Source organism: Arachis hypogaea, chromosome 9 (genome assembly GCF_003086295.3).
Source record: "Arachis hypogaea cultivar Tifrunner chromosome 9, arahy.Tifrunner.gnm2.J5K5, whole genome shotgun sequence".
NCBI lineage: Eukaryota > Viridiplantae > Streptophyta > Magnoliopsida > Fabales > Fabaceae > Arachis > Arachis hypogaea.
Window position 1 is genome coordinate 51,094,054 of NC_092044.1, and position 144,179 is coordinate 51,238,232.

At 38.4% G+C, this 144,179-nt stretch overlaps 4 non-coding genes across 4 annotated transcripts; all 4 read right to left on the reverse strand.

Annotated features, from left to right (window-relative positions):
* Positions 1 to 24,454: 24,454 nt before the first annotated feature.
* Positions 24,455 to 24,562, reverse strand: LOC112713195 (small nucleolar RNA R71). The gene has a single exon (XR_003158169.1). It is a non-coding gene; the product is annotated as a small nucleolar RNA R71 (small nucleolar RNA).
* Positions 24,563 to 50,905: 26,343 nt separating this feature from the next.
* On the reverse strand, positions 50,906 to 51,012 carry LOC112713383 (small nucleolar RNA R71). Its single transcript, XR_003158355.1, has one exon. It is a non-coding gene; the product is annotated as a small nucleolar RNA R71 (small nucleolar RNA).
* Positions 51,013 to 60,331: 9,319 nt separating this feature from the next.
* Positions 60,332 to 60,438, reverse strand: LOC112714144 (small nucleolar RNA R71). The gene has a single exon (XR_003159099.1). It is a non-coding gene; the product is annotated as a small nucleolar RNA R71 (small nucleolar RNA).
* Positions 60,439 to 62,960: 2,522 nt separating this feature from the next.
* Positions 62,961 to 63,068, reverse strand: LOC112714067 (small nucleolar RNA R71). Its single transcript, XR_003159022.1, has one exon. It is a non-coding gene; the product is annotated as a small nucleolar RNA R71 (small nucleolar RNA).
* Between the last annotated feature and the right edge of the window lie 81,111 nt (positions 63,069 to 144,179).

A 144,179-nucleotide genomic window follows, 5' to 3' on the forward strand; every position in this document is an offset into this window, starting at 1 on the left:
TGTTAACATCTATCATAGCTTCTGCTGTGGCTAGGAAAGGTCTTCCAAGGATGATGCATTCATCCTCCTTCTTCCTAGTGTCTAAGATTATGAAATCAGTAGGAATATAAAGGCCTTTAACCTTTACCAACACATCCTCTACTAATCCATAAGCTTGTCTTACTGACTTGTCTGCCAATTGTAATGAAAATAAGGCAGGCTGTACCTCAATGCTTCCCAGCTTCTCCATTACAGAGAGTGGTATAAGATTTATGCCTATCCCTAGGTCACACAGAGCTTTTCAAAGGTCATGGTGCCTATGGTACAGGGTATTAAGAATTTCCCAGGATCTTGTTTCTTTTGAGGTAAAGTTTGCTGAACCCTTGTATCAAGTTCACTAATGAGCAAGGGAGGTTCACCTTCCCAAGTCTCATTACCAAATAGCTTGGCATTCAGCTTCATGATGGCTCCTAGATATTGAGCAACTTGCTCTCCAGTTACATCTTCATCCTCTTCAGAGGAAGAATAATCTTCAGAGCTCATGAATGGCAGAAGGAGATTGAATGGAATCTCTATGGTCTCTATATGAGCCTCAAATTCCTTTGGATCCTCAATAGGGAACTCCTTCCTGCTTGAGAGACATCCCATGAGATCTTCCACATTGGGATTAGCGTCCTCTCCCTCCTCCTTGCATTCGGCCATATTGATTATATCAATGGCCATGCACTCTCTTTTTGGATTCTCTTCTGTATTACTTGGGAGAGTGCTAGGAGGGATTTCAGTGATTTTCTTACTCAGCTGGCCCACTTGTGCCTCCAGATTTCTGATGGAGGTCCTTGTTTCATTCATGAAACTTAAAGTGACCTTAGACAGATCAGAGACTAAGTTTGCTAAGTTAGAGGTATTCTGTTCATAATTCTCTGTTTGTTGCTGAGAAGATGATGGATAAGGCTTGATATTGCTGAGCCTATTTCTTCCACCATTATTAAAGCCTTGTTGAGGCTTTTGTTAATCCTTCCATGAGAAATTTGGATGATTTCTCCATGATGAATTATAGGTGTTTCCATTAGGTTAACCCATGTAATTTACCTCTGCCATTGCAGGGTTCTCAGGATCATAAGCTTTTTCAGAAGCTGTCTCTTTAGTACTGTTGGATGCATTTTTGCATCCATTCAAACTTTGAGAGATCATGCTGATTTGCTGAGTTCGCACTTTGTTCTGAGCCAATATGGCATTCAGAGCATCAATTTCAAGAACTCCCTTCCTCTGAGGCGTCCCATTATTCACGGAATTCCTCTCAGAAGTGTACATGAATTGGTTATTTGCAACCATGTCAATAAGTTCTTGAGCTTCTGCAGGCGTTTTCTTTAGGTGAATGGATCCACATGCAGAATAGTCCAATGACATCTTGGAAAACTCAGATAGACCATAACAGAATATATCTAATATGGTCCACTCTGAAAACATGTCAGAAGGATACTTTTTGGTCATCTGCTTGTATCTTTCCCAAGCTTCATAGAGGGATTCACCATCTTTTTGCTTGAAGGTCTGAACATCCACTCTAAGTTTGTTTAGCTTTTGAGGAGGAAAGAATTTATCCAAGAAGGCTGTGACCAGCTTATCCCAGGAGTCCAGGCTATCTTTAGGTTGTGAGTCCAACCATGTTCTAGCTCTGTCTCTTACAGCAAAAGGGAAAAGCATGAGCCTGTAGACTTCAAGATCTACTCCATTCATCTTAACAGTATCACAAATCTACAAGAACTCAGTTAAAAACTGGTAAGGATCTTTAGAAGGAAGTCCATGAAACTTGCAGTTCTGTTGCCTTAAAGCAACTAATTGAGGTTTCAGCTCAAAATTGTTTGCTCCAATGGCAGGAATTGAGATGCTTCTTCCATCAAACTTGGGCGTGGGTTTAGTAAAATCACCAAGTATTCTCCTTACATTATTGTTGTTGGGTTCGGCTGCCATCTCCTTCTCTTGTTCGAAAATTTCAGAAAGGTTGCCTCTGGATTGTTGTAATTTAGCTTCTCTTAGTTTCCTCTTCAGAGTCCTTTTAGGTTCAGGATTAGCTTCAACAAGAGTATTTTTTTCCTTGTTTCTGCTCATATGAACGAGAAGAGAACAAGAAAAGAAGAGGAATCCTCTATGTCACAGTAAAGAGGATCCTTATTATTAGTAGAAGAAGAAAAGAATAAAGAAAGTAGAGTCCAAACACAAGGGTAAGGATAGAGGCAGTGATTGGAGATGAAGAGAGGTGAAGAGAAGTGTTAGTAAATGAATAAATAAATAGAAGATGAGAGAGAGAATTCGAAAATTAATTTTGAAAAGGAGTTAATAATTTTCAAAAATTAAAGATGAGATAGAATTAGAATTAAAATTTAAAACAATTAGTTAATTTAAAAAGAATTTTGAAAAAGGGATGAGATATTTTCGAAAATTTGAGAGGAAAAAGTAGTTAAGTGGTTTTGAAAAAGATAAGAAACAAAAATAAATGTTAATTAGTTAGTTGAAAAAGATATTAAAATCAAATTTGAAAATATAAGAAGATAAGAAGTTAAATAAGATATTTTGAAATGAAATTTTTGAAAAAGATAAAATTTTGAAAAAAAGATATGATATAAAAGATAGGATAAAAAGATATGATTAAAAAGATATGGTTAGAAAAGATTTAATTTTTAAAATTAAAATTAATTACTTAACTAACAAGAAATTAAAAGATAAGATTCTAGAATTTAAAGATTGAACCTTTCTTAACAAGAAAGTAACAAACTTCAAATTTTTTAATCAATCACATTAATTGTTAGTGTAATTTCGAAAATTTGAAATAAAATTACGGAAAAGATTTTTGAAAAAATTATTTTAAAGAATTTTCGAAAAATAGTAAAAAAATGAAAAAGATATGATTTTTGAAAAAGATTTTGAAAAGATAAGATTTTTAAATTTGAAAATTTGACTTGACTTGTAAGAAACAATTAATTTTAAAAATTTTTGACTAAGTCAACTCAAATTTTCGAAAATTATGAGAAAATTAAGGAAAATATATTTTTTTATTTTTGAATTTTTAATGAGGAGAGAGAAAAACACAATTATGACCCAAACAAGAAGACTTACCAAGAACAACTTGAAGATCATGAAGAACACCATGAATGCATGAATTTCGAAAAATGCAAGAATTTTTAAATCATGCAATTGACACTAAATTTAAAACATGACACAAGACTCAAACAAGAAACACAAAATATTTTTGGTTTTTATGATTTTATGAATTTTTTTGTATTTTTATTATTTTTTTCGAAAATATTCTTTTAGAAAACGAAAAAAGAAGAAATTTTTGAAGGATTTTTGAAAAATTTTTGAAAGGAAAATAAAAAGAAAATTACCTAATCTGAGCAACAAGATGAACCGTCAGTTGTCCATACTCGAACAATCCCCGGCAACGGCGCCAAAAACTTGGTGTTGTTGCCGGATCAGAAAAACTTGGCGCTGTTGTTGCACGTAATTGTGATTCAAACAATCCCTGGCAACGGCGCCAAAAACTTGGTGGACGAAATTGTGATCTTCAACAATGGCTCCAAAGACTTGGTGCTCTTAAACATGAATCACACTTTGTCACAACTTCGCACAACTAACCAGCAAGTGTATTGGGTCGTCCAAGTAATACCTTACGTGAGTAAGGGTCGATCCCATAGAGATTGTTGGTATGAAGCAAGCTATGGTCATCTTGTAAATCCCAGTCAGGCGAATTTAACTAATTTATGAGATTATTGGTTTTTCGAATAATAATAAAAATAAATAGAAAATAGTTACTCATATAATTCAATGGTGGGAATTTCAGATAGGTGCATGGAGATGCTGTGTTCCTTCTGAATCTCTACTTTCCTACTGCTTTTATCCAATCTTTGTCACTCCTTTCTATGGCAAGCTGTATGTAGGGCATCACCGTTGTCACTGGCTACATCCCATCCTCTCAGTGAAAATGGTCCAAATGCTCTGTCATAGCACGGCTAATCATCTGTCGGTTCTCGATCATGTTAGAATAGAATCCCTTGATTCTTTTGCGTTTGTCATCAAGCCCAGCAATCGCGAGTTTGAAGCTCGTCATAGTCATTCAATTTCGGAATTCTACTCAAAATACCACAGACAAGGTTAGACTTTCCGGATTCCCATGAATGCCGCCACCAATTCTAGCTTATACCACGAAGATTATGATTAAAGAATCCAAGAGATACGCATCCTAGCTCTCGCTTGTAGAATGGAAGTGGTTGTCAGGCACGCATTCATGAGGATGGATGATGATGAGTGTCACAGATCATCACATCCATCAGGTTGAAGTACAAATGGTATCTTAGAACAGGAATAAATCGAATTGAATAGAAAATACTAGTAATTGCATTAAAACTTGAGGTACAGCAGAGCTCCACACCCTTAATCTATGGTGTGTAGAAACTCCACCGTTGAAAATACATAAGTGATGAAGGTCCAGGCATGGCCAAATGGCCAGCCCCCATGAAAGACCAAATGGTCAAAAGAACTAGATATTCCAAGACATCTAATAAACTAGTAAAAAGTTCTATTTATACTAAACTAGCTACTAGGGTTTACAGAAGTAAGTAATTGATACATAAATCCACTTCTGGGGCCCACTGAGTGTGTGCTTGGGCTGAGCTTGATCTATCCACGAGCTGAGGGTTCTCTTGGAGTTGGACGCCAAGTTGTAACGTGTTTTAGGCGTTCAACTCTGGTTCGTGACGTGTTTCTGGCGTTTGACTCCAGAATGCAGCAAGGAACTGGCGTTGAGCGCCATTTTACATCGTCTAATTACGAATAAAGTATGGACTATTATATATTGCTGGAAAGTTCTGGATGTCTACTTTTCAAATCCATTAAGATCGCGCCATTTGGAGTCCTTTAGCTCCAGAAAATCTATTTTGAGTGCAGGGAGGTCAGATTCCAACAGCATCTGCAGTACTTTGTCAGCCTCCTATCAGAGTTTTGCTTAGGTCCCTCAATTTCAGCCAGAAATTACCTGAAATCATAGAAAAACACACAAACTCATAGTAAAGTCCAGAAATGTGAATTTTTAGCATAAAAACTAATGAAAACATCCCTAAAAGTAACTAGATCGTACTAAAAACTACCTAAAAACAATGCCAAAAAGCGTATAAATTATTTCTGGAATCTAAGAGATACTCATTCAATCTGATATAGAATGGAGGTGGTTGTCAGAAACACGTTCATGGATTGAGGAAGGTGATGAGTGTCACGGATCACCACCTTCTGCATAGTTAAGCGCGAATGAACATCTTAGATAGGAACACGCATGTTTGAATGGAAAAACATAAATAATTGCATTAATTCATCGAGACGCTATAGAGCTCCTCACCCCCAACAATGGGGTTTAGAGACTCATGCTGCCAAAAGGTACAAATTTCAGATCTAAAAATGTCATGAGGTACAAAATAAGTCTCTAAAAGTTGTTTAAATACTAAACTAGTAACCTAGGTTTACAGAAAATGAGTAAACTAAGATAATTGGTGCAGAAATCCACTTCTGGGGCCCACTTGGTATGTGCTGGGGCTGAGACTTAAGCTTCTCATGTGCCTGGGCTGTTTCTGGAGTTGAACGCCAGGTTGTAATGTGTTTTTGGCGTTGAACTCCAACTTGTAACCTGTTTCTAGCGCTGGACGCCAGACTGCAACATGGAACTGGAGTTGAACGCCAGTGTACGTCATCTATCTTCACGCAAAGTATGGAGGATTATATATTTCTGGAAAGCCCTGGATGTCTACTTTCGAACCCAATTGAGAGCGCGCCAATTGGACTTCTGTAGCTCCAAAAATTCCATTCCGAATGCAGGGAGGTCAGAATCCAACAACATCAGCAGTCCTTTTTCAGCCTAAATTAGATTTTTGCTCAGCTCCCTCAATTTCAGCCAGAAAATACCTGAAATCACAGAAAAACACACAAACTCATAGTAAAGTCTAGAAATATAATTTCTGCTTAAAAACTAATAAAATTCCATTAAAAACTAATTAAAACATGCTAAAATCTACATGAAATTACCCCCAAAAAACGTATAAAATATCCGCTCATCACAACACCAAACTTAAACTGTTGCTTGTCCCCAAGCAACTAGATAAATAAAATAGGATAAAAAGAAATTAAGAAGCAATAATATCTCAGAGTTTTAAGTGAAGCTCAGATTCTAATTTAGATGAGCGGGGCTAGTAGCTTTTTGTTTCTGAACAGTTTTGGCATCTCACTTTATCCTTTGAAATTCAGAATGATTGGCATCCATAGGAACTTAGAATTCAGATAGTATTATTGATTCTCTTAGTTTAGTATGTTGATTCTTGAACACAGCTACTTTATGAGTCTTGGCCGTGGCCCTAAGCACTTTGTTTTCCAATATTACCACCGGATACATAAATGCCACAGACACATAACTGGGTGAACCTTTTTAGATTGTGACTTAGCTTTGCCATAGTCCCCAATTAGAGGTGTCCAGAGTTCTTAAGCACACTCTTTTGCTTTGAATCACGACTTTAACCACTCAGTCTCAAGTCTTTCACTTGGACCTGCATGCCACAAGCACATGGTTAGGGCCGCTTAGGCCTGGATTTATTTCCTTGGGCCCTCCTACCCATTGATGCTCAAAGCCTTAGATCCTTTTCACCCTTGCCTTTTGATTTAAAGGGCTATTGGCTTTTTCTACCTCTTTTGCTTTTTTTTTGCAAGCTTTGTTTTTTCACTGCTTTTTCTTGCTTCAAGAATCAATTTCATGATTTTTCAGATCATCAATAACATTTCTCTTGTTCATCATTCTTTCAGGAGCCAACAACTTTAACATTCATAAAATTCAATATAAAAATATGCACTGTTCAAGCATTCATTCAGAAGACAAAAAGTATTGCCACCACATATAGATAATTAGAATTTTCCTTATTAAGAACTCGAAAAAAAATTAAATTGCCTCTTTATTCTAAAAATCTACTATTTTATTCATGTTTGATGATGATGATAAAAATAAATTATAACTTTATTGGAAATAAAATCAAAATAGAGATACTAGTTGATACTACTAATATATAACTTCTAAGGTAAATTCCTAATAAGAACAGTTATCACAGAGTTAAGGCAAAGATTAGGACTCAACAACCTTTATTTTGGGAAGTGGGTGTTCCTCTAGTCTGTGGGGTGCTTGAACCTTCAAGTCACATCCTTGCTCTTCCTGTTCCCTTAGGTGCCATGATCTTAATGAGTTTTAGCTCAGTGATCATGGCAAATCACACCAAACTTAGAGGTTTGCTTGTCCTCAAGTAAAAGAAAGGAAAGGAGAGGAATAGAAGGAGAGGTAATTTCGAAATTCAAAAGATATGATGAGTTAAAAAAGATATGAGAAGAAATTAAAGAAAAATTAAGAAATATGTGTAGGATTATAATTTTTTTGAAATTGAAGTTGAAAGATGAGAGTTTGTAACATGTTTATGCAAGAAATCATGAATTGAAACATAAAAAAAAATTAAAAATTTGTGAAGAAAAAACGAATTTACCTCCTCCCACCATCCTGGCATTAAACGCCCAAACACTGCATGTTTTGGGCGTTTAACGCCCATGTGCAGCTTTTCCTGGGCGTTCAACGCCCATTTGTTGGTTCTTTCTGGCGTTGAATGACAGGAACTCCTTTGTCACTGGGCATTTTTCTGAACGCCCAGGATGCTGCAAATCTGGCGTTGAACGCCCAGAAGGTGCTTCTTTCTGGTGTTCAACGCCCAGAAGATGCTCCTTTCTGGCGTTTAACGCCCAGATGGCTATCCTTACTGGTGTTGAACGCCTAGGAGGTGCTTCTTTTGGGCGTTCAACGCCCAAAACAGCTTTTACTGGCTTTTTCGCACCAGTGAGCTTCCTTTTTTGCTATTTTATCCCCTGAATCCTTCTGTAACTCTGTGAACTTAAGCAGTTGCTATTTTACCTTGAAGATACTTGACATATACCTGTAAAAATTAATTAATTAACAAATAAGCTTTGTAAATGGCTGGGTTGCCTCCCAGCAAGCGCTTATTTATTGTCTTTAGCTGGACTATTAATGAGCTTTAGTTAAGTCTCAGTTTTGAGCATTCTTGTTCAAAATTGCTTTCAAGATAATGTTTGACTCTCTGTCCATTATCAATGAACTTTTTGTTAGAATCATTATCCTTGAGCTCTACGTATCCATATGGTGACACACTTGTAATCACATATGGTCCTCTCCACCGGGATTTCAATTTTCCGGGGAATAATCTGAGCCTAGAATTAAATAGCAGAACTTTCTGCCCTGGCTCAAAGACTCTGGATGACAATTTCTTATCATGCCATCTTTTTAATTTCTCTTTGTAAATTTTTGCATTCTCGAAAGTATTGAGTCTAAATTCCTCTAGCTTATTTAACTGGAGCAATCATTTTTCTCCAGCTAACTTGGCATCAAGGTTCAGGAATCTGGTTGCCCAGTAGGCCTTATGTTTCAGTTCCACTGGCAAGTGACATGCCTTTCCGTACACAAGCTGGTATGGAGAGGTCCCTATAGGAGTCTTGAATGCTGTTCTGTATGTCCACAGAGCATCATCCAGGCTTCTTGCCCAATCCCTTCTACGGTTAATTACAGTCCATTCCAGGATTCTTTTGAGTTCTCTATTTGAGACTTTAGCTTGCCTATTTGTCTGTGGATGATATGGAGTGGCCACCCTGTGGCTAACTCCATAACAAACCAAAGCAGAGTAAAGCTTTTTATTGCAGAAATGAGTGCCCCCATCACTGATTAATACTCTAGGGGTACCAAATCTGCTGAAGATATGTTTCTAGAGGAATTTTAGCATTGTCTTAGTGTCATTAGTGGGTGTTACAATAGCTTCCACCCATTTGGATACATAATCCACTGCCACCAGAATATAAGTGTTTGAGTACGATGGTGGGAAAGGCCCCATGAAGTCAATACCCCTTACATCAAACAACTCACAACTCAATCTCCAAGATTCCTTGTTGAGGCATGGCATAACTGTGAGGAAGATTGCCAGATCTTTGGCAGCTGTCACAATTAACTACAAATACTCGGGAATCCTTATAGAGAGTAGGCCAGTAGAAGCCGCATTGGAGGACTCTTGTGGTTGTTCACTCACTTCCAAAATGTCCTCCATACTGTGATCCATGGCAGTGCCAGAGGATCTTCTGTGCTTCTTCTTTAGGCACACATCTACGGATTACTCCGTCTGCACATCTCTTGAAGAGATATGGTTCATTCCAAAGATAGTACTTTGCATCCGTGATCAGCTTCTTTGATTGCTGCATACTGTATTCTTTGGGTATGAATCTCACTGCCTTGTAGTTTGCAATGTCTGCAAACCATGGCACTTCTTAGATGGCAAAGAGTTGCTCATCCGAAAAGTTTTTAGAGATCTTAGTAAGAGGGAGGGACGCCCCTTCTACTGGTTCTATTCGGGACAGGTGATCAGCTACTTGATTCTCTGTCCCTTTTCTACTTCTTATTTCTATATCAAACTCTTGCAGAAGCAACACCCATTTGATGAGTCTGGGTTTTGAATCCTGCTTTGTGAGTAAATATTTAAGAGCAGCATGATCAGTGTACACAATCACTTTTGATCCTACTAAATAGGATCTAAACTTGTCAATTGCGTAAACCACTGCAAGTAACTCTTTTTCTGTGGTTGTGTAATTCTTCTGTGCGTCATTTAAAACATGATTGGCATAGTAAATGACGTGCAGAAGCTTGTCATGCCTTTGTCCCAACACTGCACCTATGGCATGGTCACTGGCATCACACATTAATTCAAATGGTAATGTCTAGTCTGGTGCAGAGATGACTAGTGCTATAACCAGCTTAGCTTTCAGAGTCTCAAATGCCTGCAGACACTCCTGATCAAAGATAAATGGCGTGTCAGCAGCTAGCAGATTACTTAGAGGTTTGGCGATTTTTGAAAAATTCTTTATAAACCTCCTATAGAATCCTGCATGCCCCAAAAATCTTCTGATTGCCTTAACATTGGCTGGTGGTGGTAATTTTTCAATTACCTCTACCTTAGCTTGATCCATTTCTATTTCCTTGTTCAAAATTTTGTGTCTAAGGACAATTCCTTCAGTCACCATAAAGTGACATTTCTCCTAGTTTAAAACCAGGTTAGTCTCTTGGTACCTCTTTAGAACAAGTGCTAGATGGTCCAGACAGGAGCTGAATGAGTCTCCAAATACTGAGAAGTCATCCATGAAGACTTCCAGAAATTTTCCACCATATCAGAGAAAATTGAGAGCATGCACCTTTGAAAGAGGTAGTGCAAATCTTTTGAACTCATCCTCATTGACTCTCAGGGTTACTTCCCCTTTTTGAACATCAATGAGGGTTCGGCCAGTTGCTAGGAAAGGTCTTCCCAGAATGAGAGTTGGACTCTTATGCTCCTCCATTTCCAGCACCACAAAGTCAGTGAGAAAGGCAAATGGCCCAACCTTGACAATCATGTCTTCAATCACGCCTGATGGGTATTTAATGGAGCCATCAGCAACTTAGAGACATATCCGGGTTGGTTTAACTTCATCAGTCAACCCAAGCTTTTTGATAGTAGCTGCAGGTATTAGGTTAATACTTGCCCCAAGATCACATAGATCTTGCTTGGTACAAGTACCTTCTAATGTGCATGGTATCATAAAGCTTCCCGGATCTTTATGCTTCTCAGGTAAGCTTTTCAAAATGACTGCACTGCATTCTTCAGTGAGGTAAACTTTTTTAGTTTCCCTCCAATCCTTCTTATGACTTAAGATCTCTTTCATGAACTTAGCATAAGAGGGTATTTGATCAAGTGCCTCTGCAAACGGAATCTTTATTTCAAGAGTCCTGAGATAGTCTGCAAAGTGGGCAAATTGCTTATCCTGTTCCGCTTGGTGGAGTTTCTGAGGATAAGGCCTTTTGGATTTGTATTCCTCAACCTTAGTTGCTGCAGATTTATTGCCTATAGATGTGGGTTGAGAAGCCTTTTTAGATGGGTTATTATCAGCATTTGTATGTGTCTGATCCCCCACTGGCATTTGAATGCCAGGGGTGGAAGTTGGAGTGGCGTTAGACGCAACTCCTTACTTGTTTCTGGCGTCTAAACGCCAGAACTGTGCTCCCTTTGGGCGTTCAACACCAAATCATTGCTTGTTTCTGGCGTTGAACGCCAGGACTGAGCATGGTTTGGGCGTTCAACGCCAGCTTTCCACCCATTCTCTGGCGTTTGAGCGCCAGAATTATTCCTCTCTGGGCTCTTACTGTCCTCAGAGGAATTTTGGGTAGTTTGCTCATTTCTTGGCTTCCTGCTATCTTGAAGTGAGGTATTTAATATTTTCCCACTTCTTAATTGAACTGCTTAGCACTCTTCTGTTATTTGTTTTGATAATTGCTGTTCTGTTTGTTTCAATTGCACTTCCATATTCATATTAGCCATTCTTGTTTCTTGTAATATCTCTTTGAATTCGGCTAACTGTTTTGTTAGAAAATCCATTTGCTGACTGAATTTTGTAACTTGTTTTGCAGGACTTATTTCAGCAGTTACTGTTTTAGCCTCTTCTTTCATGGAAGGTTCACTGCTTAGGTACAGATGCTGATTTCTGGCAACTGTATCAATGAGCTCTTGAGCTTCTTCTATTATCTTTCTCATGTGTATAGATCCACCAGCTGAGTGGTCTAGAGAAATCTGAGCTCTTTCTGTAAGCCCATAGTAGAAGATGTATAATTGCACCCACTCTGAAAACATTTCAAAGGGGCATTTTCTTAGCATCTCTCTGTATCTCTCCCAGGCATCATAAAAGGATTCATTATCTCCTTGTTTAAAGCCTTGGATGCTTAGTCTTAGCTGTGTCATCCGTTTTGGAGGAAAATAGTGATTCAGGAATTTTTTTGACAACTGTTTCCATGTCCTTATGCTGTCCTTAGGTTGGTTATTTAACCACCTCTTAGCTTGTTCCTTTACAGCAAATGGAAACAGTAATAATTTGTAGACATCCTGATCTACTTCCTTATCATGTACTGATAAACCACTATTTTATGGTTTATATTGTGTTTAATTGTGTGGTTTTGTCATGATCCTTACCCACTTATTCATTAATTTAGCATGCATTTATATTTCCTTCCTGAAATTATTACATGATTGAAAACTGCTTCCTAGAGACTTTTAATTATGCATTTTAATTCTCCTTTATTCCATTCGATGCCGTAATCTGTGTGTTAAGTGTTTCAGGCTTTATAGGGCATGAATGAGTTGGAGATTGGAAAGAAAGCTAGCAAAAATGGAAGGAACACGAAAAATTGAGGAGATAACCAACGAGAAGTGACGCGACCGCATGGCTCACGCATTCGCGCGAAAGAGGAGAAATCACAGTGATGCGGCCGCATGGCTTACGCGACCGCGTGGATTGGAAAAGCACAAGTGACGCGGAAGCGTGGACGACACAAACGCGTGGTAGGAAAAACGCGAATGACGCGTCCGCATGAATGACGCGATCGCGTGACGTGCGCGATCTGCATAATCTGCAGAATTCGCTAGGGGCGATTTTGGACCCTATTTTGACCCAGTTTTTGGCCCAGAATAGCAGACTAGAGCCAGAGAACATGTAGAAACCAGGGACAACAATTCATTCTTCACAGTTTTAGTTTTAGATCTAGTTTTTACTCCTCCTCCAGGTTTTTCTCTCTACACATTCATAGTTCTTAGGACTTTATTTTTCTACCACTTTTTGCATTGGGATACTGAGAAGAGTTATTACCTTATCAAGACTTCGTCATTCTAGTTCGTTTTCTTTACTTGGCTTTACTCTTCTATGTCCTTTGCATTATTTAATTTTACCATTGGAATACTTTTAGGATTATTTAATACAAGGATTACTTTTATTTTTAATTGATTATTTTGATTTTTATTTACAATGTCTTTCTTTAATTCCTTTTCATATGTTATGAATTTTACATTCACAATGAGCGAGTAGTTCCCTAACTTGATGGGGAGTTGATTGAAAGGAACCCTTGAGTTGGAAAGCTTAAAAGAAAGATTGTAATTGGGTTTATTGTTGGATTGCCCTCTAGTCACTAACACCAATCCCTTTTAGTTAAGTGGGTTGCAACTTGTGAATGGACGTAGCATTCCAACTTGTTTGACTTTCCCTTACCTAGTAAGAGATAACTAAACAGGATAACCTTTAATTATCAATTAATCTAGAGAGTAATCCAACAATAATGGGGCTTCCAACTAATCAACTCCCAGTCAAGGCTTTTATTTACATTATTCAAATTCTCCAATTTAATTTCCTATTTACTCAACTCAAACCTTTTTGAAAACATCTGATTAATAAAATAGCACACTTTTATGCAACTCGTTGGGATTCATACTCCCAGTATTTTAATTTTAAATTTCTGTGACACCTTTCTAAATTGATAAGTGAATTTCTGGCGAGTTAAGAACTATACTTGCAACGTATATATTTTAATAATTTTTAATTCGCCAATTTCTGCCCGCATCATGTACCGTGTCAGCAAGTTGTAAAAATTGTGCCAGAAACTTTGTAGGTTCTTTCTGTGGAAGACCGAAATACTGGCAACTTTGCTGCACCATGATGGTGAGCTGAGGATTCAACTCAAAACTACTAACTCCAATGGAGGGTATAGATATACTACTCCCATATGAAGCAGTAGTGGGGTTAGCATATGACCCCAGAGTCCTTCTGGACTGTTCATTTCCACTTATGTCCATGTTGGAGTAAAGGGGGTAATGTGGATTTAAATTTTTATTTTATAAATAAATAAAAAAATAATTTTCGAAATAAAATAAAATAAAATAAAAACCAAAAGAAAAATAAGATAAAATAAGAAAATTGAAATTAAAAAATTAATAAGAATTTGAAAATATTTTATGAAGATTTTCAAAAAATTGAGGAGAGAGAAAATGGTTAGGATATTTTCGAAAAAGATATAATAATATTATTATTATTTTTTTTAAATCTTAAAAGGATAAGATTTGAAAAATTTTGAAATTGAAATCTGAATTTTTATAAAAAAAATTTCGAAAAAGTAGCTTAAAAATAGTTAGAAAAGATATTTTTTTTTTTGAATTTTGAATTTTATGATGAAAGAGAAAAACACACAAAAGACACAAGACTTAAAATTTTTAGATGTAATGCTCCTTGTTTTTGAAAATTTTGGAGGGAAAACACCAAGGAACACCAAACTTAAAACTTTTAAGATCAAAACATAAAGAAGACTCAAGAAGACTTTGAAGATTCACAAGAACAACAAGAACAAAAGAAAGAACACCAAACTTAAAATTTTTAGAAAACTTCAATAAATTTTTCGAAAATTATAAAAAAGATTAACAATAAAACACCAAACTTAAAGTTTGGCACAAGATTCAATCAAAGAAAAATTATTTTTGAAAAAGATTTTAAAAAGAGGATACCCAATTGCCAAGAACATAAGCCAACGCTCTAGCCAACTGAGCTATAAATGTAACGTGTTTTAAAGATGTATTATTTTTATAGATAAAAGTAAAATTTTTTTTGAAAACTAATGTTTTGAAAAAGCACAAGAAAAACAAGAAAAGACACAGAACAAGACAAACCAAAGATCAAACAAGAACAATTGACAAGAACAATTTGAAGATCAAGGAAAAACAAAGAACACTAATTCGAAAATTTAAAAGGAAAATATAAAATATGCAATTGACACCAAACTTAGAACAAGACACTAATTTACGAAAAATTAAAAATTAATAAGGACAAGTAATATTTTCGAAAAAAATTTTTGAAGAGAAATTAAAGGACTCAAATTTAATGACTCTATAGCATCAATACTATAATCCTAATCTAAGCAACAAAATAAACCTTTAGTTGTTCAAACTCAAACAATCCCCAGCAACGGCGCCAAAAACTTGGTGCACAAAATTGTAATCACACTTTTGCAATCCGCACAACTAACCAGCAAGTGCACTGGGTCGTCCAAGTAATACCTTACGTGAGTAAGGGTCGATCCCACGAAGATTGTTAGCTTGAAGCAAGCTATGGTTATTTTATTATTCTTAGTCAGGAGATCAATAATAATTATCAGTTTGAATTACTAAAAAGAAATAAAAGAGCATGAAATAATTACTTAATGTGCAATAATGGAGAATATGTTGGAGTTTTGGAAATGCTTTGTCTTCTGAATCACTGCAACATACTACTTTCTTACTTTCAGAATTTGCAAGGCTCCTTCCATGGCAAGCTATATGTAGGGCATCACCATTGTCAATGGCTACTTCCCATCCTCTCAGTGAAAACGGTCCAAATGCTCTGTCACAGCACGGCTAATCAGCTGTTGGTTCTCGATCATGTCGGAATAGAATCCATTGATTCTTTTGCGTTTGTCATCACGCCCAACACTCGCGAGTTTGAAGCTCGTTACAGTCATCAAATCCCAGAATCCTACTCGGAATACCACAGACAAGGTTTAGACTTTCCGGATTCTCATGAATGCTGCCATCAATTCTAGCTTATACCACAAAGATTCTGGTTAAAGAATCTAAGAGATACTCATTCAATCTGATATAGAACGGAGGTGGTTGTCAGACACACGTTCATGGATTGAGGAAGGTGATGAGTGTCACAGATCACCACCTTCTCCATAGTTAAGCGCGAGTGAACATCTTAGATAGGAACATGTGATGAGCGGATAATTTATATGCTTTTTGGCATTGTTTTTAGGTAGTTTTTAGTAGGATCTATCTACTTTTAGGGATGTTTTCATTAGCTTTTATGCTAAATTCACATTTCTGGACTTTACTATAAGTTTGTGTATTTTTCTATAATTTCAAGTATTTTCTGGCTGAAATTGAGGGACCTAAGCAAAACTCTGATAAGAAGGCTGACAAAGGACTGCTGATGCTGTTGGATTCTGACCTCCTTGCACTCGAAATAGATTCTCTGGAGCTACAGAATTCCAAATATTGCGCTCTCAATGGCGTTGGAAAGTAGACATCCAGAGCTTTCCAACAATATATAATAGTTCATACTTTATTCGAGATTAGATGACGTAAACTGGCGCTCAACGATAGTTCCATGCTGCATTCTGGAGTCAAACGCCAGAAACACGTCACGAACGAGAGTTGAATGCCAAAAAGCACGTTACAACTTGGTGTTCAACTCCAAAAGAAGCCTTTGCACATGTAAAGCTCAAGCTCAGTCCAAGCACACACCAAATGGGCCCCGAAAGTGGATTTCTGCATCAATTACTTACTTCTGTAAACCCTAGTAGCTAGTCTAGTATAAATAAGACTTTTTACTATTGTATTCAGTGTCCTGGATTGTATTTTTGATCCTTTGATCACGTTTGGGGGCTGGCCATTCGGCCATGCCTGGACCTTCATCACTTATGTATTTTTAACGGTGGAGTTTCTACAAACCATAGATTAAGGGTGTGGAGCTCTGCTGTACCTCAAGTTTCAATGCAATTACTACTATTACTACTATTTTCTATTCAATTTCGCTTGTTCTTATTCTAAGATATTCGTTGCACTTCAACATGACGAATGTGATGATCCGTGACACTCATCATCATTCTCACCTATGAACGCGTGACTGACAACCACTTCCGTTCTACCTTAGACCGGGCGCATAGCTCTTGGATTCCTTAATCAGAATCTTCGTGGTATAAGCTAGAATTGATGGCGGCATTCATGGGAATCCGGAAAGTCTAACCTTGTCTGTGGTATTCCGAGTAGGATTCCGGAATTGAATGACTGTGACGAGCTTCAAACTCGCGATTGTTGGGCGTGATGACAAATGCAAAAGAATCAAGGGATTCTATTCTGACATGATCGAGAACCGACAGATGATTAGCTGTGCTGTGACAGAGCATTTGGACCATTTTCACTGAGAGGATGGGATGTAGCCATTGACAATGGTGATGCCCTACATACAGATTGCCATGTAAGGGAGTAAGGAGGATTGAAGGAAGGCAGTAGGAAAGCAGAGATCCAATAGGGACAACCATCTCTAGACACTTATCTGAAATTCCCACCATTGAATTACATGAGTGACTCTATCTTTATTTTCTGCTTATTTATTATTAATATTCAAAAACTCCATAACATTTATTATCTGCCTAACTGAGATTTACAAGATGACAATAGCTTGCTTCATACCAACAATCTCCGTGGGATCGACCCTTACTCACGTAAGGTATTACTTGGACGACCCAGTACACTTGCTGGTTAGTTGTGCGGAGTTGTGACAAAGTGTGATTTATGTATGAGAGCACCAAGTCTTTGGAGCCATTGTTGATGATCACAATTTCGCCCACCAAGTTTTTGGCGCCGTTGCCGGGGATTGTTCGAGTTTGGACAACTGACGGTTCATATTGTTGCTCAGATTAGGTAATTTTCTTTTCAAAAAAGTTTTCAAAAATTCTTTCAAAATTTTTCTTTATTTTCGTTTTTCAAAAATACAATTTTTGAAAAAATAATAAAAATACAAAAAAATTCATAAAATCATAAAAAACCAAAAATATTTTGTGTTTCTTGTTTGAGTCTTGAGTCAATTTTTAAGTTTGGTGTCAATTGCATGCTTTAAAAATTTTTTATTGCATTTTTTGAAAATTCATGCACTCATGGTGTTCTTCATGATCTTCAAGTTGTTCTTGGAAAATCTTCTTGTTTGATCTTGATATTTTCTTGTTCTGTGTTGTATGTTGTTTTTCAAGTGCATTCTTGCATTCATAGTGTCTAAGCATTAAAGAATTCTAAGTTTGGTGTCTTGCATGTTTTCTTTGCATCAAAAATTTTTCAAAAATATGTTCTTGATGTTCATCATGATCTTCAAAGTGTTCTTGGTGTTCATCTTGACATTCATAGTGTTCTTGCATGCATCATATGTTTTGATTCATAATTTTCATGTTGTGAGTCCTGTTTATGTTTTTCTCTCTCATAATTGAAAATTCAAAAATCAAAAAAATATCTTTTCCTTAATTTTCTCATAATTTTTGAAAATTTGAGTTGACTTAGTCAAAAATTTTTAAAATTAGTTGTTTCTTACAAGTCAAGTCAAATTTTCAATTTTAAAAATCCTATCTTTTCAAAGCTTTTTCAAAAATCAAAACATTTTCATTTTTATCTTATGATATTCGAAAATTTAAAAATATTTTTCAAAAATTTTTCTTAATTTTATTTCAAATTTTCAAAAATTATGCTAACAATTAATGTGATTGATTCAAAAATTTGAAGTTTGTTACTCTCTTGTTAAGAAAGGTTCAATCTTTAAATTCTAGAATCATATCTTTTAGTTTCTTGTTAGTTAAGTAATTAATTTTAATTTTAAAAATTAAATCTATCTTATCTTATCTTTTATATCATATCTTTTTCGAAATTTTATCTTTTTCAAAAATTTTTTATTTCAAAATATCTTATTTAACTTCTTATCTTCTTATCTTTTCAAATTTGATTTTGATATCTTTTTCAACTAACAAATTAACTTTTTGTTTGTTTCTTATCTTTTTCAAAACCACCTAATTACTTCTCCCTCTCTAATTTTTCGAAAATATCTCATCCCTTTTTCAAAATTCTTTTTAATTAATTAATTGTTTCAATTTTTTTCTTATCTTTATTTTTCGAAAATCATTAACTCCTTTTTAAAATTTATTTTTGAATTCTCTCTCTCTCATCTTCTTCTATTTATTTATTCATTTACTAACACTTCTCTTCACCTCTCTTCATCTCCAATCACTGCCTCTATCCTTACCATTGTGTTTGGATTCTCCTTTCTTTATTCTTTTCTTCTTCTACTAATAATAAGGATCCTCTTTACTGTGACATAGAGGATTCCTCTTCCTTTTCTTTTTCACTTTTCTTTCATATGAGCAGGAACAAGGAAAAAAACACTCTTGTTGAAGCTGATACTGAACCTGAAAGGACTCCGAAGAGGAAACTAAGAGAAGCTAAATTACAACAATCCAGAGGTAACCTTTCTGAAATTTTTGAACAAGAGAAGGAGATGGCAGCCGAACCCAACAACAATAATGCAAGGAGGATGCTTGGTGATTTTACTAAACCCACGTCCAAGTTTGATGGAAGAAGCATCTCAATTCCTGCTATTGGAGCAAACAATTTTGAGCTGAAACCTCAATTAGTTGCTCTAATGCAACAGAACTGCAAGTTTCATGGACTTCCATCTGAAGATCCATACCAGTTTTTAACTGAGTTCTTGCAGATTTGTGAGACTGTTAAGATGAATGGAGTAGATCCTGAAATCTACAGGCTCATGCTTTTCCCTTTTGCTGTAAGAGACAAAGCTAGAACATGGTTGGACTCACTACCTAAAGATAGCCTGGACTCCTGGGATAAGCTGGTCACGGCCTTCTTGGATAAATTCTTTCCACCTCAAAAGCTGAGCAAGCTTAGATTGGATGTTCAGACCTTCAAGCATAAAGATGGTGATTCCCTCTATGAAGCTTGGGAAAGATACAAGCAGATGACCAAAAAGTGTCCTTCTGACATGTTTTCAGAATGGACCATAATAGATATATTCTATTATGGTCTATCTGAGTTTTCCAAGATGTCATTAGACCATTCTGCAGGTGGATCTATTCACCTAAAGAAAACAACTACAGAAGCTCAGGAACTTATTGACATGGTTGCAAATAACCAATTCATGTACACTTCTGATAGGAATTCCGTGAATAATGGGACGCCTCAGAGGAAAGGAGTTCTTGAGATTGATGCTCTGAATGCCATATTGGCTCAGAACAAAATGTTGACTCAGCAAGTCAACATGATTTCTCAAAGTCTGAATGGATAGCAAAATGCATCCAACAGTACTAAAGAGGCATCTTCTGAAGAAGAAGCTTATGATCCTGAGAACCCTGCAATGGCAGAGGTAAATTACATAGGTGAACCTTATGGAAACACCTATAATTCATCATGGAGAAATCATTCGAATTTCTCATGGAAGGATAAACAAAAGCCTCAACAAGGCTTTAATAATGGTGGAAGAAATAGGCTCAGCAATATCAAGCCTTATCCATCATCTTCTCAGCAACAGACAGAGAATTATGAACAGAATACCTCTAACTTAGCAAACTTAGTCTCTGATCTGTCTAAAGCCACTTTAAGTTTCATGAATGAAACAAGGTCCTCCATCAAAAATCTGGAGGCACAAGTGGGCCAGCTAAGTAAGAAAATCACTGAAACCCATCCTAGTAATCTCCCAAGCAATACTGAAGAGAATCCAAAGGGAGAGTGCAAGGAGGAGGGAGAGGACGCGAATCCCAATGAGGAAGATCTCATGGGACGTCTCTCAAGCAAGAAGGAGTTCCCTATTGAGGATCCAAAGGAATCTGAGGCTCATATAGAGACCATAGACATTCCATTAAATCTCCTTCTGCCATTCATGAGCTCTGAAGATTATTCTTCCTCTGGAGAGGATGAAGATGTAACTAGAGAGCAAGTTGCTCAATATCTAGGAGCCATCATGAAGCTGAATGCCAAGTTATTTGGTAAAAAGACTTGGGAAGGTGAAACTCCCTTGCTCATTAGTGAACTTGATACATAGGTTCAGCAAACTTTACCTCAAAAGAAACAAGATCTTGGGAAATTCTTAATACCCTGTACCATAGGCACCATGACCTTTGAAAAAGCTCTGTGTGACCTAGGGTCAGGCATAAATCTTATTCCACTCTCTGTATTGGAGAAGTTGGGGATCATTGAGGTACAGTGATGAGCGGATAATTTATTCGCTTTTTGGCATTGTTTTTAGTATGTTTTAGTTAGTTTTTATCATATTTTTATTAGTTTTTATTTAAAATTCACTTTTCTGGACTTTACTATGAGTTTGTGTGTTTTTCTATGATTTCAGATATTTTCTGGCTGAAATGGAGGGACCTGAGCAAAAATCTGATCCATAGGTTGAAAAAGGACTGCAGATGCTGTTGGATTCTAACTTCCCTACACTAAAAGTGGATTTTCTGGAGCTACAGAAGCCCAATTGGCGCGCTTTCAATTGCGTTGGAAAGTAGATATCCTGGGCTTTCTAGCAATATATAATAGTCTATACTTTGCTCGAGATTTGATGGCTCAAACCGGTGTTCTAAATCAGCACAAGACTGCCCAGCGTTTAACGCCGGAAATGGCACAGAAGTGGGAGTTAAACGCCCAAATTGGCACAAAGGCTGGCGTTTAACTCCAAGAAAAGTCTCTACACATGGAAGCTTCAATTCTCAGCCCAAGCACATACCAAGTGGGCCCGGAAGTGGATTTTTACGTCATTTACTCATTTTTGTAAACCCTAAGCTACTTGTTCTCTATAAATAGGACCTTTTGCTATTGTATTTTCATCTTGGTAGCTATCTTCGAGTAGTCTTATGCTATCTTAGATCATGGAGCTGGCCTCACGGCCATGCCTAGACCTTGTTCTTATGTATTTTCAACGGTGGAGTTTCTACACACCATAGATTAAGGTGTGGAGCTCTGCTGTACCTTGAGTATTAATGCAATTACTATTGTTCTTCTATTCAATTCAGCTTATTCTTGTTCTAAGATATCACTTGTTCCTCAACTTGATGAATGTGATGATCCATGACACTCATCATCATTCTCACCTATGAACGTGTACCTGACAACCACCTCCGTTCTACCTTAGATTAAGTGGATATCTCTTGGATTCCTTAATCAGAATCTTCGTGGTATAAGCTAGAATTGATGGCGGCATTCTTGAGAATCCGGAAGGTCTAAACCTTGTCTGTGGTATTCTGATAGGATTCAAGGAATGAATGACTGTGACGAGCTTCAAACTCACGATTGTGGGGCGTTAGTGACAGACGCAAAAGAATCACTGGATTCTATTCCGACATGATCGAGAACCGACAGATGAATAGCCGTGCTGTGACAGAGCGTGTTGAACATTTTCACTGAGAGGACGGGACTGTAGCCATTGACAACGGTGATGCCCAACATACAGCTTGCCATGGAAAGGAGTAAGAAGGATTGGATGAAGACAGTAGGAAAGCAGAGAGACGGAAGGGACAAAGCATCTTCATACGCTTATCTGAAATTCTCACCAATGAATTACATAAGTATCTCTATCTTTATTTTATGTTTTATTCATCTTTTAATTATCAATCCTCCATAACCATTTGAATCCGCCTGACTTAGATTTACAAGATGACCATAGCTTGCTTCATACCAACATTCTCCGTGGGATCGAGCCTTACTCGCGTAAGGTTTATTACTTGGACGACACAGTGCACTTGCTGGTTAGTTGTGTGAAGTTGTGATAAAGAGTTGAGATTGCAATTGAGCGTACCATGTTGATGGCGCCATTGATGATCACAATTTCGTGCACCAAGTTTTTGGCGCCGTTGCCGGGGATTGTTCGAGTTTGGACAACTGACGGTTCATCTTGTTGCTTAGATTAGGTAATTTTATTTTATTTTGTTCTTTAGAATTTTTAAGAATGAATTCTAGAGTTTCAGATGATGTTTTCATCATCACCAAAGCTAATTGATTTTCATCAATTTATCTCTTGAATGTAATGTCCTGCTAAAGCTTGGCTAGCCATGTCTAAACTTTTTAGACTGAAGCTTTAGACTAACATTGCATGATTCCTGGAATTCTTATTAAAAATTTTGAATCTCTTTATTTTCTCTTCCATATAATTTTCGAAAAATCCAAAAAAAATTATAAAATCTTAAAATCAAAAATATTTTTATGTTTCTTGTTTGAGTCTAGTATCTAATTTTAAGTTTGGTGTCAATTGCATGTCTTTATTCCTCTAAATTTCGAAAAATACATGTATTATGTTCTTCATTGATCTTCAAGATGTTCTTGATGATTCCCTTGCTCTGATCTTTAAATTCTCTTGTTTTGTGTGTTTTGTTGTTTCTCATATGCATTCTCAATTTATTAGTGTCAGTAGTATACAAACTTCTAAGTTTGGTGTCTTGCATGCATTGTTTATTTGATCTTAGTTGCATTTTGATTATTCCTCATCATTAAAAATTCAAAAAAATTTTAATTTGTGTCTTTTCAAGTCAATAATATAGAGAATTGAAGATTCAGAACATACAGCAGAGGAATTACATAGAAAAAGCTGGGCGTTCATAACGCCCAAGGAGGAAGGAAAACTAGCGTTTAAACACCAGCCAGGGTACCTGGCTGGGTGTTTAACGCCCAAAAGGGTAGCATTTTGGGCGTTAAACGCCAGAATGGATACCATTCTGGGCGTTTAACGCCAGGATGGCACAAGAGGGAAGATTTTGTTTTTAATTCAAATTTTTTTCAAGTTTCCATAATTTTTCAAAATCAAATCTTTTTCAAATCATATCTTTTTAATCATATATTTTCAAAATCAATTTCTTTCCATTTTCAAAAATACTTGCTAACAATTAATGATTTGATTCAACATTTCAAGTATGTTGCCTTTTCTGTTGAGAAAGGTTTAATGTCTGAATCATAACTTTTAAATTTCTTGTTAGCCAAGTCATTAATTTTAAAAATCAAATCTTTTTAAATTGTTTTTCAATCATATCTTTTTAATCACATCTTTTTCAAAATAGTTTTCAATCATATCTTTTTGATTTCTAATTTTAAAATCTCTTTCAAAAATCACTTTATTTCTTTCTCAATCTTAGTTTTCGAAAATCATCAATCAAATTTTCAAAATTTCTTTTAATTGTTTCAAAATCTTGTACTTTATTTTCAAAAATTCTTCCCCTCTTCTCACATCCTTCTATTTAAGGACTAACACTCCTCGACTATCAACAATTCGAACTCTATCTCTCTTGATAAGTTCGAATTCTTCTTCTTCTACCTCCTCCTTCTATTCTTCATTTCCTCTGACATCTCAAGGAATCTCTATACTGTGACATAGGGAATTCCATATTTTCTTGTTCTCTTCTCTTTCGTATGAGCAGGAGCAAAGACAAAAGCATTCTTGTTGAGGCTAACCCTGAACCTGAAAGGACCTTGAAGCGAAAGCTAAGAGAAGCTAAAGCACTACTCTCTGTAGAGGACCTAACAGAAATCTTCAAACAAGAAGAAGACATGGCAGCCGAAAACAACAACAATGCCAACAATGCAAGGAAGGTGCTGGGTGACTTTACTGCACCTACTCCCGACTTCTATGGGAGAAGCATCTCTATCCCTGCCATTGGAGCAAACAACTTTGAGCTTAAGCCTCAATTAGTTTCTTTAATGCAACAGAATTGCAAGTTCCATGGACTTCCATTGGAAGATCCTCATCAGTTTTTAGCTAAATTCTTGCAAATCTGTGACACTATCAAGACCAATGGGTTGACCTTGAGGTCTACAGACTTATGCTATTCCCTTTTGCTGTAAGAGACAGAGCTAGGATATGGTTGGACTCACAACCTAAAGAAAGCCTGAACTCTTGGGAAAAGCTAGTCAATGCCTTCTTGGCAAAGTTCTTTCCACCTCAAAAATTGAGTAAGCTTAGAGTGGAAGTCCAAACCTTCAGACAGAAGGAAGGTGAATCCCTCTATGAAGCTTGGGAAAGATACAAACAATTGATCAGAAAGTGTCCTTCTGACATGCTTTCTGAATGGAGCATCATAGGTATCTTCTATGATGGTCTATCTAAACTGTCCAAGATGTCATTGGACAGCTCTGCTGGAGGATCTCTTCATCTGAAGAAGACGCCTGCAGAAGCTCAAGAACTCATTGAAATGGTTGCAAATAACCAATTCATGTACACTTCTGAAAGGAATCCTGTGAACAATGGGACGAATCAGAAGAAAGGAGTTCTTGAGATTGATACTCTGAATGCCATATTGGCTCAGAACAACATATTGACTCAGCAAGTCAATATGATTTCTCAAAGTCTTTCTGGAATGCAAACTGTACCAAGCAGTACTAAGGACGCTTCATCTGAAGAAGAAGCTTATGATCCTGAGAACCCATCAATGGAAGAGGTGAATTACATGGGAGAACCCTATGGAAACACCTATAATTCTTCATGGAGAAATCATCCAAATCTCTCATGGATGGATCAACAGAGACCTCAACAAGGTTTCAACAACAATAATGGTGGAAGAAACAGGTTTAGCAATGGCAAGCCTTTTCCATCATCTTCTCAGCAACAGACAGAGAATTCTAAGCAGAGCCACTCTGACTTAGCAACCATAGTCTCTGATCTAATCAAAACCACTCAAAGTTTCATGACTGAAACAAGGTCCTCCATTAGAAACTTGGAGGCACAAATGGGTCAGCTGAGTAAGAAAGTTACTAAATTCCCTCCTAGTACTCTTCCAAGCAATACAGAAGAGAATCCAAAGGGAGAGTGTAAGGCCATCAACATGGCCGAATTTGGAAAGGAGGAAGAGGCAGTGATCACCACTGAAGAAGACCTCAATGGACGTCCACTGGCCTCCAATGAGTTCCCTAATGAGGAACCATGGAAATTTGAGGCTCACACTGAGACCATAGAGATTTCATTGGAATTACTTCTGCCCTTCATGAGCTCTGATGAGTATTCTTACTCTGAAGAGGACGAAGATGTCACTGAAGAGCAAGTTGCTAAGTACCTTGGAGCAATCATGAAGCTAAATGACAAGTTATTTGGTAATGAGACATGGTAGGATGAACTCCCTTTGCTCACCAAAGAACTGGATGACTTGACTAGGCAGAGATTATCTCAAAAGAGACAGGACCCTAGGAAGTTCTCAATACCTTGTACCATAGGCACCATGACCTTTGAGAAGGCTCTGTGTGACCTAGGGTCAAGTATAAACCTCATGCCTCTCTCTGTAATGGAGAAGTTAGGGATCCTTGAGGTACAAGCTGTAAGAATCTCACTAGAGATGGCAGACAATTCAAAGAAACAGGCTTATAGACTTGTAGAGGATGTCTTGGTAAAGGTTGATGACCACTACATCCCTGCTGACTTTATAATCCTAGAGACTGGGAAGTGTATAGATGAATCCATCAATCTTGGCAGACCCTTCCTAGCCACAACAAAGGATGTGATTGATTTTGACAGAGGAAAATTGATCATTCAAGTGAATGAAGAATCCTTTGTGTTTAAGGCTCAAGGATATCCCTCTGTAACCATGGAGAGGAAGCATGAAGAGCTTCTCTCAAAACAGAGTCAAATAGAGCCCCCACAGTCAAACTCTAAGTTTAGTGTTAGGAGGCCACAACCAAATTCTAAGTTTGGTGTTGAACCCCCACATTCAAACTCTAAGTTTGGTGTTGGGAGGTTCCAACATTGCTTTGAACATCTGTGAGGCTCCATGTGGGCCCACTGTCAAGCTACTGACATTAAAGAAGCGCTTGTTGGAAGGCAACCCAATGTTATATTTTCCTTTTGTTATTTTATGTTTTCTGTAGGTTGATGATCATGTGAAGTCACAAAATCAATTGAAAAAGGAAAAATAGAATGAAAAACAGAAAGAAAAATAGCACACCCTGGAGGAAAACTTGCTGGTGTTTAAATGCCAGTGAAGACAGCAGAATGGGTGTTTAATGCCCAGTCTGGCACCATTCTGGGCGTTTAACGCCAGAAAGGGGCACTAGACTGGCATTTAACGCCAGGAATGGGCAAAAAGCTGGCATTAAATGCCAGAAAAGGGCAGCAGTCTGGTGTTTAACGCCAGGATTGGCAGAAGGGGCGTTTTTACACGCCACTTGGTGCAGGGATGAGCTATCCTTGACACCTTAGGATCTGTGGACCCCACAGGATCCCCACCTACCCCACCACTCTCTCTCTTCTTCACCCATTCACCAATCACCTCAATACCTCTTCCCCAAAAACCCTCACCTATCAAATCCCACCATTCTCTTCACCACTCACGTCCATCCTTCATAAAACCCCACCTACCCCACCATCCAAATTCAAACCACTTTCCCTTCCAAACCCACCCATAATGGCCGAACCATACCCCCTCTCCACCCCTATATAAACCCATCTTAACCCCCTCATTTTCACACAACCTAAACACTACTTCTCCCCCTTGGCCGAAACACAAAGCCCCCCTCCATCTCCTCTATTTTCTCTTCTTCTACTCTTTTTTTTCCTCTTTTGCTCGAGGACGAGCAAACCTTCTAAGTTTGGTGTGGTAAAAGCGTTACTTTTCGTTTTTCCATAACCTTTATGGCACCTAAGGCCGAAGAAACCTCTAGAAAGAGGAAAGGGAAGGCAAAAGCTTCCACCTCTGAGTCATGGGAGATGGAGAGATTCATCTCAAGGGTGCATCAAGACCACTTCTATGAAGTTGTGGCCATGAAGAAGGTGATCCCCGAGGTCCCTTTCAAACTCAAAAAGAGTGAATATCCGGAGATCCGACATGAGATCCGAAGAAGAGGTTGGGAAGTTCTTACCAACCCTATTCAACAAGTCGGAATCTTAATGGTTCAAGCGTTCTATGCCAATGCATGGATCACCAAGAACCATGATCAAAGTGTGAACCCGAACCCAAAGAATTGGCTTACAATAGTTTGGTGGAAATGCTTAGATTTTAGTCCGGAAAATGTAAGGTTGGCATTCAACTTGCCCATGATGCAAGGAGATGAACACCCCTACACTAGAAGGGTCAACTTTGATCAAATGTTGGACCAAGTCCTCATAGACATTTGTGAAGAGGGTGCTCAATGGAAGAGAGATTCAAGAGGGAAGCCGGTTCAACTGAGAAGGCATGACCTCAAGCCGGTGGCTAAGGGATGGTTGGAGTTTATCCAACACTCAATCATTCCCACTAGCAACCGGTCCGAAGTTACTATAGACCGGGCTATCATGATTCATAGCATCATGATTGGAGAGGAAGTAGAAGTTTATGAGGTTATATCCCAAGAACTTTATAAGGTGGCGGACAAGTCCTCTACCTTGGCAAGGTTAGCCTTCCCTCATCTCATTTGTCACCTCTGTAATTCAGTTGGAATTAACATAGAGGGAGACATCCTCATTGATGAGGACATGCCCATCACTAAGAAGAAGATGGAGGAAACAAGAGATCCCACTCATGGACATGAGGAGATTCCTCATCATGAAATCCCTGAGATGCCTCAAGGGATGTACTTTCCTCTACAAAACTATTGGGAGCAAATCAGCACCTCCCTAGGAGAATTGAGTTCCAACATGGGACAACTAAGGGTGGAGCACTAATAACATTCCATCCTCCTCCATGAAACTAGAGAAGACAAAAGAGTCATGAGAGAGGAGCAACAAAGGCAAGGAAGAGACATTGAGGAGCTCAAGCACTCCATAAGATCTTCAAGAGGAAGAACAAGCCGTCATCACTAAGGTGGACCCGTTCTTTAATCTCCTTGTTCTTTATTTTTTTGTTTTTCGAATTTTTATGCTTATGTTTATCTATGTTTGTGTCTTATTACATGATCATTAGTGTCTTAGTGTCTATGCCTTAAAGTTATGAATGTCCTATGAATCCATCACCTTTCTTAAATGAAAAATGTTCTTAATTGAAAAAGAGAAGAATTGCATGAATTTCAAATTTTATAACAGATTAATTATTTTTATGTGGTGGCAATACTTTTGACTTCCGAATGTATGCTTGAACAGTGCATAGGTTTTATAAATTTGTTGTTCAAGAATGTTAAAATTGTTGGCTCTTGAAAGAATGATGAAAAAGGAGACATGTTACTGAGGATCTGAAAAATCATAAAAATGATTCTTGAAGCAAGAAAAAACAGTGAATTCAAAAAAAAAGAAGAGAGAAGAAAAAGCAAGCAGAAAAAGCCAATAGCCCTTTAAACCAAAAGGCAAGGGTAAAAATAAAAAGGATCCAAGGCTTTGAGCATCAGTGGATAGGAGGGCACACAGGAATAATATCCTGGCCTAAGCAGCTAAACCAAGCTGTCCCTAACCATGTGCTTGTAGCGTGAAGGTGTCAAGTGAAAACTTGAGACTGAGCGGTTAAAGTCATGATCCAAAGCAAAAAGAGTGTGCTTAAGAACCCTAGACACCTCTAATTGGGGACTCTAGCAAAGATGAGTCACAATCTGGAAAGGTTCACCCAGTTATGTGTCTGTGGCATGGATGTATCTGGTGGTAATACTGGAAAACAGAGTGCTTTGGGCCACGGCCAAGACTCATAAAGTAGTTGTGTTCAAGAATCATCATACTTAACTAGGAGAATCAATAACACTATCCGGATTCTGAGTTCCTATAGAAGCCAATCATTCTGAACTTCAAAGGATTAAGTGAGATGCCAAAACTGTTCAGAGGCAAAAAGCTAAAATCCCCGCTCATCTAATTAATATTGATCTTCATAGATGTTTTTGGAATTCATTGTATATTCTCTTCTTTTTATCCTATTTATTTTCGTTTTTTTTATCTATGTTTTGTGTCTCTACTTCATGATCATTAGTATGTAGCAACTATGTCTTAAAGCTATGAATAAATTCCATAAATCCATCACCTCTCTTAAATGAAAAATGTTTTTAATTCAAAAGAACAAGAAGTACATAAATTTCAAAAATTATCTTTGAATTTAGTTTAATTATATTGATGTGGTGACAATACTTTTTGTTTTCTGAATGAATGCTTAAACAGTGCATATTTTTTATCTTGTTGTTTATGAATGTTAAAATTTTTGGCTCTTGAAAAAATGATGAACAAAGAGAAATGTTATTGATGATCTGAAAAATCATGAAATAACGGCGCCAAAAACTTGGTGCACGAAATTGCAATCACACTTTTACAATCCGCACAACTAACCAGCAAGTGCACTGGGTCGTCCAAGTAATACCTTACGTGAGTAAGGGTCGAATTCCACGGAGATTATTGGTTTAAAGCAAGCTATGTTTATTTTATTATTCTTAGTCACGAGATCAATTATAATTATCAGTTTGAATTACTAACAAAAATAAAAGAGCGTGAAATAATTACTTGTTGTGCAATAATGGAGAATATGTTGGAGTTTTGGAGATGCTTTGTCTTCTGAATCCCTGCAATATAATATTCAACTCATGAAAAAGTGCAAAGTTCCTTCCATGGCATGCTCTATGTAAGGTGTCACCGTTGTCAATGGCTACTTCTCATCCTCTCAGTGAAAATGGTCCAAATGCTCTGTCACAGCACGGCTAATCAGCTGTTGGTTCTCGATCATGTCGGAATAGAATCCATTGATTCTTTTGCGTTTGGCATCACGCCCAACACTCACGAGTTTGAAGCTTGTCACAGTCAGTCAATCCCAGAATCCTACTTGGAATACCACAGACAAGGTTTAGACTTTCTGGATTCTCATGAATGCCGCCATCAATTCTAGCTTATACCACGAAGATTCTGATTAAGGAATCTAAGAGATACTCATTCAATCTGATGTAGAACGGAGGTGGTTTTCAGGCACACGTTCGTGGATTGAGGAAGGTGATGAGTGTCACGGATCATCACCTTCTTCATAGTGAAGCACGAATGAACATCTTAGATAGGAACAAGCATGTTTGAATGGGAAACAGAAATAATTACATTAATTCATCGAGACGCTGCAGAGCTCCTCACCCCCAACAATGGGGTTTAGAGACTCATGCTACCAAAAGGTACAAATTTCAGATCTAAAAATGTCATGAGATACAAAATAAGTCTCTAAGGTAGCGTTTATTTTGAAGTACTGAGACAGAGACTGAGAGACTGAGACTCAGTATTGTGTTTGTTGGTTCAGAGACTGGTACTAAAATTTCTGTCTCTGTCTCTAAAATTTCAGTATTTCAGTACCTCTAGAAAGTAGGGACACAGGGGACTGAAATTTTTAGAGATGGAGATTGAAACTTTAATAACATTTTATACCTAAAATACTTTCATTTCAATTAATTAATTTCAATTTTACCCTTTGTGTAAATTAAATTAGAGTTTTATTCTTGTTTCAATTCCTGTCTCCCATTTTGCACCAAACAGAATATTGAGATTTATTTCAATCTCTGTCTCTTAGTCTCTGTCTCTCAATCTCAGTCTTTCTGTCTCTGTCTCTCCACCAAACGCTACCTAAAAGTTGTTTAAATACTAAACTAGTAACCTAGGTTTACAGAAAATAAGTAAACTAAGATAATTGGTGCAGAAATCCACTTCTGGGGCCCAGTTGGTGTGTGCTGGGGCTGAGACTTAAGCTTCTCACGTGCCTTGGCTGTTTCTGGAGTTGAACGCCAGGTTAACCTATTTCTGGCGTTGAACTCCAACTTGCAACCTGTTTCTGGCGCTGAACGCCAGACTACAACATGGAACTGGCGTTGAATGCCAGTTTATGTCATTTATCTTCATGCAAAGTATGAACTATTATATATTGCTGGAAAGCCCTAGATGTCTACTTTCCAACCCAATTAAGAGCGCACCAATTGGACTCTTGTAGCTCCAAAAAATCCATTCTGAGTGCAGGGAGGTCAGAATCCAACAGCATCAGCAGTCCTTTTTCAACCTAAATTAGATTTTTGCTCAGCTCCCTCAATTTCAGCCAAAAAATACCTAAAATTACAAAAAAACACACAGACTCATAGTAAAGTCCAGAAATATGAATTTTGCCTAAAAACTAATAAAATTATACTAAAAACTAACTAAAACATACAAAAATCTACATGAAATTATCCCCAAAAAGCGTATTAAATACCCGCTCATCACAACACCAAACTTAAACTGTTGCTTGTCCCCAAGCAACTAGATAAATAAAAGAGGATAAAAAGAAATCAAGAAATAATAATATCTCAGAGTTTTAAGTGAAGCTCAGATTCTAATTAGATGAGCGGGGCTAGTAGTTTTTGCTTCCAAACAGTTTTGGCATCTCACTTTATCCCTTGAAATTCAGAATGATTGGCATCCATAGGAACTCAGAATTCAGATAGTATTATTGATTCTCCTAGTTTAGCATGTTGACTCCTGAACACAGCTACTTTATGAGTCTTGGCCGTGGCCCTAAGCACTTTGTTTTCCAGTATTACCACCGGATACATAAATGCCACAGACACATAATTGGGTGAACCTTTTTAGATTGTGACTTAGCTTTGCTAGTGTCCCCAATTAGAGGTGTCCAGAGTTCTTAAGCACACTCATTTGCTTTGGAACATGACTTTAACCACTCAGTCTCAAGCTTTTCACTTGGACCTGCATGCCACAAGCACATGGTTAGGGACAACTTGATTTAGCCGCTTAGGCCTGGATTTATTTCCTTGGGCCCTCCTATCCATTGATGCTCAAAGCCTTGAATCCTTTTCACCCTTGCCTTTTGGTTTAAAGGGCTATTGGCTTTTTCTACCTCTCTTTTTTTCCGCAAATTATTGACTTTTCATTTTTTTTTTCTTTCGCAAGCTTGTTTTTCACTGCTTTTTCTTGCTTCAAGAATCAATTTCATGATTTTTCAGATCATCAATAACATTTCTCTTGTTCATCATTCTTTTAGGAGCCAACAATTTTAACATTCATAAAATTCAATATAAAAAATATGCACTGTTCAGGCATTCATTCAGAAGACAAAAAGTATTGCCACCACATATAAATAATTAGAATTTTCCTTATTAAGAACTCGAAAAAATGTTGCCTCTTTATTCTAAAAATCTACTATTTTATTCATGTTTGATGATGATGAGAAAAATAAATTATAGCTTAATTAGAGATAAAATCAAAATAGAGATACTAATTACTACTACTAATATATAATTTCTAAGGTAAATTCATAATAAGAACAGTTATCACAGAGTTAAGGCAAAGATTAAGACTCAACAACCTTTATTTTGAGAAGTGTGTGTTCCTCTAGTCTGTGGGGTGCTTGATCCTTCAAGAGATAATTTCTGACGCTTCAGTTCCTTCAAATCACATCCTTGCTCTTCCTGTTCCCTTAGGTGCCATGATCTTGATGAGTTTGCTTGTCCTCAAGCAAAAGAAAGGAAAGGAGAGAAATAGAGGGAGAGGCAATTTCGAAATTCAAAAGATATGATGAGTTGAAAAAGATATGAGAAGAAATTTAAAAGGATTTGAAACGAATTCAAAAAGATAGATGAGTTTTGAAAAAGATTTGAAAAAAAGTTGGATCGGATTGGAAAAAGATTTGTGTTTATGGATTAAGATACATTTGATATTTTTGAAAAAAAAGTTTTTAGAAATTAGGATTAAAATTTTTGGAATTTAAGGATGAGAATTTGTAACATGTTTACGTAAGAAATCATGAAATGGAACATAAAAATTAAAAAAAATTGAAGTAAAAACGAATTTACCTCCTCCCCACCATCCTGGCGTTAAACGCCCAAACGCTGCATGTTTTGGGCATTTAACGCCCATGTGCAGCTTCTCCTGGGCATTCAACGCCCATCTGTTGCTTCTTTCTGGCGTTGAACGCTAGGAAGTCCTTTGTCATTGAGCGTTTTTCTGAACGCCCAGGACGCTGTAAATCTGGCGTTGAACGCCCAGAAGGTGCTTCTTTCTGGCGTTCAACGCCCAGAAGATGCTCCTTTCTGGCGTTTAACGCCCAGATGGCTATCCTTACTGGCGTTGAACGCCTATTAGGTGCTTCTTTTGGGCGTTCAACGCCCAAAATACCTTTTACTGGCTTTTTCGCACTAGTGAGCTTCCTTTTTTGCTGTTTTATCCTCTGACTCCTTCTGTAACTCTGTGAACTTAAGCAGTTGCTATTTTACCTTGAAGATATTCGACATATACCTGTAAAAATCAATTATATAACAAATAAGCTTTGTAAATGGCTGGGTTGCCTCCCAGGAAGCGCTTCTTTATTGTCTTTAGCTGGACTATTACTGAGCTTTAGTTAAGTCTCAGTTTTGAGCATTCTTGCTCAAAATTGCTTACAAGATAATGTTTGACTCTTTGTCCATTAACAATGAACTTTTTGTTAGAATCATTATCTTGGAGCTCTACGTATCCATATGGTGACACACTTGTAATCACATATGGTCCTCTCCACCGGGACTTCAATTTCTCGGGGAATAATTTGATCCTAGAATTAAATAGCAGAACTTTCTGCCCTGGCTCAAAGACTCTGGGTGATAATTTTTTATCATGCCATCTTTTTGCTTTCTCTCTGTAAATTTTTGCATTCTCGAAAGCATTGAGTCTAAATTCCTCTAGCTCATTTAACTGGAGCAATCTTTTTTCTCCAGCTAACTTTGCATCAAGGTTTAGGAATCTGGTTGCCCAATAGGCCTTATGTTCCAGTTCCACTAGCAAGTGACATGCCTTTCCATACACAAGCTGGTATGGAGAAGTCCTTATAGGGGTCTTGAATGCTGTTCTGTATACCCACAGAGCATCATCCAAGCTTCTTGCCTAATCCCTTCTATGGTTAATCACAGTCCGTTCCAGGATTCTTTTAAGTTCTCTATTAGAGGCTTCAGCTTGCCCATTTGTCTGTGGATGATATGGAGTGGCCACCCTATGGCTGACTCCGTATCGAACCAAAGCAGAGTAAAGCTGTTTATTACAGAAATGAGTGCCCCCATCACTGATTAATACTCTAGGGGTACCAAATCTGCTGAAGATGTATTTCTAGAGGAATTTCAGCACTGTCTTAGTATCATTAGTGGGTGTTGCTATAGCTTCTACCCATTTGGATACATAATCCACTGCCACCAGAATATAAGTGTTTGAGTATGATGGTGAGAATGGCCCCATGAAGTCAATACCCCATACATCAAACAACTCAATCTCCAAGATCCCTTGTTGAGGCATGGCATAACTGTGAGGCAGATTACCAGATCTGTGGCAACTGTCACAGTTAAGTTCAAACACTCGGGAGTCTTTATAGAGAGTAGACCAGTAGAAGCCACATTGGAGGACTCTTGTGGCTGTTTGCTCACTTCCAAAATGTCCTCTATACTGTGATCCATGGCAGTGCCAGAGGATCTTCTGTGCTTCTTCCTTAGGCACACATCTACGGATTACTCCATCTGCACATCTCTTGAAGAGATATGGTTCATCCAAAGATAATACTTTGCATCTGTGATCAATTTCTTTGCTTGCTGCCTACTGTACTCTTTGGGTATGAATCTCACTGCCTTATAGTTTGGAATGTCTGCAAACCATGGCACTTCCAGGATGGCAAAGAGTTGCTCATCTGGAAAGTTTTTAGAGATTTCAGTAAGAGGAAGGGACGCCCCTTCTACTGGTTTTATTCTGGACAGGTGATCAGCTACTTGATTCTCTGTCCCTTTTCTGTCTCTTATTTCTATATCAAACTCTTGCAGAAACAACACCCATCTTATGACTCTGGGTTTTGAATCCTGCTTTGTGAGTAGATATTTAAGAGCAGCACGGTCAGTGTACACAATCACTTTTGGTCCTACTAAATATGATATGAACTTGTTAATGGCGTAAACCACTGCAAGTAGCTCTTTTTCTGTGGTTGTGTAGTTCTTATGTGCGTCATTTAAAACACGACTGGCATCGTAAATGACGTGCAGAAGCTTGTCATGCCTCTGTCCCAACACTGCACTAATGGCATGTTCACTGGCATCACACATCAGTTCAAATGGTAATGTCCAGTTTGGTGCAGAGATGATTGGTGCTGTGACCAATTTAGCTTTCAGAGTCTTGAATGCCTGCAGACACTCCGTATCAAAGATAAATGGCGTGTCAGAAGCTAGCAGATTACTCAGGGGTTTGGCAATTTTTGAAAAATCCTTTATAAACCTTCTATAGAATCCTGCATGCCCCAGAAAGCTTCTGATTGCTTTAACATTGGCAGGTGGTGGTCATTTTTTAATTAGCTCTACCTTAGCTTGATCCACTTCTATTCCCTTGTTCAAAATTTTGTGCCCAAGGACAATTCCTTCAGTCACCATAAAGTGACATTTCTCCCAGTTTAAAACCAGGTTAGTCTATTGGCACCTCTTTAGAACAACTGCTAGATGGTCAAGACAGGAGCTGAACGAGTCTCAAAATACTGAAAAGTCATTCATGAAGACTTCAAGAAATTTTTCTACCATATCAGAAAAAATTGAGAGCATGCACCTTTGAAAGGTTGCAGGTGCATTGCACAGACCAAATGGCATCCTTCTGTATGCAAATACTCCGGATGGACATGTGAATGCTGTTTTCTCTTGATCTTGGGGATCTACTGCAATTTGATTATAACCTGATTATCCATCCAGGAAGCAGTAGTATTCATGACTTGCTAGTCTTTCTAGCATCTGGTCTATGAAGGGTAAAGGAAAATGATCCTTTCTAGTAGCTGTATTGAGCCTTCTATAATCAATACACATACGCCACCCTATAACTATTCTTGTAGGAACCAGTTCATTTTTTTCATTATGAACCACTATCATGCCACCTTTCTTAGGGACGACTTGGATAGGGCTTACCCAGGGGCTATCAGAAATAGGATAAATAATCCCAGCCTTTAGTAATTTAGTGACCTCTTTCTGCACCACCTCCTTCATGGCTGGATTTAGCCGTCTCTGTGGTTGAACCACTGGCTTAGCGTCACCCTCCAATAGGATCTTGTTCATGCATCTGGCTGGGCTAATGCCCTTAAGATCACTGATGGACCTCCCAAGAGCTGTCTTGTGTGTCCTTAGCACTTGAATTAGTGCTTCCTCTTCCTGTGGCTCTAAGGTAGAGCTTATGATTACAGGAAAGGTATCACCTTCTCCCAGAAATGCATATTTTAGGGATGGTGGTAATGGTTTGAGCTCGGGTTTAGGAGGTTTCTCTTCTTCCTGAGGGATTTTAGGTATTTTTTTGGGCAGAAATTGAGGGACCTGAGTTTGGTGTTGTAATGAGCGGATAATTTATACGCTTTTTGGCATTGTTTTCAGGTAGTTTTTAGTATGATCTAGTTACTTTTAGGGATGTTTTCATTAGTTTTTATGCTAAATTCATATTTCTGGACTTTACTATGAGTTTGTGTGTTTTTCTGTGATTTCAGGTATTTTCTGGCTGAAATTGAGGGACCTGAGCAAAACTCTGATAAGAAGGCTGACAAAGGACTGCTGATGCTGTTGGAATCTGACCTCCCTGCACTCGAAATGGATTTTCTAGAGCAACAGAACTCCCAATGGCGCGCTCTCAATGGCATTGGAAAGTAGACATCCAGAGCTTTCCAGAAATATATAATACTCTATACTTTATTCGTAATTATCCGACGTAAACTGGCGCTCAACGCCAGTTCCATGTTGCATTCTAGAGTCAAACACCAGAAACACGTCACGAACCAGAGTTGAACGCCCAAAACTCGTTACAACTTGGCGTTCAACTCCAAGACAAGCCTCAGCTCGTGGATAGAACAAGCTCAGACCAAGCACACACCAAGTGGGCCTTGGAAGTGGATTTATGCATCAAATACTTACTTCTGTAAACCCTAGTATCTAGTTTAGTATAAATAGAACTTTTTACCTTTGTATTAGACGTCTTGGACTATCTAGTTCTTTTGACCATCCGGTCTTTCATGGGGACTGGCCATTCGGCCATGCCTGGACCTTCATCACTTATGTATTTTCAACGGTGGAGCTCTGCTATACCTCAAGTTTCAATGCAATTACTACTATTTTCTATTCAATTCGACTTATTCCTATTCTAAGATATTCGTTGCACTTTAACTTGATGAATGTGATGATCCGTGACACTCATCATCATTCTCACCTATGAACGCGTGACTGACAACCACTTCCGTTCTACCTTACACCGGGCGCATATCTCTTGGATTCCTTAATCAGAATATTCGTGGTATAAGCTAGAATTGATGGCGGCATTCATGGGAATCCGGAAAGTCTAACCTTGTCTGTGGTATTCCGAGTAGGATTCTGGGATTGAATGACTGTGACGAGCTTCAAACTCACGATTGTTGGGCGTGATGACAAACGCAAAAGAATCAAGGGATTATATTCCTACATGATCAAAAACCGACAGATGATTAGCCGTGCTGTGCCAGAGCATTTGGACCATTTTCACTGAGAGGATGGGATGTAGCCATTGACAACGATGATGCCCTACATACAGATTGCCATAGAAAGGAGTGACAAAGATTGAAGGAAGGCAGTAGGAAAGCAGAGATCCAACTGAGACAAGCATCTCTAGACACTTATCTGAAATTCCCACTAATGAACTTACATAAGTATTTCTATCCTTTATTATTTAATTAAGTATCTCTTTATATTTTCCGAAAACCACTATCAATTTGAATCCGCCTGACTAAGATTTACAAGGTGACCATAGCTTGCTTCATACCAACAGTCTCTGTGGGATCGAACCTTACTCACGTAAGGTATTACTTGGACGACCCAGTACACTTGCTGGTTAGTTGTGCGGAGTTGTGACAAAGTGTGATTTATGTTTGAGAGCACCAGGTCTTTGGAGCCATTGTTGATGATCACAATTTCGTGCACCAAGTATTTGGTGCCGTTGCCGGGGAACAATCAATTTCGAACAACAATTTCACAATTGTTTCCAGACCACAATGGTGCCAAGTTTTAATCCGGCAACAACACCAAGTTTTTGGCGCCGTTGCCGGGGATTGTTCGAGTATGGACAACTGACGGTTCATCTTGTTGCTTAGATCAGGTAATTTTCTTTTTGTTTTAATTTCAAAAATTTTTCAAAAAAACCTTTCAAAAATTTTTTTCTCTTTTTTATTTTCCTAAAGAATATTTTTGAAAAAATAAATAATAAAAATACAAAAAAATAATAAAATCATAAAAATCAAAAATATTTCGTGATTCTTGTTTGAGTCTTGAGTCAATTTTTAAGTTTGGTGTCAATTGCATGTTTTTAAAAATTTATGTATTATTTTCCGAAAATTCATGCATTTATAGTGTTCTTCATGATCTTCAAGTTGTTCTTGGTAAGTCTTCTTATTTGATCTTTAAATTTTCTTCTTTTGTGTTGTTTATTGTTTTTCATGTGAATTTTTGCATTCATAGTGTCTAAGCATTAAAGATTTCTAAGTTTGGTGTCTTGCATGTTTTCTTTGCATCAAAAAAATTTTCAAAAATATGTTCTTGATGTTCATCATGATCTTCAAAATGTTCTTGGTGTTCATCTTGACATTCATAGTGTTCATGCATGCATTATGTGTTTTGATTCATAATTTTCATGTTGTGAGTCATTTTTTATATTTTTCTCTCTCATAATTAAAATTTCAAAAATCAAAAAAATATCTTTTCCTTAATTTTCTCATAATTTTCGAAAATTTGAGTTGACTTAGCCAAAAATTTTTAAAATTAGTTATTTCTTACAAGTCAAGTTAAATTTTCAATTTTAAAAATCTTATCTTTTCAAAATCCTTTTCAAAAATCATATCTTTTTCATTTTTTTTACTATTTTTCGAAAATTCTTTAAAATATTTTTTTCAAAAATCTTTTTCTTAATTTTATCTTTCTTTTCGAAAAATATCCTAACAATTAATGTGATTGGTTCAAAAATTTGAAGTTGTTACTTTCTTCTTAAGAAAGGTTCAATCTTTAAATTCCAGAATCTTATCTTTTAATTTCTTGTTAGTTAAGTAATTAATTTTAACTTTAAAAATTAAATCTATCTTATCCTATCTTTTATATCATATCTTTTTCAAAATTTTATCTTTTTCAAAAATTTGATTTTCAAATATCTTTTCTAACTTCCTATCTTCTTATCTTTTCAAATTTGATTTTCAAATCTTTTTCAACTAACTATTTGACTTTTTGTTTGTTTCTTATCTTTTTCAAAACCACCTAACAAATTTTCTCTCCCTAATTTTCGAAAATATCTCCCCCTTTTTCAAAATTATTCCTAATTTAATTAATTATTTTAAATTTTAATTTTAATTTTATTTCTTATCTTAATTTTCGAAAATCACCAACTCCTTTTCAAAATTTATTTTCGAAAATTTCTCTCTCTCATCTTATTCTATTTATTTATTTATTTACTAACACTTCTCTTCACCTCTCTTCATCTCAAATCACTGCCCCTACCTTTACCCTTTATTCAGACTATTCATTCTTCTACACTCTTATTCCATTTCTTCTTCTACTAATAATAAGGAACCTCTTTACTGTGACATTGAGGATTCCTCTTCTTTTTCTGTTCTCTTCTCTTTCATATGAGCATGATCAAGGAAAAAGGCATTCTTGTTGAAGCTGATCCAGAACCTGAAAGGACTCTGAAGAGGAAACTAAGAGAAGTTAAATTACAACAATCCAGAGGTAACCTTTCTGAAATTTTCGAACAAGAGAAGGAGATGGTAGCCGAACCCAGCAACAATAATGCAAGGAGGATGCTTGGTGATTTTACTAAACCCACGTCCAAGTTTGATGGAAGAAGCATCTCAATTCCTGCCATTGGAGCAAACAATTTTGAGCTGAAACCTTAATTAGTTGCTCTAATGCAATAAAACAGCAAGTTTCATGGACTTTCATCTGAAGATCCTTACCAGTTTTTAATTGAGTTCTTGCAAATTTGTGAGACTGTTAAGACGAATGGAGTAGATCCTAAAGTCTACAGGCTCATGCTTTTCCCTTTTGCTGTAAGAGACAGAGCTAGAACATAGTTGGACTCACAACCTAAAGATAGCCTGGACTCCTAGGATAAGCTGGTCACGACCTTCTTGGATAAATTCTTTCCTCCTCAAAAGCTGAGCAAGCTTAGAGTGGATGTTCAGACCTTCAAGCAAAAAGATGGTGAATCCCTCTATGAAGCTTGAGAAAGATACAAGCAGATAACCAAAAAGTGTCCTTCTGACATATTTTCAGAGTGGACCATATTAGATATATTTTATTATGGTTTGTCTGAGTTCTCTAAGATGTCACTGGACCATTCTGCAGGTGGATCCATTCACCTAAAGAAAACACCTGCAGAAGCTCAGGAACTTATTGACATGGTTGCAAATAACCAATTCATGTACACTTCTGAGAGGAATTCCGTGAATAATGGGACGCCTCAGAGGAAGGGAGTTCTTGAAATTGATGCTCTGAATGCCATATTGGCTCATAACAAAGTGTTGACTCAGCAAGTCAACATGATCTCTCAAAGTCTGAATGGATGGCAAAATTCATCCAACAGTACTAAAAAGGCATCTTCTGAAGAAGAAGCTTATGATCCTGAAAACCCTGCAATGGCAGAGGTAAATTACATGGGTGAACCTTATGAAAACACCTATAATTCATCATGGAGAAATCATCCAAATTTCTCATGGAAGGATCAACAAATGCCTCAACAAGGCTTTAATAATGGTGGAAGAAATAGGCTCAGCAATATCAAGCCTTATCCATCATCTTCTCAGCAACAGACAAAGAATTATGAACAGAATACCTCTAACTTAGCAAACTTAGTCTCTGATCTGTCTAAGGCCACTTTAAGTTTCATGAGTGAAACAAGGTCCTCCATTAGAAATCTGGAGGAACAAGTGGGCCAGCTGAGTAAGAAAGTCACTGAAACCCCTCCTAGTACTCTCCCAAGCAATACAGAAGAGAATCCAAAGCGAGAGTGCAAGGCCATTGATATAGTCAATATGCCCGAATGCAAGGAGGAAGGGGAGGACGAAAATCCTAGTGAGGAAGACCTCCTGGGACGTCTCTCAAGCAAGGAGTCCCCTAGTGAGGACCTAAAGGAATCTGAGGCTCATATAGAGACCATAGAGATTCCATTAAATCTCCTTCTGCCATTCATGAGCTCTGAAAACTATTCTTCCCCTGAAGAGGATGAAGATGTGACTGGAAAGCGAGTTACTCAATATTTAGGAGCTATCATGAAGTTGAATGCCAAGTTGTTTGGTAATGAGACTTGGGAAAGTGAACCTCCCTTGCTCATTAGTGAACTAGATACATGGATTCAGAAAACTTTACCTCAAAAGAGACAAGATCCTGGCAAATTCTTAATACCCTGTACCATAGGCACCATGACCTTTAACAAGGCTTTATGTGACTTGGGGTCAAGCATAAATCTTATGCCCCTCTCTGTAATGGAGAAGCTAGGGATCATTGAGCTACAACCTGCCATATTCTCATTACAAATGGCAGACAAGTCACTAAGACAAAATTATGGATTGGTAGAGGATGTGTTAGTAAAGGTTAAAGGCCTTTACATCCCTGCTGATTTCATAATCTTGGATACTAGGAAGGAGGAGGATGAATGCATCATCCTTGGAAGACATTTCCTAGCCATAGCAGAAGCTGTGATAGATGTTAACAGAGGATAATTAGTCCTTCAATTGAATGGGGACCACCTTGTGTTTAAGGCACACGGCTATCTTTCTCTAACAAGGGAGAGTAAGCATGCATAGCTTCTCTCAGTACAGAGTCAAACAGAGCCCCCACAATCAAATTCTAAGTTTGGTGTTGGGAGGCCACAACCAATCTCTAAGTTTGGTGTTGAACCCCCGTATCCAAACTCTAAGTTTGGTGTTGGGAGTTCACAACATTGACCTGATCACCTTTGTGGCTCCAAGAGAGCCCACTGTCAAGCTAGTGACATTAAAAGAGCGCTTGTTGGGAGGTAACCCAATTTTTATTTATCTAATTTTATTTTACATTCTTTTATGTTTTATTAGGTTCATGATCATGTGGAGTCATGAAAAAAATATTAAAATTAAAAATAGAATAAAAAACAGCAGAAGAAAAACCACACCCTGGAGGAAGGACTTACTGGCGTTTAGGAGCATCTGGCTAGCGTTCAACGCAAGAACAGAGCATGGATCTGGCGCAGAACGCCAGAAACAAGCATGGAACTGGTGATCAACGCCAGAAACATGCTGCACATGGGCGTTGAACGCCCAGAACATGCATCACTTTGGCGATTAAACGCCAGAAATTCATGGAAAGGCATTTTACATGCCTAATTGGTGCAGGGATGTAAATCCTTGACACCTCAGGATCTGTGTACCCCACAGGATCATCTCAGGATCTATGGACCCCACAGGATCCCCACCTACCTCACCCTCTCCCTCTCCATTCACGGTCATCCCTTCTGTTTTCCACTCACCACTCACATCCATCCACTCTTCCCTATACACCCCACCTAACTTCAAAATTCAAAATCTCTTTCCCACCCAATCCCTCCCATATAGCCGAATACTCACATCCATCCATCTCCTCCATATCTTATTCTTTTCTTTCTTTTCTTGCTCGAGGGTGAGCAATATTTTAAGTTTGATGTGGTAAAATCATAGCTTTTTGTTTTTCCATTACCATTGATGGCACCTAAGACCGGAGAATCCTCTAGGAAAGGGAAAGGGAAGACAAAAGCTTCCACCTCTGAGTCATGGGAGATGGAAAGATTCATCTCCAAAGCCCATCAAGACCACTTCTATGTTGTTGTGTCCAAGAAGAAGGTGATTCCCGAGGTCCCTTTCAAGCTCAAGAAAAATGAGTACCCGGAGATCCGACATGAGATCCAAAGAAGAGGTTGGGAAGTTCTAACCAACCCCATGATGGGTAAATTTTGGTTTGAGACAAGAATATCTCCCAAAACAACACCAATCTAACCGGCAAGTGCACCGGGTCGCATCAAGTAATAAAAACTCACGGGAGTGAGGTCGATCCCACAGGGATTGAAGGATTGAGCAATTTTAGTTTAGTGGTTGAATTAGTCAAGCGAATCAAGATTTGGTTGATTGAGTTGCAGAATTTAAATTGCATTGAAATTAAAGAGAACAGGAATTAAAGTGCTGAATCTTAAAGAACAAGAAATTAAATGGCAGAAACTTAGATTGCAAGAAATGTAAATTGCAAGGAAATTAAATGGCAAGAATTGTAAATGACTTGAAATGTAAAGGGGATTGGGACTTGGATTTGCAAGAATTAAACAAAGAGAATTTAAATTGCATTAAACAGAAGAGTAAATGGGGAATGGGTTGAAACAGATTCGAAACAGGAAATTAAATGAACAGTTAAAGCAAGAAACAGAAAATTGAAATGGGAAATTGGATCTCAGGACCCAGATACTAGAAAACCAAGTCTAGAGATCAGTGCCTTCCTAGATCCAACAAGAACAATATCAAAGGAATTGTAAATTTCAAGGAAATTAACTGAGAAAGCAAGTAGCAGGAAATGAAACTAAATTTGCAGTGAAAGTAAACAAGATCCAAGGTGAGATTGAAACAGAATTCCTTCAATTCTCCAACCCAAGATCCAAGACAAGAGTAATTGAAAGTGAAAGCAATTAAACTAAGGAAATAGAAATCACTCAGGCTCCCCAAAACAGAAATGAGAATTCTCTCAAAACTCTCCAAAGGGAAGCTCCTGAATAACTTGAATTCTAGCCTATTTATACACTTTCTTCAATTGATCTTCAAGCCTTGAGTTGGGCCTTTGCTCTTGGTGGAATTGGGTTGAAAGAGGCCTTGGTTGATTGCTCTTGAAGTTTGGAGAGAAACCCAAGTGAATCAATTGAACCGGATTTGATTTGTTGCCAAGTTGGATTCAAAGTTAGCCTCAAAGTTAGGGGGCTAACTTTGAGGCCAACTTTTCATATCAGCAAAGTGGGCTTGCTGCATCTCACGTTGGTGCCAACGTTAGGGGTCTAACTTTGACCCTAACGTTGGCCTTGCTTTGTGTTGGTATGGCGCCAACGTTAGCCTCCAAGTTAGGGGGCTAACGTTGGCGCAAACGTTGGCACACCCTGGGGAGAATTTCTCATGCCAACGTTAGCCTCCAAGTTAGGGGGCTAACGTTGGCGCAAACGTTGGGCACACCCCTGGGAGAAATTTATCATGCCAACGTTAGCCTCCAAGTTAGGGGGCTAACGTTGGCGCAAACTTGGTGCATCCTGGGAGGAAAATTTAGCTTCCAACGTTAGCCTCCAAGTTAGGGGGCTAACGTTGAGGCTAACTTCAAGTTCAAAAGTTTGTGTCAACGTTTGGGGGCTAACTTCAACTCCAACTTCATTTGTTCCTGGTTCAATTTCACTTGATTCATTGTGTTCTCTTAGCTTCTAGCCATTCCTTCTCACTTCAATCCTTTTCCAAGCTTTCTTCACCTATCATAAATCAACCAAACACATCAAAGCTTTGCTTGAAATCATGAGATGATCATTCTATCCTAATATGCACCAATTATGGCATCAAACCTCATGAATTTGCATTAATTTATCTATGGTTGATTCAATCAAAGGAAGCATGAAAATCTACCTAAATTGGCTTGCTTAAGCCTCAAGAAAGTGCATAATTCAAGTGAAAACAAAAGAAAAAGACTAGTGAAACTAGGCTAAGATGACTTGTCATCACCCCATCCAACAAGTCGGAATCCTAATGGTTCAAGAGTTCTATGCCAATGAATGGATCACTAGGAACCATGATCAAAGTAAGAACCCGAACCCAAAGAATTATCTTACAATGGTTCGGGAGAAATACTTAGATTTTAGTCCGAAAAATGTGAAGTTGGCGTTTAACTTGCCCATGATACAAGGAGATGCACGCCCCTACACTAGAAGGGTCAACTTTAATCAAAGGTTGGACCAAGTCCTTATGGACATATGTGTGGAAGGAGCTCAATGGAAAAGAGACTCCAAAGGCAAGCCGGTTCAACTAAGAAGACAGGACTTCAAGCCTATGGCTAGAGGATGGTTAGAATTCATCCAACGCTCCATCATCCCTACCAGCAACTGATCCGAAGTTACTGTGGATCGGGCCATCATGATTCATAGCGTCATGAATGGAGAGGAAGTAGAAGTTCATGAAGTCATCTCCCATGAATTCTACAAAATAGCCGATAAGTCCTCTACTTTGGTAAGGCTAGCTTTTCCTCATCTTATTTGCCATCTATGTTACTCAGCTGGAGTTATCATAGAAGGAGACATCCTCATTGAGGTGGACAAGCCAATCAATAAGAAAAGGATGGAGCAAACAAGAGAGCCCACTTATGGAATCCAAGAGACGCATGAGGAAGCTCATCACTAAGAAATCCCAGAGATGCCTCAAGGGATGCACTTTCCTCCCAACAACTATTGGGAACAACTCAACACTTCCTTAGAAGATTTGAGTTACAATGTAGATCAATTAAGGGTGGAACATCAAGAGCACTCCATCATTCTCCACGAAATTAGAGAAGATCAAAGAGCAATGCGGGAGGAGCAACAAAGGCAAGGAAGGGACATAGAAGAGATTAAAGACATCATTGGTCCTTCAAGAAGAAGACGCCACTAAGGTGGATTCATTCCTTGTTCTTATTTTTTCTGTTTTTCATTTTTTATCTATGTTTTGTGTCTCTACTTCATGATCATTAGTATGTAGTAACTATGTCTTAAAGCTATGAATAATTCCATAAATCCTTCACCTCTCTTAAATGAAAAATGTTTTTAATTCAAAAGAACAAGAAGTACATAAATTTCGAAAAATGTCCTTGAATTTAGTTTAATTATATTGATGTGGTGACAATACTTTTTGTTTTCTGAATGAATGCTTAAACAGTGCATATTTTTTATCTTGTTGTTTATGAATGTTAAAATTGTTGGCTCTTGAAAGAATGATGAAAAAGAGAAATGTTATTGATGATCTGAAAAATCATAAAATTTATTCTTGAAGCAAGAAAAAGCAGTGAATAGCAAAAGCTTGCGAAAAAAATGGCGAAAAAAAATTAGAAAAAGAAAAAGCAAGCAGAAAAAGCCAATAGCCCTTAAAACCAAAAGGCAAGGGTAAAAAGGATCTAAGGCTTTGAGCATCAATGGATAGGAGGGCCCAAGGAAATAAAATCTAGGCCTAAGCGGCTAAATCAAGCTGTCCCTAACCATGTGCTTGTGGGATGCAGGTCCAAGTGAAAAGCTTGAGATTGAGTGGTTATAGTCCTGATCCAAAGTAAAAAGAGTGTACTTAAGAGCTCTGGACACCTCTAACTGGGGACTCTAGCAAAGCTGAGTCACAATCTGAAAAGGTTCACCCAGTCATGTGTCTGTGGCATTTATGTATCCGGTGGTAATACTGGAAAACAAAATGCTTAGGGCCACGGCCAAGACTCATAAAAGTAGCTGTGTTAAAGAATCAACAAACTTAACTAGGAGAATCAATAATACTATCTGAAATTCTAAGTCCTAGAGATGCCAATCATTCTAAACTTCAAGGAAAAAAGTGAGATGCCTAAACTGTTCAGAGGCAAAAAGCTACAAGTCCCGCTCATCTAATTAGAATTAATATTCATTGATATTTTGGAATTTATAGTATATTCTCTTCTTTTTATCCTAATTGATTTTCAGTTGCTTGGGGACAAGCAACAATTTAAGTTTGGTGTTGTGATGAGCGGATAATTTATACGCTTTTTGGCATTGTTTTTAGGTAATTTTTAGTATGATCTAGTTACTTTTAGGGATGTTTTCATTAGTTTTTATGCTATATTCACATTTTCGGACTTTACTATGAGTTTGCGTGTTTTTCTGTGATTTCAGGTATTTTCTGGCTGAAATTGAGGGACCTGAGCAAAACTCTGATAAGAAGGCTGACAAAGGACTACTGATGCTGTTGGAATCTGACCTCTCTACACTCGAAATAGATTTTCTAGAGCTACAAAACCCCAAATGGTGCACTCTTAACGGTGTTCGAAAGTAGACATCCAGAGCTTTCCAGAAACATATAATAGTCCATACTTTATTCGTAATTAGCCGACGTAAACTGGCGCTCAACGCCAGTTCCATACTGCATTCTGGAGTCAAACGCCAGAAACACGTCACGAACCAGAGTTGAACGCCCAAAACACGTTACAACTTGGTGTTCAACTCCAAGAGAAGCCTCAGCTCGTGGATAGATCAAGCTCAGCCCAAGCACACACCAAGTGGACCTCGAAAGTGGATTTATGCATCAAATACTTACTTCTGTAAACTCTAGTAGCTAGTTTAGTATAAATAGAACTTTTTACCTTTGTATTAGACGTCTTGGACTATCTAGTTCTTTTGACCATTCGGTCTTTCATGGGGGCTGGCCATTCGGCCATGCCTGGACCTTCATCACTTATGTATTTTCAACGGTGGAGTTTCTGCACACCATAGATTAAGGTTTTGGAGCTCTGCTGTACCTCAAGTTTCAATGCAATTACTTCTATTTTCTATTCAATTCGACTTATTCCTATTCTAAGATATTCGTTGCACTTCAAATTGATGAATGTGATAATCCGTGACACTCATCATCATTCTCACCTATGAACGCGTGACTGACAACCACTTCCGTTCTACCTTAGACCAGGCGCATATCTCTTGGATTCCTTATCGTGGTATAAGCTAGAATTGATGGCGGCATTCATGGGAATCCGGAAAGTCTAACCTTGTCTGTGGTATTCCGAGTAGGATTCCGAGATTGAATGAATGTGACGAGCTTCAAACTCGCGATTGCTGGGCGTGATGACAAACGCAAAAGAATCAAGGGATTCTATTCCAAAATGATCGAGAACCGACAGATGATTAGCCGTGCTGTGACAGAGCATTTGGACCATTTTCACTGAGAGGATGGGATGTAGCCGTTGACAACGGTGATGCCCTACATACAGCTTGCCATAGAAAGGAGTGACAAATATTGGATAAAATCAGTAGGAAAGCAGAGATTCGGAAGGCACAAGCATCTCCATACGCTTGTCTAAAATTCCCACTAATGAATTTACATAAGTATTTCTATCCTTTTTTATTTAATTAAGTATCGCTTTATATTTTCCGAAAACCACTATCAATTTAAATCTGCCTGACTAGGATTTACAAGATGACCATAGCTTGCTTCATACCAACAATCTCTGTGGGATCGACCCTTTCTCACGTAAGGTATTACTTAGACGACCCAGTACACTTGCTGGTTAGTTGTGCGGAGTTGTGACAAAGTGTGATTTATGTTTGAGAGCACCAAGTCTTTGGAGCCATTGTTGATGATCACAATTTCGTCCACCAAGTTTTTGGCACCGTTGCCGGGGATTGTTTGAATCACAATTACGTGCAACAACAGCGCCAAGTTTTTCTGATCCGGCAACAACACCAAGTTTTTGGCGCCGTTGCCGGGGATTGTTCGAGTATGGACAACTGACGGTTCATCTTGTTGCTCAGATTAGGTAATTTTCTTTTCAAAAACTTTTCAAAAATCTTTCAAAAAAATTTTTATTCCTATTTTCGAAATTTTTTTTAAAATAAATCATTCTATGGCTTCAAAACATTTAAAAATGGATTCCAGAGTTTCATGAAGCATGTTGAATCTTGGCTCGTTGCAAAGCCATATTCAAACTCCTTTGGAATTGGTCTTCAACTAATCACCACAATGCATGTAATTCCATCCTAAAGCTGACTGGCTATTAAGCCATGTCCAACCCTTTGATTGGAGCTTTGGGCTACTATTGAAAGATTCCTGGAATTCTTCTTAAAGATTTTGAATTTCTTATTTTCTTTTTCCTATATGTTTTTCGAAAAAAATAAAATAAAATACAAATAAAATTAGAAAAAAAATCAAAAATATTTTGTGTTTCTTGTTTGAGTCTTGAGTCAATTTTTAAGTTTGGTGTCAATTGCATGTTTTTAAAATTATTATGCATTTTTCAAAAATTCATGCATTCATAGTGTTCTTCATGATCTTCAAGTTGTTCTTGGTAAGCCTTCTTGTTTGATCTTGATGTTTTCTTGTTTTGTATCTTTTGTTGTTTTTCATATGCATTGTTTGTTTGTTAGAGTCCAAGCATTAAAGAATTCTAAGTTTGGTGTCTTGCATGTTTTCTTTGCATCAAAAATTTTTCAAAAATATGTTCTTGATGTTCATCATGATCTTCAAAGTGTTCTTGGTGTTCATCTTGACATTCATAGTGTTCTTGCATGCATCATGAGTTTTGATTCATAATTTTCATGTTGTGAGTCATTTTTGTTGTTTTTCTCTCTCATCATTAAAAATTCAAAAATAAAAAAATATCTTTTCCTTACTTTCTTGTTAAGAAAGGTTCAATCTTTAAATTCTAGAATCGTATCTTTTAGTTTCTTGTTAGTTAAGTAATTAATTTTAATTTTAAAAATTAAATCTATCTTATCTTATCTTTTATATCATATCTTTTTCAAAATTTTATCTTTTTCAAAAATTTGATTTTAAAATATCTTTTCTAACTTCTTATCTTGTTATCTTTTCAAATTTGATTTTCAAATCTTTTTCAACTAATTATTTGACTTTTTGTTTGTTTCTTATCTTTTTCAAAACCACCTAACTACTCTCCCCTCTCTAATTTTCGAAAATACCTCCCTCTTTTTCAAAAAAAATTCTTTTTAATTAACTAATTATTTTAAATTTTAATTTTAATTCTATCTCATCTTTAATTTTCGAAAATCATTAACTCCTTTTCAAAATTAATTTTCGAATTCTCTCTCTCATCTTCTTCTATTTATTTATTCATTTACTAACACTTCTCTTCACCTCTCTTCATCTCCAATCACTGCCTCTATCCTTAGCCTTGTGTTTGGATTCTCCTTTCTTTATTCTTTTCTTCTTCTACTAACAATAAGGATCCTCTTTTGCTGTGACATAGAGGATTCCTCTTCTTTTCTTATTCTCTTCTCTTTCATATGAGCAGGAACAAGGAAAAAAAGCACTCTTATTGAAGCTGATCCTGAACCTGAAAGGACTCTAAAGAGGAAACTAAGAGAAGCTAAATTACAACAATCCAGAGGCAACCTTTCTGAAATTTTCGAACAAGAGAAGGAGATGGCGGCCAAACCCAACAACAATAATGCAAGGAGGATGCTTGGTGATTTTACTAAACCCACGTCCAAGTTTGATGGAAGAAGCATCTCAATTCCTGCCATTGGAGCAAACAATTTTGAGCTGAAACCTCAATTAGTTGCTCTAATGCAACAGAACTGCAAGTTTCATGGACTTCCATCTGAAGATCCATACCAGTTTTTAACTGAGTTCTTGCAGATTTGTGAGACTGTTAAGACGAATGGAGTAGATCCTGAAGTCTACAGGCTCATGCTTTTCCCTTTTGTTGTAAGAGACAAAGCTAGAACATGGTTGGACTCACAACCTAAAGATAGCCTGGACTCCTGGGATAAGCTGGTCACGGCCTTCTTAGATAAATTCTTTCCTCCTCAAAAGCTGAGCAAGCTTAGAGTGGATGTTCAGACCTTCAAGCAAAAAGATGGTGAATCCCTCTATGAAGCTTGGGAAAGATACAAGCAGATGACCAAAAAGTGTCCTTCTGACAAGTTTTTAGAGTGGACCATATTAGATATATTCTATTATGGTCTATCTGAGTTTTCCAAAATGTCATTGGACCACTCTGCAGGTGGATCCATTCACCTAAAGAAAATGCCTGCAGAAGCTCAAGAACTTATTGATATGGTTGCAAATAACAAATTCATGTACACTTCTGAGAGGAATTCCGTGAATAATGGGATGCCTCAGAGGAAGTGAGTTCTTGAAATTGATGCTCTGAATGACATATTGGATCAGAACAAAGTGTTGACTCAGCAAGTCAACATGATTTCTCAAAGTCTGAATGGATGGCAAAATGCATCCAACAGTACTAAAGAGGCATCTTCTGAAGAAGAAACTTATGATCCTGAGAACCCTGCAATGGCAGAGGTAAATTATATGGGTGAACCTTATGGAAACACCTATAATTCATCATGGAGGAATCATCCAAATTTCTCATGGAAGGATCAACAAAAGCCTCAACAATGCTTTAATAATGGTGGAAGAAACAGGTTTAGCAATAGCAAGCCTTTTCCATTATCTTCTCAGCAACAGATAGAGAATTCTGAGCAGAGCTCCTCTAATTTAGAAAATATAGTCTCTGAACTGTCTAAGGCCACTTTAAGTTTCATGAGTGAAACAAAGTCCTGCATTAGAAATTTGGAGGCACAAGTGGGCCAGCTGAGTAAGAAAGTAACTGAAACTCCTCCTAGTACTCTCCCAAGCAATATAGAAGAGAATCCAAAGAGAGAGTGCAAGGCCATTGATATAGTCAATATGGCTGAATGCAAGGAGGAGGGAGAGGACGCGAATCCCAATGAGGAAGACCTCATGGGACGTCTCTCAAGTAGGAAGGAGTTCCCTATTGAGGATCCAAAGGAATCTGAGGCTCATATAGAGACCATAGAGATTCTATTAAATCTCCTTCTGCCATTCATGAGCTCTAAAGATTATTCTTCCTCTGAAGAGGATGAGGATGTAACTGGAGAGCAAGTTGCTCAATATGTAGGAGCCATCATGAAGCTAAATGCCAAGTTATTTGGTAATGAGACTTGGGAAGGTGAACTTCCCTTGCTCATTAGTGAACTTGATACATGGGTTCAGCAAACTTTACCTCAAAAGAGACAAGATCCAGGCAAATTCTTAATACCCTGTACCATAGGCACTATGACCTTTAACAAGGCTCTGTGTGACCTGGGGTCAGGCATAAATCTTATGCCACTCTCTGTAATGGAGAAACTAGGGATCATTGAGGTACAGCCTGGTATATTCTCATTACAAATGGCAGACAAGTCAGTAAGACAAGCTTATGGATTGGTAGGGGACGTACTAGTGAAGGTTGAAGGCCTTTACATCCCTGCTGATTTCATAATCTTAGACATTAGGAAGGAGGAGGATGAATGCATCATCTTTGGGAGACCTTTCCTGGCCACAGCAGGAGCTGTGATAGATGTTAACAGAGGAGAATTAGTCCTTCAATTGAATGAGGACTACCTTGTGTTTAAGGCACACGGCTATCCTTCTGTAACAAGGGAGAGTAAGCATGCAGAGCTTCTCTCAGTACAGAGTCAAACAGAGCCCCCACAATCAAACTCTAAGTTTGGTGTTGTGAGGCCACAACCAAACTCTAAGTTTGGTGTTGAACCCCCATATCCAAACTCTAACTTTGGTGTTGGGAGTCCACAACATTGACCTGATCACCTTTGTGGCTCCAAGAGAGCCCACTGTCAAGCTAGTGACATTAAAAGTGTACTTGTTGGGATGCAACCCAATTTTTATTTATCTAATTTTATTTTATTTTCATTGTTCTTTTATGTTTTATTAGGTTCATGATCATGTGGAGTCACGAAAAAAATATTAAAATTAAAAACAGAATCAAAAAAATAGCAGAAGAAAAATCACACCCTGGAGGAAGGACTTACTGGCGTTTAAACGCCAGTAAGGAGCATCTGGCTGGCGTTCAACGCCAGAACAGAGCATGGATCTGGCGTTGAACGCCAGAAATAAGCAACATCCTGGCGTTTAAATGCCAGGAATGCACCCTGAGGAGAGCTGGCGCTGAACGCCAGAAACAAGCATGGAACTGGCGTTCAACACCAGAAACATGCTGCACATGAGCGTTGAACGCCCAGAAGATGCATCACTTCGGCATTTAAACGCCAGAATTGCATGCAAAGGCATTCTACATGCCTAATTGGTGCAGGGATGTAAATCCTTGACACCTCAGGATCTGTGGACCCCACAGGATCCCCACCTACCATATTCTCCCCTCTTCTCAACATTCATCCTCTCTTTCCAATAAACACTCTTCGCCAAAACCCTTCACCAATCACCTCAATCTCTCTTCCCAATTACCCCGTTCACCACTCACATCCATCCACTCTTCCCCGAAAACCCCACCTACCTTCAACATTCAAAATTTCTTTCCCACCCAAACCCACCCTAAATGGCTGATCCTACTCCCTCTCCCCTCACTATATAAACCCCTTCATTCTCCTAAATTATCATACAACACAACCCCCTCTTCTACACCTTGGCCGAATACACCTCCCTTACTCTCCTCCATCTTTTCTCTTCTTCTTCTTCTTTTCTTTCTTCTCTTGCTCGAGGGCGAGCAATATTTCAAGTTTGGTGTGGTAAAAGCATAAGCTTTTTGTTTTTCCATAACCATCAATGGCAGCTAAGACCGGAGAAACCTCTAGAAAAGGGAAAGGGAACACAAAAGCTTCCACCTCCGAGTCGTGGGAGATGGAGAGATTCACTCCAAAGCCCATCAAGACCACTTCTATGATGTTGTGGCTAAGAAGAAGGTGATCCTTGAGGTCCCTTTCAAGCTCAAGAAAAATGACTTTTCGGAGATCCGACATGAGATTCAAAGAAGAAGTTGGGAAGTTCTGACCAACCCCATTCAACAAATCAGAATCTTGATGGTTCAAGAGTTCTATGCCAATGCATAGATCACTAGGAACCATGATCAAAGTATGAACCCGAATCCAAAGAACTATCTTACAATGGTTCGGGGGAAATACTTAGATTTTAGTCTAGAAAATGTGAGGTTGGCATTCAACTTGCCCATGATGTAAGGAGATGCACACCCCTACACAAGAAGGGTCAACTTTGATCAAAGGTTGGACCAAGTCCTTAGGGACATATGTGTTGAAGGAGCTCAATGGAAAAGAGACTCCAAAGGCAAGCCGGTTCAACTAAGAAGACTAGACCTCAAGCCTGTGGCTAGAGGATGGTTGGAGTTCATCCAACGCTCCATCATCCCCACTAGCAACCGATCTAAAGTTACTGTGGATCGGGCCATCATGATTCATAGCATCATGAATGAAGAGGAAGTAGAAATTCATGAAGTTATCTCCCTTGAATTCTACAAAATAGCCGAGAAGCCCTCTACTTTGGCAAGGCTAGCTTTTCCTCATCTTATTTGCCATCTATGTTACTCAGCTGGAGTCATCATAGAAGGAGACATCCCCATTGAGGAGGACAAGCCCATCACTAAGAAAAGGATGGAGCAAACAAGAAAGCCCACTCATGGAATCCAAGAGACGCATGAGGAAGCTCATCACCAAGAAATCCCAGAGATGCCTCAAGGGATGCACTTTCCTCCCAACAACTATTGGAAACAACTCAACACTTCCTTAGAAGATTCTCCTAGTTAAGTTTGTTGATTCTTGAACAGAGCTACTTTTTTGAGTCTTGGCCGTGGCCCTAAGCATTTTGTTTTCCAGTATTACCACCGGATACATAAATGCCACAGACACATGACTGGGTAAACCTTTTCAGATTGTGACTTAGCTTTGCTAGAGTCCCCAGTTAGAGGTGTCCAGAGCTCTTAAGCACACTCTTATTGCTTTGGATCAGGACTTTAACCACTCAGTCTCAAGCTTTTCACTTAGACCTGCATGCCACAAGCACATGGTTAAGGACAGCTTGATTTAGCCGCTTAGGCCTGGATTTTATTTCCTTGGGCCCTCCTATCCATTGATGCTCAAAGCCTTGGATCCTCTTTACCCTTGCCTTTTGGTTTTAAGGGCTATTGGCTTTTTCTGCTTACTTTTTCTTTTTCTTTCTAATTTTTTCGCTACTTTTTTTTCAAGCTTTTGCTTTTTCACTGCTTTTTCCTGCTTCAAGAATCAATTTCATGATTTTTCAGATTATCAATAGCATTTCTCTTTGTTCATCATTCTTTCAAGAGCCAACAATTTTAACATTCATAAACAACAAGATAAAAAATATGCACTGTTCAAGTATTCATTCAGAAAACAAAAAGTATTGTCACCACATCAATATAATTAAACTAAATTCACGGATAATTTCGAAATTCATGTACTTCTTGTTCTTTTGTATTAAAAAACATGTTTCATTTAAGAAAGGTGAAGGATTTATGGAATTTATTCATAGCTTTAAGACATAGTTACTACATACTAATGATCATGAAGTAGAGACACAAAACATAGATGAACATATAACATAAAAACCGAACAACAGAAAATAAGAGCAAGGAATGAGTCCACCTTAGTGGCATCTTCTTCTTGAAGGACCAATAATGTCCTTGAGCTCTTCTATGTCCCTTCCCTGCCTTTGTTGCTCCTCCCTCATTGCTCTTTGATCTTCTCTTATTTCATGGAGAATGATGGAGTGCTCTTGATGTTCCACCCTTAATTGTTCCACATTGTAACTCAAATCTTCTCAGGAAGTGTTGAGTTGTTCCCAATAGTTGTTGGGAGGAAAGTGCATCCCTTGAGGCATCTCCGAGATTTCTTGGTGATGAGCTTCCTCATGCGTCTCTTGGGTTCTATGAGTGGGCTCTCTTGTTTGCTCCATACTTTTCTTAGTGATGGGCTTGTCCTCCTCAATGAGGATGTCTCTTTCTATGATAACTCTAGCTGAGTAACATAGATGGCAAATAAGATGAGGAAAAGCTAGCCTTGCCAAAGTAGAGGACTTGTCGACTATTTTGTAGAATTCATGGGAGATGACTTCATGAACTTCTACTTCCTCTCCAATCATGATGCTATGAATCATGATGGCCCGATCCACAGTAACTTCAGATCGGTTGCTAGTGGAGATGATGGAGCGTTGAATGTACTCTAACCATCCTCTAGCCACAGGCTTGAGGTCCAGTCTTCTTAGTTGGACCGGCTTGCCTTTGGAGTCTCTTTTCTATTGAGCTCCTTCCACACATATGTCCATAAGGACTTGGTCCAACCTTTTATTAAAGTTGACCCTTCTAGTGTAGGGGCGTGCATCTCCTTGCATCATGGGTAAGTTAAACGCCAACCTCACATTTTTTGGACTAAAATCTAAGTATTTCGCCCGAACCATTGTAAGATAATTCTTTGGATTCGGGTTCACACTTTGATCATGGTTCCTAGTGATCCATGCATTGGCATAGAACTCTTGAACCATTAAGATTCCGTCTTGTTGAATGGGGTTGGTTAGAACTTCCCAACCTCTTCTTTGGATCTCATGTCGGATCTCCGGATACTCATTTTTCTTGAGCTTGAAAGGGACCTCAGGGATCACCTTCTTCTTGGCCACAACATCATAGAAGTGGTCTTGATGGGCTTTGGAGATGAACTTTTCCATCTCCCATTACTCGGAGGTGGAAGCTTTTGTCTTTCCTTTCCCTTTTCTAGAGGATTCTCTGGCCTTAGGTGCCATCAATGGTAATGGAAAAACAAAAAGCTTATGCTTTTACCACACCGAACTTAAAATATTGCTCGCCCTCGAGCAAGAGAAGAAAGAAAAGAAGAAGAAGTAGAAGAAAATATGGAGGAGAGGGGGAGAGGTGTATTCGGCCAAGAAGGAGAAGAGAGGTTTGTGTTGTGTGAAAATTAAGGAGAATGGAGGGGTTTATATAGGGAAGTGAGAGAGGGTAGGTTCGGCCATTTAGGGTGGGTTTGGGTGGAAAATATTTTTGAATTTTGAAGGTAGGTGGGGTTTATGGGGAAGAGTGGATGGATGTGAGGGGTGAAGGGGGTAATTGGGAAGAGAGATTGAGGTGATTGGTGAAGGGTTTTTGGGAAAGTGTGTTATAGGATTAATTAGGGTTTTTAAGGGCCATTCGGCCATGCCTGGACCTTCATCACATATGTATTTTCAATGGTGAAGTTTCTGCTGTACCTCAAGTTTCAATGCAATTACTGCTATTTTCTATTCAATTCGACTTATTCCTATTCTAAGATATTCATTGCACTTCAACTTGATGAATGTGATGATCCATGACACTCATAATTATTCTCACTTATGAACGCGCATGACTGAGATGATATCAATTGAGAAATTGACAAACTATTGAGTTCGGAATGGAAATGTTGATTTGATAGTGGTTGAGATGAGTCGAGGACTCGGAATGGAATGATGGATCCATGATATATTGAAAATGTTTTTTAAAAAATCACTGAATCATTGTTCTATACTGAGAAATGATGAGACGCTATGTGCCTGGCAGGGATGGTGGTTATTCCTTCCTGTCGAGGTAGCTGTGACGGCGTAAGCACGGTGGTTAATCCCGCTTACATTGAAATGTGAGGTCTGTGGCAAGAGTATCTCGCTCGCATCCCTTCGGATCACTAGAGTGTGCAGGCACAAAATCCTGGACGATGTTCCGAGTACTATATCTCAGGGGTTTCCAATCATGATTCCGAAAGGAGACATCTCCATAGAGATGTGTCGGGTTGGCAGTTGAACCGACAATGTGATATCACAGCCTATAGGACAGGCATTCATTGATGCCGGGGCATCTTAGGCTAGTTTCACTACACTTTTTCTTTGTTTTTAGTAGGTTTTATGCACTTTCTTGAGTTATAAATAAGCAAATTGGGTAGAAATTCATGTATGCCTAGATTCATTCAACATGATTAATTTGATGCAATTTTATGAGAATTTTGCTATAATTATTTGTGTGCTTAGAATGATGAGAATTCTCAAGACTTTAGCAAGGCTTTGACGCATATATTGGTTGATGACAGGTGAAGAAAGGCATGGAAAGATTTGAAGAAGGAGCAGAGAAAAGATGTAGAAGGAGCAACATTGGTGGCTAAGTTGGACCCAACGTTACCTCCAACATTGGAAAAAAGCAGAACAAATCTCTGCAAAGTTGCTAATTGCTCACATTGGAGGGAGTGTTGGACATCCAACGTTACCCCCAACGTTGTGAGAAAATGATCAATTCTAGAGCTGAAGAATTTTTGAGTGACGCGTCCGCGTGAAAAAGCAAAATTTTCGTATCCACTCGCAAGCGTGAGTCACGCGCACATGTGGAATGGATATATTGACCATCCACGCGTACGCGTGGGTCACACCTACATGTCACAAAGTGAACGTTGGAGGTCCAACGTTGCCTCAAACGTTGCCTCAAACTTCTGCGATGCCAATCCCAGAATTTGGAATTGAAAAACATGAATCCACGCGTACCCATCAGTGACGTGTATGCGTCGATTAGAAAAAGGGCAACTCATGTGTAAACATGGTGTACGCGCACGCATGAAGAAGCAAAATCTCAGCCCTCACGCGTGAGCATGGTGTACGCGTACGCGTGAAGAAGCAAAATCTCTGGTTTCACACTTAAGCGTGAAGCACGGGTACGTGTAGGTTAGCAAAACGTTGGACCTCCAACGTTGAGTCAAATGCCAGTGATAACAAGATTTCTGGTTTTTCTGGTTTTGTTCTAAATGGCGTTTGAGTCAACGTTTGCCATCAAACGTTGACTCCAACGTGAAGCATCAGAACTCACAATTCAAAGAGAACTCTTCTCAACAGCAACGGAATTCTTCGGATCCTTGAGAGAGGGATGAAGAATTCATGCTCGAATTGCTTTCTAGCATTGGATTAGATTGGGGGTTGGATGGATATATTGACATGTAATCCTACCAATACTTTGATCTATGAATTTGTGTGGTATAGTCAGTGACCAAACTTCAACTCTTCCGATGACCAATTATATCAAGACATTGGGCAATTGTTCATGCTTAGAGAGATTGGTGAGACAAGACATTGGGATCTAATCATCTAAGATTTCCAAGCAATGTCAATGAATGCATTGATTGAGGAAGAGATGAAAATGATTTGATCCGGAGAGTTCAATATCTCCCAAAACCCAATGAATCCTCCATCTCTGATCTTTCCCATTCTTTCACATTCTGCCTCTTTAATTTCATGCTCATCCCCATTCCATTTAATTTCTTGCAATTTAAGATTCTGTCATTTAATTTCTTGGAATTTAATTTCTGTTATTTAATTTCTTGCAAGTTAAGTATCCCGCCAATTTACTTTCTGCAATTCTCAACCAAATCTGATTTCGCTCAACTAGAACAATTCTCCAATTAAAGTTGCTCAATCTACCAATCCATGTGGGATTCGACCTCACTCTACAGTGAGTTTTTACATGACGACAATCCAGTGCACTTCCCGGAAGGAAATTTGTTGAGAGGCAAGTTTTCGAGTGAATCAAGTTTATGGCGCCGTTGCCGGGGATTGGTTTTGTATTGACAATTACTAAATTGGAGGATAACTAGATTGAGCAATTTGTCTTTTATTTTGATTAATTGAGTTTTAATTTTAGTTGTTCATTTTGTTTTGTGCAATTTTTAGTCATTTCTTTTGAATTTCTCTTTACTGCTTTACTTTCCAGCAAACTAACTCACTAACCCACTAACCATTTGATAAATTGCTCTAACTAAACTAACTATACTCTATTTTAGTGGACTCTGAATTTGCTATTTTTTGTACTTGTTCATCATATGACAGGTAGAAGAGAGGCCTCAACCTCATTTGATAGTGAACCGGAAAGAGCCTTCCTGAGATTAAGGAGGAAAACAAGAGGAAATAGGGCTGTTACTGTAGAAGAAGAAGAGGAAGACTTGGATATAACCATGGAGGATGATATGGAAAACCATCATGAAAGAGAGGTGAACAATCATGCCAGAAGAGGTGGAGCTAACCCTGTTGGACAAGAGAGGAGAGTTCTGGGATCATACATCAATTCAAACCCAGGAAACTGTGGTAGCAGAATTCAAAAGCCAACTATCCATGCTAATAATTTCGAATTAAAGCCTTAGCTCATAACTCTGGTGTAGAACAATTGTTCTTTTGGAGGGAGTGCCCAAGAGGACCCTAATGAGTATCTCACTAAATTCCAAAGGATATGTAACACGGTTAAATCTAATGAAACATCCTGACACCTATAGATTGCTACTATTTCCATTTTCCTTGAGGGATAAAGCATCAAAATGGCTGGAATCATTTCCCAAAGAAAGCTTGACAACTTGGGAGGATGTGATAAATAGATTCCTAACAAGGTTCTATCCTCCACAAAAGGTAAACAGGATGAGAACTAAAGTGCAGACATTCAGACAGTAGGATGGTGAGACAATTTATGAAGCCTGGAAAAGATTCAAAGATTTAACAAGGAAATGCCCCCCTGATATGTTTAATGAGTGGGTACAAATTCATATCTTCTATGAAGGGCTGAATCATGAATCAAAAAAAGCTGTTGACCACTCATCTGGAGGTTCCCTCAACAAAAAGAAGACCATTGAAGAAGCCATTGATGTTATAGAGACAGTGGCTGACAATGAATAATTTTATGCCTCAGACAGAAGCAACAACAATGGAGTCCTAGAATTAAACCATATGGATGCAATCCTAGCTCAGAACAAGATGATCACCAAGCAACTGGCTGAATTGACCAAGCAAATGGAGAAGAATTAGGCCGCAGCAATCCACACTCAACCATCAGCTCAAGAAGAGTTGGAGACAGAAGAAGTAGTTAACTGGGAGGAAGCTAATTACCTTGGAAATTCATCTAGGCAAGCTAATGATCCGTATTTTAAAACTTATAACTCTGGTTGGAGAAACTACCCAAACGTTGGGTGGAAAAACCAACAAAACCAAGGCCAAGACCACAGACCACACAATCCAACTCAGTATAACAACTCAACTCACCAAAACTCCAACCAAAGACCATACCAGACCACACAAAACACTTATTCACAACACCCATACCAAAGCCACAACAACCACTCTCAACACCCCAATTTCAACCAACCATCCCCACATGAGGATGACAGAATGGCTAGGATGGAAGCTATTCTTGCAAACCTTTGCAAGGAGTTTGACGATATGAAAAAATTTAAGGAGGAAGTAATATCTAATCGGTAAAATCAAGTTGCTGCCACTCAAAAGCTTGAAGCACAACTACAAGACAACTTCAAGAGAGGAATGCAAAGCTATCACTCTTAGAAGTGGAAGAGAATTGGAAGAGAAGTCAAGGGAGACTAAAGAGGAGAAAGCAGAGGAAAGTTCAACTGACAAGGAAGAAGCACAAACATCTACCCCCAGTTCACCAGAAGAAAAGGAGGTTCTAAAGCCATATGTCCCAAAGGCCCCTTACCCTCAACGCTTAATGAAGAATGAAAAGGACAACCAATTCTCCAAATTTTTGGAGATCTTTAAGAAACTTCAAATCAACATTTCCTTTGCTGAAGCACTAGAACAAATGCCACTCTATGCTAAGTTTCTGAAGGAATTAATGACCAAGAAGAGAAGCTGGAGGAATGATGAAACTGTGATAATAACTGAGGAATGTAGTGCTATCATCCAACACAAGCTACCTCAAAAATTGAAGGACCCAGGAAGCTTCCGAATTCCCTGCATCATAGGAGAAATAACAGTTGAAAAAGCCTTATGTGACTTGGGAGCTAGTATAAATCTGATGTCCTTAACTATAATGAAAAGAATGAAGATTGAGGAAGCCAAACCAACAAGAATGGCCCTCCAATTGGCAGATCGATCATTCAAATTTCCTCATGGAATAGTAGAAGATTTGTTGGTAAAAGTAGGAGACTTCATATTCCCTGCTGATTTTGTGGTGTTGGACATGGAGGAAGAAGCTAAGGCCTTAATAATCTTGGGAAGGCCATTTTTAGCTACTGATGGGGTCATCATTGATGTCCAAAAGGGTAAACTTACCCTTAGGCTACATGATGAGAAAATGGTATTCAATGTATTCAAAGCTATGAGCTATCCACCAAAGGCACTAGGAGAGTGTATGAGGCTAGATGCAGTAGAAACTGTGGTGCAACAGACCTTTGAAGAAGTACTTGGAGAATTGATAGAGGGTGACTCCATGTTAGATGTTAAGATTGCTGATGTCAACTCAGCTGAAATGCCTATTCCAAGCACATTGAAGTACCCAAACTGGAGCTGAAAACATTGCCTTCTACTCTCAAGTATGCTTACTTAGGAAGTGATGAAAGTTAGCCAGTAATCATCAATTATGCCCTTAGTCAAGAATAGGAAGAGGAACTAATCAAGGTGTTGCAGAAGCACCAAGATGCCATTTGATAGACCCTTTCCGACCTAAAAGGGATAAGCTCATCCATATGCATGCATAAGATCTTGCTTGAAGATGATTCCAAACCCTCCATACAAGGACATTTTTATTGAAGCAGATCCTGAACCTGAAAGGACTCTGAAGAAGAAGCTAAGAGAAGCTAAAGCACAACACTCTAAAGAGGACTTTACTGAAATTTTCGAAAAAGAAGTAGAGATGGCCAAAACCAATAACAATGGTGGAGGTGCAAGGAAGATGCTTGGTGACTTTACTGCACCAAATTCCAACTTTCATGGAAGAAGAATCTCAACCCCTGCCATTGGAGCAAACAATTATGAGCTAAAGCCTCAATTAGTTTTTCTAATGCAACAGAATTGCAAGTTTCATGGACTTCCATCAGAAGATCCTTTTTAGTTCTTAACTGAATTCTTACAGATCTGTGATACTGTTAAGACTAATGGAGTTGATCCTGAGGTTTACAAGCTTATGCTTTTCCCTTTTGCTGTAAGAGACAGAGCTAGAATATGGTTGGACTCTCAACCTAAAGATAGCCTGAACTCTTGGGATAAGCCGGTCACGACTTTCTTAGCCAAGTTCTTTCCTCCTCAAAAGCTGAGCAAGCTTAGAGTGGATGTTCAAACCTTCAGGCAGAAAGAAGGTGAATCCCTTTATGAAGCTTGGGAGAGATACAAGAAACTGACCAAAAAGTGTCCTTCTGACATGCTTTCAAAATGGACCATCCTAGATATATTCTATGATGGTCTGTCTGAATTGTCTAAGATGTCATTGGACCATTCTGTAGGTGGATCTATTCACCTAAAGAAAATGCCTACAGAAGCTCAGGAACTCATTGAAAGGAATCCTATGAATAATGGGACGCCTCAGAGGAAGGGAGTTCTTGAAATTGATGCTTTGAATGCCATATTGGCTCAGAACAAAATATTGACCCAACAAGTCAATATGATTTCTCAGAATGGATTGCAAAATGCATCCAACAGTACTAAAGAAGCATCTTCTAAAGAAGAAGCTTATGATCCTGAGAACCCTGAAATGGTAGAGGTGAATTACATAGGTGAAGCCTATAGAAACACCTATAATCCCTCATGGAGAAATCATCCAAATTTCTCATGGAAGGATCAACAAAAGCCTCAACAAGGCTTTAATAATGGTGGAAGAAACAGGTTTAGCAATAGCAAGCTTTTTGCATCATCCTGTCAGTAACAGACAGAGTATTCTGAGCAGAGCCCCTCTAGCTTAGCAAACATAGTCTTTGATCTATCTAAGGCCACTCTAAGTTTCATGAATGAAACAAGGTCCTCCATTAGAAATTCGGAGATACAAGTGGGCCAGCTGAGTAAAAGAGTCACTGAAATTCCTCTTAGTACTCTCCCAAGCAATACAGAAGAGAATCCAAAAAGAGAGTGCAAGGCCATAACCTTACTTGGTGTGGCTGAACCTAGAAAGGATGAGGAAGACATGAATCCCAGTGAGGAAGACCACATGGGACATCCTCTGGACAAAAAGGAGTTCCCAATTGAGGAACCTAAGAAATCTGAGGCTCATCTAGAGACCATAGAGATTTCATTGAACCTACTTCTGCCATTCATGAGCTTTGATGACTATTCCTCCTCCGAGGAGGATGAAGATATTACTTAAGAGTAAGTTGCTAAGTACCTTGGAGCAATCATGAAGCTGAATGTCAAGTTATTTGGTAATGTAACTTGGGTGGATGAACACCCCTTGCTCACCAATGAACTGAATGACTTGGTTAGGCAGACATTACCTCAAAAGAAATAGGATCCTGGTAAATTCTTAATTCCCTGTACCATAGGCACCATGACCTTTGAGAAGGCTCTATGTGACCTGGGGTCAGGCATAAACCTAATGCGACTCTCTGTAATGGAAAAACTAGGAATCTTTGAGGTACAGGCTACAAAATTCTCATTAGAGATGGCAGACAAATCCATGAAAAAGGCTTATGGACAGGTAGAGGATGTGCTAGTAAAGGTCAAAGGCCTTTACATCCCTGGTAATTTCATAATCCTAGACACTAGAATGATGAGGATGAATCCATCATCCTTGGAAGACCCTTCCTAGCCATAGCAAAACCTGTGATTGATGTGGACAGAGGAAAGTTGATCCTTCAATTGAATGAGGACTACCTTGTGTTTAAAACTCAAAGATCTCCTTCTGTAACCATAGAGAGGAAGCAAGAAAAGCTTCTCTCAATGCAGAGTCAAACAAAGCCCCCACAGTTAAACTCTAAGTTTGGGGTTGGGAGACCACAACCAAACTCTAAGATTGGTGTTGAACCCCCATATTCAAACTCTAAGTTTGGTGTTGGGAGGTCCCAACAATGCTCTGAATATCTGTGAGGCTCCATGAGAGCTCATTGTCAAGGTATTCACATTAAAGAAGCGCTTATTGGGAGGCAACCCAATTTTATTTATCTATGTTATTTTCTATTTTTTTAGGTTGATGATCATGTGGAGTCACAAAAACAAATGCAAAAATTCAAGAAAAATAAAAAATAGCACACCCTGGAGGAAAAACTTACTGGCATTTAAACGCAAGTAAGGGTAGCAGAATGGGCATTTAACGCCCAGTCCAGCACCATTCTGGGTGTTAAATGCCAGAAACAAGCACCAGACTTGCGTTAAACGCCAGAAACAGGCTACAATCTGGCGTTAAACGCCAGAAATAGGTTACAGCCTGGTGTTTAATGCCAGGAAAGGAATAAAAGTTGGCGTTTAACGCCAGAAACAAGCAGGAATCTGGCGTTAAACGCCAGGATTGCACAGTAAGGGCGTTTTGCATGCCTAAAAGGAGCAGGGATGAAATCCTTGACCCCTCAGGATCTGTGGACCCCACAGGATTCTCACCCACCCTACCTCTCTCTCTCTCTCACTCACCAATCAAATCATATCCTCTTCCCTATTCACCAATCACCTCCATACCTCTTCCCCAAAAACCCCACCCACCTCACTTTAAAATTTCAAACACTTTTCCCTCCCAAACCCAACCCTAATGACCGAAACCTAACCCTCCCCTCACCTCTATATAAACCCCTCACTACTCCTTCATATTCACACAACACAAATACCTTTCCCCCCTCTTGGCCGAACCTCCTATAACCCTCCATCTCCTCCATTTTCTTCTTCTTCCCCTTCTTTCTTTCTTCTTTTGCTCGAGGACGAGCAAACCTTTTAAGTTTGGTGTGATAAAAGCATTGCTTTTTGTTTTTCCATAACCATTTATGGCACCTAAGACCGGAGAAAACTCTAGAAAGAGGAAAGGGAAGGCAAAATCTTCCACCTCTGAGTCATGGGAGATGGAGAGATTCATCTCAAAGGTCCATCAAGACCACTTCTATGAAGTTGTGGCCAAGAAGAAGGTGATCCCTGAGGTCCCTTTCATGCTCAAGAAAAATGAGTATCCGGAGATCCGACATGAGATTTGAAAAAGAGGTTGGGAAGTTCTCACCAACCCCATTCAACAAGTCAGAATCTTAATGGTTCAAGAGTTCTATGCCAATGCATGGATCACTAGGAACCATGATCAAAGTATGAACCCGAATCCAAAGAATTGGCTTATAATGGTTCGGGAGAAATACTTAGATTTCAGTCCGGAAAATGTAAGGTTGGTGTTGCACTTGCCAATGATGCAAGAAAATGCACGCCCCTACACTAGAAGGGTCAACTTTGATCAAAGGTTGGACCAAGTCCTCATGGACATATGTGTGGAAGGAGCTCAATGGAAAAGAGACTCAAAAGGCAATCCGGTTCAATTAAGAAGACCAGACCTTAAGCCTGTGGCTAGAGGATGGTTGGAGTTCATCCAACGCTCCATCATTCCTACTAGCAACCGATCTGAAGTGACTGTGGATCGAGCCATCATGATCCATAGTATCATGATTGGGGAGGAAGTGGAAGTTCATGAGATCATACCTCTAGAACTCTACAAAGTGGCTGACAAGTCATCCACCTTGGCAAGGTTAGTCTTTCCTCATCTCATTTGTCAAATATACAATTTGGCTAGGATTGTCATAGAAGGAGACATCCTCATTGAAGAGGACAAGCCCATCACTAAGAAAAGGATGGAGCAAACAAGAGAGCTCATTCATGGACCTCAACAAGAGCATCAGGAGGATCCTCATCAACAAATCCCTGAGATGCCTCAAGGGATACAATTTCCTCTACATAACTATTGGGAGCAACTCAACACCTCGTTAGAAGGCTTGAGTTGTAACATGGACCAACTAAGGGTGGAGCACCAAGAGCACTCCATCATTCTCCATGAGATTAGAGAAGATCAAAGAGCTGTGAGGGATGAGCAACAAAGGCAAGGAAGAGACATAGAGGAGCTTAGGCGTTCCATTGGTTCTTCAAGATGAGGACACCACCCTCACTAAGGTGGACTCATTCCTTAATCTCCTTGTCTATTTATTTTTCTATTTTCAGTTTGTATGCTTATTGTGTCATCTATGTTTGTGTCTTCAGTACATGATCATTAGTGTCTAAGTGTCTATGCCTTAAAGTTATGAATAACTCCATAAATTCTTCACCTCCCTTAAATGAAAAATGTGCTTAATTACAAAAGAACAAGAAGCACGTGGATTTCAAATTTTATCTTGAAATTAGTTTAATTATCTTGATGTGGTGGCAATACTTTTTATTTTCTGAATGAATGCTTGAACAGTGCATAATTTTGACCTTGTTGTTTATGAATATTAAAATTGTTGGCTCTTGAAAGAATGATGAACAAAGAAAAATGTTATTGATGATCTGAAAAATCATGAAATTGTTTTTTGAAGCAAGAAAAAGCAGTGAATAAGAAAGCTTGCGAAAAAAAGGAGAAAAGTAGCGAAAATTAAAAGAAAGAAAAAGAAAAAGTAAGCAGAAAAAGCCAATAGCCCTTAAAACCAAAAGGCAAGGGTAAAAATGATCCAAGTCTTTGAGCATTAATGGATAGGAGGGCTGGTGCACGAAATTGTGATCAATACTTTTCACAACACGAATAATCCCCGGTGATGAATCCAAAAACTTGGTGTTCAATACCATGGCATAAACACAACTTCGCACAACTAACCAGCAAGTGTACTGGGTCGTCCAAGTAATAAACCTTACGCGAGTAAGGGTCGATCCCACAGAGATTGTTGGTATGAAGCAAGCTATGGTCACCTTGTAAATCTTAGTCAGGCAGACTCAAATGGATATGAATGATGATATACGAATAAAACATAAAGATAAAGATAGAGATACTTATGTAATTCATTGGTAGGAATTTCAGATAAGCGTATGAAGATGCTTGTCCCTTCCGTCTCTCTGCTTTCCTACTGTCTTCATCCAATCCTTCCTACTCCTTTCCATGGCAAGCTTAAGCAAGGGTTTCACCGTTGTCAGTGGCTACCTCCCATCCTCTCAGTGGAAATGTTCAACGCACCCTGTCACGGCACGGCTATCCATCTGTCAGTTCTCGATCAGGCCGGAATAGAATCCAGTGATTCTTTTGCGTCTGTCACTAACGCCCCGCCCTCAGGAGTTTGAAGCACGTCACAGTCATTCAGTCATTGAATCCTACTCAGAATACCACAGACAAGGTTAGACCATCCGGATTCTCTTGAATGCCGCCATCAGTTCTAGCCTATACCACGAAGACTCTGATCTCACGGAATGGCTGGCTCGGTTGTCAGGCGAGCACTCGGTTGTCAGGCGATCAACCATGCATCGTGTATCAGGAATCCAAGAGATATTCACCCAATCGAAGGTAGAACAGAGGTGGTTGTCAGTCACACGTTCATAGGTGAGAATGATGATGAGTGTCACAGATCATCACATTCATCAAGTTGAAGAACAAGTGATATCTTAGAACAAGAACAAGCGGAATTGAATAGAAGAACAATAGTAATTGCATTAATACTCGAGGTACAGCAGAGCTCCACACCTTAATCTATGGTGTGTAGAAACTCCACCGTTGAAGATACATAAGAACAAGGTCTAGGCATGGCCGAATGGCCAGCCTCCCAGTGATCTAAGATAGCATAAGAACAAAGGTAGCTACCCAGATCTCGCAATACAATAGTAAAAGGTCCTACTTATAGAGAACTAGTAGCCTAGGGTTTACAGAGATGAGTAAATGACGTAAAAATCCACTTCCGGGCCCACTTGGTGTGTGCTTGGGTTGAGCATTGAAGCATTTTCATGTAGAGACTCTTCTTGGAGTTAAACGCCAGCTTTTATGCCAGTTTGGGCGTTTAACTCCCATCCTTGTGCCAGTTCCGGCGTTTAACGCTGGGAATTCTGAGGGTGACTTTGAACGCCGGTTTGGGCCATCAAATCTTGAGCAAAGTATGGACTATCATATATTGCTGGAAAGCCCAGGATGTCTACTTTCCAACTCCGTTAAGAGCGCGCCAATTGGGCTTCTGTAGCTCCAGAAAATCCACTTCGAGTGAAGGGAGGTCAGAATCCAACAGCATCTGCAGTCCTTTTTAGTCTCTGAATCAGATTTTTGCTCAGGTCCCTCAATTTCAGCCAGAAAATACCTAAAATCACAGAAAAACACACAAACTCATAGTAAAGTCCAGAAAAGTGAATTTTAACTAAAAACTAATAAAAATATACTAAAAACTAACTAGATCATACTAAAAACATACTAAAAACAATGCCAAAAAGCGTACAAATTATCCGCTCATCACAACACCAAACTTAAATTTTTGCTTGTCCTCAAGCAACTGAAAATCAAATAAGATAAAAAGAAGAGAATATGCAATGAATTCCAAAAACATCTATGAAGATCAGTATTAATTAGATGAGCGGGGCTTTTAGCTTTTTGCCTCTGAATAGTTTTGGCATCTCACTCTATCCTTTGAAATTCAGAATGATTGGCTTCTTTAGGAACTCAGAATCCAGATAGTGTCATTGATTCTCCTAGTTAAGTATGATGATTCTTGAACACATCTACTTATTGATTCTTGGCCGTGGCCCAAAGCACTCTGTCTTCCAGTATTACCACCGGATACATACATGCCACAGACACATAATTGGGTGAACCTTTTCAGATTGTGACTTAGCTTTGCTAAAGTCCCCAATTAGAGGTGTCCAGGGTTCTTAGGCACACTCTTTTTGCCTTGGATCACAACTTTATTTCTTTCTTTTTCTTTCTTTTTCTTTTTTTTCTTTTTCTTTCTCTCTTTTTTTTTCGAAATTTTTTATTTTTTTTTGTATTCACTGCTTTTTCTTGCTTCAAGAATCATTTTTATGATTTTTCAGATCCTCAGTAACATGTCTCCTTTTTCATCATTCTTTCAAGAGCCAACATTCATGAACCACAAATTCAAAAGACATATGCACTGTTTAAGCATACATTCAGAGAACAAAAGTATTGCCACCACATCAAAATAATTAAACTGTTATAAAATTCAAAATTCATGCAATTCTTTTCTTTTTCAATTAAGAACATTTTTCATTTAAGAAAGGTGATGGATTCATATTCATAACTTTAAGGCATAGACACTAAGACACTAATGATCACAAGACACAAATATAGATAAACATAAGCATAATTTTCGAAAAACAGAAAAATAAAGAACAAGGAAATTAAAGAACGGGTCCACCTTAGTGATGGCGGCTTGTTCTTCCTCTTGAAGATCCTATGGAGTGCTTGAGCTCCTCAATGTCTCTTCCTTGTCTTTGTTGCTCCTCTCTCATGATTCTTTGATCTTCTCTAATCTCATGGAGGAGGACGGAGTGTTCTTGGTGCTCCACCCTTAGTTGTCCCATGTTGGAACTCAATTCTCCTAGGGAGGTGTTTAGTTGCTCCCAATAGTTTTGTGGAGGAAAGTGCATCCCTTGAGGCATCTCAGGGATTCGATGATGAGAGGGGTCTCTTGTTTGCTCCATCCTCTTCTTAGTGATGGGCTTGTCCTCATCAATGGGGATGTCTCCCTCTATGTCAACTCCAACTGAATAACAGAGGTGACAAATGAGATGAGGAAAGGCTAACCTTGCCAAGGTAGAGGACTTGTCCGCCACCTTATAAAGTTCTTGGGATATAACCTCATGAACTTCTATTTCTTCTCCAATCATGATGCTATGAATCATGATAGCCCGGTCTATAGTAACTTCGGACCGGTTGCTAGTGGGAATGATTGAGCGTTGGATAAACTCCAACCATCCCCTAGCCACAGGCTTGAGGTCATGCCTTCTCAATTGAACCGGCTTTCCTCTTGAATCTCTCTTCCATTGGGCACCCTCTTCACAAATGACTGTGAGGACTTGGTCCAACCTTTGATCAAAGTTGACCCTTCTAGTGTAAGGATGTTCATCTCCTTGCATCATGGGCAAGTTGAATGCCAACCTTACATTTTCCGGACTAAAATCCAAGTATTTCCCCCGAACCATAGTAAGCCAATTCTTTGGGTCCGGGTTCACACTTTGATCATGGTTCTTGGTGATCCACTTTTGGCATAGAACTCTTGAACCATTAAGATTCCGACTTGTTGAATGGGGTTGGTAAGAACTTCCCAACCTCTCCTTCGGATCTCATGTCGGATCTCCGGATATTCACTCTTTTTGAGTTTAAAAGGGACCTCGGGGATCACCTTCTTCAAGGCCACAACTTCATAGAAGTGGTCTTGATGCACCCTTGAGATGAATCTCTCCATCTCCCCTGACTCGAAGGTGGAAGCTTTTGCCTTCCCTTTCCTCTTTCTAGAGGTTTCTCCGGCCTTGGATGCCATAAATGGTTATGGAAAAACAAAAAGCAATGCTTTTACCACACCAAACTTAAAAGGTTTGCTCGTCCTCGAGCAAAAGAAGAAAGAAGAGAGTAGAAGAAGAAGAAATGAGGAGATGAAGAAGGCTTTGTGGTTTGGCCAAAAAGGGAGAGTAGTGGTGTTTATGATGTGTGAAAATGAAGGAGTGAAGATGGGTTTATATAGGAGTGGGGAGAGGGGTAGGGTTCGGCTATGGGAGGGTGGGTTTGTTTGGGAAAGTGGTTTGAATTTGAATGGTGAGGTAGGTGGGGTTTTATGAAGGATGGATGTGAGTGGTGAAGAGAAAGATGGGATTTGATAGGTGAAGGGTTTTTGGGGAAGAGGTGTTGAGGTGATTGGTGAATGGGTGAAGAAGAGAGAGAGTGGTAGGGTAGGTGGGGATCCTGTGGGGTCCACAGATCCTGAGGTGTCAAGGAAAAGTCATCCCTGCACCAAATGGCATGCAAAAATGCGTTTTTAGCCATTTCTGGCGATAAACGCCGGGCTGGTGCCCATTTCTGGTGTTTAATACCAGCTTCTTGCCCTTTTCTGGCGTTTAACGCCAGTCTGGTGCCCCTTTCTGGCGTTAAACGCCTAGAATGGTGCCAGACTGGGCGTTAAACGCCCAACAGCTAGCCTTACTGGCGTTTAAACGCCAGCACGCTCTCCTCCAGGGTGTGCTGTTTTTCTTTCTGTTTTTCATTCTCTTTTTGCTTTTTTCATTGATTTTGTGACTTCTCATGATCATCAACCTACAGAAAACATAAAATAACAAAAGAGAATAGATAAAATATAACATTGGGTTGCCTCCCAACAAGCGCTTCTTTAAAGTCAGTAGCTTGACAGAGGGCTCTCATGGAGCCTTAGAAATACTCAGAGCAATGTTGGAACCTCCCAACACCAAACTTAGAGTTTGAATGTGGGGGTTCAACACCAAACTTAGAAGTTGGTTGTGGCCTCCCAACACCAAACTTAGAGTTTGACTGTGGGGGCTCTGTTTGGCTCTGCTTTGAGAGAAGCTCTTCATGCTTCCTCTCCATGGTGACAGAGGGATATCCTTGAGCATTAAACACCAAGGATTCTTCATTCACTTGAATGGTCAATTCTCCTCTATCAACATCAATCACAGCCTTTGCTGTGGCTAGGAAGGGTCTGCCAAGGATGATGGATTCATCCATGCACTTCCCAGTCTCTAAGACTATGAAATCAGCAGGGATGTAATGGTCTTCAACTTTTACCAGAACATCTTCTACAAGTCCATAAGCTTGTTTTCTTGAGTTGTCTGCCATCTCTAGTGAGATTTTTGCAGCTTGCACCTCAAAGATCCCTAACTTCTCCATTACAGAGAGAGGGTTGACCCTAAGTCACACAAGGCCTTCTTGAAGGTCATGGTGCCTATGGTACAAGGTATTGAAAACTTCCCAGGATCCTGTCTCTTTTGAGGCAGTTTCTGCCTAGACAAGTCATCCAGTTCTTTGGTGAGCAAAGGGGGTTCATCCTCCCAAGTCTCATTCCCAAATAACTTGTCATTTAGCTTCATGATTGCTCCAAGGTATTTAGCAACTTGCTCTTTAGTGACATACTCATCCTCTTCAGAGGAAGAATACTCATCAGAGCTCATGAATGGCAGAAGTAAGTCCAATGGAACCTCTATGGTCTCATTTTGAGCCTTAGATTCCCATGGTTCCTCATTGGTGAACTCATTGGAGGCCAGTGGACGTCCATTGAGGTCTTCCTCAGTGGCGTTCACTACCTCTTCCTCCTCTCCAAATTCGGCCATGTTGATGGCCTTGCACTCTCCTTTTGGATTTTCTTCTGTATTGCTTGGAAGAGTACTAGGAGGGAGTTTAGTAATTTTCTTGCTCAGCTGACCCACTTGTCCCTCCAAATTTCTAATGGAGGACCTTGTTTCAGTCATGAAACTTTGAGTGGTTTTGATTAGATCAGAGACCATGGTTGCTAAGTCAGAGTGGTTCTGCTTAGAATTCTCTGTCTGTTGCTGAGAAGATGATGGAAAAGGCTTGCCATTGCTAAACCTGTTTCTTCCACCATTATTATTGTTGAAACCTTGTTGAGGTCTCTGTTGATCCTTCCATGAGAGATTTGGATGATTTCTCCATGAAGGATTATAGGTGTTTCCATAGGGTTCTCCCATGTAATTCACCTCTTCCATTGAAGGGTTCTCAGGATCATAAGCTTCTTCTTCAGATGAAGCTTCCTTAGTACTGCTTGGTGCATTTTGCATTCCAAACAGACTTTGAGAAAACATATTGACCTGTTGAGTCAATATTTTGTTCTGAGCCAATATGGCATTCAGAGTGTCAATCTCAAGAACTCCTTTCTTCTGACTAGTCCCATTGTTCACAGGATTCCTTTCAGAAGTGTACATGAATTGGTTATTTGCAACCATTTCAATCAGCTCTTGAGCTTCTGTAGGCGTCTTCTTCAGATGAAGAGATCCTCCAGCAGAGCTATCGAAAGACATCTTGGACAGTTCAGACAGACCATCATAGAAAATACCTATGATGCTCCATTCAGAAAGCATGTCAGAGGGACACTATCTGATTAATTGTTTGTATCTTTCCCAAGCTTCATAGAGGGATTCTCCTTCCTTCTATCTGAAGGTTTGGACTTACACTCTAAGCTTACTCAATTTTTGAGGTGGAAAGAACTTTGCCAAGAAGGCATTGACTAGCTTTTCCCAAGAGTTCAGGCTTTCTTTAGGTTGTGAGTCCAACCATGTCCTAGCTCTGTCTCTTACAGCGAAAGGGAATAGCATAAGTCTGTAGACCTCAGGGTCAACCCCATTAGTCTTGACAGTGTCACAGATTTGCAAGAATTCAGCTAAAAACTGATGAGGATCTTCCAATGGAAGTTCATGGAACTTGCAATTCTGTTGCATTAGAGAAACTAATTGAGGCTTAAGCTCAAAGTTGTTTGCTCCAATGGCAGGGATAGAGATGCTTCTCCCATAGAAATCGGGAGTAGGTGCAGTAAAGTCACCCAGCACCTTCCTTGCATTGTTGGCATTGTTGTTGTTTTCGGCTGCCATGTGTTCTTCTTCTTTGAAGATTTCTGTTAGGTCCTCTACAGAGAATTGTGCCTTAGCTTCTCTTAATTTTCACTTCAAGGTCCTTTCAGGTTCAGGATCAGCCTCAACAAGAATGCTTTTGCCCTTGCTCCTGCTCATAAGAAAGAGAAGAGAACAAGAAAATGTGGAACCTCTATGTCACAGTATAGAGATTCCTTGAGGTGTCAGAGGAAAAGAAAAATAGAAGGCAGGAGTAGAAAATTCGAACTTATCAAAGAAGATGGAGTTCGAATTGTGCATTAAGGAATAGTGTTAGTCCATAAATAGAAGGATGTGAGAAGGGGAGAAGTAATTTTCGAAAATTAAGTAAAAGATTTTGAAAACATTTTGAAAAACTTTAATTGATTTTCGAAAACCATGATTGAGAAAGAAGTGAAGTGATTTTTGAAAAAGATTTTGAAATTAGAAATAAAAAAGATTTGATTGAAAACTATTTTGAAAAAGATGTGATTAAGAAGATGTGATTGGTTTTAAAAAGATGTGATTGAGAAGATATGATTTGAAAAACATTTTTAAAAAAAAAGATTTGATTTTTAAAAGTTAATGACTTGACTAACAAGAAAAGATATGATTCAAACATTAAACCTTTCTCAACAGAAAAGGCAACATACTTGAAATGTTGAATCAAATCATTAATTGATAGCAAGTATCCTTGAAAAGGGAAAGAAATTGATTTTGAAAAAGATTTGATTGAAAATATTTGATTTGAAAAAGATTTGATTTTGAAAAACTTTGAAAACTTGGAAAAAAAATTGATTTGAAAACAAAATCTTCCCTCTTGTGCCATCCTGGCGTTAAACGCCCAGAATGGTATCTATTCTGGCGTTTAACGCCCAAAATGCTACCCTTTTGGGCGTTAAACGCCCAGCCAGGCACCCTGGCTGGCGTTTAAACGCCAGTCTGTCCTTCCTCACTGGGCGTTTTGAACGCCCAGCTTTTTCTGTGCAATTCCTCTGCTGAATGTTCTGAATCTTCAATTCTCTGTATTGTTGACTTGAAAAGACACAAATTAAAAATATTTTTGGATTTTTAATAATGAGGAATAATCAAAATGCAACTAAAATCAAATAACAATGCATGCAAGACACCAAACTTAGCAGTTTGTATACTACTGACACTAACAAAATGAGAATGCATATGAGACACATAAACACTTAAGTCAAGAGAATTTAAAAATCAGAGCAATGAAATCATCAAGAACAACTTGAAGATTAAAGAAGACACATGCATGAATGCAAAAGGAGCAGAAACATGCAATTGACACCAAACTTAAAATGAGACTCTAGACTCAAACAAGAAATATTTTTGGATTTTTTTGAAAATTAAGTGGAAAAAGAAAATAAAGGTATCAAAATTCTTAATAAGAATTCCAGGAATCATGCAATGTTATTCTAAAGCTTTAGTCTAAAGAAATTAGACATGGCTGAACAAGCTTCAGTAGGACATTGCATTCAAGAGCTAAATTGATGAAAATCAATCAGCTTTGGTGATGATAAGAACATCACCTTGAAACACTAGAATTCATTCTTAAGAACTCTATAGAAAAAAAATACCTAATCTAAGCAACAAGATGAACCGTCAGTTGTCCATACTCAACAATCCCCGGCAACGGCGCCAAAAACTTGGTGCACGAAATTGTGATCAATACTTTTCACAACACGAATAATCCCCGGTGATGAATCCAAAAACTTGGTGTTCAATACCATGGCATAAACACAACTTCGAACAACTAACCAACAAGTGTACTGGGTCGTCCAAGTAATAAACCTTACGCGAGTAAGGGTCGATCCCACAGAGATTGTTGGTATGAAGCAAGCTATGGTCACCTTGTAAATCTTAGTCAGACAGACTCAAATGGATATGAATGATGATATACGAATAAAACATAAAGATAAAGATAGAGATACTTATGTAATTCATTGGTAGGAATTTCAGATAAGCGTATGAAGATGCTTGTCCCTTCCGTCTCTCTGCTTTCCTACTGTCTTCATCCAATCCTTCCTACTCCTTTCCATAGCAAGCTTAAGCAAGGGTTTCACCGTTGTCAGTGGCTACCTCCCATCCTCTCAGTGGAAATGTTCAACGCACCCTATCACGGCACGGCTATCCATCTATCGGTTCTCAATCAGGCCGGAATAGAATCCAGTGATTCTTTTGCGTCTGTCACTAACGCCCCGCCCTCAGGAGTTTGAAGCACGTCACAGTCATTCAGTCATTGAATCCTACTCAGAATACCACAGACAAGGTTAGACCATCCGGATTCTCTTGAATGCCGCCATCAGTTCTAGCCTATACCACGAAGACTCTGATCTCACGGAATGGCTGGCTCGGTTGTCAGGCGAGCACTCGGTTGTCAGGCGATCAACCATGCATTGTGTATCAGGAATCCAAGAGATATTCACCCAATCGAAGGTAGAACGGAGGTGGTTGTCAGTCACACGTTCATAGGTGAGAATGATGATGAGTGTCACGGATCATCACATTCATCAAGTTGAAGAACAAGTGATATCTTAGAACAAGAACAAGCGGAATTGAATAGAAGAACAATAGTAATTGCATTAATACTCGAGGTACAGCAGAGCTCCACACCTTAATCTATGGTGTGTAGAAACTCCACCGTTGAAGATACATAAGAACAAGGTCTAGGCATGGCCGAATGGCCAGCCTCCCAGTGATCTAAGATAGCATAAGAACAAAGGTAGCTACCCAGATCTCGCAATACAATAGTAAAAGGTCCTACTTATAGAGAACTAGTAGCCTAGGGTTTACAGAGATGAGTAAATGACGTAAAAATCCACTTCCGGGCCCACTTGGTGTGTGCTTGGGTTGAGCATTGAAGCATTTTCGTGTAGAGACTCTTCTTGGAGTTAAACGCCAGCTTTTATACCAGTTTGGGCGTTTAACTCCCATCCTTGTGCCAGTTCCGGCGTTTAACGCTGGGAATTCTGAGGGTGACTTTGAACGCCAGTTTGGGCCATCAAATCTTGGGCAAAGTATGGACTATCATATATAGCTGGAAAGCCCAGGATGTCTACTTTCCAACGCCGTTAAGAGCGCGCCAATTGGGCTTCTGTAGCTCCAGGAAATCCACTTCGAGTGAAGGGAGGTCAGAATCCAACAGCATCTGCAGTCCTTTTTAGTCTCTGAATCAGATTTTTGCTCAGGTCCCTCAATTTCAGCCAGAAAATACCTGAAATCACAGAAAAACACACAAACTCATAGTAAAGTCCAGAAAAGTGAATTTTAACTAAAAACTAATAAAAATATACTAAAAACTAACTAGATCATACTAAAAACATACTAAAAACAATGCCAAAAAGCGTACAAATTATCCGCTCATCAAGGGCCCAAGGAAATAAAATCCAGGCCTAAGCGGCTAAATCAAGCTGTCCCTAACCATGTGCTTGTGTCATGAAGGTCCAAGTGAAAAGCTTGAGACTGAGTGGTTAAAGTCGTGATCCAAAGTAAAAAGAGTGTGCTTAAGAACTCTAGACACCTCTAGCTGGGGACTTTAGCAAAGCTGAGTCACAATCTGAAAAGGTTCACCTAGTTATGTGTCTGTGGCATTTATGTATCCAGTGGTAATACTGGAAAACAAAGTGCTTAGGGCCACGGCCAAGACTCATAAAGTAACTGTGTTCAAGAATCAACATACTGAACTAAGAGAATCAATAACACTATCTAAAATTCTAAGTTCCTATAGGTGCCAATCATTCTGAATTTCAACGGATAAAGTGAGATGTCAAAACTGTTCAGAAGCAAAAAGCTACTAGCCCTGGTCATCTAATTGAGACTAAGTTTCATTGAGATTGTGAGATTCATTGTATATTCTCTTCTTTTTATCCTATTTGATTTTCTGTTGCTTGGGGACAAGCAACAATTTAAGTTTGGTGTTGTGATGAGTGGATAATTTATACGCTTTTTGGCATCGTTTTTATATAGTTTTTAGTATGTTTTATTCACTTTTTAATATATTTTTATTAGTTTTTAAGAAAAATTCATATTTCGGGACTTTACTATGAGTTTGTTTGTTTTTCTGTGATTTTAGGTATTTTCTGGCTGAAATTGAGGGACCTGAGCAAAAATATGATTCAGAGGCTGAAAAAGGACTGCTGATGTTATTGGATTCTGACCTCCCTGCACTCGAAATGAATTTTTTGGAGCTATGAAAATCCAAATGGCACGCTCTCAATTGCGTTTAAAAGTAGACATCCAGGGCTTTCCAGCAATATATAATAGTCCATACTTTTCCTGAGTTTAGATAACGCAAACTTGCGTTCAACCCTAGCTTTCTGCCTTATGCTGGCGTTAAACGCCAAGAACAAGTTGCAAGCTAGAGTCAAACACCAGAAACAAGTTATAAACTGGAGTTTAACTCCAAGGAAGACCCCTACATGTGAAAGCTTCAATGCTTAGCCCAAGCACACACCAAGTGGGCCCGAAAGTGGATTTCTGCATCAGTTTCATGCTATCTTAGACTTTTATGGGGGCTGGCCATTCGGCCATGCCTACCCTATCATCACTTATGTATTTTCAACAGTGGAGTTTCTACATACCATAGATTAAGGTGTGGAGCTCTACTGTTCCTCGAGTATTAATGCAAAATAATATTGTTCTTCTATTCAATTCATGCTTATTCTTATTCTAAGATATCCATTCGCACACAAGAACATGATGAATGTGATGATTATGTGACACTCATCACCTTTCTCACTTATGAACGCGTGATTGACAACCACTTCCATTCTACATGAAAACAAGCTTGAATGTATATCTCTTGGGTTTCTAATCAATGATTCACATCAACTCCCCTCTGACAATGGGGCATCTGAATCTGAGATTAGAATCTTCATGGTATAGGCTAGAATCCCTTGGCAGTATTCCTGAGATCCAGAAAGTCTAAACCTTGTCTGTGGTATTCCGAGTAGGATCTGGGAAGGGATGATTGTGACGAGCATCAAACTCACAACTGTAGGGCATGGTGACGGACGTAAAAGGATAGTAAATCCTATTCCTACACGATTGATAACCAACAGCTGATTAGCCATACGATATCTGTGCATGGTATTTTTCATCCGGGACGAGAAATCCGACAGTTGATTAGCCGTACAGAAATCATAGATGACCATTTTCACTAAGAGGACAGGAAGTAGCCATTGACAATGGTGACACCCAACATACAGCTTGCCATGGAAAGGAGTATGAAGAATTGGATGAAGGCAGTAGGAAAGCAGAAATTCAGAAGGAATAACGCATCTCCATACGCTTATCTGAAATTCCCACCAATGAATTACATAAGTATCTCTATCTTTATTTTATGTTTATTTATCTTTTAAATTATTAAAACTCCATAACCATTTGAATCCGCCAGACTGAGATTTACAAGATGACCATAGCTTGCTTCAAGCCGACAATCTCCGTGGGATCGACCCTTGATGAGCGGATAATTTATACGCTTTTTGGCATTGTTTTTAGTATGCTTTGAGTATGTTTTAGTTAGTTTTTATTATATTTTTATTAGTTTTTTTTTTAAATTCACTTTTCTGGACTTTACTATGAGTTTGTGTGTTTTTCTGTGATTTCAGGTATTTTCTGGCTGAAATTGAGGGACCTGAGCAAAAATCTGATTCAGAGGCTGAAAAGGGCTGCAGATGCTGTTGGATTCTGACCTCCCTGCACTCAAAGTGGATTTTCTGGAGCTACAGAAGCCCAATTGGTGCGCTCTTAATTGCGTTGGAATGTAGATATCCAGGGCTTTCCAGCAATATATGGTAGTTCATACTTTTTCTGAGATTTGATGGCCCAAACAGGCGTTCCAAGTAAGCTTCAGAATTCCCAGCGTTAAACGCCGTAACTGGCACAAAAGTGGGAGTTAAACGCCCAAACGGGCACAAAAGCTGGCGTTTAACTCCAAGAAAAGTCTCTACACATGGAAGCTTCAATGCTCAGCCCAGGCACACACCAAGTGGGCCCGGAAGTGGATTTTTACGTCATTTACTCATTTCTGTAAACCCTAGGCTACTAGTTCTCTATAAATAGGACCTTTTGCTATTGTATTTGGAGAATCTTTCAATCTTCGGATCATCTTTTGATCATGTTTTTATGATTGAACCCACTTTGGGAGGCTGGCCATTCGGCCATGCCTAGACCTTGTTCTTATGTATTTTCAACGGTAGAGTTTCTACACACCATAGATTAAGGTGTGGAGCTCTGCTGTACCTCGAGTATTAATGCAATTACTATTGTTCTTCTATTCAATTCAACTTATTCTTGTTCTAAGATATCAGTTGTTCCTCAACTTGATGAATGTGATGACCCGTGACACTCATCATCATTCTCACCTATGAACGTGTGCCTGACAACCACCTCCGTTCTACCTTAGATTGAGTGGATATCTCTTGGATTCCTGAATCAAAATCTTCGTGGCATAAGCTAGAATCCATTGGCGGCCATTCTTGAGAATTCGGAAGGTCTAAACCTTGTCTGTGGTATTCTGAGTAGGATTTAGGGATTGAATGACTGTGACGAGCTTCAAACTTGCGATTATGGGGCGTTAGTGACAGACGCAAAAGAATCTCTGGATTCTATTCCGACATGATCGAGAACCGACAAATGAATAGCCATGCTGTGACAGAGCGCGTTGAACATTTTCACTGAGAGGACGAGACTGTAGCCATTGACAACGGTGATGCCCAACATACAGCTTGCCATGGAAAGGAGTAAGAAGGATTGGATGAAGATAGTAGGAAAGCAGAGAAACGGAAGGGACAAAGCATCTCCATACGCTTATCTGAAATTCTCACAAATGAATTGCATAAGTATCTCTATCTTTACTTTATGTTTTATTTATCTTTTAATCATTAATCCTCCATGACCATTTGAATCCGCCTGACTGAGATTTACAAGATGACCATAGCTTGCTTCATACCAACAATCTCCGTGGGATCGACCCTTACTCGTGTAAGGTTTATTACTTGGACGACCCAGTGCACTTGCTGGTTAGTTGTGCAAAGTTGTGATAAAGAGTTGAGATTGCAATTGAGCGTACCATGTTGATGGCGCCATTGATGATCACAATTTCATGCACCAGTGATCCAAAGGCAAAAGAGTGTGTTTAAGAGCTCTAGACACCTCTAACTGGGGACTCTAGCAAAGCTGAGTCACAATCTGAAAAGGTTCACCCAGTCATGTGTCTGTGGCATTTATGTATCCGATGGTAATACTGGAAAACAAAATGCTTAGGGCCACGGCCAAGAATCATAATAGTAGCTGTGTTCAAGAATCAACAAATTTAACTAGGAGAATCAATAACACTATCTAAAATTCTAAGTTCCTATAGAAGCCAATCATTCTAAACTTCAAAAGAAAAAGTGAGATGCCAAAACTGTTCAGAAGCAAAAAGTTACAAGTCCCGCTCATCTAATTAGAATTAATATTCATTGAGATTTTGAGATTTATAGTATATTCAGTTTCTTGGGGACAAGCAACAATTTAAGTTTGGTGTTGTGATGAGCGGATAATTTATACGCTTTTTGGCATTGTTTTTAGGTAGTTTTTAGTATGATCTAGTTACTTTTAGGGATGTTTTCATTAGTTTTATGCTAAATTCACATTTCTGGACTTTACTATGAGTTTGTTTGTTTTTCTGTGATTTCAGGTATTTTCTGACTGAAATTGAGGGACCTGAGCAAAACTCTGAGAAAAGGCTGACAAAGGACTGCTGATGCTGTTAGATTCTGACCTCCCTGTACTCAAAATAAATTTTCTAGAGCTACAGAACTCTGAATGGTGCGCTCTCAACTGCGTTGGAAAGTAGACATCCAGAGCTTTCCAGCAATATATAATAGTTTATACTTTATTCGTGATTAGACGACGTAAACTGGCGCTAAACGCCAGTTTCATGTTGCTGTCTGGAGTCAAACCCCAGAAACACGTCACGAACCGGAGTTGAACGCCCAAAACACGTTACAACTTGGCGTTCAACTCCAAAAGAAGACTCAGCTCGTGGATAGATCAAACTCAGCCCAAGCACACACCAAGTGGGCCCCGGAAGTGGATTTATGCATCAATTACTTACTCCTGTAAACCCTAGTAGCTAGTCTAGTATAAATAGGATAGTTTACTAGTGTATTATTCATCTTGGGACGTTTAGTTCTCAGATCATGGGAGCTGGCCATTTGGCCATGCCTGGACCTTTCACTTATGTATTTTCAACGGTGGGGTTTCTACACATCATAGATTAAGGGTGTGGAGCTCTGCTGTACCTCAAGTTTTAATGCAATTACTATTATCTTCTATCCAATTCGATTTATTCCTGTTCTAAGATATTCATTGCACTTCAACTTGATGAATGTGATGATCCATGACACTCATCATCATTCTCACCTACAAACGCGCGTGATTGACAACCACTTCCGTTCTACCTTAGACCGAGCGCATATCTCTTGGATTCCTTAATCAGAATCTTTGTGGTATAAGCTAGAATTGATGGCAGCATTCATGGGAATCAGGAAAGTCTAACCTTGTCTGTGGTATTCCGAGTAGGATTCCGGGATTGAAAGGCTGTGACGAGCTTCAAACTCCTGAAGGCTGGGCGTTAGTGACAGACGCAAAAGAATCACGCGATTCTATTCCAACCTGATTGAGAACCGACAGATGATTGGCCGTGCTGTGACAGAGCATTTGGACCTTTTTCACTGAGATGATGGGATGTAGCCATTGACAATGGTGATGCCCTACATACAGCTTGTCATGGAAAGGAGTAAGAAGGATTGGATGAATGTAATAAGAAAGTAGAGATTCGGAAGGAACACAGCACCTCCATGCACCTATCTGAAATTCCCACCATTGGATTACATGAGTAACTTTATCTTTATTTCCTGTTTATTTTATTTATCTTTTAATTATCTAATCCAATCACATTTGAATCCGCCTGACTGGGATTTACAAGATGACCATAGCTTGCTTCATACCAACAATCTCCGTGGGATCGACCCTTACTCACGTATGGTATTACTTGGATGACCCAGTGCACTTGCTGGTTAGTTGTGTGGAGTTGTGACTAAGTGTAATTCATGTGTGAGAGCCACCAAATTATTGGAGCCATTGTTGATGATCACAATTTTGTGCACCAGAAGCGACGCTCCATATGATCCAAGCGAGCGAAGAGTTGATGCACCAAATGGTAGATAGGCTCAGGAGCAGCTGGAAGTGCAGTGGGCGGGGCAGGTGCAACAGTGGAAGAAGAGGGGGCAGCTGAAGGTGTGGCTGTCTCATCAGAAGCAGTAAGGAATGAAGGTCTGTAGCCTGAAGCTAGAAAGTTCCTGATGAGCGTATAATTTATATGCTTTTTGGCATTGTTTTTAGGTAGTTTTTAGTAAGTTCAAGCTACTTTTAGGGATATTTTCATTAGTTTTTATGTTAAATTCACATTTCTGGACTTTACTATGAGTTTGTGTATTTTTCTATGATTTCAGGTAATTTCTGGCTGAAATTGAGGGACTTGAGCAAAACTCTGATAGGAGGCTGACAAAGGACTGCTGATGCTGTTGGAATCTGAGCTCCCTGCACTCAAAATGGATTTTCTGGAGCTACAGAACTCCAAATGGCACGCTCTCAACGGCATTGGAAAGTAGACATCTAGAGCTTTCCAGCAATATATAATAGTTCATACTTTATTCGGAAATTGACGATGTAAAGTGGCGTTCAACGCCAAGTACATGCTGCTGTCTAGAGTTAAACGACAGAAACACGTCACGACCCGGAGTTGAACGCCCAAAACATGTTATAACTTGGCGTTCAACTCCAAGAGAAGCCTCAGCTCGTGGATAGATCAAGCTCAGCCCAAACATACACTAAGTGGGCCCCGGAAGTGGATTTATGCATCAATTACTTACTCATGTAAACCTTAGTAGCTAGTTTAGTATAAATAAGACTTTTTACTAGTGTATTAGTCATCTCTTGACCATTCGGTCTTTTGATCATTCAGGGGGCTGGCCTCTCAGCCATGCCTGAACCTTTCACTTATGTATTTTCAACAGTGGAGTTTCTGCACACCATAGATTAAGGGTGTGGAGCTCTGCTGTACCTCAAGTTTCAATACAATTATTATTACTTTCTATTCAATTCTCTTTTATTCTTATTCCAAGATATACGTTGCACAACACTTTGATGAATGTGATGATCCGTGACACTCATAATCATTCTCACCTATGAACGCGCGTGATTGACAACCACTTCCGTTCTACTCTAGGCCGGGCGCATATCTCTTAGATTCCCCAACAGAATCTTCGTGGTATAAGCTAGATAGATGGCGGCATTCATGGGGATCCGGAAAGTCTAACCTTGTCTGTGGTTTTCTGAGTAGGATCCCGGGAATCCGGAAAGTCTAACCTTGTCCGTGGTATTCCAAGTAGGATTCCGGTATTGAATGACTGTGACGAGCTTCAAACTCCTGAAGGCTGGGCGTGATGACAAACGCAAAAGAATCAATGGATTCTATTCCAACCTGATTGAGAACCGACAGATGATTAGCCGTGCTGTGACAGAGCATTTGGACCATTTTCACTGAGAGGATGAGATGTAGCCATCAACAAGGGTGATGCCTCCAGACGATTAGCCGTGCAGTGACAGCGCATAGGACCATTTTCCCGAGAGGATGAAAAGTAGCCATTGATGACGGTGATGCCCTACATACAGCTTGCCATGGAAAGGAGTAAGAAGGATTGGATGAATGTAAGAAGAAAGTAGAGATTCGAGAGGAGCACAGCATCTCCATACGCCTATCTAAAATTCCTACTATTGATTTACATAAGTATTTCTATTCCTTTTTATTTTATTTATCTTTATTTATCCAATCTAATCACATTTAACTTTATGAGTCCACTTAACTGGGATTTACAAGATGACCATAGCTTGCTTCATACCAACAATCTCTGTGGGATCGACCCTTACTCACGTAAGGTTTATTACTTGGACGGCCCAGTACACTTGCTAGTTAGTTGAACAAATTTGTGACTTCAAATAGAGCCAATTATTAAATTTCATACAAGTACAAAGAATATGGATCACAATTTCGTCCACCAGTTCCTATTGTGAGAAATGATCTTCTTGCAGTCCGTAGCAGGTGGCTTCTCATCAGCATCCTCCCAAGGCACGTCAGCTCGACGGCCTAGCTGGGTGACCAGATAAGGGAAGGGGAGGGTGCCTCTAATATGGACCCTGGCCATATAGTGCCGGATTAATCATGGCAGGTACAGGTCCTTACCTTCCATCACATACCAGAGGAGGGTGATCATAGTAGCAGGCAGCTCTGTCTCATGAGTGCTCGGCATAATAAAGTTACTCAGGATCTGGTGCCAGAACCGAGCCTCATCATTCAAGTATATTCGCTTAATTCCTTTAGGCATGGTGGTGTTCTTAACCATGACCCATGGGACAGTAGGATTAAGGGCTATCCTCTCCTTGACAGCATCCCAGTCAAATCTCAGAAAGCGCATGTTTTCTTCAGTCTTTTGGTAACCATCAAGCTGATCTGACGTAGGCTGAAGGCACAGAATATCCTCAATGGCCTCTTCAGTGACCAGTATCTGTTTCCCTCTGAGGTGCACTGCATCCAGGGAAGTCTTGAAATAATTACAGTAAAACTCTCTTACCCAGGAAGCATTTACCTCAGTCAAGTTTCTCTCCAAGAAAAACAAGCCTCTTTGTTTGATCTAATCGGAGGTGTGCTGCTGTAGTTCTTCTGGAATTTTCAAAGTCCACTCCAGGTACAGATTTCTGGAGGTAGAAAACACTGGAAACTTCAGCTCACAGTATCGGTTTGCAAACTTAATTGGATCATTGGCAGGGAGGAGCTGGTCAACCTTCTCTTGTGGGGTAAAGTGCTTTTTCCGCCAGGATTCATCATGCATAAGCTCCAGGAGAGACATAGAGGATTCACCTTTTTTCCGTTTGCCAGTTGTTGCCTTTCCTTTTCCCTTTCGCTGAGGGTTAGACATCCTAAAAAAATAAAAATCTAAGATATAATAAAAGCAGGAAAACAAGTAGACAAATAACAAGATAAGCACGAAGTGGCAAAGGAGCAGTAGAAAAAGAAACGAGTTAAATAAATGTATATTTTGGATTGTTTTGGAATTAAAAAGCTGAGATGAGAAATCACATTCCAAAATATGTTAGAAGTGGAAAGCCTGTTAATTAGGAAAAACAATAATCATGCCATGAGGGAAAAATATTCAAAAATTTTGGAATTCAAAGTGTTCTTGGTGTTCATCTTGACATTCATAGCATTCTTGCATGCATTCATTGTTTTGATCTAAAAATTTCATGCATTGAGTATTTTTGTTGTTTTTCTTTCTCATAATTAAAATATTCAAAAAATCAAAAAAATATCTTTTCCTTATTTTCCTCCAAATTTTCGAAATTTTGGGTTGATTTGGTCAAAAAATTTTTAAAATTAGTTGTTTCTTACAAGTCAAGGCAAAATTTCAATTTTAAAAATCTTATCTTTTCAAAATCTTTTTCAAAAATCATATCTTTTTCATTTTTTATAATTTTCGAAAATTTCAAAAATCTTTTTCAAAATATTTTCAAAATCTTTTTCTTATCTTTTATATCTAATTTTCGAAAATTAACTAACAAGTAATGTGATTGGTTCAAAAATTTGAAGTTTGTTACTTTCTTGTTAAGAAAGGTTCAATCTTTAAGTTCTAGAATCTTATCTTGTAGTTTCTTGTTAGTTAAGTAATTTTAAAAATTAAATCTTTTTCAAAATATCTTTTTCTTAAAAATCTTTTTATCTTTTTATCTTATCTTTTTCAAAAACTTTATCTTTTTCAAAATTTGATTTCAAAATATCTTATCTAACTTCTTATCTTCTTATCTTTTTCAAAATTTGATTTCAAATCTTTTTCAAATCAACTAACTAACTTTTTGTTTGTTTCTTATCTTTTTCAAAACCAACTAACTACCTATCCCTCTCTAAATTTCGAAAATTCTCCCTCTCTTTTTCAAAAATTCTTTTTGTTTTAAATTTTAATTTTAATTATATTTTGTCTTTGATTTTCGAAAATTACTAACCTCTTTTTCAAAAATTATTTTCGAAATTTCTCTTCTCTTCTCTTATTCTATTTAATTTATTTATTTACTAACAATTCTCTTCACTTCTCTTCATCTCAAATCACCACCTCTATCCTTACCCATTCTTCTTCACTCTTCTTCCCTTTCTTCTTCTACTAACATAAAGGAATCTCTATACTGTGACATAGATGATTCCACTTTCTTTTCTTGTTCTCTTCTTCCCTATATGAGCAGGAACAAGGAAAAAGACAAAAGATTCCACCTCTGAGTCATGGGAGATGGAAAGACTAATATAAGTCGTCATAGCTCAGTGGTAGAACATGTGGCTGCAAATCAAGAGATCCCTGAGATACCTCAGGGGATAAATTATCCTCCACACAACTATTGGGAGCAAATAATGATAAAAACACCAAAATCACTAGGGATCATGCAACAGAAGCAAGGAAGAGACATAAAGGAGCGCAAAAAGCACCATTGGATCTTCAAGAAGGCGCCACCCTCACTCAAGTGGACTCATTCCTTGTTCTAAAATTTTTTTTTCTACTTTTCGTTTTTTTTATATGTTTATCTACTTCATGATCATTAGTATGTAGTAACTATGCCTTAAAGATTATGAATAATTCCATGAATCCTTCACCTCTCTTAAATGAAAAATGTTTTAATTCAAAAGAATAAGAAGTACATAAATTTCGAATTTATCCTTGAATTTAATTTAATTATATTGATGTGGTGACAATACTTTTTGTTTTCTGAATGAATGATTGAACAGTGCATATGTCTTTTGATATTGTTGTTTATGAGTGTTAAAATTGTTGGTTCTTGAAAGAATGATGAACAAAGAGAAATGTTATTGATGATCTGAAAAAAATCATGAAATTGATTCTTTAAGCAAGAAAAAGCAGTGAAAAAGCAAAAGCTTGTGAAAAAAAAATGGTGAAAAATTGAGAAAGAAAAAGAAGGAGCAGTAGAAAAAGCCAATAGCCCTTAAAACCAAAAGGCAAGGGTAAAAAGGATCCAAGGCTTTGAGCATCAATGGATAGGAGGGCCCAAGGAAATTAAATCCAGGCCTAAGCGGCTAAATCAAGCTGTCCCTAACCATGTGCTTGTGTCATGAAGGTCCAAGTGAAAAGCTTGAGACTGAGTGGTTAAAGTCGTGATCCAAAGCAAAAAAGAGTGTGCTTAAGAGCTCTGGACACCACTAACTGGGAACTCTAGCAAAGCTGAGTCACAATCTGAAAAGGTTCACCCAGTCATGGTTCTGTGGCATTTATGTATCCGGTGGTAATACTGGAAAACAAAGTGCTTAGGGCCACGGCCAAGACTCATAAGTAGCTGTGTTCAAGAATCAACATGCTTAACTAGGAAAGTCAATAACACTATCCGAAATTCTAAGTTCCTAGAGAAGCCAATCATTCTGAACTTCAAAGGAAAAAGTGAGATGCCAAAACTGTTCAGAAGCAAAAAGCTACAAGTCCCGCTCATCTAATTATAATTAATATTCATTGATATTCTGGAATTTATAGTATATTCTCTTCTTTTTGTCCTAATTGATTTTCAGTTGCTTGGGGACAAGCAACAATTTAAGTTTGGTGTTGTGATGAGCGGATAATTTATACGCTTTTTGGCATTGTTTTTAGGTAGTTTTTAGTAAGTTTAAGCTACTTTTAGGGATGTTTTCACTAGTTTTTATGTTAAATTCACATTTCTGGACTTTACTATGAGTTTGTGTGTTTTTCTATGATTTCAGGTAAATTCTGGCTGAAATTGAGGGACTTGAGCAAAACTCTGAAGAAGGCTGACAAAAGGACTGCTGATGCTGTTGGAATCTGACCTCCCTGCGCTCGAAATGGATTTTCTGGAGCTACAGAACTCCAATTGGCGCGCTCTCAACGGCGTTGGAAAGTAGACATCCAGAGCTTTCCAGCAATATATAATAGTCCATACTTTATTCGAAGAATGACGACGTAACTTGGCGTTGAACGCCAAGTACAAGCTGCTGTCTGGAGTTAAACGCCAGAAAAACGTCATGATCCGGAGTTGAACGCCCAAAACACGTCATAACTCGGAGTTCAACTCCAAGAGAAGCCTCATATCGTGGATTAATCAAGCTCAGCCCAAACATACACCAAGTGGGCCCCGGAAGTGGATTTATGCATCAATTACTTACTCATGTAAACCCTAGGAGCTAGTTTATTATAAATAGAACATTTATCTATTGTATTAGAGGTCTTTGATCATTCGGTCTTGTGACCACATGGGGGCTGGCCATTCGGCCATGCCTGAACCCTTTACTTATGTATTTTCAACGGTGGAGTTTCTGCACACCATAGATTAAGGGTGTGGAGCTCTGCTGTACCTCAAGTATTAATGCAATTCTATTTTCTTTTATTCAAATCTCTCTTATTCTTATTCCAAGATATTCATTCGTACCCAAGAACATGATGAATGTGATGATAAGTAACCCTCATTATCATTCTCACTCATGAACGCACGTGATTGACAACCACTTCCGTTCTACATGCAACAGAGCTTGAATGTGTATCTCTTAGATTCCCCAACAGAATCTTCGTGGTATAAGCTAGATAGATGGCGGCATTTATGAGGATCCGGAAAGTCTAAACCTTGTCTGTGGTATTCCGAGTAGGACTCTATGATTGAATGACTGTGACGAGCTTCAAACTCCTGAAGGCTGGGCGTGATGACAAGCGCAAAAGAATCAAGGGATTCTATTCCAACCTGATTGAGAACCGACAGATGATTAGCCGTGCTGTGACAGAGCATAGGAACGTTTTCACTGAGAGGATGGGATGTAGCCATTGACAACGGTGATGCCCTACATACAGCTTGCCATGGAAAAGAGTAAGAAGGATTGAGTTAAAGCAGTGGGAAAGCAGGCGTTCTTGAGCCATACAGTATCTCCATTCGCTTGTCTGAAATTCTCACCAATGAATCTGCATAAGTATTCTTATCCCTTTTATTTATTTTATTTATCCAATTTAATTCCATTTGACTCTATGATTCCAATCACTAACTGAGATCTACAAGGTGACCATAGCTTGCTTCATACCAACAATCTCTGTGGGATCGACCCTTACTCGCGTAAGGTTTATTACTTGGACGACCCAGTACACTTGCTGGTTAGTTGAACGGAGTTGTGTCCACTCGTGCCAATTTCTAAATTCCATAATTTTACAATGAATGCAAATCAAAGAATAGTGATCACAATTTCGTCCACCACTCATCCGCCTCCTCCTCAGATGGCTCCGTTGGTGTGTCAGGCTCGGAGGGGATATCACTGCCAGATCGTATCAACAGCTTCAGGTGCTCATAACGTCGCCGGCTGCGATGCTCAGATCTCTCATACCAGCGCCGGTTGCGGTGCTCCATCCTGTCTAGCTGCTGAAACAAGAGGTGCACTAGGTGATAAACTGGCTTTGAGGCAGGTGGAGGGGTAGTAGTGGTAGCAGGGGTAGCTGTGGAGGAAGAAGGACCAGCGGAAGGTGTAGCTGTCTCATCAGTAGCAGTGAAGGGTGGGGGTCTGTAGCCCAAAGCTAGAAAGTTCCTACTGTGAGAAATAATCTTCCTGCAGTCTGCAGCCGATGGCTTCTCATCGGTATCCTCCCAAGGCACGTCAGCTCGATGGCCTAGCTGTGTAACCAAATAGGGAAAGGAAATAGTGCCTCGGATGTGGACCCTGGCCATGTAGGACCGGATAAAGCGTGGCAGGTACAGGTCCTTACCCTCCATCACACACCAAAGGAGGATGATCATAGCGGCCGGTATCACGTTCTCATGGGTACTCGGCATATCATAGTTGCTCAAGATTTGGTGCCATAGCCGAGCCTCATCATTTAAGTAAATCCGCTTGATTCCCTTAGGCATGGTGGAGTCCTGACCCAATTCCCATGGAACAGTCGGGTCAAGGACAATTCTCGCCTTGACTGCATCCCAATCAAATCGCATAAAGCGCATGTCCTCCTCGGCCCTTTTGTAACCATCAGGCTAATCAGACTTAGGTGGGAGCTGTAGAATGGCCTCAATGGCCTCTTCAGTGACCAGTATCTGCTTGCTTCTCAAGTTCACTGCATTCAGGGAAGTGATGAAGTAATTGCAGTAAAATTCGCTTACCCAAGATGCATTGACTTCTGTAAGGTTTCTCTCCAGGAAGAACCAGCCTCTTTCTTTGATCTGATCAAAGGTGTATTGCTGGAGTTCATTTGGGATTTTCAGAGTCCGCTCTAAGTACAGGTTCATGGAGGTTGCAAATGCCGGATATTTCAACTCGCAGTATCGGTTTGCAAACCTTATGGAATCAGTAGCAGGGAGTAGCTGGTCAGCCTTCTCCTGCGCGATAAAGTGTTTCTCCCGCCAGGAAGCATCATGGATAAGATCTATGATAGACATTGATGAGTCTCCTCCTTTACGTTTGCCAGTGGTAGCCTTTCCTTTTCCCTTTCTCTGGGAATCTGACATCTTGAAAAATAGAAAACCAGGATATAATAAAAATAGGAAAACAAATAGGCAAATAGGTTGATGATGATTCAGATAGAGATAGAAATAGCAAAAATTGGAATCAAACATCAATAATGTAATTTATGAATCAGGAGATCAAAGAGAATAAGAATGCGTGCCCTGGCATTCATGAATTGGTTTGGTGAAAGCTAAGGAAGGCACATCTGAAAATGCCAAAACCAAAACATGAATGGAAATATTTTACAGAAAATTGGCAGCATTTCGGCTAAAATTGGAATGTCCTAGAAAATAAACAGCAACAGAATAGTTCATATGAATCAAAAAATAAAGCTGCAATTACATATAAGGAATATGAACATGAAAAAGGCAATGTAAAAAGCAGCATGAAACAAGAAAGTACAACATATGAACAATAGCAACAGCACAGACACAGCAGAATTGTGAAAATCATAAAGCAAGAAACACGAACAGCGCAATTATCAGACCTAAATCCGCTAACCACATCCTAGGCTACCTAACAACCTAGAATCCACTACAACATGCATATCTAACTAGCCTGAATATGAACAAAAAGAGAAAAATATGAAGTAACTACGAATGGATAGAAGGGTGACGTTTTGTGGAACCTGGAAGGCTAAGGAAGGAGATTGGGGCAGAGAGGTGGCTGGGGAATGGCGGTGATGGCGTCCGGCGTGGCAGTGGAGGTTGGCGCAGCGGCGGTGGCTGCTGTGCGGGGCAGGGGCTGCGGGAAAGGAAGGGATAGTGGGGATAGGAAGGGTTGGGACGGGGGTTGAGGCTGTTGGTGGTTGGAGGTGGCGCGGCTGTTGTGGGCGGTGGGGAGGATGGCGATCGCGGAGCGGGGGCAGTGGCGGTGGAGGGAGAAGGGGGAAAGAAGAAGAAGAAAGAGGGGGAGGAGGAAGGGGGTTGGCGTGGTGGTTGGTTCTGGGTGGTCGACGGGGGCGGGGGTGGCCGATGGTGGTGGCTGGGTGGTTAGAGAAGAAGAGAGGGAGGGGAGGGTTTTGGGGTGGGGCGCGACGGATAGGGTTCGCGTGACTTGGGGGGTTATAAATTTGAATCCACGCGATCGCGTGGAGCACGCGGTCGCGTGGCTGAGGTGTAGTAGGGGTGACGCGATCGCCTGAGGCATGCGATCGCGTGGCTAAAAATTGTGCTAAACGCATGATTCTAGCGTCGTGTCAGTGCAACTCTCTGTCTCCTTTGGGGTGGTGTGCACTCCTCGTGACGCGATCGCGTCGCTCACGCTGTCGCGTGGGATTAATGTTTGTGCATGTGACGCGATCGCATCAGGGACGCGACCGTGTGGTTCATTTTGTATGAAAAGCACAATGGCCACACAATTCCAGCCCAACTTTCTGGGCGTTGGATCTTTACGCCAATTTCCAGGTCACGTGGCCGCGTGAGTGACGCGGACGCGTGGGAGGTGTCTTGTCGCAACTGACGCGATCGCATGAGTGATGCGGTCACATCGCACGCCCTTTTTCTCTCTCGTTTTTTTTTTGTATGCAAATATGTAATTATGCAATATGCAGTGCTAAATGCAAATGTTATGAATGGTATCCAGGTTCAATAGAAATAAACAATATAAAATAAATAAAAACGAAATAAATTGTAAACAGGAACGATCATACCATGGTGGGTTGTCTCCCACCTAGCCCTTTTAGTTAAAGTCCTTAAGTTGGACATTGGATGAGCTTCCTGTTATGGTGGCTTGTGCTTGAGTTCGTCCAGAAATCTCCACCAGTGCTTGGAATACCAGCATCCTCCGGGGTCCCAAACAAAGTTTGTAAAGCCCTTGTGTGAGTTCGAACAGGCTTGTAGGCTCCCGGAGTGTTGAATGTCAGAATAGACTCCAGGATCCCAAACTTTTCTTCTACACCCATCTTTGTCTTGATCTACATTTTTCTAGTTGGGTGAGGAGTAATCCGAATTCTCACTGCAGTGACCAAACAGCTTCCGAGATCCTTTAGATTGAGCTTGACACCAATTCCTGCACCTCAAATTGAAGTGCGGAACCTCATTGAATCTTGCATACCACCGCTGAGTGCGAGTCATTTCTCTTTTTCTCTTAAAGCCGTAGAGAGCTCTAAGCTGCCATCTGTCTCAAGCAAACCATATTCAAGTGGAAAATTGAAGATAAAGGTCAAGGATTTTACCCACTTGAAGTTTGTGTTGAGTGGTAGTAGCCTTGGGGTCAATGTTTCCAGTGGTTCTGCAAGCTCTACTTCCTTGTGGTCTTCTGTAAATTCCTCCACTTCCTTGCAAACCTTTTCCATTCCAGCCATGTCCTGGTCAAAGTCTTCCATGTCTTCCTCATCACTTGAGTCATACTTAGGAGGTTGAGTAAAGTCGACCTCTGCATCATCTTCGTATTCACTTGGGGAAGATTCTTCTGTCTCAAAGAATTCACTTGCGGATGCAAGTTCATCACTAGGAGGACTTGACTGGTGATCATCATCATCAAGGAAACATGTGTCTTGGGTAATTTCGTCTAGTTCTTCATAAGATATCTGCATTGGGGGCTGCGCAACATCCTCTTTAGCATCAATTGTAACATCCTTGACGGAGTTCTCCATAACTCTGGATTCAGGTGGCGGTTCGACATCTCCTAAATCTTCAACCAACTCTTCTTCTTCTGCAATGACAGTGCCCTCTACTTGTTCCAGTATGAAGTCATGCTCTATGCTGTCCACTGGAGTCTCTAGTTTCTTCTTCGTGCTGCGTTCTTCATTAAATTCTCCACATGAAGCCATGGGAGTCTGTCGAGTGTCTGAACGTCTGGAAGATAACTAATTTATTGCTTGCTCCAGTTGATGAAGGGTTACATTGAACTGGTTTACTGATTCCTTGAAGCGAACCTGTGATTCTTGGCTTGATGGATATGGACATGGTGCATAAGGGAGTGGTAGTTCATAGGAGTAATTGGATTGGCGTTGGGGTGGATAAGGATCCTGTGGTAGTGAATGGTGAAAAGAAGCTTGTGAGTGTGGTGGTTCGAAGTTATGTCGAGAGAATGGTCTCTGAGCACAGGGTGGGGCTTGTTGGTAGTTACAAGGTTGTCCACCATATCTTTCAGCTGGGTATGCATTGTAGAATGGTCGTTGTCCATGATATCTTGGAGGGTGTTGTTGCCTAAAGGGTTGATTAGATCCTCTTGGCTCCATCCATCCTTGATTGGTCTGACCTTGATGCATATTCCTGCTGTGGTTTCTATTTCCTTCAACAAAGTTAGAACCAAACTCAAAGCGAGAGGTGTGAGAATTCATAGTAGTTTTCAGAAATAAGAGGAAAAAAAGAGAAACAAACAAACAAGTAAAAGAAAAATATTTTTTTTGAAAAATATTTACAATAACCAATATTAAGGCACACGTTTGCAATTCCCCGGCAACGGCGCCATTTTGACGTTAGGATTTTTGCTAGTAAAGAATTTTATAAGAATAGTCGCGTTGTAGATATAGATTCTAAAACAACAGAAATCCCTTCGTGAAAACATTTTGGTTGTCACAAGTAACAAACCCCTTTAAAATTCATAACCGAGTATTTAAACCTCGGGTCGTCTTCTCAAGGAACTGCAGGGAAGTATGTTATTATTATTGGTTATGGAGATTGTAAATTGGGGTTGAGAATGAAGAATTAATATGGCAAATAATTTAAATGGCAATTAAAATAAATAAATACTGTAAAGCAAATCCTTTGGCAAGGTACAAGAAATTGGAAGTCCAGACTTAGTTATTCTTATCAATAATAAGGAAAGTTAAATCTTAATTCCACTTAGTTAACCTTTGCTAAAGCAAAGGAAAGTCAAGGGACTAATTAGTTTGACCTTCGAATCCTATTTATTTCCTAAGAAAAGGTTGGGATTATTGAAGTTCAGTTCAATTAGCAAAGATAACAGTTATCACTTATGTTGAGCTAAGATAACTCCTGAGTTACTGATTTCTTAACCAAGACCAAAAGGAAAAGGAATTAAATCTACTAGAATAAAAATGTCTTCAGATTAGGAATAATCAATAACATAAATAAAAGAAAGCAATATTAGCTGGAATACCTCAAATAACATTAATTCGAAAGAGTAATCTGTAACATAGAAGAATTCATAAACTGATTTGAAAAGCAAGTAATGAAAAAGGAATATTGAACTTGATAAGAAGATGAGATAAATTCCTAATTTCTAAAAATCCTAATCCTAAATCCTAAGAGAGAGGAGAGAGCCTCTCTCTCTCCAAACTAAATCATGGAAGGTGACTAAAAATTGGAGACCTTGAATGGAATGCATTCCCTCACTTCATAACCCCTGGTCTATGCCTTCTGGACTTAAATTTGGGCCAAAAAGGGCTTCAGAATCCGCTATGAGCGTTTTCTGCAATTTCTGGTGCGTGGCCTCTGTCACATGTCCGTGTGGGTCACACGGTCGCGTTAGTTGGAGTATTCCTTGCCACGCGGTCGCGCCAGTCATGCGGCCGCGTCATAGGTGTTCTTCATTAGCTGCGCGGTTGCGTCAGTCATGCGGCCGCGTCGCTGCTTCTTCGCGCTTGGCATGCGGCCGCGTCGTCCATGCGATCGCGTGGATGCCAATTTCTCCAAAACTCCGTTTTACGCTTTCCTTCCATTTTTGTATGTTACCTTTTCCATCCTTTAAGTCATTCCTGCCTTAGAAGATCTGAAACTACTCAACACATTAATCATGGCATCGAATGGAAATAAGGGTAATTAAAATAATCAATTTTAAAGCATAGGAAACATGTTTTTCACATACATCACATAATAAGGATGGGAAAGTAAAACCATGTAATTAACATGAATAAGTGGCTGAAGGATTGAATAAATCACTCAAACTAAGCACAAAATATATCACAAAATATGGGTTTATCAGTGGCGTTCGACAGAACCTAGTAGGCGTATGAAATAGTCTAGAGAACTAAGTGATGGTGGGGGTGTGGTTGCGGTGGTGCTGGGAGGGGCACGGTGGCACGGTGGCGGAACTGGGCTGCGCGGTGGTGGTGGTGGCTGTTTGTGGTTGGGGGGTTTGGTTCGGGTTATCGGTGGATGGGTGGGTTTAAGAAGAATGGGGGTGAGGGTGGTGGTGGTGGGAGGCGCGGCGGTGGGGTTCCGGTCGTGGTGGGGGATGGCAGTGGAGGGGGCAACAGTGGTGGAGGTGGTTGGGGGGTTGATTGCAGAGAAGAAAGAAGAAGAAGGGGAATGGGGGCGCGACGGGTAGGGTTTCGCGTCACTGGGGGTTAGTTAATTTGAATCCACGCAATCGCGTGGGGTACACGGTCACGTGGCTAGGGTGGATGGGGGGTTGATGCGATCGTGTGAGTGACGCAATCGTATGGAATGGTTAAAAAGGTGAATGACGTGGTCGCATGAGGTATGCGACCGCAACACTGGAAATTGTGCTAAATGCACAATTCCAGCATCGTTTCAGCGCAACTCTCTGTCTCCTTTGGGGTGTTGTGCAATCCACGTGACGCGAACGCGTCGCTCACGTTTTTCGCGTGGGATGGGTGTTTTGCTAGTGACGCGTTCGCGTGACGGACGCGAACGCGTGGGCCATTTTGCGCGAAATGCACGACAGCCACACGATTCCAGCCCAGATTTTTGGGCGTTGGATTTTTACGCCGATTTCCAGATGACGCGGCCGCATGAATGACGCGGACGCGTGGGAGGTGGTTTTCGCGACTGACGCGAGCGTTTTAGCAATGCGGTCACGTCGCACGCCTTTCTCTATTTTTTTATGCAGTATGCAGAATGCAAAATGCAATGAATGTCATGCAAAAATTTCAGGTTCAAACAAAATTCAAAAACAGAGTAGAATGGAGAAGGAACGATCATACCATGGTGGGTTGTCTCCCACCTAGAACTTTTGGTTAAAGTCCTTAAGTTGGACATTTGATGAGCTTCCTGCTATGGTCGCTTGTGCTTAAATTCGTGCAAAAATCTCCACTAGTGTTTGGAAAGCCAGCATCCTCCGGGGTCCCAAACAAGGCACGTAAAACCTTTGAGCAGTTTCAAACAGGTTTCCAGGCTCCCGGGGTGTTGAATGTCAGAATAGATTCCAGGATCCCAAACTCTACTTTTACACCCATCTTTGTCTTGATCTGCATTTTTCCAGTTGGGTGGTAAGTAATCTGAATTCCCACTGTAGTGACCAAGCAGCTTCCGAGATCCTTTCAATTGAGCTTGACACCAATCCTTGCACCTCAATTTGAAGTGTGAAACCTCATTGAATCTTGCATACCAGCTCTGAGTGCGAGTCATTTTCCTTTTGCTCTTAAAGCCACAAAGAGCTCTAAGCTGGCCATCTGTCTCAAGTAAACCATATTCACGTGGAAAAGTAAAGATGAAAGTCAAGGATTTTACCCACTTGAAGTCTGTATTGGGTGGTAATGGCCTTGGGATAGGTGTTTCCAGTGGTTCTGCAATCTCTACTCCCTCGTGGTCTTCTGTGAATTCCTCCACTTCTTTGCAAATTTCTTCAACTTCAACCATGTCTTGATCAAAGTCTTCGATATCTTCCTCATCACTTGAGTCATAATTAGGAGGTTGAGAAAAGTCTACCTCTACATCATCTTCGTATTCACTTGGGGAAGATTCTCCTATCTCAAAGAATTCACTTGCGGATGCAAGTTCATTACTAAGAGAACTTGACTTGTGATTTCCATCCTCAAGGAAACTTGCATCTTGGGTTATTCTGTCCAGTTCTTCATAAGATACCTGTATTGGAGATTGTGAAATATCCTCCTTAGCATCAATTGTAACATCCTTGACGGAGTCTTCCATAACTCTGGGTTCCCGTGGAAGTTCAGCATCTCCTAAATCTTCAACCAACTCTTCTTCTTCTACAATGATAGCGTCCTCTACTTGTTCCAGTACGAAGTTATGCGCTATGCTGTTGACAAACCCCAATTTGATGGTTTATCTTGTATTGAATTTAGAGTATTTTGTAGACCTTTTCTCACATTTACCCAATGAAATAGCATGGTTTTGTATATTCTCCTTTAATTGTGCTTAAGAGTGAAAACATGCTTTTTAGGACTCAAAATAGATAAATTTAATTCACCTTGATTCTATTAGATGCCTTGATATGTTTGTTAAGTGATTTAAGGTTTAGGAGGCAAAGATTGGATCAAGGGAATGAAGAAAGAAGCATGAAAAGTTGGAGAGCTCATGAAGAAATGAAAGAACCGGAAAGCTGTCAAGCCAACCTCTTCGCACTTAACCGATCATAACTTGAGCTACAGAGGTCCAAATGATGCGGTTTCAGTTCGGTTAGAAAGCTAACATCTGGGGCTTCGAAACGATATAAGATTTGCCATAGTTGCTACACGTATGGTGGCGCGCACACGCATAGTACGCGCACGCGCCGTTGCTGCCACCTGGTTCACTTAAAGCAAAACGTGGCCAGCGAATTCTAAAGCCTTGTGGGCCCAATCCAACTCATTTCTGATGCTATTTAACCCAAGGAATAAAGAGGGAAACATATGTTAGTTACCATTAGTTCATTTCCATACATTAGGATTAGTTCTAGAAGTAGTTTCTAGAGAGAGAAGCTCTCACTTCTCTCTAGGATTAGGATTAGGATTAGGTTTAATTCTTAGATCTAGGTTTTAATCTTTGCTTTCTTCTACTTCTACCTTTCAATTCTTTGTTGCTACATTCATCTTCCTCTATTCTTTTGTTGTAATTTCCTTTATGTTGTTTTTTGTGTTTTGTTGTAGATCTACTTTTGTTTCTTCCTTTCTCTTTCAATTCAATTCAAGGTAAATCATAATAATTGTGTTCCTTTTGATTTGTGTTGTTAATTCCTTTCAATAATTGTTGTTAGATTTTGTTCTTGTTGTTGATTTACTATGTTTTCCTTTTATGCCTTCCAAGTGTTTGATGAAATGCTTGGTTAGATTTTAGAGTAGGATTCTATACTCTTGGCTTGGAAAGGTAACTTAGGACCTCTTGAGTTACTAATGACCAAGTGATTGATGATTGGGAGCCATTGACTCTAGTTCTCACTAATTGAATTAGTGGAGAGTTAGGACTTATGGACTAGGATTGATATAGCTCATTTGACTTTCCTTTACTACTAGTTAGAGGATGATTTAATGAGATTAATCCTTGCCAATTCTCATATTGTGGTTAGTGATTAGGATAGAGATCCTTGACCACCAACCCTTGCCAAGACCTTTTTAGCCATTAGTTTACTTTCTTGCCATTTATCTTTTATGTTTCTTATCAAAACCCCAAAATAATTCACAACCAATAACAAGACACTTTATTGTAATTCCTAGGGAGAACGACCCGAGGTCCAATACTTCGGTTTATAAATTTAAGGGGTTTGTACTAGTGACAAACAACTTTTTGTATGAAAGGATTATTGATTGGTTTAGAAACTATACTTGCAACGAGATTTCCTTAGTGAAATTCTAAACCGTCAAAAATCCAATCATCAGCTGTCCACTGGAGCTTCTAGTGTCTTCTTCATGCTACATTCTTCATTAGATTCTCCACATGAAGCCATGGGGGTTTGTTGAGTGTCCGAACATCTGGAAGATAATTGATTTATTGCTTGCTCCAGTTGATGAAGGGTTACATGAAATTGGTCTATTGATTCTTCGAAGCGAACTTGTGATTCCTGGCTTGATGGATATGGACATGGTGCATAGGGGAGTGGTGTTTCTTGGGAGTAATTGGATTGGCGTTGGGATGGGTAAAGATCATGTGGTGGTGAATGGTGGAAAGGAGCTTGTGAGTATGGTGATTCGAAGCTATGTTGAGAGGATGGTCTATGAGCACAGGGTGGGACTTGTTGGTAACTACAATGGGGTCCACCATATCTATCAGTTTGGTATGCATTGTAGAATGGTCTCTGTCCGTGATATCTTGGAGGGTGTTATTGCCTCAAGGGTTGATCATATCCTCTTGGCTCCATCCACCTTTGATTGCTCTGACCTTGATGCATAGTCCTGTTATAGCTTCCATTCCTTTCAATAAAAGTAGAACCAAACTCAAAGTGAGAGGGGTGAGAATTCATAGTAGCTATCAGAAATAAGAAGGGAAAACAAGAACAAATAAACAAGTAAAAGAAAAATATTTATATTAACCAATAATAAGGCACACGTTTGCAATTCCCCGGCAATGGCGCCATTTTGAAGAACTGAAGATTGATGGTTTAGAAGTTATAATAAATTCTAGTTGCAAGTATAGTTTCTAAACCAAGCAATCAACCTTTCTTACAAATGTTTGGTTGTCACAAGTAACAAACCCGGTAAAATTTATAAACAGAAGTATTCAAACCTCGGGTCGTCTTCTCAAGGAATTGCAGGGAAGTATGATTTATTATTGGTTATGGAAAACAGTGTTTTTGGGTTTTGAAAAGGTTTTGATTAGGAGAAACGGATTGCAGGGAATTAATAAATTAATAACTAAGAAATCTCTTGGCAAGGTATGAAAATTAGAAGTCCTCTCCTAGTTATCCTTATCAATGGTGATGAGAATTATACTTTTGCTCCCACTAAGCCAACCTCTAACTACGAAGGTCAGTTAAGTGGACAAATTAATTTAATACCTAAAGTCCTAGTCAACTCCTTAAGGAAAGACTAGAGTTATAGGAATCTAAATTAATCAGCAAAGATAATAATTATCAATCACGATGAGTTTGACAATTCAAGAGTCACCAATTAATCAACCAGAACCAAAAGGGGAAAATCAAAATTATTTATATAAATAGGAGAAAGCAATCATGAGTCTGAAATACCTCAATTTATATCAAATAAAGAAAATCCTAACATGAATGGTTCATAAGCCAAATAGGCAACATAAGTAATATAAGCATTAAAGTATCCGAAAGTAAAAGAGAAATATAAAGGAATATTGAACCTGATGAAGAGTTGAAATTCTAAATCCTTTAAGAGGACTCCTAATCCTAGAACCTAAGAGAGAGGAGAGAACCTCTCTCTCTAAAAACTATATCTAAACTATGAAAAGTGAATAACTGGGGATCCTCCTCCATGGATGCATTCCCCCCACTTCATAACCTCTAATCTGTGCCTTTTGAACTTGAATCTGGGCCAAAAAGGGCTTCAGAAACCGCTGGGAGCGTTTTCTATGATTTCTGGTGCGTGGCGTCTGTCACGCGTCTGTGTGGGTCACGTGGTCGCGTCATTTCGTGTTTTCCTTGTCACGCGTTCGCTTCGATCATGCGTCCACATCATCTGTGTTCTGCTTAAGGCGCGCAGCCGCGTCAGTCACGCGTTTGTGTCACTCCCTTTTCGCGCTGGGCATGGGGCCGCGTCGTCCATACGTTTGCGTCGCTGCCAGTTTCTTCGAAAACTCCATTTTGTGCTTTCTTTCCATTTTTGTATGTTTCCTTTCCATCCTTTAAGTCATTCCTGCCTTAGAAGCTCTGCAACTACTCAACACACAAATCACGGCATTGAATGGTAATAGAGGGTAATTAAAATAATTATTTTTAAAGCATAGGAAACATGTATTTCACATATATCACATAATAAGAAAGGGAAAGTAAAACCATGCAATTTACATGAATAAGTAGGTGAAGGGTTGAATAAATCACTTAAATTGAGCACAATATATATCATAAAATATGGGTTTATCAATGACGCTAAGCCAGTGGTTCAACCACAGAGGCGGCTGAATCCAGCCATGAAGGAGGTGGTGCAGATGGAGGTCACTAAATTACTAGAGGCTTGGATTATTTATCCTATTTCTAATAGCCCCTGTGTAAGCCTTGTCCAAGTCGTCCCTAAGAAGGGTGGCATGACAGTGGTTCATAATGAAAAAAATGAACTGGTTCCTACAAGAACAGTTACAGGGTGGCGTATGTGTATTGATTACAAAAGGCTCAATACAGCTACCAAAAAGGATCATTTTCCTTTACCATTCATAGACCAGATGCTAGAAAGACTAGCAGGTCATGAATACTACTGCTTCCTAGATGGATATTCAAGTTATAATCAAATTGCAGTAGACCCCCAGGATCAAGAGAAAACAACATTCACATGTCCATCCGGAGTATTTGCATGCAGAAGGATGCCATTTGGTCTGTGAAATGCACCTGCAACCTTTCAAAGGTGCATGCTCTTTATTTTCTCTGATATGGTGGAAAATTTTCTAGAAGTCTTCATGGATGACTTTTCAGTATTTAGAGACTCATTTAGCTCCTGTCTTGACCATCTAGCACTTGTTCTAAAGAGGTGCCAAGAGACTAACCTAGTTTTAAACTGGGAAAAATGTCACTTTATGGTGACTGAAGGAATTGTCCTTGGGCACAAAATTTCGAACAAGGGAATAGAGGTGGATTAAGCTAAGGTAGAGGTAATTGAAAAATTACCACCACCTGCCAATGTCAAGGCAATCAGAAGCTTTCTAGGGCATGCAGGTTTCTATAGGAGGTTTATAAAAGATTTTTCAAAAATTGCCAAACCTCTGAGTAATCTGCTAGCTGCTGACACACCATTTATCTTTGATAAGGAGTGTCTGCAGGCGTTTGAGACTCTGAAAGCTAAGCTGGTCACAGCACCAGTCATCTCTGCACCAGACTGGACATTACCATTTGAACTAATGTGTGATACCAGTGACCATGTCATTGGTGCAGTGTTGGGACAATGGCATGACATGCTTCTGCACGTCATTTATTATGCCAGTCGTATTTTAAATGACGCACAAAAGAACAATACAACCACAGAAAAAGAGTTACTTGTAGTGGTTTAAGCCATTGACAAATTCAAATCTTATTTAGTAGGATCAAAAGTGATTATGTATACTGACCATGCTACTCTTAAATATCTACTCACAAAGCAGGATTCAAAACCAGACTCATAAGATGGGTGTTGCTTCTGCAAGAGTTTGATATAGAAATAAGAGACAGAAAAGGGATAGAGAACCAAGTAGCAAATCACCTGTCCCGAATAGAACCAGTAGAAGGGGCGTCCCTCCCTATTACTGAAATCTCTGAAAACCTTCCAGATGAGCAACTCTTTGTCATCCAGGAAGTACCATGGTTTGCAGACATTGCAAACTACAAGGCTGTGAGATTCATAACCAAAGAGTATAGTAGGCAGCAATCAAAGAAATTGATCACAGATGCAAAGAACTATCTTTGGGATGAACCATATCTCTTCAAGAGATGTGCAGACGGCGTAATCCATAGATGTGTGCCTAAAGAAGAAGCACAGAAGATCCTATGGCATTGCCATGGATTGCAATATGGAGGACATTTTGGAAGTGAGCGAACAGCCACAAGAGTCCTCCAAAGTGGCTTCTACTGGCCTACTCTCTATAAAGACTCCCGAGTGTTTGTACTTAATTATGACAGTTGCCAAAGATCTGGCAATCTGCTTCATAGTTGTGCCATGCCTCAGCAAGGGATCTTGGAGATTAAGTTGTTTGATGTATGGGGTATTGACTTCATGGGGCCTTTCCCACCATCATACTCAAACACTTATATTCTGGTGGCAGTGGATTATGTATCCAAGTGGGTGGAAGCTATTGCAACACCCACTAGTGATACTAAGACAGTTCTGAAGTTCCTCCAAAAACACATCTTTAGTAGATTTGGTGTCCCTAGAGTACTAATTAGTGATGGGGGCACTCATTTCTACAATAAACAGCTTTACTCTGCTATGGTCCGATATGGAGTTAGCCACAGGGTGGCAACTCCATATGATCTACAGACAAATGGGCAAGCTGAAGTCTCTAATAGAGAACTTAAAAGAATCCTGGAACGAACTGTGATTAACCGGAGAAAGGATTGGGCAAGAAGCTTGGATGATGCTCTGTGGGCATGCAGAACAGCATTCAAGACTCCTACAGGGACCTCTCCATACCAGCTGGTGTATGGAAAAGCCTGTCACTTGCTAGTGGAACTGGAACATAAGGCCTACTGGGCAACCAGATTCCTAAACCTTGATGCCAAGTTAGCTGGAGAAAAAAGATTGCTCCAGTTAAATGAGCTAAAGGAATTCAGACTCAAAGCTTTCGAAAATGCAAAAATTTACAAAGAGAAAGCAAAAAGATGGCATGATAAGAAGCTGTCCTCTAGAGTCTTTGAGCCATGGCAGAAAGTTCTGCTGTTTAATTCTAGGCTCAAAATATTCTCCAGGAAATTAAAATCCCGGTGGAGAGGTCCATATGTGATTACAAGTGTGTCACCATATGGATACGTAGAGCTTCAGGATAATGACTCTGACAAAAAGTTCATTGTAAATGGACAGAGAGTCAAACATTATCTTGAAAGCAATTTTGAGCAAGAATGCTCAAAACCGAGGCTTGATTAAAGCTCAGTTATAGTCCAGCTAAAGATAATAAAGAAGCGCTTGCTGGGAGGCAACCCAGCCATTAACAAAGCTTATTTGTTAATTAATTAAATTTTACAGGTTCATGTTAATTATCTTCAAGGTAAAATAGTAATTGCACAAGTTCACAGAGTTACAAAAGGATTCAGAGGATAAAACAGCAAAAAGAAGCTCACTGGTGCGAAAAAGCCAGTAAGAGCTGTTTTGGGCGTTAAACGCCCAAAAGAAGCATCTACTGGGCGTTTAACACCAGTAGAGATAGCCATCAGGGCATTAAACGCCAGAAAGAAGCATCTTCTGGGCGTTTAACGCCAGATTTACAGCGTCCTGCATTCAGAAAAATGCCCAGTGACAAAGGAGTTCCTGGCGTTTAACGCCAGCCAAAAGCAACAGCTGGGCGTTAAACGCCCAGGAGAAGCTACAAATGGGTGTTAAACGACCAAAACATGCAGCGTTTGGGCGTTTAACACCAAGATTGTGGGGAGGAGGTAAATTCGTTTTCAATTCAAACTTTTTCCAATTTTTATGTTTCAATTCATGATTTCTTGCATAAACATGTTACAAACTCTCATATTTCAAACTTCAATTCCAAAAATTTTTAATCCTAATTTTTCAAATCCTTTTTCAAAGATATCAAATGTATCTTAATTCATAAACACAAATCCTTTTCAAATCCTCTCCAACTTCTTTTCAAATCTTTTTCAAAACTCAGTTATCTTTTTAAATTCTTCTCAAATATTTTCTTTTAAATTCATCATATCCTCTTTTCAAAATTCAGATTTATCTTTTTTTTTAAATATCTTTCATATCTTTTCAATTTTAAATTGCATCTTTTTCCTATCATACTTATCTTTTACAAATCATATCTTCTATCATATCTCCTTCAAAATTTTTGAAAAACCCACCCCCTTCCCTTTTAATCCTAGTTCGGCCTCCCTCCACTCCTCCACAATTCGAAAATTTGGCTCTCCTTCTATCCCTCTCCTTTCCTTTCTTTTGCTTAAGGACAAGCAAACCTCTAAGTTTGGTGTGTTTATCTATGATCACTAAACCAATACCCACTAAGATCATGGCTCCAAAGGGAAAAATAACCACTCCAAGAGGCAAGAAAGAGAATATTTCAAAACCACTTTGGAATCAAGGGAAGTTCTTAACCAAAGAACATTCAGACCATTAATACAAAATAATGAGTCTAAGTTCAGTGATCCCGAAAGTTAAATTCGATCTGAAAGAAGACGAATATCCGGAGATCCAAGAGCAAATTCAAAACAGGAGCTGAGAAATCCTAGCTAATCCTGAAACAAAGGTGGGAAGAAACATGGTTCAGGAATTCTACTCTAATCTGTGGCAAACAGACAGGCTGAGAATAGCTGGAGCCGCCATCTATGATTATCGGACCTTGGTCAGAGGGAAGATTATTCACCTTCACCCTGACAAAATCAGGGAAATCTTTAAGCTACCACAGCTAAAAGATGACCCAGACTCCTTTAATAGGAGAATGATGAGAACAAATAAGGGCTTGGACGAAATTCTAGATGACATATGCCTCCCTGAAACTGATGAACGGATTTTTGATGGTATAGAATTTCACAAATGAATTCTCGTTGCAAGTATAGTTTCTAAACCAATCAATAATCCTTTCATACAAAAAGTTGTTTGTCACTAAAACAAACCCCTAAATTTATAAACCGAAGTATTGGAATCTCGGGTCGTTCTCCCTAGGAATTACAACAAAGTGTCTTGTTATTGGTTGTGAGTTATTTTGGGGTTTTTGAGATTTTAGACAAGAAATATAAATGGCAAAGAAAATAAACTAACAACTAACAAAGCTCTTGGCAAGATATGAGAACTAGAAGTCCTATCCTAGTTATCCTCCTCAATTGTGATAACAAATTGTCCATTACTCCCACTTAGTTAACCTCTAACCATGGAGGAAAGTCAAGTGGATGAATCAATTTGATTCCTCAAGTCCTAATCAACTCCTAAAGGAAATACTAGCTTTAGAGGCATTCAAATCAATTAGCAACTTCTAATTATCAATCAACAAAGGAATTAGATAACTCAAGAGTCACTAATTACTCAACCAAAGCTAAGAGGAACAAAAGCTACACTAAAACCCTACCAAGCATTTCATCAAACACTTGGAAGGTACAAAAGAAAAGCAAAGCAAATTGACAACAAGAATAGAATCTAACAACAATTATTGAAAAGAATTAACAACAACAATCAAAAGAAACACATTTATTATGAATTACCTTGATTTAATTGAAAGAAAGTAGAAGAAACAAAAGTAGATCTACAACAAAACACAAGAACAACATAAAAGAGATTACAACAAAGGAATGGAAGAAGAATGAATGTAATACAAGGAATTGAGAAGATAGAAGTAGAAGAAGATGAATTAAAATCTAGATCTAAGAACTAAACCTAATCCTAATCCTAATCCTAGAGAGAAGTGAGAGCTTCTCTCTCTAGAAACTAACTCTAACTACTAAACTAAGCTAAACTAAACTAACGGTAACAAACTTCCTCATCCCTCTTCAATCCTTGGCTTAAATAGCATCAAAAATGAGTTGGATTGAGCCCACAAGGCTTCTAAAATCGCTGGCCACGTATTGTTTTAAGTGGATCATATGGCAGCAACGACGTGTGCGCGTACAGTGCACGTGCGCATCACCATACTTATAGCAACTATGGCAAATCTTATATCATTTTGAAGCCCCGGATGTTAGCATTCCAACCCAACTGGAACCACATCATTTGAACCTCTGTAGCTCAAGTTATGACCGATTAAGTGCAAAGAGGTTGGCTTGACAGCTTTTGCGATTCCTTCATTCTTCATGAGTTCTCCATTTTTACATGCTTTTCTTTTATTCCCTTTATCCAATCTTTGCCTCCTAAATCTGAAATCACTTAACAAACATATCAAGGCATCTAATGGAATCAAGGTGAATTAGATTTAGCTATTTTAAGTCCTAAAAAGCATGTTTTCACTCTTAAGCACAATTAAAGGAGAATATACAAAACCATGCTATTTCATTGAATAAATGTGGGTAAAAGGTGATAAAATCACCAAAATCAATACAAGATAAACCCTACAAAGGGATGAGGAAGTTAGTTACCATTAGTTAGTTTAGCTATTTTCGTAAACGCTTGATGCACGCGTACGCGCGCAGTGCGCGTACGCGTGGATGGTGCTCTGTTTTTCAAAAACTTTTTTGCTATGTTTTTGCACCAATCCAAGCATTCCAAACCTCCAAACAGCTACAAAAAAACCATAAAACCTTATTTAACATACTAAACTACCAATTAGACTCAACAAACCCAACACAACATGAAATTAAACTAATTCTATTAGTATGTACAAAAGAAAAAAATTGAAAAGAATTTACCATGGTGGGGTGTCTCCCACCTAGCACTTTTGTTTATTGTCCTTAAGTTGGACTTATGGGGAGCTCCTCTCAAGGTGGCTTGTGCTTGAATTTATCTTGGAACTCCCATCAATGCTTGATTCTCCATTGTGTCCCAAGATTTCTTATGGATTGAGCCAAGTGTTGATGGAGTTCTTCTCAAGCTTGGGGCTCCCAAAGTTGATCCTCTTCTTGTGATCCGGGGTCCCACACTTTATTTTCACACCCTTCTAGAAGTTGATCATCATTATTAGTCCAACCAGGTGGTGAGTAAGGTGAATTCTCTATATAGTGGCCAACAATCCTCTTAGACCCATCTATTTGAGCACTACTCCAACCTTTATATCTCATGTTTGATGCATCAACCATAATGAGCCTTGATTTGCAACGCCCACCACAAAACCTTTTCCGCTTACGCTTCATCCCACAAACTTTCCTAAGTTGGCCATCCATTTCAATCAAACCATATTCAAGTTGGATAATAAAGCTAATAGAAATGAATTTCACCCACTCAAATGAAGGTGTAGATGGCAACCTAGGCAAAGATGCTTCCAAAGATCTTGACAAAGCATAACCAACCCTCATTCTTCTATTTCTAGGGATTTCCACCTCTTCACAATATCTCTTAATCTCAATCCTTTGTTCAACAATTTTATCTAAACCTTTTCCCTTACTCAAATCATAATAGGGAGGGTGAGAAAAATTTACCTCCTCAACGCTTTCAAATCCAACTGGAGAAGGTTTTTCATACTCAAAGGATTCTTCACACTAAGACTTGATGCTTGATCTTCATCACCAAGGGAACTCAATTCTTTATCTATCCCATCCAAGTCTTCATATGGAATATGCCTTGGAAGGTGTGCACTTTCCTCCCTAGCATCAATTTCAATCATCTTGGAGGGGTTTTCTTCAACTCTATGTTCCCATGGAGGCTCCGTATCTCCTAAGTCTTCTACCACTTCTTCCTTGTCTTCAACAATTAAAACTTCCTCCAATTGTTCCAATACAAAGCAACTTCCCTCATTTCCCACTGGAGTTTCCAATCTCTCCTTCATGCTATGTTCTTCATTCGATTCTCCACATGTAGCCATGGGAGTTCCTTGAGTGTTCAAGCATTGGGAGGCTAATTGATTTGTTACCTTATCCAAGGCGGCCATGAAATTTTGCACATCCATTTTCATCTCTTCTTGCCCTTGAACAAGAACACCAAGGATGTCATCCATTGGAGGTTGGGGTGGACGGAAGGATTCTTCATTTTGGGGGAAGGGTTCATAGTAGGAAGATGATTCTTCTTGGTAGAGTTGTGGTGGTTCAATATTCTCCACTCTTTCCACTTGTTGCACAACACACTCCATGGTTGCTTGAAATTGATCCAATGTTTCCTTGAGATGATCCCTTGACTCTTGTTCTGCTTGGATATCATGATAGGGATCATATGGCTCTTGGATCGATGGACATGAATATTCTTCCATGTGAGGTTATGGTGGAAGGTAGAATTCATCTTGTGGTTGAAAATTTTCATATATTGGGGCGGTTCATCTTGGTAATAATGTGGAGGAGGTGGCTCTTGAAAATATTGATGTTGGAATTGTGGTGGCTCTATATGTGCTTCATATGGCTCATATGGTACTTGGTAGGATGGATATGGATTAGGGTCATATGAAGGTGGTTGGTAAGAAGGGGCTTGTGAGTATGGTTGAGAGTTATGTTGAGGATATGGATCATAGGCATATGGTGGTGGTTCTTGAAAGTCACAAGGAGATTCACCATAGCCATTGGATTGATATACATCATAGAATGGCTCTTCTTCATAGTGCATTGGTGGGGGTTGTTGTCATGAGGATTGATCATAAGCATATGGCTCTTTCCACCCTTGATTATCCCATTCTTGATACACATTCTCATTGAAGCTCTCATTACCTACAACATAATTGTAACTACACTCATAGCCAAAGTGAGAATTCATGATAGCAAGAGAGGGCAAAAATAAAAAATAGTAACAAATAAAGAGAACAGACTAAAAACTAATAAAGAAGCAAAAAGCAAACATATTCACAATATTCACATATATACAATAACCAATAACACAACACCATTGCAATTCCCCGGCAACGGCGCCATTTTGATGAACGGATTTTTGATGGTATAGAATTTCACAAATGAATTCTCGTTGCAAGTATAGTTTCTAAACCAATCAATAATCCTTTCATACAAAAAGTTGTTTGTCACTAAAACAAACCCCTAAATTTATAAACTGAAGTATTGGAATCTCGGGTCGTTCTCCCTAGGAATTACAATAAAGTGTCTTGTTATTGGTTGTGAGTTATTTTGGGGTTTTTGAGATTTTACGCAAGAAATATAAATGGCAAAGAAAATAAACTAACAACTAACAAAGCTCTTGGCAAGATATGAGAACTAGAAGTCCTATCCTAGTTATCCTCCTCAATTGTGATAACAAATTGTCCATTACTCCCACTTAGTTAACCTCTAACCATGGAGGAAAGTCAAGTGGATGAATCAATTTGATTCCTCAAGTCCTAATCAACTCCTAAAGGAAATACTAGCTTTAGAGGCATTCAAATCAATTAGAAACTTCTAATTATCAATCAACAAAGGAATTAGATAACTCAAGAGTCACTAATTACTCAACCAAAGCCAAGAGGAACAAAAGCTACACTAAAATCCTACCAAGCATTTTATCAAACACTTGGAAGGTACAAAAGAAAAGCAAAGCAAATTGACAACAAGAATAGAATGTAACAACAATTATTGAAAAGAATTAACAACAACAATCAAAAGAAACACATTTATTATGAATTACCTTGATTTAATTGAAAGAAAGTAGAAGAAACAAAAGTAGATCTACAACAAAACACAAGAACAACATAAAAGAGATTACAACAAAGGAATGGAAGAAGAATGAATGTAACTACAAGGAATTGAGAAGATAGAAGTAGAAGAAGATGAATTAAAATCTAGATCTAAGAACTAAACCTAATCCTAATCCTAATCCTAGAGAGAAGTGAGAGCTTCTCTCTCTAGAAACTAACTCTAACTACTAAACTAAGCTAAACTAAACTAATGGTAACTAACTTCCTCATCCCTCTTTAATTCTTGGCTTAAATAGCATCATAAATGAGTTGGATTGGGCCCACAAGGCTTCTAAAATCTCTGGCCACGTATTGCTTTAAGTGGATCATATGGCAACAACGACGCGTGCACGTATAGTGCGTGTGCGCGTCACCATACGTATAGCAACTATGGCAAATCGTATATCATTTCGAAGCCCCGGATGTTAGCTTTCCAACCCAACTAGAACCGCATTATTTAGACCTCTATAGCTCAAGTTATGACCATCTAAGTGCGAAGAGGTTGGCTTGACAGCTTTTGCGATTCCTTCATTCTTCATGAGTTCTCCATTTTTACATGCTTTTCCTTTATTCCCTTTATCCAATCTTTGCCTCCTAAATCTGAAATCACTTAACAGACATATCAAGGCATCTAATGGAATCAAGGTGAATTATATTTAGCTATTTTAAGTCCTAAAAAGCATGTTTTCACTCTTAAGCACAATTAAAGGAGAATATACAAAACCATGCTATTTAATTGAATAAATGTGGGTAAAAGATGATAAAATCCCCAAAAATCAATACAAGATAAACCCTACAAATGGGATTTATCAGGAACCAAGTGGATAAGCAGCACTAAGGGTGTCCCAAATCAACTCAACGGAGAAGATCTCAAACCAGTCGCTAGAGGCTGGCTGGACTTCAATGGGCATTCCATATTGCCCACTAGCAACCGCTCTAAAGTCACCATCAAAAGAGCATTAATGATCCATTGCGTTATGTTAGGAAAAGAAGTGGAAGTTCATCAGCTGATTTCTTGTGAATTTTACACAATTGCAAACATGAACTTCAAAGATGCCAAATTGGCTTATCCAACCCTAATCTCTATGCTATGTAAAGATGCTGGAGTGAAGATGGGAGTAATTTAGTATATCTCAGTTGAGCGACCAATCACCAAAAAGTCAATGGAAGGACAACAAGTGCAGGACGACCCCATCAAGAGGAAAGCACAGGAGTTCCTCCCGGAAATCCCTCAAATTGAATACTGGGAGCGTCTTGAAGCATCTGTCACCAAGTTACAAGAAGCTATGGAGCAATTAAAGGAAGAACAGCAAAATCAAAATAGCATGCTTTGCAAACTACTTACGGAACAAGAGGAGCAAGGGCGTGAACTAAGGCAACTGAAGCGTCAGAAGCTATCTCTTGAAGGGCCAAGCACCCCACAGATTAAAGGAGCATCCACCTCCCAAAATAAAGGTTGTTGAGTCCTAATCTTAGCCTTAACTCTGTGATAGTTGTTCTTAAAGGAATTTACCTTAGAAGTTATATATGAGTAGTAGTAATTAGTATATCTATTTTGATTTTATCTCCAATTAACCTATAATTTATTTTTCTCATCATCATCAAATATGAATAAAATAGTAGATTTTTAGAATAAAGAGGCAATATTTTTCGAGTTTTTAATAAGAAAAATTCTAATTATTTAGATGTGGTAGCAATAATTTTTGTCCTCTGAATGAATGCCTGAACAATGCATATTTTTTATATTGAATATTATGAATGTTAAAATTGTTGGCTCCTGAAAGAATGATGAACAAGAGAAATATTATTGTTGATCTGAAAAATCATGAAAGTGATTCTTGAAGCAAGAAAAAGTAGTGAAAAAAAAAAGCCAATAGCCCTTAAAACCAAAAGGCAACGGTAAAAAGGATCCAAGGCTTTGAGCATCAATGGATAGGAGGGCCCAAGGAAATAGGTCCAGGCCTAAGCAACTAATTCAAGCTGTCCCTAACCATGTGCTTGTGGCATGCAGGTCCAAGTGAAAAGCTTGAGACTGAGTGGTTAAAGTCGTGATCCAGAGCAAAAGAGTGTGCTTAACAACTCTGGACACCTCTAATTGGGGACTTGAGCAAAGCTAAGTCACAATCTGAAAAGGTTCACCCAGTTATGTGTCCGTGGCATTTATGTATCCGGTGGTAATACTGGAAAACAAAATGCTTAGGGCCACGGCCAAGACTCATAAAAATAGCCGTGTTCAAGAATCAACATACTGAAGTAGGAGAATCAATAATACTATCTGAATTCTGAGTTCCTATGGATGCCAATCATTCTGAATTTCAAAGGATAAAGTGAGATGCCAAAACTGTTCGGAGGCAAAAAGCTACTAACCCCGCTCATCTAATTAGAATCTGAGCTTCACTTGAAACTCTGAGATATTATTGCTTCTTAATTTCTTTTTATCCTATTTTATTTATCTAGTTGCTTGGGGACAAGCAACGGTTTAAGTTTGGTGTTGTGATGAGCGGATATTTTATACGCTTTTTGGGGGTAATTTCATGTAGATTTTAGTGTGTTTTAGTTAGTTTTTAGTATATTTTTATTAGTTTTTAGGCAAAATTCATATTTCTAGACTTTACTATGAGTTTTTGTGTTTTTCTATTATTTCACGTATTTTCTGGCTAAAATTGAGGGAGCTGAGCAAAAATCTGATTCAAGCTGAAAAAGGACTGCTGATGCTGTTGGATTCTGACCTTCCTACACTCGAAATGAATTTTTTGGAGCTACAGGAGTCCAATTGGCGCGCTCTCAATTGGATTCGAAAGTAGACATCCAGGGCTTTCCAGCAATATATAATAGTCCATACTTTATGTGAAGATAAATGACGTAAACTGGCGTTTAACGCCAGTTTCATGTTGCATTCTGGCGTTGAACGCCAGAAACAGGTTGCAAGTTGGAGTTAAATGCCAGAAATAGGTTACAACCTGACGTTTAACTCCAAAAACAGCCCAGGCACGTGAGAAGCTTAAGTCTCAGCCCCAGCACACACCAAGTGGGCCCCAAAAGTGAATTTCTGCACTATCCATCTTAGTTTACTCATTTTCTGTAAACCTAGGTTACTAGTTTAGTATTTAAACAACTTTTAAAGACTTATTTTGTACCGAATGACATTTTTAGATCTAAACTTTGTACTCTTTGACGGCATGAGTCTTTAAACTCCATTGTTGGGGTTGAGGAGCTCTGCAGCGTCTCGATGAATTAATGCAATTATTTCTGTTTTCTATTCAAACACGCTTGTTTTTATCTAAGATGTTCATTCGCACTTCAATATGAAGAAGGTGATGATCCGTGACACTCATCACCATTCTCAACATATGAACGCATGTCTGACAACCACCTCTGTTCTACATTAGACTGAATGAGTATCTCTTAGATTTCTTAATCAGAGTCTTCGTGGTATAAGCTAGAATCCATTGGCAGCATTCTTGAGAATCCAGAAAGTCTAAACCATGTCTGTGGTATTCCGAGTAGGATTCAGGGATTGAATGACTGTGACGAGCTTCAAACTCACGAGTGTTGGGCGTAGTGACAGACGCAAAAGGATCAATGGATCCTATTCCGACATGATCAAGAACCGACAGATGATTAGCTGTGCTGTGACAGAGCATTTGGACCATTTTCACTGAGAGGATGGGAAGTAGCCATTGACAACGGTGACGCCCTACATATAGCTTGCCATAGGAGGAACCTTGCGTGCATGAAGAAGAAGACAGGGAGAAAGCAGATATTCAGAAGACAAAGCATCTCCAAAACTCCAACATATTCTCCATTACTGCGTAACAATTACTAATTTCATGCTCTTTCACTTTTTAAAATTGAAACTCAAGAACCCTATTGGTATCCTGACTAAGAATAATAAGATAACCATAGCTTGCTTCAAGCCAACAATCTCTGTGGGATTCGACCCTTACTCACGTAAGGTATTACTTGGACGACCCAGTGCACTTGCTGGTTAGTTGTGCGGAATTACATAGTGTGAGTGTAATTTTTGTGCACCAGAGGCCAAGAGGTTAGAGTAAGTGCTGCAGTGAGAGAGGAAGCTTGGCAGGGGTGAGCCCCAAGAGAAGACGACAGTAAGTTGAGGAGTTAGAAGAGGAATGAGGAAGTTGTGGGAGGGTGTTGGAAGAGGAGGGTCATTCCAGAGTTTATTTTGTTTCTTTTTTGAATTAATAAGGATAATTAAGTAATTTTGTATGTTTTAGTCTCCATGTTTTTCTAAACCCAAACATGATATTGGGATATAACTCAGTTTTGTATACTTTATACCAAACACAATATAGAAATTTAATTTAGTCTCTAACTTTTAGTCTCTATCTCTCAATCTTACTCTTTTTTCCAAATGCATTCTAAGACTTCAACAGTTGCGACAATTACAAACTAGACATTATCAAAAATATAATAATAAAATAATCAAGTAAAAAAATAAAAGCAAACTGAAGCGAAATATAAATTAATTTGATTTAAATTCAATTTCTTTGTTTGGAATGGATAGACCTTCATAAATATATCTAGTCTTCAACGTTCAAATGATATGGTAGTTGTCTTGTATACTAAACATTTCACGTTATCATTGACGAAAAGTATTAATAAAGTGACAATAGGACACACAAGATTAATTTGTAATCTTTGACAAAATAATTTGATTGATAAAATTTTTCATGTATGAATTTGCAAAATAGTTCATCTTTCAAAGATTAATTTGATTATCAACCTGCCAAAGGTTTCATCCCATGAAAAGGTGGTAAGGTTTGACTCTGCTAATTAACCCTGGCCAACTGTGCTGATCAGCACTCGATAGACTCGGCGACCACGACCTCCAGCAGACCTCAGTAGTCTGTGACTACAGTTATTGGTGATGAAGAATTGAGCGATAAATAAAAAATTAAATATTTTATTTTTTTTAAAAACATAATTTTACAAAATTAATTCAAACAGAGTAATCCTTTCGAATTCAATTTATTTCAAAAAAATAAAATAAAATTAATTTTAAAAGTATTTTATTTTAAATTCATCTTAATCTTTTTAGTAATGCTATATGTAACACCCTTACTGACAAAATGTCACGCTTCCGGCTGCGCCATTCTAACAGCGATGATATTACAATGACTTCTATATATAAATATAAAGAGTAGGAGCCTTTACTAAAAATTGTATGGAATTTTATTTCAAAAAACCGGAAATACTTTTGCTTTCTTTTACCAATATGCATACATACATATCAATCACAACACTTACCACACACACACACACACACACACACACACACAAGAATTCCTTATAAAAGTAATATGCAAATATGTATCACATACATATATAATTCTAGCTCTTGTCGCTCTTTACAAGATATAATAATAATGGTGAAGGAACATATCTAAGAAAATAAAACTAAGGTGCAACCAAATGCTTAGTAAAATCTTCATAGGCTTCTCGTCCATTTTCATGAAAAAAGATAAGGCTGTAAGGTTGAGAAGCTAACTACACGGTCTTCAGAACTATCATAAAATGATATATATATATATATATATATATATAAGAGAATTCATTTTGCAGTAGTGATCATTGCTCTTCTTTTGAATCTTTTCGCTAATTTAATTTATTTCATTTTTAAATCCGTCCAATTCTTCACTCATCAAATTTATCAAACCTCAATCTTTATTTCAAAGTTATGTGATTATCCGTTTGTTCTTGCAAGGATACTGCTGCCGAGCTATACGTCGGTTCCTTGCTGATCGAGGTGAGCTCGGCGACCTTGATTGGACAGGTTGTATCCTCGTGAACTTGGACCCAAGCGTGGTACCTGCAAAAAGGACTCTGACGTCCAAGTCAGTGGAAGAACAAAACTAAATAAATGATATGAGTGATAGTGAGTATAGTTTGAAGTATATTGTGTGCGTGATCGTGACCTGTTCAATTCCTTGGCCTGGCTTTATAACTTAGTCTATTTGCTTAGTGGTTGGTTAATTTCCGAGATTTTGGGTAGGTAAGGCCCGAGATCGTGGTGAGTGATTCTAGTCCGAGATTGAGGGGGTCGTTCCGAATCCGAGATCTGTGGGAAGTGATTTGCTAGTTGATAAACACCATTTTTAGGGTTTATCTTGTGTTGAATTTAAGGGATTTTATGACATTTTACCCACATTTATTCAATGAAATAGCATGGTTTCATGATTGTCTCCCAATTTGTGCTTAAATATGAAAACATGCTTTCTAGGTCCTTAATTAGCTAAATTTAATTCACCTTTGATTCCACTAGATTCCTTGATGTGTTTGTAAAGTGATTTCAGGTTGAAAAGGCTAGGGAAGGATCAAAGGAGTGAAAGGAAAGCATACAAAGTGGAGAAGATCATGAAAAGCCAAAGAATTGAACTCGCCCATGGACGCGCGCGCACCTTGCAAATTACCCCATGGATGCGTACGTGTGCTGTGCGCGTACACGACAATGCTGATACTTGATTTTTAAGTGAATTCGCGCCCAACGAATTCTCAAGGGTTGTGGGGCCCAATCCCAACCAACTTTGGCGCCAAAAATGCTATTTAAAGCCAAGGATTGAAGAGCAAAGGGAGATTCCATCATTCACACTCATTAGGATTAGTTTAGAGTTAGTTTTAGAGAGAGAAGCTCTCACTTCTCTCTAGGATTAGGATTAGGATTAGGTTTAGTTCTTAGATATAGGTTTGATTCATGCTTTGATTTACTTTTTCTTTTGTAATTCTTCTTCTCCTACATCTCTTCTCTCTAGTTTAGCATTTAATTCTTGTAATTCTCTACTTTTATGTTGATGCACTTTTATTCTTCCATTTTCCTTTAATGCAATTTGTGTTTTCATGTTCTTTTCTTATTCATTTGATTTGGTGTTGTTAATTCTTTGCAATAAGTTGTTGTTAGATTTTATTCTTGTTGATTGATTTACTATGCTTTATCCATTGCCTTCCAAGTGTTTGATAAAATGCTTGGAAGGATTTTAGAGTAGAATTTTGTGCTCTTGGCTTGAGATGGTAATTTAGGAACTCTTGAGTTACTAATGTCCAAGTAATTGATGATTGGAAGCCATTGACTTTAGTTCTCACTAAATGAATTAGTGGAGAGTTATGACTTATGGACTAGGATTGATATAGCTCATTTGACTTTCCTTAACTAGTTAGAGGATGACTTAATGGGATTAATCCTTGCCAATTCTCATATTGTGGTTAGTGATTAGGATAGAGATCCTTGACCACCAACCCTTGCCAAGACACTTTTAGCTATTAGTTTACTTCCTTGTCATATATCTTTCCTGCCTCTTATCAAAACCCCAAAAATAACTCATAACCAATAACAAGACACTTCATTACAATTAACCAATTCACGCGTACGTACACCTGGCGCGTACACGCCCTTTTGGCAACTTGCGGATTGACGCGCAAGCGTACTGCGGGCGCGCGCGTGCCGATAGTGCCACCTGCCCTCTTGGTACATTTTCCAGAGAGTTATGCCAACGCTGAGCCAACGTTGTGCCTTTGGCACAAAACCACTCGTGCGTACGCGCGCATTCTGCGTACGCACCACTCTTGAAATAATCCATTGATGCGGACGCACTCTATACGCGTACGCGTTGCATCCATTGCACCACCATCCGCGCGCGTGCTATGCGTGCGTACGCGCGGATTCCCTTATTTCAAGCATTTCCTTTCTTCTCTTCTCTCCAGTTCTTTCCTCCTACTTTCTTCTTCCCATCTTCTACCCCTCATCCAACACTCCCAAACACCATTGATAACCATTTATTTTAGTTAACTAATTAGTTAGTTAGTTAGTTGATTAGTTAGTTAGTTTAATTTTGTTTTAGTTTTCTCTTTGTCATTGTAAGTGTTGGATTGTTATTCTTGTTTACCATTAATTGCTGCTGAGTATAAAAAGGGGATGTTATCTTAACATCATTATATTTATAATCTTTGTTGGATCTTATTGTTGAGGTTATATTTTGCTACTTGGTTTTAAGTTTATCATGCTTACCTTTTAGGAATACCAAATGAGGAGAATTACCTTCAAGCATGTTTAATCTTCTTCAATTACATGATTTGGCCACCATGTGATTTGAATCATTTTCTTTGCCTAGGCAATCTCTTGATGGATGATGTTGTGCATTTACCTTAATGCATTGTATTTCATGATCATATGCATCCATATGCTTATGGCTTGAATGCTTTCATGCTTCTTCAATGCTTGTTTTACCTTACGAGTCCATTTAAAGCATCTCAAGCACACTAGGATAAGTGAAGTGCATGCTTCTTTTGTGACATAACTTTTATGATAATGTGTGTTCTAAACCGCGCAATTTAGAATTCACATACCTAATATTTCATAAATGTCACACTAATTCACTCACTCATTCCTAGTGATTACTACCTCATTCCAACAATTATGCTTCCTTTCTTTTGTTTTCTCATCTTATGGTGTTATATTTTTGTCATGAATAATGCACCACAAGCAAAAATGGAAGCGGAAGAAAGAACACGCAGCACCAGTTGACCTATCAGCTGAAGGTAAATCCGGCGAGTCGTCGTACCCCCTTGCTCATCTTTGAGTGCACCGAGGACGGTGCAAACTTTTAAGTGTGGCGAGGTCGTCCGACCGATCGGCGATTTTGGGTGACAAATTTCTAAATCCATCACTTTTGCATTTCATTTTAGGTTTTTAGGATTTTTACTTGCATTTTCTTAATTTTGCATATATATACACAATAAGCTCAGTCAAAATAATGAAATTTTTCAAGGATTTCTATCTATAGGACACCAATTGATTTGAGTGAAAACTTTTCATAGAACTTTCTTGAATTATATATCTTATAGATCATGTTTTTGAGCTAAGAACACAAGCAAGTGAGTTTTGAGCCTAATGGTGTGGTTACATCTTATAACCACTTAGTTTTCCTTCTTGTGTGCATTATTCTCTTTCTATGATTGTAATCTTTGATTTGTTTGATTCTTTATGTCCATTATTTTGTGTATTCATGCATTTATATGATTGAGGCCATCATTTCATTAGCTCACTTACCCAAATAGCCTACCTTTTATCAACCATTGTTAGCCAACTTTGAGCCTACGCTTAACCCACTTGTTCTTATTTCAGCACATTACAAGCCTTAAAGTGAAAAACAATTATTGTCCTCTATTTGGATCTTTGATTAGCTTAGGCAAGTGTGTGTGTGTGTATCATTCAAGTGTGGGAACCTTGGGACATTGGGGGAGTAAAAGGGTAGTTTTATATTTTTATTAGAAATATTGGGAATTGGGTACATGCTCATGTATTGATAAAATGTATAGACCTTATGCATTGATGTTCTTATATATAATTTGAAAGAAAGAAAAAAATGAGAAAAACAAAAGAAAAGAAAAAAAGAAAAAATAATATGGAAAAGAAAAGAAAAAAATAGAAAAGAAAGAAACAAAGAAAAAGAAAACAATAAAAAGGGGACAAAATGCCCCAAAGCGAAGCTCAATAAGATCAATGCATAAGTGTTGTGAAATGAAAAAGAAAATGCATGAGTATGTGAAAAAGTGAAAAATGGGTAGCTAGGTTAGCTTTGAAATTGTATAGGATGTCATAGGTTAGGTGGGAAGTCTAAGCTTATCAAAGATTCAAATTTCAAGCTCACTTGACCAAATATGCATCCTACCTTAACCTTAGCCCCATTACAACCAATGAAAAAACCTCATGATATGAGTATGCATGCATGAAATGTATGTTGATTGTTAGAAGAAGAACAAATCTTGGAAAGCATGATTAGGGGAGAATTGAGTGAATCAACCCTAAACACTTGAGCGAATAGAGTGCAAACACATCCGGTGAGGGTTTGATGCTCGATTACATGTTTTCACCTACAATCATCACTTTTCATGCAAGTTTGTAAAAATATTTAATAACTCAATCTAATTGTGGATTAGACTTGCTAGTCCTTAGCCCTTGTGCATATATGCTTCTGGGGAATTGATTTATTTTGACCAAGCAATTGCATTTAATTAGTTTCCATTGAATAAATGCCATACCCTCACTTCATTCTTGGTTTAAGCATGAGGACATGCTTGGTTTAAGTGTGGGAAGGTTGATAAACCCCATTTATAGGGTTTATCTTGTATTGAATTTAAGGGATTTTATGACATTTAACCCATGATGAGCGGATAATTTATACGCTTTTTGGCATTGTTTTTAGTATGTTTTAGTTAGTTTTTATTATATTTTTATTAGTTTTTAGTTAAAATTCACTTTTCTAGACTTTACTATGAGTTTGTATGTTTTTCTGTGATTTTAGGTATTTTCTGGCTGAAATTGAGAGACCTGAGCAAAAATCTGATTCAGAGGCTGAAAAGGACTGCAGATGCTGTTGGATTCTGACCTCCCTGCACTCGAAGTGGATTTTCTGGAGCTACAGAAGCCCAATTGGCGCGCTCTCAATTGCGTTGGAAAGTAGACATCCTGGGATTTCCAGAAATGGATAATAGTTCATACTTTGCCCGAGATTTGATGGCCCAAACAGGCGTTCTAAGTCAGCTCAAGAATTCTGGCGTAAAACGCTGGAACTGGCACAAGAATGGGAGTTAAACGCCCAAACTGGCACAAAAGCTAGTGTTTAACTCCAAGAAGAGTCTCTACACGAAAATGCTTCAATGCTCAGCCCAAGCACACACCAAGTGGACCCGAAAGTGGATTTTTATGTCATTTACTCATCTTTGTAAACCCTAAGCTACTAGTTCTCTACAAATAGGACCTTTTGCTATTGTATTAGACATCTTGGTAGCTATCTTTGAGTAGTATTATGCTATCTTAGATCATGGGGGCTGGCCTCTCGGCCATGCCTAGACCTTGTTCTTATGTATTTTCAACGGTGGAGTTTCTATACACCATAGATTAAGGTGTGGAGCTCTGCTGTACCTCGAGTATTAATGTAATTACTATTGTACTTCTATTCAATTCAGCTTATTCTTGTTCTAAGATATCACTTGTTCCTCAACTTGATGAATGTGATGATTCGTGACACTCATCATCATTCTCACCTATGAACGTGTGCCTGACAACCACCTCCGTTCTACCTTAGATTGAGTGGATATCTCTTGGGTTCCTTAATCAAAATCTTCGTGGTATAAGCTAGAATTGATGGCGGCATTCAAGAGAATCCAGAAGGTCTAAACCTTGTCTGTGGTATTCTGAGTAGGATTCAAGGATTGAATGGCTGTGACGAGCTTCAAACTCGCAATTGTGGGGCGTTAGTGACAGACGCAAAAGAATCACTGGATTCTATTCCGACATGATCGAGAACCAAGAGCTGAATAGCCGTGCTGTGACAGAGCGCGTTGAACATTTTCACTGAGAGGACGGGACTGTAGCCATTGACAATGGTGATGCCCAACATACAGCTTGCCATGGAAAGGAGTAAGAAGGATTGGATGAAGACAGTAGGAAAGCAGAGAGACGGAAGGGACAAAGCATCTCCATACGCTTATCTGAAATTCTCACCAATGAATTGCATAAGTATCTCTATCTTTATTTTATGCTTTATTCATAAATCATCTATAACCATTTGAATCTGCTTGACTGAGATTTACAAGATGACCATAGCTTGCTTCATACCAACAATCTCCGTGGGATCGACCCTTACTCGCGTAAGGTTTATTACTTGGACGACCCAGTGCACTTGCTGGTTAGTTGTGCGAAGTTGTGATAAAGAGTTGAGATTGCAATTGAGCGTACCATGTTGATGGCGCCATTGATGATTACAATTTCGTGCACCAAGTTTTTGGCGCCGTTGCTGGGGAATTAAATGTCCTAACTACAGTTTCGCATTTTTTCCCTGCAATAACAGTGCCAAGTTTCGATCCGGCAACAACACCAAGTTTTTGGCGCCGTTGTCGGGGATTGTTTGAGTTTGGACAACTGACGGTTCATCTTGTTGCTTAGATTAGGTATTTTTCAGAATTTTTAAGAATGAATTCTAGTGTTTCAAGGTGATGTTCTTATCATCACCAAAGCTGATTGATTCTCATCAATTTAGCTCTTGAATGCAATGTCCTGCTGAAGCTTGGCTAGCCATGTCTAATTTCTTTAGACTAAAGCTTTAGACTAACATTTCATGATTCCTGGAATTCTTATTAAAAATTTTGAATCTCTTTATTTTCTTTTCCATATAATTTTCGAAAAAATCCAAAAAAATTACAAAATCATAAAAAACCAAAAATATTTCTTGTTTGAGTCTAGTGTCTCATTTTATGTTTGGTGTCAATTGCATGTTTCTATTCTTCTTGCATTTATCATGTGTCTTCATTGATCTTCAAGTTGTTCTTGATGATTTACTTGCTCTGATCTTTAAATTCTCTTGTTTTGTGTGTTTTGTTGTTTCTCATATGCATTCTCAATTTGTTAGTGTCAGTAGTATACAAACTTCTAAGTTTGGTGTCTTGCATGCATTGTTTATTTGATTTTTGTTGCATTTTGATTTTTCCTCATCATTAAAAGTCCAAAAAAATTTTTAATTTGTGTCTTTTCAAGTCAATAATGCAGAGAATTGAAGATTCAGAACATACAGCAGAGGAATTACACAGAAAAAGTTGGGCATTCAAAACGCCCAGTGAAGAAGGAAAACTGGCGTTTAAACGCCAGCCAAGGCACCTGGCTGGGCATTTAACGCCCAAAAGGGTAGCATTTTGGGCGTTAAACGCTAGAATGTATACCATTCTGGGCGTTAAACGCCAGAATGTATACTATTCTGGGCGTTTAACGCCAGGATGGCACAAGAGGGAAGATTTTGTTTTCAATTCAAATTTTTTTTCAAGTTTTCATAATTATTCAAAATCAAATCTTTTTCAAATCATATCTTTTCAATCATATATTTTCAAAATCAATTTCTTTCCAAATTCAAAAATACTTGCTAACAATTAATGATTTGATTCAACATTTCAAGTATGTTGCCTTTTCTGTTGAGAAAGGTTTAATATTTGAATCATATCTTTTCTTGTTAGCCAAATCATTGATTTTAAAAATCAAATCTTTTTAAATTGTTTTTCAATCATATCTTCTCAATCATATCTTTTTAAAACTATATATTTTCAATCATATCTTTTTAATCACATCTTTTTCAAAATAAGTTTTCAATCATATCTTTTTTATTTCTAATTTCAAAATCTTTTTCAAAAAAAACTTTATCTCTTTCCCAATCACATTTTTTGAAAATCATTCTTCAATTTTTCAAAATGTTTTTAAAATCTTTTTAAATTTATTTTCGAAAATTTCTTCCCCTCTTCTCACATCCTTCTATTTATGGACTAACATGTACAATTCGAACTCTATCTTTCTAAGTTCGAATTCTTCTACCTCTTCCTTCTATTTTTCTTTTTCCTCTGACACCTCAAGAATCTCTATACTGTAACATAGAGGATTCCATATTTTCTTGTTCTCTTCTCTTTCATATGAGCAGGAGCAAAGACAAAAGCATTCTTGTTGAGGCTGACCCTGAACCTGAAAGGACCTTGAAGCAAAAACTATGAGAAGTTAAAGCACAACTCTCTGTAGAGGACCTAACAGAAATCTTCAAAGAAGAAGACACGACAGGCGAAAACAACAACAATGCCAACAATGCAAGGAAGGTGCTGGGTGACTTTACTGCACCTACTCCAGACTTCTATGGGAGAAGCATATCTATCCCTGCCATTGAAGCAAACAACTTTGAGCTTAAGCCTCAATTAGTTTCTCTAATGCAACAAAATTGCAAGTTCCATGGACTTCCATTGGAAGATCCTCATCAGTTTTTAGCTGAATTCTTGCAAATCTGTGACACTGTTAAGACCAATGGGGTTGACCCTGAGGTCTACAGACTTATGTTATTCCCTTTTGCTGTAAGAGACAGAGCTAGAATATGGTTGGACTCACAACCTAAAGAAAGCCTGAACTCTTGGGAAAAGCTAGTCAATGCCTTCTTGGCAAAGTTCTTTCCACCTCAAAAATTGAGTAAGCTTAGAGTGGAAGTCCAAACCTTCAGACAGAAGGAAGGTGAATCCCTCTATGAAGATTGGAAAAGATACAAACAATTGATCAGAAAGTGTCCTTCTGACATGCTTTCTGAGTGGAGCATCATAGGTATCTTCTATGATGGTCTGTCTGAACTGTCCAAGATGTCATTGGATAGCTCTGCTGGAGGATCTCTTCATCTGAAGAAGACGCCTGCAGAAGCTCAAGAACTCATTGAAATGGTTGCAAATAACCAATTCATGTACACTTCTGAAAGGAATCTTGTGAACAATGGGACGAATCAGAAGAAAGGAGTTCTTGAGATTGATACTTTGAATGTCATATTGACTCAGAACAAAATATTAACTCAGCAAGGCAATATGATTTCTCAAAGTCTGTCTGAAATGCAAGCTGCACCAAGCAGTACTAAGGATGCTTCATCTGAAGAAGAAGCTTATGATCCTGAGAACCCTTCAATGGAAAATGTGAATTACATGGGAGAACCCTATGGAAACACCTATAATCTTTCATGGAGAAATCATCCAAATCTCTCATGGAAGGATCAACAGAGACCTCAACAAGGTTTCAACAACAATAATGGTGGAAGAAACAGGTTTAGCAATGGCAAGCCTTTTCCATCATCTTCTCAGCAATAGACAGAGGATTCTAAGCAGAGCCACTCTGACTTAGCAACCATGGTCTCTGATCTAATCAAAACCACTCAATGTCTCATGACTGAAACAAGGTCCTCCATTAGAAACTTGGAGGCACAAGTGGGTCAGCTGAGTAAGAAAGTTACTGAACTCCCTCCAAGTACTCTTCCAAGCAATACAGAAGAGAATCCAAAAGGAGAGTGTAAGGCCATCAACATGGCCGAACTTGGAGAGGAGAAAGAGGCAGTGAGCGCCACTGAGGAAGACCTCAATGCACGTCCACTGGCCTCCAATGAGTTCCCTAATGAGGAACCATGGGAATCTGAGGTTCACACTGAGACCATAGAGATTCCATTGGATTTACTTCTGCCATTCATGAGCTCTGATGAGTATTCTTCCTCTGAAGAAGATGAAGATGTCACTGAAGAGCAAGTTGCTAAGTACCTTGGAGCAATCATGAAGCTAAATGACAAGTTATTTGGTAATGAGACTTGGGAGGATGAACCCCCTTTGCTCACCAAAGAACTGGCTGACTTGTCTAGGCAGAAACTACCTCAAAAGAGATAGGACCCTGGGAAGTTCTCAATACCATGTACAATAGGCACCATGACCTTCAAGAAGGCTCTGTGTGACCTAGGGTCAAGCATAAACCTCATGCCTCTCTCTGTAATGGAGAAGCTAGGGATCTTTGAGGTACAAGCTGCAAGAATCTCACTAGAGATGGCAGACAATTCAAGAAAACAAGCATATAGACTTGTAGAGGATGTTCTGGTAAAAGTTGAAGACCATTACATCCCTGCTGATTTCATAGTCCTAGAGACTGGGAAGTGCATGGATGAATCCATCATCCTTGGCAGACCCTTCCTAGCCACAACAAAGGCTGTGATTGATGTTGACAGATGAGAATTGATCATTCAAGTGAATGAAGAATCCTGTGTTTAAGGCTCAAGGATATCCCTCGGTAACCATAGAGAGGAAGCATGAAGAGCTTCTCTCAAAACAGAGTCAAACAGAGCCCCCACAATCAAACTCTAAGTTTGGTGTTGAACCCCCACATTCAAACTCTAAGTTTGGTGTTGGGAGGTTCCAACATTGCTCTGAGTATCTGTGAGGCTCCATGAGAGCCCACTGTCAAGCTACTGACATTAAAGAAGCGCTTGTTGGGAGGCAACCCAATGATATATTTATCTATTTTCCTTTGTTATTTTATGTTTTCTATAGGTTGATGATCATGGGAAGTCACAAAATCAATTGAAAAAGCAAAAATAGCATGAAAAACAGAAAGAAAAATAGCACACCCTGGAGGAAAACTTACTGGCGTTTAAACGCCAGTAAAGGTAGCAAATGGGCGTTTAACGCCCAGTCTGGCACCATTCTGGGTGTTTAACGCCAAAAAGGGGCACCAAACTGGCGTTAAACGCCAGGAAGGGGCAAGAAGCTGGCGTTAAACGCCAGAAATGAGCACCAGCCCGGCGTTTAACGCCAGAATTGGCAGAAGGAGTATTTTTGCTCGCCACTTGGTGCAGGGATGAATTTTCCTTGACACCTCAGGATCAATGGACCCCACAGGATCCCCACCTACCCCACCACTCTCTCTCTTCTTCACCCATTCACTAATCACCTCAACACCTCTTCCCCAAAAACCTCTCACCTATCAAATCTCAATATTCTCTTCACCACTCGCATCCATCCTTCATAAAACCCCACCTACCTCACCATTCAAATTCAAACCACTTTCCCTCCCAAACCCACCCATAATGGCCGAACCATACACCCCCTCTCCACTCCTATATAAACCCATCTTCACTCCTTCATTTTCACACAACCTAAACACCACTTCTCCCCTTTGGCCGAACCACAAAGCCTCCTCCATCTCCTCTATTTCTTCTTCTTCTACTCTCTTCTTTCTTCTTTTGCTCGAGGACGAGCAAACCTTCTAAGCTTGGTGTGGTAAAAGCATTGCTTTTTGTTTTTCCATAACCATTTATTGCACCTAAGGTCGGAGAAACCTCTAGAAAGAGGAAAGGGAAGGCAAAAGCCTCCTCCTCCGAGTCATAGGAGATGGAGAGATTCATCTCAAGGGTGCATCAAGACCACTTCTATGAAGTTGTGGTCATGAAGAAGGTGATCCCCAAGGTCCCTTTCAAACTCAAAAAGAGTGAATATCCGGAGATCCAACGTGAGATCCGAAGAAGAGGTTGGGAAGTCCTTACCAACCCCATTCAACAAGTCAGAATCTTAATGGTTCAAGAGTTCCATGCCAATGCATGGATCACCAAGAACCATGATCAAAGTGTGAACCCAGACCCAAAGAATTGTCTTACAATGGTTCGAGGAAAATGCTTAGATTTTAGTCTGAAAAATGTAAGGTTGGCATTCAACTTTCCCATGATGCAAGGAGATGAACACCCTTACACTAGAAGGGTCAACTTTGATCAAAGGTTGGACCAAGTCCTTATAGACATTTGTGAAGAGGGCGCTCAATGGAAGAGAGATTCAAGAGGGAAGCCAATTCAACTGAGAAGGCATGACCTCAAGCCCGTGGCTAGAGGATGGTTGGAGTTTATCCAACGTTCAATCATTCCCACTAGCAACCGGTCCGAAGTTACTATAGACTGGGCTATCATGATTCATAGCATCATGATTGAAGAGGAAGTAGAAGTTCATGAGGTTATATCCCAAGAACTTTATAAGGTAGCGGACAAGTCCTCTACCTTGGCAAGGTTAGCCTTCCCTCATCTCATTTGTCACCTCTGTTATTCAGTCGGGATTGACATAGAGGGAGACACCCTCATGGATGAGGACAAGCCCATCACTAAGAAAAGGATGGAGCAAACAAGAGAGCCCACTCATCATGAAATCCCTGAGATTTCTCAAGGGATGCACTCTCCTCCACAAAACTATTAGGAGCAAATCAACATCTCCCTAGGAGAATTGAGTTCCAACATGGGACAACTAAGGGTGGAGCACCAAGAACATTCAATCCTCCTCCATGAAATTAGAGAAGATCAAAGAGTCAGGAGAGAGGAGCAACAAAGCCAAGGAAGAGACATTGAGGAGCTCAAGCACTCCATAAGATCTTCAAGAGGAAGAACAAGCCGCCATCACTAAGGTGGACCCGTTCTTTAATCTCCTTGTTCTTTATTTTCCTGTTTTTCGAATTTTTATGCTTATGTTCATCATCTATGTTTGTGTCTTATGATCATTAGTGTCTTAATGTCTATGCCTTAAAGTTATGAATGTCCTATGAATCCATCACCTTTCTTAAATGAAAAATGTTCTTAATTGAAAAGGAGAAGAATTGCATGAATTTTGAATTTTATAGCAGATTAATTATTTTGATGTGGTGGCAATACTTTGACTTCTGAATGTATGCTTGAACAGTGCATATGTCTTTTGAATTTGTTGTTCATGAATGTGGGCTCTTGAAAGAATGATGAAAAAGGAGACATGTTACTGAGGATCTGAAAAATCATAAAAATGATTCTTGAAGCAAGAAAAAGCAGTGGATACAAAAAAATGAAAAAAAAGAAATAATAAAGTTGTCCAAGGCAAAACGAGCGTGCTTAAGAACCTTGGACACCTCTAATTGGGGACTCTAGCAAAGCTGAGTCACAATCTGAAAAGGTTCACCCAGTTATGTGTCTGTGGCATGTATGTATCCAGTGGTAATACTGGAAGACAGAGTGCTTTGGGCCACAGCCAAGACTCATAAAGTAGCTATGTTCAAGAATCATCATACTAAACTAGGAGAATCAATAACAGTATCTGGATTCTGAGTTCCTATAGAAGCCCATCATTCTGAATTTCAAAGGATAAAGTGAGATGCCAAAACTGTTCAGAGGCAAAAAGCCAAAAGCCCCGCTCATCTAATTAATACTGATCTTCATAGATGTTTTTGGAATTCATTGCATATTCTCTTCTTTTTATCTTATTTGATCTTCAATTGCTTGGGGACAAGCAACAATTTAAGTTTGGTGTTGTGATGAGCAGATAATTTATACGCTTTTTGACATTATTTTTAGTATGCTTTTAGTATGTTTTAGTTAGTTTTTATTATATTTTTATTAGTTTTTAGTTAAAATTCACTTTTCTGGACTTTACTATGAGTTTGTGTGTTTTTCTGTGATTTCAGGTATTTTCTGGCTGAAATTGAGGGACCTGAGCAAAAATCTGATTCAGAGGCTGAAAAGGACTGCAGATGCTGTTGGATTCTGACCTCCCTGCACTCGAAGTGGATTTTCTAGAGCTACAGAAACCCAATTGGCGCGCTCTCAACTGCGTTGGAAAGTAGACATCCTGGGCTTTCCAATAGTTCATACTTTGCCCGTGATTTGATGGCCCAAACAGGCGTTCCAAGTCAGCTCAAGAATTCTGGCGTAAAACGTCGGAACTGGCACAAGAATGGGAGTTAAACGCCCAAACTGGCACAAAAGCTGGCGTTTAACTCCAAGAAGAGTCTCTACATGAAAATGCTTCAATGCTCAGCCCAAGCACACACCAAGTGGGGCCGAAAGTGGATTTTTATGTCATTTACTCATCTTTGAAAACCCTAAGTTACTAGTTCTCTACAAATAGGACCTTTTCCTATTGTATTAGACATCTTGGTAGCTATCTTTGAGTAGTCTTATGCTATCTTAGATCATGGGGGCTGGCCTCTCGGCCATGCCTAGACCTTGTTCTTATGTATTTTCAACGGTGGAGTTTCTACACACCATAGATTAAGGTGTGGAGCTCTGCTGTACCTCGAGTATTAATGCAATTACTATTGTTTTTCTATTCAATTCAGCTTATTCTTGTTCTAAGATATCACTTGTTCCTCAACTTGATGAATGTGATGATTCGTGACACTCATCATCATTCTCACCTATGAACGTGTGCCTGACAACCACCTCCGTTCTACCTTAGATTGAGTGGATATCTCTCGGGTTCCTTAATCAGAATCTTCGTGGTATAAGCTAGAATTGACGGCGGCATTCAAGAGAATTCGGAAAGTCTAAACCTTGTCTGTGGTATTCTGAGTAGGATTCAAGGATTAAATGGCTGTGACGAGCTTCAAACTCGCGATTGTGGGGTGTTAGTGACAGACGCAAAAGAATCACTGGATTCTATTCCGACATGATTGAGAACCGACAGCTGAATAGCCGTGCTGTGACAGAGCGCGTTGAACATTTTCACTGAGAGGACGGGACTGTAGCCATTGACAACGGTGATGCCCAACATACAGCTTGCCATGGAAAGGAGTAAGAAGGATTGGATGAAGACAGTAGGAAAGCAGAGAGACGAAAGGGACAAAGCATCTCCATACGCTTATCTGAAATTCTCACCAATGAATTGCATAAGTATCTCTATCTTTATTTTATGCTTTATTCATAAATCATCTATAACCATTTGAATCTGCCTGACTGAGATTTACAAGATGACCATAGCTTGCTTCATACCAACAATCTCTGTGGGATCGACCCTTACTCGCATAAGGTTTATTACTTGGACGACCCAGTGCACTTGCTGGTTAGTTGTGCGAAGTTGTGATAAAGAGTTGAGATTGAAATTGAGCATACCATGTTTATGGCACCATTGATGATCACAATTTCGTGCACCAACCCACATTTATTCAGTGAAATAGCATGGTTTCATGATTGTCTCCCAATTTGTGCTTAAGTGTGAAAACATGCTTTCTAGATCCTTAATTAGCTAAATTTAATTAACCTTTGATTCCACTAGATTCCTTGATATGTTTGTAAAGTGATTTCAGGTTGAAAAGGCTAGGGAAGGATCAAATGAGTGAAAGGAAAGCATACAAAGTGGAGAAGATCATGAAAAGCCAAAGAATTGAACTCGCCCATGGACGCGCACGCACCTTGCAAATTACCCCATGGATGCGTACGTGTGCTGTGCGCGTATGCGTCGATGTTGATACTTGATTTTTAAGTGAATTTGCACGCAACGAATTCTCAAGGGAAGTGGGGGCCCAATCCCAACCAACTTTGGCGCCAAAAATGCTATTTAAAGCCAAGGATTGATGAGCAAAGGGAGATTCCATCATTCACACTCATTAGGATTAGTTTATTGTTAGTTTTAGAGAGAGAAGCTCTCACTTCTCTCTAGGATTATGATTAGGATTAGGTTTAGTTCTTAGATCTAGGTTTAATTCATGCTTTGATTTACTTTTCCATTTGTAATTCTTCTTCTCCTACATCTCTTCTCTCTAGTTTAGCATTTAATTCTTGTAATTCTCTACTTTTATGTTGATGCACTTTTATTCTTCCATTTTCCTTTAATGCAATTTGTGTTTTCATGTTCTTTTCTTGTTCATTTGATTTGGTGTTGTTAATTCTTTGCAATTAGTTTTTGTTAGATTTTATTCTTGTTGATTGATTTACTATGCTTTATTCATTGCCTTCCAAGTGTTTGATAAAATGCTTGGAAGGATATTAGAGTATAATTTTGTACTCTTGGCTTGAGATGGTAATTTAGGAACTCTTGAGTTACTAATGTCTAAGTAATTGATGATTGGAAGCCATTGACTTTAGTTTTCACTAATTGAATTAGTGGAGAGTTATGACTTATGGACTAGGATTGATATAGCTCATTTTAATTTCCTTTACTAGTTAGAGGATGACTTAATGGGATTAATCCTTGCCAATTCTCATATTGTGGTTAGTGATTAGGATAGAGATCCTTGACCACCAACCCTTGCCAAGACCCTTTTAGCTATTAGTTTACTTCCTTGTCATTTATCTTTCATGCCTCTTATCAAAACCCCAAAAATAACTCATAACCAATAATAAGACACTTCATTACAATTCCTAGGGAGAACGACCCGAGGTTCAATACTTCGATTTATAGATTTTAGGGGTTTGTTTAGTGACAAACAATCTTTTGTATGAAAGGATTATTGCTTGGTTTAGAAACTATACTTCGACGAGATTTCATTTGTGAAATTCTAAACCGTCAAAAATCTAATCATCATTGGAACAGAGCCGTTACATCGAGGTATTATTCGGTTTCGTCCGAGATTGTGGAGGTACAATACACTGTCCCGAAGCTTGACTTGGTGTGATTACAGCAAGTTGAGTTTTTGTTGGATTTATACCTCGGCATTTTAAGGTAAGGTACTGGAGCCCCCAAGCTCAACGTGCGTTTCAAGCTTGGGCTATAAGAGAAATGGGTTTAAAAATAAATTAAAATTTCAAAAAGGTTTTTGCCTTGTAAATTGGGCTGTAATAAATTTCCACGCTTATCTATAATGGAACCAGACCGTTTTGTATTTAGGCGCGTAATTGTTGCTATTTCAACTTCCCACTAAAATAGTGGGTTGCAATTAAACTTGTGTTGTTTACGGAACACAACTTCAGTTTGCAAAAAGGTTTGATAAGTTCTCAAGAGACATGTCTTCCAAAGGTTAGTTTTCTGTCTTTTGGTCTCTCTGGCTTTGTTTTATTTCTTCCTTCTTGTTAATCTCCAAAAAATGGTTAAAGAAAAGGAGAAGGAAAAAGTGAAGGTTGTTGAAGTAAATAAAGAGAATCTTTATCATTGGGTTTACGATGATGTGAAGACTCATGCTTCGTCATTTTGCGATCCTGAGTTGCTTCTTTTTCTAGATGTTCCAAGGTTTGTTAGGAGTGGGTCTAATGTTCATGTCGAGCTGCTCCCTTGTTCTAGTGAAGAGAGGGTTTGTGAGAGGCAGGGGAACTAAAGTTACTTTTATATGTATGTTCCCTGTTTGACTGAGCTGCATATAAGGTTTCCATTTTCAGATTTTGAGTGTAGGATTTTGACTCAGTTGAACTGTGCCCCATCACAGTTACATCCAAAGTCGTGGGTCTTTCTGCGCGCTTTCGAGGTTCTGAGGGGTTTTCTGGACTTTCCCCTTTCACTGAATGTTTTCTTTTCTTTGTTTCAGTCTAAAGGGGTTCGTAACGGGTTATGGGTTTGTCTAAGTAGTTTCCCTGGTCATTCCCTCTTCTTATTGTATAAATCTTCTTTTAAGAATTTCAGGTCAATGTTCGTCAAGGTTCGGTCTTTGGAGTCTGTATATCCTTTTTATTTAGATGACGAGATGATAGAAAAATTTCCTTTGTTCTGGTGCTCGGAGCCTTTACAAATTCTTGAAGCTAATGAGAGGAGTAAGGAAGAGGATTGTCCGTTAGAGTTTCTTATTAAAAATTTTGCTGCGGGGAAATGTTTGTGTATTCCCGATTTATTGAAATTTGAAGCGGAAAATGACGTTAAAGGGCTGGAATTGTACATAGGTAACTTTGTTTTTTCGTGCCTTTGTTTTCTTTAGCTTCATGTTTGTTGACCTTGTATTTTTTATTTTTTTGATATGGTAGGCAGCAACTTGCCGAATCTGAATGCCACTAAGTTCCAACCATATTTGAAGAAGAAGGGTGAGAAAGGTGTTAGTGTTTCTAGTGTTGCAAAAGATACGGATGGGGATTCTGCATTTTCTGCCGCTCAGTCTCCTCCTTCTCCAAAAAGGAGGAGGACTGAGTTAGGGAAGTCATTAGAGGTGATTTCTGAAGGTGATCAGAGTGCTACTGTGAGGTCTATTTTTGAACGGCAGCATCGTTTGCACGGTTTTTTACCTGGTGCCAACTCGCATTCATTGTGGAGCGACAAATTTCCATTTGCCGAGCATGCCAATCGTATTTCTCAATATCCTGGGGACATGGCTCTTACTCGTCGTCTAGGGCTTGAAGGAATGGGCAAATTTATTCAGGTATATTTTTGCCGATTCACTTGAGCTTTCTTTCATTTTTGTCAGTTTGTTTTTGTCGGTAAGATTATCGTCTTTGTAGGTTGTTGCTTCTCGGTTATTATGTGTTGGGCACACTACCGAGTTATTAAGTTTGGAGCAGCAGATGGTGATTAAGAAAGTTGCATCTCTTGAGCGTCTATTGAAAGAAAGGGAAGGGGTCGTTGTCGACGTGACTGCTAAGATGAAGGAGAAAGAAAATGAGGTGGAGGATCTGCAGGAACAGGTTAGGCTACTGAGGAAAGGAAGATTAGTTATTAATGATGATGATGATGATGATGATGAGTTCTCTTAAGAAGGGGTTGGGTGTCAAGCTATGAGACTGCTGAGTCAGCGATTCAAACTATAAATATCTCAAACGGATAATTATGAAAACTGGATATATATAAAAAGTTAAATATATGTGAGTTACTAATATAAATGACATTAGTAACTTAATGATAAAAGGTATATAATCGAGCATTAGCAACTCTAAACTTATCAAAGAGTACCGATATTTATTTATAGCGGCAGATATCAAAATAGGATGTGGGAGAAATATTCTAAAAGAGAGTATCCTACCACCTTCTCCATTTCTCTGCCAAGTCAATACTCACATTTCAATCAAAATCACAATTCCATATAATCATGTTTGTAACAAGATTACTTATTCTCGTGCCGTGAGTGGGATAAAACCACCGTCCTCACCGTGGCAGAGACAAAACTACCATCCCCACAACAATTTCATTATCTTGTGAGCGGGACAGCTCCATCATCCTCACCGTGGTGGGACAAAACCGTCATTCCCACAAAAATTTCATAATCTCATTTATCAATAACAATCATTTATCATTAAACCAATTTCACAAATTAACAGAATCATAGAACTCATTTTTGTTTAACCTTGAATAATCAATTTCATTACTTTAAATTCATTAAAATCCTCACATCACAACCTTGTAATTAGAATCAATCAAATAAACTTATTTTTGAGTTAACCAACTTTTCAAAACCGATTTCAAATTTACTTTTAAGTTTAAAACATTCCCGAAAGACTCAAAAATCATTTTGTTTTGCCAAATCAAATTCAAATACTTATAAAAATTTCGAAAGCGTCTCTTCTGAAACTCGGACTTTGCCACCCTCTAAGGGTTCCATCCAAACCAACATCTCTCAAACCTTTGTCAACATACCATTTCAACATAATCAAGAAACCGATCATAATCATAGTCCCAAACACAATGATATCAAATCAAGCACCATTCATAGCCACAAATCAATTCGTTCTCAATAATATCAAACAAAAGATTCTCAATTAATCATTTAACTTTGCTTAACCCTACTTAACCTTTTCCTTTTCCTTGACCTTAACTTTTCTTTAACTTGACTTAACCTTTCATTAACCTTAATCTTTCCTTCAATTATTCTTCAACTCTTCCTTTTACATTTTTATAAGAAAATTTGGACATAACATCTCCTGAAAAATGGACTTAACCACCCTTACGGGTTTCCTTAACCTTAACAATCTACCATCCTTTTATCAGCAATCATCCAAGCAACATATTTTCAATAATCATCTCATCATAAATCAATTCATCATTCAACACGACCAACTTAATATAATCAGTCAAAAATCAGATTCTCCAGTCTTTTTAATCAACCAGTAAATTAATCACAGTTCATAACCACAGACAATTCAACTTTACCAATTAGTCACACAATACAGCCATATTCTATTTAAATATTTAAATCAATCACATTTATCCAGAATAGCTCAAATTAATCCATAAGACTCACACAATCACAGAAAAATACATTTTTCACATCGATATCGATTTATAACAATTTCTTAAAATAAAATAGGTTTTAAGAAAAGCCATTACCTCAATATAGTCAAAACTCTGTAATTAAACGTGACAAACCCCTTTCATCCTTATTTCATGACAGCGACATCAAATTTGACCATTCCCGCAACAGCAACAGCCACAAACACAGTATAGAACCTCGGTAACTCAACCCTAAGACATTAATGTCCCGAAACCCTCAATAATATATAGTAGAATAACAACGGTAAGAATTACTTATTGTACCAAAAAAATGAAGGATATGGGATAGTTGCACCTCCAGCAATGCTTCTAGCGACCACAGAGCCATTTTCTGGCGACCAGGCACGGCGCTGCAACTTGAACAGAACTAGAAGCAAGAACAGAACAAAAAGCAGAAGCAGGAACACTTGCCTCAGCTCATCTCCACAGTGGAAGTGAGCTATCGTGGTGGTGAAGAAGCTTTGTTGACTGCGACAAGGAGCGACGGTGGTAATAAAATCGACTTCTCCTTCCTCCTCAGTTCATATTCCAACAACGGCGATACTAGGCAAAGGCGACGATGATGGGTTTGACGGCGACGACTGTTCCTCAATTGCGGCTCTCTCTCTCTCTCTCTCTCTCTCTCTCTCTCTCTCTCTCTCTTTATCTATCTATCTCTCCCCTCCCCCCGCTAGCTTCGACGGTGTCAACGGTGACGGAGGTGCGGTGACGGCTCTGGGCAGTAACTCCCTCGCGAGCTCTCTCTCTCTCTCTCTCTCTCTCAACGTCAACTAAAGTCTCTCTCTCTCCCTCTTGCTCGTACTCGATGGCAACAACGGCTCCCAACCCTGCTAGCACAGTCCCACCTTCCTTCCCCTCTTCTTCCCGTTGCAACTCTCCCTCTTTTTTCTTCCCTTTCAGTTTTGCGTGTGTAGGTGTGTGAGGAGAAGTGAGGGTGGCAGCTGGATGTTGTGTTAGAGCTAGTGTGTCAATTAGGATTTGGGTAGTGTATGTATTTTTAATAAAATTAGGGATAATATAGTAATTGAAAACCCAATTTAGCCCAATATCTTTAAGAATACCGTTAAATTATCAACTTATAAATTATTTTCAAATAAATACTTTAATTCAAAAATTAGAGATAATCAAATTAATCTTCCTTTATTCATAAGATAAAATTCAAAATCTCAATATTCACATTAAGCAATATAAAATTCTCATTATTTTTCAATCACTAAAGCTTTTAATTCTAAATAAGAAAATACTCAATTATTACAAAAATCTCTAATAACTAATTAATTTAAACTCAAATTACTAAAAAAATTAAGTTCTAAGTATCCTCAATAAAAGAATTTCAAAAAATAAAATTATAAATAAATTCAATTAAGTTAGTTTAACATTAACAAAAATTATTCTCACTACTTTCACTTACCTACACACTCAAACTTTATTATTTAACTTAATTAGACTTAATTCACAAAAAAAACCTTCTACGTGCACAATTTTTTTATTACAATACTACATGATCAGCAAATATTATCATTTTTTGTTAACAGTTTGTCAATAATAATTTGTACCTATATTTATAGACATTTTGCACACAAAAAATATATACTTTACATCTATATTTACCAAAATTTTACACATATGAATCAATACAATTTATATCTATATTTTTTAGAATTTATATAAATAAATTAATAAAATTTATTTATTAAAAATAATTTAATATTTATATGGAGGTTTAAATTATTAAAAATTATTGGTCCCAAGATTTTTTTTAATGTGGACCTAAACTTAGATTTCGGCTAAAAAACAAGCCAACTTTTGACCACAGAAATAACATCCAAATCGTATTAGTAATAGTCCTCTCCGTACCCTTTTTTTTTTTTTGAAATTCATTCTTTTTAGGTGGGCAATTAGAACCGAAGATTGTTTGGACTGGCCGTACGTACTGTTAAGCAACGTGTTGCTCTTATACGTTCTTTTTATCTCTTCAAATATCTTAAAGTGATTGTCCTACGCTTGTACCTTGCACTGTCCGGCAACAACATTTTTTTTTTCTCTCTTTCTATAAAGGAGAAAATAATTCTTAATCTTTTTCCTAAGGTGCTCTTTTCTTAATGGCCACATATCCGGAAAAAGTTAATGGTCCATATCTATATCATGATTTTATTTATTTATTTATTTAGGTTTTGGACCCCCAAATAACTTTAGCAAAGTTTAGTTTAGCAAAAAATAAAAATGGACAGCACAATAACTTATGAGAAAGACAAAAACAAAGCAATCGAACACTTAGATTCGAGAACAAACTTTCAGTGGTGGAGAGGACGGTGCCAATCATCAATTTGTTAGTTTGAAAGGAAAATATCAAAGCATATAATTTTTTCCATTATTTTTAATCTTTTTATTGACGTAAATCAATCATTTATATTCACATCTCCTTATGTAAAATTATGTGACTAAGAATTATTGAAATTTTCATTTCTATTTCGCATAGGGTAATTGTGATAATCGTGATACCATGGACGAATATGGTAGAACCTTAGAAAGTTGGTTGTCATTTTGTAATTTGAAAGGCTATGAATAGGTAGGTTGGCCATAACCCACAAAGTAGAATCCAGAGATGCTTTAGTGTGATTAGATTAGCACTTGTAAATCGACTATATTATGCGTATATTAGAAATTATTATCAAATTAGTTATTTATATAAAATATATATTATTAATAAAATATAAAATATATATTAAAAATAAATTAAATAATATATTTATTTATATACAAATATATGCTGATTAATTTAATAATTAATTTTTTGTGTTTAAATATATAAGCTTTTTTTTGTTTATAAATAGATATTTGTGTTAATCCGTTTGTTGAAAATTAATTTTTATCTAAATTGGATTGGATTATGTGATTTGAATTTGGATTTTTTTTTTGTCAAAAAGAATAAATATTATTTAAATAATATTAGTCAAAATTATATTAAGGTGCATAATTAATTAATTACTAAAGAGCGCATATTATGTTTCTTTGATATTACTTTTAATTCATATATTTTTAAATTTAAATAAAATACATCAACATTAAAAGAATTATATAACGATAACTTATAATTGAATAATCATGTAAATATTTTTCACAATAATTCGTATTTTCAAATTAATATTTTGAATTCAATGTATGTGTTTAAGAACAACAAATATGAGAATAATTAAGTCGATGAATATTTAAATATTTAAACTAATGATAGATTTAACTCTTAATCTGTTAGAAATAGAAAAAATTTTTTATTTTGTTATTCTAAATATTTATTATTTTTAAGTTGTGCTAAACAATTATTTTTTAGGGATAAATAAATAATTAAAATTCAACGGGTATATGTCAAAAACATAACAAAAGAAGTCATGCTTTAGCTTAATAACCATTTATTGATAACAAAAAAATGCTTAGAAAGTTATTAGAATTCATTATTTTTGGTCATCAATAATTATTAATGTTTAAAAATATGAGTTAAAAATATATTATTAAATTATTAAATTAAAAAAATTAAATTAATGATGACAAAAATAATAACAAAAAATAATAAATTCTAATGATTATTGAATATTTCTCAAAAAAAAAAATCCATGTTTAGGAGCACAAATTACTCAAATATGAATATATGATAGCTTAACTTTCTAGAAGACCAACCAACAAGAAGTTTAGATGATCCCAACGGCATCCAAATAACCGGTTACGCTAGTTAAGAATATTATGATCATGATGAACAGTGTACATCATATGCCTAAAAATGTTGCTTGGAAATAATCTTGTGCTATAATATGTGGCTACATTTGAATGATATGATGTACCAACATGTGTCATGTGATTCTTGTGGCATCCAAAAATATAAGCTTTTCAAAGAAATGCATTATTAATTGAATATTGTAAAATACGTGTTGATATTATTTAATAATGTTAACAAAATGCAAGAATGAATAAGAAGAATTTTGTGCATTAGTAAAAACAGGTTGCATCAATAATAGTAAAATGAGTTAGGTGTAAAATATAGTGAATTAGATTATGTGTTTAGAAAATTAAATAGTTTTCTTTTCCAAGTGTATTGGGGTTTCTAATTGATGAGAATTCTTCCATTACTTTAATTGGTATATCCTAAGCATAAAGCCTCGCCTAATATATTCCAATTCTTTTCGCTCCTCAAATCCAGTTTCTAAGAAAAAGACACAAAAAAATTCTCCTTTTTTTTTTTTGGCTAAGATAGGTAGTTTTATTAAAATGATGAAAGGTCCAAATTTGGACAACAGGCAAAAAAAAAATTGGAATAGTTCCACCAGCGTTTAACTAATAAGAATAAGACTATTACAATTTAGGGAAAAGGCAATTGAAAAAATTAGGTCGTTCTCTTTCTTTCTATTATTATTGTTTGTGCTAGTTTTATACTCAGAGATGGTGATCGTAGAACTCCTTCAAATATCAATTCATTTCTTGCTTTCCAAAGCTGCCAAAGTAGATTGGCCACCAGTTCAAGCTTTTCGTTGGGCTCTGCGTTGCTCTTCACCTTCTCCATGGTGCTGACCCACCATCGCGAGTGATGAGCGGATAATTTATATGCTTTTTGACATTATTTTTAGATAGTTTTTAGTAGTATCTAGCTACTTTTAGGGATGTTTTCATTAGTTTTTATGCTAAATTCACATTTCTGGACTTTACTATGAGTTTGTGTGTTTTTCTGTGATTTCAGGTATTTTCTGGCTGAAATTGAGGGACCTGAGCAAAATTCTGATAGAAAGCTGACAAAGGACTACTGATGTTGTTGGATTCTGACCTCCCTGCACTCGAAATGGATTTTATGGAGCTAAAGAACTCCAAATGGCACGCTCTCAACGGTGTTGGAAAGTAGACATCCAGAGCTTTCTAGAAATATATAATAGTTCATATTTTATTCGAGATTAGATGACGTAAACTGGCGTTCAACGCCAGTTCCATGCTGCATTCTGGAGTCAAACGCCAGAAACACGTCACGAACCAGAGTTGAACGCCAAAAAAACGTTACAACGTGGCGTTCAACTCCAAGAGAAGCCTCTGTACGTGTAAAGCTCAAGCTCAGCCGAAGCACACACTAAGTGGGCCCCGGAAGTGGATTTTTGCATCAATTACTTACTTCTGTAAACTCTAGTAGCTAGTCTAGTATAAATAGGACATTTTACTATTGTATTAGACATCTTTGGATTATTTTTGGATTACCTTATGATCCTTTGATTACGTTCAGAGGGGCTGGCCATTCGGCCATACCTGGACCATCACTTATGTATTTTCAACGGTGAAATTTCTACACACCATAGATTAAGGGTGTAGAGCTCTGCTATACCTCGAGTTTTAATTCAATTACTACTATTTTCTATTCAATTTAGCTTATTCTTGTTCTAAGATATTCGTTGCACTTCTCCATGACGAATGTGATGATCCGTGACACTCATCATCATTCTCACCTATGAATGCGTGACTGACAACCACTTCCGTTCTACCTTAGACCAAACGTATATCTCTTAGATTCCTTAATCAGAATCTTCGTGGTATAAGCTAGAATTGATGGCGGCATTCATGAGAATCCGGAAAGTCTAAACCTTGTCTGTGATATTCCGAGTAGGATTCAGGGATTGAATGACTGTGACGAGCTTCAAACTCGCGATTGTTGGGCGTGATGACAAACGCAAAAGAATCAATGGATTCTATTCTGACATGATCGAGAACCAACAGATGATTAGCCGTGCTGTGACAAAGCATTTGGACCATTTTCACTGAGAGGATGGGATGTAGCCATTGACAACGGTGATGCCATACATACAGCTTGCCATGGAAAGGAGTAAGAAGGATTGGATGAAGGCAGTAGGAAAGCAGAGATTCAGAAGGAGCACAACATCTTCATACGCCTATCTGAAATTCCCACCAATGATCTACATAAGTATCTTTATCTTTATTTTATGTTTTATTTATTATTATTTTTGAAAACCAATATAATCATTTAAATCCGCCTAACTGAGATTTACAAGATGACCATAGATTGCTTCATACCAACAATCTCCGTGGGATCGACCCTTACTCACGTAAGGTTTATTACTTGGACGATCCAGTGCACTTGTTGGTTAGTTGTGCGAATTTGTGAAGAAAGTGCTGAGTTAATATATGCGCATACCAAGTTGAATGCCATTATTAGAGATCACAATTTCGTGCACCAAGTTTTTGGCGCCGTTGCCGGGGATTGTTCGAGTTTGGACAACTGACGGTTCATCCTGTTGCTCAGATTAGGTAATTTTCTTTTTTGTTTTATTTTCAAAAAATTTTCAAAAATCTTTCAAAAATTTATCACCTGTCTTCGAAAATTTTCAGAGTTTTTAAGAATGAATTCTAGAGTTTCATGTAACATGTTAAAGCCTAGTTGGCTGTAAAGCCATGTCTAATTTTTGGACCGGAGTTTTAGACTAACATTATATGATTCTTGGAATTCTGATTGAGGACTTTGGATTCATTACTTCCTTTTTCCAAAATATGTTTTTGAAAAATATAAAATAAAATCCAAAAAAATCAATAAAATCATAAAAAACCAAAAATATTGTGTTTCCTGTTTGAGTCTTGTGTCATGTTTTAAGTTTGGTGACAATTGCATGTTTCTCCTTTTCTTGCAATTTTCGAAAATTCATGCATGGTGTTCTTCATGATCTTCAAGCTGTTCTTGGTAAGTCTTCTTGTTTGATCTTGATATTTTCTTGTTGTGTTTTTTGTTGTTTTTCATATGCATTTTTGCATTCATAGTGTCTAAGCATTGAAAATTTCTAAGTTTGGTGTCTTGCATGTTTTTCTTTTCTTGAAAATTTTTCAAAAATAAGTCTTGATGTTCATCTTGATCTTCAAAGTGTTCTTGGTGTTCATCTTGACATTCATAGTGTTCTTGCATGGATCATTGGTTTTGATCCAAAATTTTCATGTTTTAGGTCATATTGGTATTTTTCTCTCTCCTCATTAAAAATTCAAAAAAATCAAAAAAATATATTTTCCTTATTTTTCTCAAAATTTCGAAAATTTGAGTTGACTTAGTCAAAAAATTTTTTAAAACTTAGCTATTTCTTATAAGTTAAGTCAAAATTTTCAATTTTAAAATTCTTATCTTTTCAAAATCTTTTTCAAAAATCAAATCTTTTTTATTTTTTCTATTATTTTCGAAATTTTTAAAATTTATTTTCAAAATCTTTTTCTTATCTTTATTTCAAAATTTCGAAAACTTTACTAACAATTAATGTGATTGATTCAAAAATTTGAAGTTTGTTACTTTCTTGTTAAGAAAGGTTCAATCTTTAAATTCTAGAACCATATCTTTTAGTTTCTTGTTAGTCAAGTAATTAATTTTAATTTTAAAAATTAAATCTTTTTTTAAATATCTTTTTCAATCATATATTTTTAAAATATCTTTTTCAAATCATATCTTTTTCAAAAATTTGATTTGAAAAATCTATTCTAACTTCTTATCTTTTCAAAATTGATTTTCAAATCTTTTTCAACCAACTAATTGACTTTTTATTTGTTTTAAAATTCTTATCTTTTTCAAAACCACTTAACTACTTCCTCCTCTCTA